Consider the following 144,179-nt stretch of genomic DNA (forward strand, 5'->3'; position numbering starts at 1 on the left):
ACGTAGCAGAAAACGCCCAATCAGAACAGCAAAAACAAAAAAAGAATCCAAAAAAATGAGGATAGTTTAAGAGACTTCTGGGACATTGTCAAGCATAACAACATTTACATCATGGGGACACTAGAAAAAGAAGACAGAGAGCCAGGGATTGAGAACCTAGTTGAAGAAATGATGACTGAAAACTTTCCTAACCTGGTGAAGGAAATAGACATACAAGCCCAGGAAAGGAAGAGAGTCCCAAACAAGATGAACCCAAACAGGCCCACACCAAGACACGTAATAATTAAAATGGCAAAGGTTAAAGACAGAAAGAGAATCCTAAAAGCGCAAAAGAAAGGCAGCTAGTAACTTATAAAGCAGTGCCCATAAAATTGTCAGCTGATTTCTCAACAGAAACTTTGCAGGCCAGAAGGGATTAGCACAAAATATTCAACATGATGAAAAGCAAGGATCTACAACTAAGTGTACTCTACCCAGCAAGGCTGTCATTTAAAATCTAAGGACAGATAATGAGCTTCCCAGACAAGGAAAAGCTAAAGGAGTTCATCCCCACCAAACCGGTATTATAAGGAATGTTAGAGGGACTTCTTTAAAAGAAAAATAAAGAAAAAGAATAAAATTATGAATAATAAAATGGCAATAGCTACTTATCTATCCTATCAACAATTACTTTCAAAGTAAATGGATTAAATAGTCCAATCAAAAGGCATAGGAGGGATGAATGGATAAGAAAACAAAATGCTTACATACGCTGCCTACAAGAGTATCACTTCAGATTGAAGGATACACAAAGACAGAAAGCAAAGAGATGGAAAAATATATTTCATGAAAATGGAAACAACAACAACAGCTGGAGTATCCATACTTACACCAGACAGAATAGAGTTTAAAACAAAAGCTATAACAAGAGACAAAGACCCAATAATCCCACTTCTGGGTGACCATACGAAGAAACCCAAAATGCTACTTCGAGGGGACATGTGTGTCCATATGTTCACTGCAGCATTGTTTACAATGACCAAGACGTGGAGGCAGCCTGGGTGTCTGTTGATGGATGCATGGATAAAGAGGAGGTGGTACATATACACAATGGAATATTGCTTGGCCATGGAAGGGAATGGGTTCTTGCCATCTGCAGCGGCATGAATGAACCTGGAAGGTATTGTGCTAAGTGGAGTATATCAGACAAAGACGGATGTATTTTGCTTATTTGTGGAATCTAAAGCACAAAACAAACAAACAAATCAGAAACAAATTCATTGTTACAGCGAACATTTGGATGGCTGCCAGATGGGAGGGGAGGTTGGGAGCAGGCAGTGAAAGAAGGGATTAAGAAGTACAAATTGGTTGTTAAAAAGTAGTCATGGGGATATAAAGCATAGGGAATATAGTCAGTGATATGGTGATAACTATGCATAGTGCCAGGTGGGTACTAGACTAGTCAGGGGGATCACTTCTTAAGTTATATAAATGTCTAACCCCTATGCTGTCCCCCTGAAATTAATATAAAATAATATTGAATGTCAACTGTAATTGAAAAATTAAAAAGAGGGGGTAAAAGTGAAGGGCAATAAATGGTCCAAATTTCCACGTATAAAACAAGTAAATCATGGGACTGTAATGTACAGCATAGGGAACATAGTCAATAATATTGTGATAGCGTGGTACAGTGTCAGATTGTTGCTGGACTTACCATGGTGATCACTTTTTTAGGTATATAAATGTTGAATAACTGTAGTGTACCCCTGATACTCATATAATATTGTGTGTTAGTTATATTTTAATAAAAATCTTTTAAAAATTAAATTTAAAAAAAGAAGAGTAATATGGCAGGAGTGGGAGGGTTCAGATTAAGCAAATGCCTAACCTATGATCCAGCTCTACGGCTCCAGGGTATGTGCCCAGAGAGATTATCTCAAAAATGATTAAGGGGACATGTCCAAAGATGCTCGTTGCGACGAGGTTTGTGTAGCCTAAGCTGAGTCAATCTACCTGTCCATCACTGGGAACATGGGTGGAAAATCACGTAGATGCACACAATGGGTTATTTTGCAGTAACTGCACATAATGGATTAGATGCGCACATAGCAGCATCTATGAGTCTTTAAAAGCATGACTCTTAGTGGGGGGATAAAAACAAAATAAGGCTTTTAGCCAATCGCATTTTGTAAATTAAAAAAACATGCACACAAAACAATATATGCCTCAGAGAGACACACAAATAAATCGTGTATGATATGGTAACGTGGTTGCGGATTGTTGAGTGGAGAATGGGAAAGAGAAATGAGGACAAAAGGCAGTTAAGAAAACTAAAAAGCAAGAAAGGTCCTTGCAAAGATTAGAAAATGCCCCAAACTGGGGAGGAATATGAGTAATTTAGTCCTCTGCACCTCTAGCCCAAACTAAAAAAGAAAAGAAAGAAAAAAGGCAACAAAGAAAGACCAAAACAAAACAAAACAAAACTGGACGGGCTTGGCGGAAACTGGAAAAGCTATTTCCAAGCTGCAAGCAACTTGGGTGCAGACTGTCCATTTATTTGAAGGAAATGGGTTCCCCCAGTGGTGAGAGACCCCATGGAAGAGGTGGGAGTTGGGCCCTGAGGCAGCCCCAGGAAACCCACGAGCACAGGTGGCCCAGAGACTTTGAGGGTGTCCAGTGCAGGAACCCAATTTAAGTTATGCACTGAGAAAATTCCTTTCTGAGCATCTTGTCCAGTGTTACTCGTATAACCTGCATCAGGGGTCTATGTCCACCCCGGGGCGGGGGGGGGGGGGGGGCGAGCAGTGGGAATGGGAGAGCAGCTCTTCCCTGAGGCTCTGCAGTGAGGCAGCAATGACCTGGGAGGGCAGGTTCTACCAAAACTGCCCTGAACAGCCTCCAGCCAAGGCTGGCAGGCCAAGCAGAACCAGGTGCTCCAGAGCCCCTCGGGGATGGGGGGTGGGGTGCCCGAATCCCAGAGGGGGAAATCTGAGGGGGCAGCTGCTGAGGAGTGGGGCTAAAGCCATTACCACAGAGGTGGAGGCGTCATTCATGCCCACAGTTCAGCGACGCAGAGGGGACATTCAAGGAAACACATTATGCCGCGTATGTCATACATTAATAATTTTAAAAACAAAAACAGGATCATACTATTCTGTTCTGTAACATACTTTCGGCATGAAGCAGCATGCTGTCAACATTTTCTATGATGCCATTTTTCTATAACATGGGTTTATACGGTACATGCCAGTTACTTATTGCTCAGTCCCAGGCCCCACCATCCCCTGCCTGGAGGCACTGCATTTTCCAGGCTCCCTTTGCCAGCTGGCTTCCTGCAAGGTTCAGCCAATGGGAAACACTGCAGAAAAGTAGAGGCTGGGAGGGAAAAGCCAGAGTATTTCTAACCACTCCCCTCCCTGCTCTGTGGTTCCAGCCCCTGCACCCCACCCCACCCCACCCCCAGCTTTTGGACTCTGGTCTAGCCAGTGAGATCTAAGCAGCTTTTCTGATGTTGCTCATCTCTGGGTTGCTTCTCTATAATCTTTGGCTTCTCAGCTCTTCCGTCATCTGTATAACCAAGTCTGTTTTAAAATGTTTGAAATAACTAGAGTGGATTGTCTCCCTGACTGGCCCCTGACAGGGTGGGCAGATCCGTTATAAGGAGTGCCCCTTTTTGCTATTATAAGTCATACAGTAGCCAATACGCAGAAAGCTAAATCTTAGTCCCCAGCTATGTGTATTTCTTCTGCACAAAGTTCTAGAAAATTACACAGAACATTCTTTTGAATGGTCATACTAGTTTGTACTCTCCCTAATAGTATGAGAATGCTCCCATAATCTCTCCAATTTGAAGCTGGAAAAATAGGTTCTAATGGTACTTTCTTTCCCTAGTGAGGTCAAATTTTGTTTTGGCTTTGTCTAGCTTCTTGTTACCCTTGGTCAGCTTTCTTCCTGTTATTGTCAATGTCAGTGGGTATCACTATGGAGCTGAGAGGAATTTATTTTCCAGGTTTGTGTTTTGCATATTAGGGAGAGGGGGAAGTTTGGTAGGGAGAGCCCAGAGGCAAATGTTTTTAAGATGTTCATGTAAGAATTTTATATACTAAGTATGAATCACATATGCCTACAGAAACCACCCAGTGCCCCTGAGGGTTCTGCTACATCCCAGCCAAACTGCTTAAACAGTAGACTGCAGGGCCATCTGTGGTTCTTCAGTGGTGCGTGACACCTAGGGGCTTAAACAATGGCCTAGGGAAAGTCATCTTCCAGTTGTAGTACTGAGTTTCTGGGAAGAGAAATATCTGGGGTCAAAGCCAAGTCCTGGCCACATGCCTATGAGGAAAGAGAGAAGACACAAAATGGAATCACTCTAGTCAGGTAAACAAAACTACTTAAATCAGAGTGGGTTGAAACATGAGGAATGGGTTTTATCTTACTTTAACTAGCCTGAGAACTTGAAGTTTGGAACTTTTCAGTTGTGTGTCTCTCAATGCCTGGATGTACATAAATCCTATAGATAACCCTCTGAAGAATTTAGGAAAGAGTATTCCATCGTCCAGAACATGGGACATCTAGAAGATTACCATCTTGGACCAGTTCAGAAGCTAAGAATGCAGAACAGATTCTTCTCAAGAGTATGCTTTTTTTTTTTTTTTACTGTAAAACTCAACTTTTCTTTTTCTTCGAACACTGTGGGTATTGAGCTGGTAGTGTTTTCTGAATTGCAATCCACTGAAGGATCTTGAAGAAAATTGTCACTTAATTCTAGTGAAGCCTCCTCATCATTTACACTCAGTTAACACCTGTCAAGCAAATACAGTCAAAATCATGACTCCCATAAATTATTCATACTGGCCAGGAAGAACTAATATGCCCAAAAGATGACTGTATTCTTGAAAATGCTCATGAATCACACATGAAATGTTTTGAAAAATGTTAAAATTTATTAATAATAGTTAACGTCACATAGTTAATTCAACTAGTCTGTATTGTACATGACAACATCTTCGCTAGACTGTTGGAGGATTTGAGATGATTCACTATTCCGCACATCCCCGTCCTCAATTGAGATTCACTGTATTTACATCCAACAAAGCAGCATCAGCAAGGAACCGTCACCTAATTGTAGGAACACATTCAAAATGCACTTGCCAGCGCTCCATTTTGGAAACCACTACCTCTTTCACAGCCACACACAGCTCTACCTTTTACAAATGCAGTTTCATAGATGGAGCCTAATTGTCAACTTTAAAAGTTAAAATGCATCTCTATTTCTCGGGCATCCCTTAGTTATACACAAACGTAGACACTGTTCTCAGTACAAGTTTGATAAATGTGCAAGAATTGGGTGCTATTGGGTTGTGTCTTTCCATCTTTCTCTTTTGATCCTTGTATGCTACTCAATAGTGTTTCCAGGCCATTCCTTCTTTATAATTTATATTCAGGTTTAATGAGTATGGGTGCCATACTTTAGGGCAAAAGCAGGCTTAAGGATTCAGAATTAACTGCACTCCTGAAAAGTAGGGTATAAAAGATTTTATGCCACTCCCACCCCACCCCTGTCCACCCCCCTCCCAGCAGTTTGAAATACATACCATGTATAAAAACAGCTCAGCCTAGAGAAGTCCTCCACAAGCTTCTTATAAAACATTTACAAAACCAATTTTGCTAGGAGGACCCAAATCACAAGTGTTGTCCCTGAGGTTTCATTCCTTTGATTGTTTCATTGTTTTGGTTTGCTATCAATGGTCAGACAGTTTTTAAAAAATGTTTTTGGTGGCTTCTTGGTAGAGCGCTTTAAATTCTACTGACTGCCCTAAGAATGAAGATTCCTAAGCAATGAGCATGTTTGAAATGATTCCCGTTTCCTTTGGTTAACATCCCATGTTAATATTGGCCCAGGAAAGTCCCTACACAGAGTAGCCAGTGGCTGTGGTTTGTTCAATCCATAGACCCAGCCTCCTTCACTCTGATCCCTGCTTTCCAAGTTTCTGAGTCTGCAGGGAAAGGAGGAGCCGGGAGGGAGCTGCTTGGCCATTCACTCACCCTGAAGAGGCTTCCTTTCTCTTTCCGCAGGCAAATGAGGTATTTCTAGTAACCAGTCAGTATCTTCACCTTCCATCCTTCAACTACACTGATCTACTAATGAGGCCAGGTCTGAGGAGACCCTGTGTATCTATATACATGACAAATTAATACATAAATACATTACATACAAGCGACCATTACATACAGTGTCCAGATGAAGGAGCAGATGTACTTTGTGAAATAAATTTCAAACATAAATTAAAATGAAAATACAGTGTTTATACTTCTGCAGGAAAAATTTAAAAGATAGACTAAAAAGTCCCCCACACCCCCTTAAAGGTCTATTGCTCACGGATGACTCATGAACCCACAAGGAGATACAACAAGTCCAGTTGCAGGATGTGTCAACTTGTGGTTTTGGTTTTGCTCACTCAGACTCAGGATGCTTTGATTCCAGGAATAGCAACCGTTGTAACCCACGAGACAATGGCAGCAGATGATGGTGAAGAGGGGTGGCCACATGGTTATCCATGGATTTTCCTCCATTGCAAAACCCCCTTCTGCTTGTGGGAGAATCAGTCTCAAGTTAGTGGAGACCTCCCAGGTCTCTGAGAAGAGAATCAGTATCAGTCTCCATGCTGGGACTCCACCTAGAAATATCATGTTCAGGGTCCAAGGTAAAGAAGCCAGGGTTCAAGGTATAGCAACCGTATCTTTTCATTAGTGTCCCCATCCTGTAGGATTATACAGGGACATGGAATTCAGCCAGGGGGATTACTAAAGGTTAAAATTTGTTTTAAGAGAATCAAGGGGAATGGTTGTGACAAATGTGAATAAATCCTTAGTTCAAACTGTATTTATCTCAGGAGGGCCAAGGCTTGGGCACTGAACTCTATGGTGAGGACACACGGAGACAAAACACAGTCCGGCAGGATCCTCTCTGCCGATGAACTGCCGAGGGGTCCATCTCTGACACAGGGGATGGCATCGTATACTGTAAAGCAGGAAGGAGGGGGAACCAGAGGAAGTCCCTTCTGATTTCAGGAACTCTATCGCTGGCCAGCCTCACGGATGCGGCAGGCCACGGCAGTGATGAGAGCTGCCCCCTTCCCGCTGCCGTCCTCTGACTCCAGGAAGGACACGTCACATTTCGGAGCCAAGTCCTTCACCGTCTTATGCATGACTTTGGCAAAGCTGGAAAAGTTGGGGAGAAGACACAGAAAAAGACACACCTCAGTCATGAGTGATTGGTGTCCTCAGAGATGGGACCCTGTACAGTGATGCTGGAAACCCAGGAATAATTAAGATGAAGCAAAGAATGGCAGCTACCATGTATTAAACACTTACTATGTGTTGTATATCAGAAAACTGAGGCTTGGAGAGAACATGCCCAAATTCTACCTCAGAGAGGGCAAGAAGGGGAGCTAAGATTCAAACGTCTGAGATTCTGGCCAGTTGTGTTCTTAACACTAATCAGTGAAAGAGAAGTTTAACAGTCATGGACACCACAAGTGTGCCTTGCAGAAGTGCACAACCTGGTCATAAACGCTGGAGGGAAGGACCAAGCCCCACCCGTGTGATATTCTATTTTCCAGGGGTATTGACTCACATCAGACACAATCTAATCCAAAATGTCGCTAAAGGAGCAGGCTCAGGGGTTTGCTTTGGGACATGACAGGGCTCTGCCTTCCCCGCCTCATCTGTGAAGCCCAGGAGAGGCTCCTAACACCAGCCCCAGTGCAGCTGGTGGCTCGGCATGCGCTCCCCTCTCAGCCCTCATCTGGGACTAAGGCTCCTATTTTCACAGTGACACTGCACATCAACGAAAGGGACTTGGAACTTCCAAGAGTCACTCTTTTCACTAATATGTAGACTCTGGGAACATCTATCAACTCCTGGAAGCAATCATGGTGAGAAAAGGTAACAATTCAATTGATGAGTCTCTCCACCCTCACTCCATCCCACCTACTGCCCAGGCCAGGGACGCAGCTCTATTCTTTTAACTTTTAGCTGAAAAGCATCCAGGGAAGAAGGGCTGGAGCACTCCCTGACGTTGAAATAATTTATTCAAAACATATGCAAATGAGTAAAGAGGAGAGAAGAGGAATAGTGATGAGACGAAGAGAAAGGAGAAGAGAGATGGAGAAAGGCAGGGAAAGAATAACAAGAAAGGAGAATTCTGTACTTCCAAACTGGGAGGTGGGTGTGGTAGGAAACTTTTCTATAAAGGGCCAGACAGTAGATGTACTTTCAGCTTTGTGGGCCGTAGGATCTGTTATGACTACTCACTGTCATTGCAGCTGAAAGCGCCCATGGACAATACATAAACAAGTGGGCACAGCTGCACTCCAATAAAACTTTATTTACAAAAAGTCATGGCTACAATCTGCCTGTCTTTGCTCTAGACTGTAGTAAAAAATCTGACTCCAGATTTCCAGCATACATTTACCAGAATGTTCATAGGAGCACTGTTTGTAATAGTCAAAATCTAGAAATAACCCAATATTCATTAACAGTAGAATAAACTATAATATCCTCATTCAAAGGTACACTGTACAGTCCTGAAAATCAATCAACTACAAATATATACTTCAGTGTGGATGCATCTCAAAACCAAAAATGCTGTGTGGGAAAAGCCACTCACAAAAGCAGCGGTGCTGTATGATTCCCCTATGACAGGTTCAACATTAAGTAAAACTAAACAATGTAAATGCATACATACATAGATGCAAGAGGAAAAAAAGAAAGCAAGGGACGGAGTCACCATAGCACTTACCCCAGGCAGGGGAGAGTGAAGGATGCAACTGGGGAGGGGCTCACAGGGGGCTTCCAAGTTGGGTGGGATAACACAGGCCTACTCCTGGTTATTAATCTTTAATCTATAATGTATACATTATATACACTCTTTGGAATGCCTGATTATTTGCTCTAAAATGAAAAGAAAAAGAAGGGAAAGCAAGGAAAGAGCAGAGAGATGGAAGGAGAAAGATGGACAGAGAGGGTGGAGGGCAGGCACTCACTGAGGATGTAGCTTGTAGAGGGTTCCATCCACGCCTACTGTTACTTTGAGAGTGTCCAGCCCACGGTTTTCTCGTATTTTGTCCACCACAGCAGCCATGCCTGCGCCACAGAGCTGGGCTGCTCGCTGCGCCACCACAGTGCACACCTCCTTGACGATGATGCTGTCATCACAAGTGCTCTCGAGCCCCAAGTGGTGCAAGATGGCTCGGACCTGCAGCAGGGCCAGGCAGTCACTGGGGTGGAGGAGAGACAGTAAGGAGTCAGTCACGTGCCAAGAGGAGCCGATGGCCCATCACTCCAGGGGCCTGGCCATCTGGGAGATGTGCGTAAAGAGCTCTGCAAGGTGGCTCTTGTTCTTGAACTTACTTAGTTCAGGAACCAGTGCCCATCCCACTGGACCACAAAGTCTCCCTGAGTGTACGAGCCACACGAAGAAACAGCTCCCTATTCCACTTTGCCCAGATGAGGCAGGGCATTGCTACGACAAAACTGATACTCAAAACAAAAGGAAATATACTGTCTAAGTATTGCATTCATTTGGAAATAATGAAGACGAGACAATGCTCGTAGGTGGCAGTGTTCAGCTACAAAGCTCCCCTTTACGTCCACTCTCGCGTCACTGTCCACAGGTCAGCAGGACAAGCATCGCCAGCCAACAGTGGATCCCTGTTCTCTTCCTGCTCCCCCACCCTGGGTGGTCTGCAAGCTACTTGTGCACTATTTATGAAACAAATGTAAAGAACATCGCAGGAAGAAAATAAACCCTGTTTTGTGAAGGGAACTACTTGATAACCCTGGGTTCATCTTGCACATAAACAGACATGAAGAATATGTTCTTTCTATTCACTGGGGCAGACAGCCTAGGGCCCACTCATGGCAGTTCCCGCTTTTCTGTACACCTGAGAGTATAATGACACAGCATGAATCTTTAAAGGACTCTGAAATTCACCATTCTAATTTGGAGCAGATATTTCCGCCACGAGACTGGAGCGGGGAGGCTTTGCCTCAATGAGCCGCCACACGACATTTTTCTGCATTGCCTGGCAAGCCACCTCCACTCAGTCCTGGTTGCCTTACTGCAGCCAGCACTTAGGAAGAACCCTCCAGCCAAGCATAAGTGCTTCCATAGCTTATCTTCTTCCTCTGTGATACAAATTCCGATTTGTATCTGATGAGCAGGTATCTTTCTAACTTTGATATTTGATCTAAAAACCCAATGGCATTACTTTGCATGAGCTTCTGCCAGCTTAGCATGATTTTTCATGAGAATGGTATATTTTCCTTTAAAATGCCAATTGTCCATAAGGTACTTGAAATACACACTATGGACATGAATGTGTCCGATACTAAACTGACCTTTATGTAAGCCACACCCTGATTTTACTTGCACTGGGGGAAACCCTCAGCTTGTCTGTCCATTAGGAAGACGTGGTCCAACCCTACTCCAAGCCCTAAATTCTCACCTCTCAATCTGAGACAGGAACTTGGTTTCAAAGATTCCCCGTGTCTTGAGCCGCTCTGAGATACGGCCACGGAAGAGCAGTCCACGCTTGGTGAAATCGATAAGGATGTTACGGACAATCTCGCCCAAGTACATGCCACTGATCATTTTCTCGAACCTGCAACGTGGGTAACATTCGTAGAGGTTAAACAGGAAGGTGGTGGTATGTGCTGAGACACAACAGACCAGCTCGGTCACCCGGACACACTTGGAAGTAGAGGGCATGCAGATTCCCCTTGGTGGGAAAGGAAAAGTTACTTGATTCACATGGGTCATATTCCTGGTGTCTGAGAGCACACTCACCCACAGCCTTCAGTGAAGCTCGATACAGTGCCTGAGGCCCACAGGGTTCCCTGGAATGGGCCCCATCCTTGGGGCTCATTTCCCTTCCAAGGCTTATTCCTGACTCCTCAAGAAGGAACACCTACCCAGACACCACCACGTTTCCAGGAGGAGGGTAGGATACAGTCTTAGTCTGTAACCTCACTACGTGTTTAGCATGCTTTCTCTTCAACCTCATCATTATCACTTAAGTAACGAATGCCAGCTGGAGACACCCTGTCCTGGTCTCTAAAGCTGAATGTGACTACTCAGTGGCTTAAGGATCTTTTGGCCCCACATAGTGACTGACAAAAGTCAAGGTTCCCTGTTTCAACAAAGACTCCATCGCCAGTCCATCTTGTCTTGCCTCATAAATGTTGCCTGTGACCTCTTCTCTAGACAAATGTTTTGCAAGGTATATTCTGCAGAACTATGGCCCCTGATTAATCTATTAATACTTAGGAAATGCAACAACTTCCTCGTAGGAAGTGTGCGGGATCTTACATTGTTTCTCAGCTCAAATTCCCCCACCCTGTAACAGGGGTTTTGTGATGTGGGGGCTGGCCCCTCATGCAGTCCTGGCAATAGAGGGCACCACATACTGGATGGAGGAAGAAGGAAGAGATTTGCCCCTGTTTGCTTCCTGTTCCTGTCTGCCTCACCCCGGCTATGTTTCTGCTTCTTCACCCTGGTAGCAGCAGGTGGTTCAATTGTCATTTGTTTTTCCCATCGTCCCAGACCTAGGTCTCAACGCTCTCTCCCCTGCCTTTTCTCACAGTCCTCGGCGTGGGAGCTGCTTCTTATAAGTACTAACTGTGTTCCTCAGTGTCTCCTTTTCGTCTTGCCATCCCTCTAACACCCGTGGGACTGGTTCCCTATATGAAATTCTTCTTGCAACATAACTGTTGTGATTTGTTTTTCCAACTGGACTTTGAAAGCACCACAGTCCAGCAGGGGGAAAAGGACTTCACCCAGAACGTTCCAGACGTATTCAGAAAAAGAAACCCTTTCCAAAGAAATCCCTTCTAGTAACATCTTAAGAGAAAGAGCGTCCTGGGATTTGCTGCTGTAAAGGATCTGGTCCCTTGTCACCATCCAGGTCTAGGGTACAGAGAGCAGGGACTACCCACAGTTGGGTGCCTACCTCTGTTTGCCAGGGTTAAGGGATAGCATATCCACAGCCACATCAAATTCCGTGCGGAGGTCATCTAGGCATCCATTGTCCCCAAAGGCCCCCCACTCCATGTTGACACACATGCGCCCCTCTTCCCCTTCCACCAGCTCCACGTTCCGCATCTCCTCCATGTAGCAGGCGTTGCTACCCGTACCTGCCAATCACAGAGACATCAGGGCCTCCCTCACTCAGCATCATCACCCACCCACCCGCAGCCATGTGTCCCCACATGGGAAGGACAACCTAGGTTCTTACCCACGATGAGACCGACTTCACAGTGAGGGTCTTCATAGCCACAGGTCATCATGGTCCCGACGGTGTCATTCACCACGGCAACCACATCCAGGTCAAACTCCTGCGAGAGCGAAAACAGATCCCCAGTCCACAAGTGAACCCCGATATTCTCCCTTCTGACACTTGTAATGGAGATTTATATTATATGACATGGCTCATTCTCTCTTTCCATTCAGGTCTCTGCTCAAACGTCCCCTCCTCAGAGCCTGCCCTGGTTATGCTATTGAAGAGTGCCCTTTCCCCAGCCCACTCACTCTGTCCTCACCCTACTTCATTTTTCTTCATAGCTCTGTAGCACTGACATTAGCTCATGAGTTTGTTTATAGTACAAGAGTCTGGGGTGGGCCTTCCTGAATCCCCAGGGACAAGAGCAGGGCTTTTGACCCAGAAATACTGACGGACTAAGTTAATTCTCTGCCTAATACTCAGCCACACTCGACACTTCCCCCACTTTCTGAATACACAAATCATTTCAGGCCTCATGCCATGTCTCTCCCACCTCTCGCCGGTGGATAGCTTCCTTCAGCAGGTTGACCACGTCCTCACCCTCACAGCCAGAAGCCTTGAAGCCTTTAGTCCACTTGAGGAGAATGCTCTAAAAAACAAAAAGAAAGAAAAGAAAATCACACAGGAGCAGGGATGAGGGTATCAGAGAAGGGCTCCTGGGTTATTCCCTTATATAGGTTATACAGATTCCCTTCCATAACCAATTATCCCACCCACAAATGATTCTAAACTGGTTTCATTTACTTGGATTTACTGAGTGTCACCTCTGCCTCTGCCAGGGAAGTAAGTTCTACACCCTTGTTTCCGTCACTGAGAAATACAGTTTGCCCTGTCCCCATCGTATATTTACAGCAGAGGGGTCCGTGTGTAATTGTTAAACTCCAGGATAGGGTGAACAAGTACCCTGCCCATAGTTGGAGTGACATCGAGGCTTTTTAATGTGGCCCTTCACCATGTCATGGGGGCCCTCGGGGAGCAGACACATGGTAGCTTCAAACATGGAAGAAATGTTCAAAACAGGAAGAGGGTTTGGTTCCCTGGTTCTCTCTTTGCTGCCACAGCCCATCAAGAAACAACTGTGAAGGACACCCAGGCCCGCTTCCCAAGAGGCCAGAATCCATAAATGGACTGTGGGCTCACTATCCGCCCACTCGTATGGTTGTTCCTGCCCATCAGCTTGGCATTTCATGGCCCAGGACTTTGCTATCACAAGTCAACCCGTATGTGTCACATTGTGTTCACATCCTGGAAGAGTCAGAAAAACAAAGTACAATCCGGGAGTGTCGTGGTTTACACATCTACATCCAAACACCTGTGTGCTTATCTGCACCCAACTTGCTCATCTGCAAATTAGCTTCACCTCTCCAACAAAATTGTGTATTTTGGCATTTACAAGTTTACAGAATGTTCACGTAACATTATTTCAGGTGGTCCTTTAACAAGACAAGCAGAGGCCCCAACGGCTGCGGAGACTTACTCAAGGCCACCAAGCTACTCAAGGCAGCTTGAGGCCTCCGGGCCTCAGCACCTGGCGATTTTCCCATCAACAGGAAAATCTCACCAGGGCAGAACCCAGCGTACAGCAGATAGAACCACTAGAACCTGGCTTCTGCTTTATTTGCTCTTAAATCTTACAATTCTAGACCAAACATGTGCTCCTCACAGAAACATATAGAATAAAATCTAATACAATGACCTGCAATCTTACAATTCAGGCAGAAACAGGTAACATGTTTTCAGGCCACCACATACATGTTGGCATGAAAAGTAAGATAGTGTCTGTTTAGAAATATTTCAGTAGGAAAAGTTTGGAAGTATATACACTGGAGTGTTATATTTTTATCTTCCTATTAATCATATGTTTTGTACGTATTCGTATAGTATAGAGATGACATTTTTCTTAAAAAAGATTTTCAGTTGGTATGACCACCAGTATTTTCCCCTATCATTAAAATTTTTCCAGAAAATTAGTTGCTGATACTGAGGCAGTGAATGGCTCATAATTTTTTATTATTTCTTGACCATTGAACAATTAGGTTTGTTTATAATGCCTTTGTTATAATAAATAATGTTTCATTAACTATCACATAAATACTTATCCACATGTTTGATAATTCTCTTTGCGAAATTGATGCAAATGTGAAGGCTTTGAAAACCCAAAGCACGATGCTGAAAAAAATGTGTTGAGACAAAAGAAATTGGAAAAGCGAAAAGCAGCACTGAACAAATGTTAACAGGTATTGGGAAACACTGCATTAAGCAGGGATTTCAATGCAGAATATCCTAAAACCTTAACTGTCGTAGTACACATGGTGAATTTAACTCTCAGAGGGGAGGACTAGGAGGCATTTACCAAACTCATCTGAGCAACATGATGGTTGGTGATCCAGGGACCTTGTGGGAAATACGGCCTTTCCTCACCACTGGGCCAAGCTCACTGTACAAGTGACTGTTTCCACCTATATGCCTTCCTCTACACTGCAGGCCTGCCTGCCTTTCTTCCCCATCAACTCAGTCCTCTGACTTGGATGATCCAAGGATTCCTCCTGCCCTCCATGTATGTGCACAGAATACTATCACACTACATGTCCTCGGGGCTTCTGCATCCCATTGGTGCACATTCCAGACAGCAGCTCTGCTTTTTCTGAGCTTGCTTCATCAGCCCAGTTTGTTTGTGAGCACCTAAAGCAGGAACTATGCCTTTGGTACCCTGGCAACTCCATCCACAGTATACTGTCCACTTGCATCATGCATGTAAACTTCGAGACGACAGAGACACAGAGGAACAACTACTTAAATAACAGTATTCTGACATCTACTATACAGCGTATCGACCCAGATCAAGCCTGAGCATCTGCCTACTCAGCTCTCCTACACGTCTCAACACACCCATGTCTGGAATACCTGGGAGCGCCAGTCTTCCCCCATCTGCTTCATTCATCCAAGGGGATGAAAAGCAAAAGTGAGACTAGAGAAGAACGAGAGCATCCAAATGATAGGAGATGAATGAAAATGTCCTGAGCCCAAAACAAGGGCCTTAGAAGCAGGTGAGCATAATCGAGGGCATGGGCTCAGGCATCAGAAAATCAGAATTCAAATCATGGCTTTATTACCTGGTCTAGGTCTTACAACCTAAGACATAGTGGTTTTTGATACTTGGCATAACTGTAGACCATATTTTCCTTTCGTCAAAATGGATGTACAAACACCTACCTTATATGTTGCCATGAGGGTTAAATGAGATAATGTGCACAGAAAGCCCGGCACAGTACCCAGCATAAAGTTCTTTTAAAATGTTAGTTGTTAATATTTTGATTAATGCCATCATCATCCCAAAGGTTGTTACAGCCAAGCTAACCTCCACCAGCTCGGACTTACTCGTTCCCATCAACAGACCCCTCCTCAAGATTGCTCCCTCATGCCCTTCTTTTCCTCCTCTCAGCTCAACTTTCTCACCTTCTCCTAACTCTGGCTGGGTTAGAGTCAATAGCGCCCATAGGAGAGCCCTCCAGGAAGACCATGTTACCTCGTCCAGCCTGTTCTGCCGGCAGGGGAAGGAGAAGGTGAAGCCCAGAGGCAGAGACACGCCCTTCATGCCCATGTACTCGAGGAAGTCGGCAATGCACTGGACAATGTGGTCAAAGAGCTGCAGGGAGAAGGTGGGCTCTAAGGGAAGGGGACCCAGACAGGGCAGGCTGCCCCCAGCAAGACCTGAACACAGGTGAGGCCTCCACCCAGGAGATATGCAAGGTCAGGTGCAATCCCGAGTGAGGCCAGCCCAAGGTCCTGGCCCACGCAGCCCTCCCCGGGACCATGGGTGAGCAGAGAAAGCATTGTTCTCCCAGGCAAGAAGTGGGTGTCTACTGGGGTCCCCTCCCAGAGGGGCCGCCCTGCCTCACCTCATCCCCTGTGCCGTGCATGACCTCCTGCGGGATGGAGTAGATCTTGTTGTGCATCTCCACTCCGCGCCGCTTCCCGTTCCGCACGCGCACCAGCAGGACCCGGAAATTGGTGCCCCCGAGGTCCAAGGCCAGGAAGTCACCTTTCTCTGGAAAATAAACCCAGGAAAGCAATAAGTAGGGGCATCACCACGTCACCACAGTAGAGTGACAGGGTCTAAAGCACCTTCCCTAATGGGGAGCTCTCCCGGGGGCCCCTGGACAACCTCAGGGGTGAGGGACTGTGAGCTCCACCTAACAGTAAAGAAAATAAGACCCCGAAACCAGAGGCTCCTTAGTGGTTCTCAAATGAGGTCAAGTGGCGGGAACCCCAGAAGTGACAATGAGCTCTGCAGAACAAGGGACAAGGTGACACAGTGCACTCAATAATATCGAAACATGCCATTCATGCTAAATCAAAGGTGACCTCGTGTTAGGTTCTAGACTAGAGGTGGAATGGCAGAGTCAAGCACCCTTCTTTCCTAGGCAATCCCCACGTGCTTCATGCCACACACAGTGCTCATGCAGCCCTCAGGCAGTCCAGGGAGGGAGGCATTGCATTCTCTTCTGCCGAGACAGCAAGATCCGGCTGAGCTAGGCTGAGTCACTCACCCTGGGCCACACAGCCACAAGAGGGTAGAGCAGGGACCAAGTCGCAGTCTCTACCTGTGGAACCTGTACCAACTGTGTTCTCCTGGCCTGCTCAATGATCATTTTCTATGGAGAAAAACTGCCATTTCTTAGGTTGCGAGCCCAGGGGTCAGCAATATTTTTCTGTAAAGGACTGGGCAGTAAACATTGTAGGCCTATGTGAGCCATTGTCTCTGCTGCAACCACACAGCTTTGCCATGGTAATGCAAAGCAGCCATAGATAGTTCATAGACAGATTGGCATGCTATGTACTAATAAAACTTTATTTACAAAAATAGACAGTGGGCCAGATTTAGTCCGTGGGCCTTAGTGTGCCAACCCCTGACCTAGGGCTTACAAGAGCTGGTCCTGAAAACAAAATCCTTGGGTTTGAATCCCAGCTTTGCCATTTTCTAGCTGTGTGAACTTGGGCAGATTTCTTCATTTCTGTGCCTCAGTTTTGTGCCAACCATAAGTTTGTTAATAAACAAAATTAACAACAAAGCTCTGTGAACACGTAAGGACTAAATGAGTTGATATGTGTTAGATGCTTAGAGAAGTTCTTGACACATAGTAAGCATTTCGTAAGTATTTGCTATTATTACTGTTCAAATTTTAGTAGAGGAAACCTTGGTTGAGCTTACTGAACACTTGAATTTCCTAGTACAGATGGTCCCTGACTTAACGATGGTTTAACTTGACAATTTTTTCAACTTTACAACGGTGTAAAAGCAATACACATTCAATAGAAACTGTACTTTAAATGTTGAATTTTGATCTTTTCCTCGGCTAGCAATATGCAGTACAATACTCTTGTGATGCTGGGCACCTACTATGAGCCTCAGCCCCCAGTCAGCTACTCAATCACAAGGGTAAACAACTGGCACGTACATTGTGAGAATCTCTTGCCCTACTGTAGGCTAATGTAAGTGTTCTAAGCATGTTCACGGTAGACTCAGCTAAGACATTCGGTAGTTTAGGTGTATCAAATGCATTTTCAATGTATGATGTTTTCAACTTACCATGGGTTTTTATTGGATGTAACCCTATTGTAAGTCAAGGAGCATCTGTACTATAGTTGGAGAAACATTTTCTGGACCAAACATCCAATGCTAGGGCTAAGGAGTCCTCCCAAAGAGTCAACACCAGGACAAAGGCCCACCATGGTGAGCTGGGCGGCAGCCCTGCCACATACCTGTGCCATCAGGGGTGGCACACACATAGGTGGGCAGCATCTTGATGGGGGCAATGGCATGAGTCTCCTTGTTCAGACCTCGCTCCATTTCTACCTTCATCCTCCTCTTGACCTCTAGCAGCTGCTCATGGCTCAGCTTCAGAGGCTCCAGGGTCTTCTGGCGGGCTCGGTGTTGGTCAGCCAGCCGGTAGGCCACTGCCGTCACCATGGCTGCCCCCTTGCCACTGCCATCCTCGGAGCGGAGGAAGCGGACGTCGCAGTCGGGCACCAGGCGCCGCACGGTCTTGTGAAGACGCTTGGCGAAGCTGCAGTCACCGAGATGGGGTAAGAGATGGTGTCCACAGCTAGCGTCAGTGGTACTAATGGTTGGGGCGGTAGCTCTCCGCCTCAGCCCAAGTACCAGGAGGCACCTACTGAAGCAGATGCTGCCCTGAACATCTTCTCCCCACTCTTTCCCAAGTTAGGGGTCACTGTACAAAAGTTTACCCTGGGTGTGTCTACCCTGACTGGGTCCAACAGCTGCTGAAAGGAAAGGACCCTTCTAGGAAGCCAGTATGCCCTGCAGGTAGTCACACAGAATTTCTCTTCCCACAGGCCACAACTCTTCTGCCCAATGTATCAGCCTCTTTGCTGGAGCAGCCCAATAGAATCAGATGATGCTGACCCCAACTGCTATTCATGTTTCACCACTCATTTCAGTAGATGCTGCCTGGGAAAGACCCAAAACAGAAAGAGATGTTTTTCGGAGCTTTGGCCTCTCTTTGGCTAATTTCTGCCAATAATCCTAAAAATGTCTGAACAGCTAAAGACAACAGATGTGTTCAGCCAGAAATTCTTGGGTGGTGGCTGATTGGAGCCATGTCTCCAGTGCCCTCTAAGTGTGGTCTGTGGTCCCGCAGTAGGGCTGGGGGCTGTTAGAGATTCAGGGTCCTAGGCTGAACCCAGACCTTCTGAATCAGAACTGGCCTCTTAGCATGATCCCCAGGTGATTCGTGCATACTTGAAAGCTTTTGAAGCACAGGACTAGGAGACCCGGGAGTGGTAGGGCTGAGACCTTCGGCATCACCAATTCAGGCAGTGAAGGCCCACTGGCCTGGCACTCACATTAGTTGAACATGATGGGATAAGCGGGCACAGAGAAAGATATCTTCCAGGTCCCAACTGAAATTTGCATACTGTGGCACTTTTATGGGATCAAAACATGGAGGGCAGGGCAGGATCAATTCAATACCTGGGTCAACCAGAGAGGCTGGTAACCCACTGTGCCAGGCTGGCCCCTGGCAGAGGACATAGCACTGAAGGGACCATCAAGAATCATGAGCAAGTCGAAGAAATAAGTTAGAGAGAAACACTAACTCCTAAACAAGAGGGTGGCAGACAGAGCCCCCAGTGGCCAGGAGAGCTCTGAGTAGAGTCCTCCCACCCCATCCCCATCATCCACAGCCTTCAGAAATCACCTGCACCTACGCCAAGCACAACACTCTCTCAGCTCCCACTTGCCCCACTAGGAACTTTCTACGAAGACCCTCAACTCCATGGGCCATCTCCACCGCCCCAGAATGCAAAACGGAGCTGGTCCGTGAAGTCACTGGGGTCTCTCTCGCGCCTGTCAGGCTCCCCAAGTGCTCTGGAAGCATCACTCTGGGTCCCAGAACGCAAACTCACTGGGGGTGTTTCTTGTAGACAGAGCCGTCGACCCCGATGGTGGAGCGCAGCCGCTCCCCGCCCTTGTTCTCCTTGATGCGCCGCAGGACGGCCGCCAGGGTGGCCGCGCACAGGTTGGCTGAGCGTGTGGACACGATCTGGCAGATGCGGTGAGTGGCCACGCAGTCCTCCTGTGTCGGGTCCATGCCCAGCCGCACCAGGATCTCGCGGGCTTTCCGGATGCCATCCTTCTCCCTGGGAAACGGAGAGACAGCATGTGGGCACATGTCTGTCCAGCTCACTGTGGTCAGTGGGAGGTCAGTGTGTGGGCTGACACGGACACCCCTGGGCTTCAGCAAACGCCATCTCACAGTGAGGGGAGATACCTACTTCCCTGCTCTGCCCACTGGGGATGGGGGGAGGGTTTGACCAAAGAGGGGGAAGTACAACCGAGGCTCCTTTCCACACACACACACACACACACACACACACACACACACACACGGCTACAGGTGACTCTCTTTCCCAATGAGAAAAACTAATATTTCTTATGCACATATTATGTAAGGACGAGGCCCTGTTCTCAGAGCTTCACTGGGTTATGTGTGTGAGTTTGTGCTATTTGTCTTGGGATAGAGGGAACCGTGTCTCTGACCCTGTGAGCCCAGCTGAGCAGCCTACCCTAGTTTTCTCTATAAAGCAATCAGTGTCTATTGCATTTCACAACAGAGTGGGTACCACTTTAACTTGTGCTAACGACTGAGAGGAAGGGCTGGTGCTATGAGACTAGCACTCCTTAGCGGAACTAAGTGCCTCACACATCTGAATACTTTCATCCCCTCAGGGTTTAACAGGTAGACATAGTTCCTTCAAGAGTTTCCACTTCAATTCGTTTGAATTGTTTCACTGCTCCCTTTAGCACCCAAATCACCTCCTTTCCACCATCTACTCCCCTAAAACAACAGCCTCCTCAAGCCACAAGTGGAAGTCTCAAGAACAGGAAATGAGGCCCATCTCTGGATATTTTTAACTGAAAAACAAAAATGAGGCCGTTCTCACTCCCATACCTGCCACTCTGGGAAAATGCAGGCCTCGGGCTCTACCTATTGGAACTAAGTGAGTAAGTCTCAGAGCTGTCCAAGGACTCATGTTTGTTAAGAAGTAGGGTCAGAATGGCACCCTTTTTGAGAATCACCAATAGAGAATGAAATGTCAGAGTTTCAGGAAAAGGAAAAGGAAATAGATGCAAATGAGTCATTAAGGGGCCCACTGGGAGCCAGCATTAAGCCAAGCCCCCCCACCCCACCCCATGCCAGGCAGGAATGCAAATGCAACATCCCTGCCCATGGGACTTAGTCATTCCCATCACCAGAAGTCACTTGGTAGTCGGCACACTCAAAATGGACCAAAGTGGAGACTACCTGGTAAGGGATGTCCAGCCATAGGCCCACCATGGCGCAGGGTGGGTGAGACCCTCTTGCTGTTCACATTGAAAGGTCAAGGGCCAGTGCCTCTTCCTCATTCCCCAACTGCCTGTCCACTCTTCAGTGAACAGAGAGGGACCCCAAAGCTTACCCTTCAATATCCGAAACGTCTTTGGTCTCAAAGCGGCCGGTGGCGAGGAGTTCAGGGCTGACCTTCCCCCCGAAAAGCACCTCCTCCTTGGCCATCTTGACCAGGATAAGCCTCACCAGCTCCCCCATGTACATCCCACTGATCATCTTCTCAAATCTGCAGGGACACAGACCAGAAAAACAAATAAAGAACCTGCTGTCCGTGAACTCACCACTTCCCTGTGGAGGCAACATGCACACATGTGAACCTCCAACTGGTGTGAGACGCTGATGCACAATGAAGCGGTCACTTGTGTGGCACTGACTAGGGACAAAACGTGCAAAGAAGTGACAAACTCAGAGTATGACCTTCTTCAGGGCAGGGTAGGGGGGCTGGCGGAGCTGGGGGGCTTGGGCTGCCTCTACAGGCAGGTGGACCTTGAACTATGGGGCAGGATGGGCCTTAGCAAACAATCCAAACATCCAGGGAGTGTGGGAACAGTCTGAAGTTTAGGGAAAAGTAAGTTATGTGTAGGATAGTAAGTTCTCATTTTTTTTCCTATAGCACGGATGTAATTTTTTAAAAACAGAAACCTTATGTAGAACCTCAATATTTATTTACAAGAGGAAAAGGTCACGCTGATTAAATATGGGGGCTTGCAGGCCCAGCAACTCATCACCTCACACTAACCCTCCTCCTTCACAAGCCTTGCGGATTCCTAAGAAAAGCATGAAAATAAGGGGGGAGGGGAACAGGAGGAAGGGGAGGTGATGAAGCAAGATTAGAAGGGCAAGTTGGGACAGTTGAGAAGGAGCTCTAAATGCCACATGGTTTCAGGAATCTGGGAGTGAGACACGCTGGAAATTTCTGAGCAGGTAGGTGATAAGATAAAGGCATGTTTTAGTACAACAGAGGCTAGCCCCAAGCAGAGAGGGCAGTCCAGTAATTTATTTTTTCAACACTAGATGGCACTGTTTTCTCCAGAAGACAGCCTTTCCGGCTCAGACTATGTGACAGGAGAAAACTAAGCTTTTACAATTCTTTTTGGCAAAGCAGGCCCTTTCTTGGTATCTCAGAAAGGATCTGGGTCCTTAGGAAAAGGAGGCCCCCAGGGCCTGTGGGCACTAACTAGGCCAGACTTCAGTGAGGAGGCCCAGGGCAGGGTGGGGAAGGGACTCCGATGTCATCTCATGCGATCTACGAGAGAGAAAGCTGGGCCCTCAGGAAGTGACTTGCTCAAGACCCAAGGTCAGGTACCGCAGAACTGGAGCTAAGTGGAGAGCTGGCAAAACTGCTTCAGCATTTCAAATGCTTTTAAATGTTTAAGTGCATTTAAAAGATTCAAGTGCCAGCACACGCAACTAACTGCCTGGAAGGCCAACTGGCTTCGACAGCAAGGAACTCATGTGTCTGCTTCTGCAGCTTTTCTGAAATGGGTGGTCCTATGAAGATAAGGAGAGATCCACTGAAGCTCTGAAGTGTGGGCGGTTTTTTAAAGTTTTTATTCTGGGTTTTTAAAACACTTTGTTTCCTCCAACGTTCAGAAAATATTTATTTGGTGACATATAAAGAATAAAAAAAAAATTCCTATCGGAGACCCGCAATGACTTCAGGGTTACCACGGCAGACACTGTTATATGTCCTCCCAGCCTTTGATTTGTCTAAGGTTAAGCCAGTGGTGGGTTGCCAAGGCCGGGTTGGCAATTCTGTCTTCTGACACTTCAAAGGGCATGTGGCTCCTTGGAATGGCGTGGGTGTGCCTCATTGATGGAGGCAGGTGCTGAGTGAATGACTTTTCAGTTCATAAAGTCCTCACCAGCCATGACATAGACAGTATGTTCCTATGAAAGTTACAAGTAAATGGACTCTCGTTTCAACATGTGAAAGAAGCTTGTGACAAATAAACCATGCTCCGGTGAGGAAGCAAGGACTCTACCTGTAAAGAAAAAGGCCCCCAATGCTGAGCTGGTTTATAAGGTTGGATTGGATTTTCCTCTCCACACAGATATCTGTGCTACAAGCTTTCATGCAACAGTCCCAGCAACAAGAAGAACAGAGAGGGCCTGAATTGCTCAAAACGTTTTGCAATTGCCTTCAAAGCTTGCAGCAATCCCTGTTTCAAGATCTTTGAGGGACATTTGGCAAGTGTTTGTGAGAATGAAACAATGTTTTGTAAGAATCAAAAATAACTAAACACCAAGTCTGGCCAGGCTAGAGAGTATAATATTCAGGATCCAAATATTGGAGCCCTTGATACAGTCTAGCCCAGGACCCCAGCTGGGCCACAGGTCCAGGGAAGGCACCCAAGGAGGCAACTTAGCCAACTTTTCCACAGCCCCTGGGTCTGCATACAGCTGGGGTGGGAGGCCCTGGGACTCCGTGGGGTCCAGCCTAGCTCATAGGCAACTCTGCCAGAGGTCTGAGTCAGAGCCTCAGACAGAAATTAGGAGTCATTTGTCACAGCCTCATCATCCTCTGGGCAGTGACAGAGGTGGGAGCTACAAAAGGAGCTTTCAGAGACCTGAATCTTGGCCATCTCGACACTTTTCTATGTGGCTCACAAACTGTTTCTAAGGACAACTTACAAATTGAAGGTGGAAAGAATGAGCAGGGCCATACACTTAAACTCAGAGTATGACCTTCTAAAGCTACTGAAGGACATAGCCCAATTATTACCTATTACCTGGTGTGTCTACTTGCTCTAGCTTTTTTAGAGCCCTCTCAGAAACTTGTAGTCACAATGTGTGTCATGAGCACAAATTCCCATAAGCAGTGGATACCTTGGCAACCCTTGGCAACCTTTGGGGGATAGAAGACTGTAAAGCAAAAATGAGAACCACCCCCAGCCCTGGCCTCAGCTCCTGAGCCCACTCGCTGAGCCCACTGCTCACAGTTGCTTCCCAGGGTTCAGGGAGCCCATGTCAATCTCCCGGTCAAACTCAGTGCGGATGTCGTCGAGCACGCCATCGTCCCCAAAGGCTCCCCACTCCATGTTGATGCACATCCGCCCCTCGTCGCCCTCCACCAGGTCAATGTGGCGCATCTCTTCCATGTAGCAGGCGTTGCTGCCCGTGCCTGGCCGGAACAAGGGACTGCTCAGCGCCCACCAGCACCGTCCTCTCGCCAGCCCCCATCTCCCTCTTGCCCCACCATCCTGAGACTGCCCAGGGTGGCTGGATTCCTCAGAGCAGACTCCTGGGGAACCCCAACATGGCCCATCCCACCAACACCCCCAACTCCACAAGTCCTTGCTCGGTCCTCCAAAGTGACCATCCCATTATCTTCTAATACGAAGTACAAAGGAACAACCACGCCATGGACCTCTCCTCCCTTCCCAGCCCACACCCCCAACCTTTGGCCAGCATCGGCCCTCAGTGTTCACGTACCAATGATGAGACCAATCTCGCAGTTCTGGTCATCATAACCACAGGTCATCATGGTCCCCACTGTGTCATTTACCACAGCCACAATATCGATATCAAAGTCCTGCAGGGATAAAAGGGGGGCTCTCTGACCTTCACTGTCACAGAAAGGTTATAGATGTGATGATGGAAAGAAAGAGCAGCAAGATACACAGCTCAAGAGGAACAGGGCTGACTCTGACTAACCCGGCTCACAGCCAAAGAAGGTTAGAGCTGGAAACCGGGTCCAGATCCAGTCTAACAGCTGCATCTCACTCCCCACCCTGCTTGTCCTCATCATGGAGGACGTGGCTGACCCCAGCCCTCAGTCTAGTTTAGAGCCATCACTGCACTAAGAACCCATCTTATCATCATTGTCATATTCTCCTTCTCTTCTTTTCTCTCTCTCCCTCCCAGAAGGTCTTATCCTTCTGGGACCTTTATCTTGTCCTCTCTGCACCCCATCCCACCCTAATGCCAACATCATCCCAACTTTCTTACTTAAAAATTATATTCAAGTCTTCTTCAGTTTAACAACAGAAAGGTTTTTCTTGCACCACCAAAAATAACCAAGGCTAAGATTATTTATCCATTATTATAATCTGAGACCCCAAAGGCATCTGATCATTATAAGATTATTGGTGTGGTAATCGTCTCACAATATATGTGTGTCAAATCATTATGCGGTACATCTTAAACTGATTCAGAGCTGTATGTCAATTTTATCTCTATAAAACTAGAAGAAACAAAAGACATATTATTGGGTAAACATAGCAGGGAAGAAGAAAAGAAAACCTTGCCTGAAGAACCACAAAAGGGCTTCTGGCTGACTTGAGGACAGACTGGAGAAGACCTTAGAGTGGAGCCAAAAGAGCCTGCAGACCCCCAGCTCCTGCTTCCCCACAGCAGCCACCCCTACTCACTCCTCTCCTCTGAATAGCCTTCCGGATCAGAGTAACCACGTCTTTGCCTTCCACACCACTGGACTTGAACCCCTTGGTCCACGAGACCAGGAAACTCTGGAAAAGGACCAAGGATTGAACATTAATTCCTCACAAAACTCAGATCACACATCTCAAACAACCATTAGTGGAGCCCTCTGCCGTGGGGTTAAACTAAAGCCATGCTTGAATGTATATATTGCTTCCTAACTAGCATAGGAAGGAGAAGTCCGGACCCCATCAGAGATCCAGCTAGGAGATTAAATAAATGATTCCTTCATGATCTACTGCCCCCAAGAAGAGGAAAGGGCAGAGTATAGAATTGCCAAAATAAGATACTTGTATCCTCTCATCAGAACTCCCCATGAATCTTTCTCCCAAAGATCTTCATTGCAACACTTTAGATCAAAGGAGATCCAGGCTAATGTCTCACTCCTCTTTCCCTAAGAGGGATAAGGATAAGATGCAATACATGTAGGGCTGTCCTTTGAGGGGCAGGGGATAAAGGCCCCCTTCCCTTCTCTGACACTTCTTCACCATCCCCCCACACCTGCACCCACTCATCCAGAAGGACAGAACTCTTGATATTCAACCCTGGTCCACACAACCCTCAGCGCCACCTCCACCACCATAGCAGCAGGTGGCGCAGAGTTCTTCATCCTCCCAGCCCAAAGAATGAAGCAACAAAAGTGTCTGAAGAAGTCACCTTACCTCATCTAGTTTCGTTTGGATGCAGGGGAATGAGAAGGTAAAGCCCAGGGGGAGCTTCTTGTCTTTGATTTGTAGCTTTTCCATGAAGTTAGCCAGGCATTCGGCAATGTGGTCAAACAGCTAAGGGCACAGAACGCAGGAAGATGAGCATGGAGGCAGAATAGCGCAATGATTAAGCGCATGAACTTTGGGCTCAGAAAGGAATTAACTGAATGCATGCAAAATGTGTATCCCCTGTGAAGTCTTAATATGCTCAGTCTGTAAAAAGGGGATGATAATTGTACCTGACTTCAGAGTTACTAAAAGGATTAAATGAGTCAATACATATAGGGGCTTAACACTACTTAGCGCTTATTAAATAGTGTCTTCTACATAAGCCATTTATCCACACTACTGTCAAAATAACCCCAGGAGGCCGGGGAAATCATAGCCAGAGCTAATAAGAAAGTCACTGCATGCCCTGGGAACAGAACATCCTTTGGTGGCCTTGTCAGAAAACCCCTGGACATTGATACACAGCTGAATGTCTTCCCAGAGGGGCAGCCCATCTCACTGCCAAGTATTTCAGCATCCTTGTCTCTTGTGATTGGGGGAGTGGGTAGGACATTCTCTTTTGGCATTCTATGAAGGGACTTAACAAAAATATGTAATCTTTGTATTTTTCTTCCATTCTAGAAAACTAATTTCCTGGGGGCAATTGAAAAAGGTTTCTTTGTTTTCCAACTTCAAAATGGAACACCCAGTGAGTCCGCGAAGAGCACTGAAGAATGAAGAGCCTCCCAACCACGACCATGCTAAGCAGGAGCCACAGCACCGAGGAGAAGTCCTAAGCCTAAGAAAAAGCTGTATTCACAATCACCCAGGCTTTCAATCAGTCCCAAAGCCCACAGTCCCATGGCTTCCTTCTTGCCCACTCAGCATTCTCAAAAAGAAATTGATGACCCATCCAGAAGCTTAGAGGCCAAGGCCAAGGGGCAATCTGATACAAAAAAGTAAACCAAGGCCAAAGAGACTGAGCAGATTCCAAGGGCCAGGTTATTCAAATGGCAAAATCTAAAAGCCAAGGGGGTGGAAGAGAAGAGCATTCCAGGCAGAAGCAAGGAAGATTCCACTAAACCAGGGGTTCCCAAAGTGTGGTCCTGGAGCAGCAGTATCACCACTATCACGGTATAAATGCAGATTCTAGGGCCCAAACCCAAACCTGCTGAACCAGGAACTGTGGGGGTGGGGCTCTCCAGGTGATCCTGAGGCAGCGAACCACTGCACTAAACCATGAAAAGTATTTGCATTTACAAAGGAACTGAGGTTGAGGGTGGCAGGCTAGGTTGAGAGGGATGTCTGGGATATGCTCAGTGCGAGGGATCCAGGAAGACAAGGCCACCCCCATCTAGAAGGTAGCAGCTCTAACTGAACTTCCTGCATTGATCCTGTCCCTGCATTCATCACTTGTAAAAGTCACCTCAGCTGATGCTGAAACTCTCCGTCTCTAAATCAAAACAATCTAAAGAACAAAGGATGGGCAAAGACAGGGCCCTCTCACTAAGAGAATCACCCTTGAACAAAGGTCAAGTGTTTTAATACGTAAATAGGGTTTCTAGATAGGTATTCAGAAAATTCTGTTCTTCTGTTAGGAAGTGAATCAGAGATAAAACTTACGATATGATTAAACAAATTCCTTCCAGCACCTTCTTCCTGGTACTCTAGTCAAAAATGATCTTTAATACAAATAGTCTTTATCCACAAAAAGGAAGTTACAGAAGCTGTTCAAAAAGATAAGGCCAATCATCAGGGACAGGAGAAGCAGGAGCTTTAGAAGGAAAAGCAAAATGGAGTCTCCTCACCCAGCCCTGATCCCCCTCCTTTTCCAATTGCACTCCCAACAAGGGGAGGCAGAAAAAAAGAGGCAGTGAAGAGGCATTAAATGACCTGCTGCCCAATAAAGTAGCCACTGACCATCTGTGGCTATTTCAATAAGTCAGAATTTTGAAAAATTAAAAATTCACTTCCTCGGTCATGCAAGCCACATTTCAAGCGCTCATTGCCACAGGTGGCTCGTGGTTATTGTATTGCACAAGATGGATAAAGAACAGTTCTTCCACCGTTGTGCAAAGTTCTACTGGATAGTGATGGGTTAGAAGAACTTAGACCCTTTAAAAGTGGGGAAGAGGAGAACACCTGCTTCCTTAATTAGAAGACTATCCCCCATTCTGTGAGCTGATGATGTAAAGATAAGAAGCTGGGAGAAAGAACTAACACCTTCCTACCGTAAAAAATGCTCAAAGAGCATCCTTTTACGAAGTTAGAAAGGTTTCCTTTTCCTTCTAGGTCTGAGAACCTTCTCTCACTTCCCTTCCCATAAGATGCACTTTAAAAATCTAAAGTGGCTGCTACTATGATTTGTAATTCACTGCTCCTAAGTGGAAATTCATACATGAGAAGACATGTTTTACCCAGGGACCCACACTGCCCAGGTTCACAGATCTTCAAAAACCTTTGCAAGTTTTGGGTTTGGTGATTTCGTCTTGGTTTTAACTAAATTTTGTTTTTAAAATCCATTTGTTTTCCTCCAATTAAAAGACTGATACCTAAAATATAGAGAAAAGGGTACCAGTAATTCCATTGCTCTGAATTTCCATCCAGTCTTTTTACCATGTTGTTTTCTGCTGCTTTAAAGACATGTAGTATTATTTCCCTTCCATAGAGTAATATAAAACACCTATGCTTTCTTTATGTTTCATTTTCATGTAGCATTTTTTCCATTTATTCAAAACTTTTTAAATATCACAAAAGCTTTTTTTCCAGGTGGGTCTCATAGATTCTTTTGTTTTTAATTTAAATGAAAACATTTTGATTATGTATGCTGGAGCTAGTGACAACCTCAGCAGAGCTAAAATGCCCATAGTCCCAGGGAATCACCTCCCTTCTCTAGCCCTAACATTAAAAAAAGGAAAACAGGTTTACTCTCAGGCTGCCCCCAAAGACGTATAGAGGGTCTAAAAATATCTCCTCCACATGTTCTACTCATGGTCCACAATTCCTTTCCCAGAAGGTGGCCTGATGAGGTGGGAAGAATCATGCATCAGGAGTGAGAAGGCTCCACCTCTTCCGAGCTCTGAGGCCCAAGAGGTTACCACATCTTACTTGGATTTCATCTCCTCCATTCACTTTCATTGAGCACATGCTGGGCATAAAATAAAGCAGGAATAGGCAGCGCTCAAGCTGAGAGTGATCCCTATAGCTGTGTTGCCTGTCAGTATCCAGGAATGTCTTCAGTAATTCCTACCCATGGACTGAGAGCAGCTGGAGAAGGAGCAGAAAGAACGTCCCAAGGAAAGTTTTTGTACAGCAGGTGAAAGGGGATAGATACCAGCTTCCCTGGACACCTGAGGGCAGAGAATATGGCTGGACCTGTGGTTGTCAAGCACTAATCAGCCAGATACTTCTGGTGTGGTGGCAATGAGTGTCCCCTCTGTAGGAGGAACTCTTGAGGGGAGGGTCCCCAAAGGGCCTGCCCCACAGGATCACACATCTACGGGAACACCAGCCTTGGGGGAGTACCTCCTACTCTGCGAGAAGGGGCAGATAGCTGAGAGCCAGGACCACCATGTTGCCCAGTTCCAGGGAGCACCACTCACATGGACCACATCACATGACTACAAAGTAGATGGAGCCCCCCAGAGTTGTGCAAACACAGGCTCTGGTCACATGGACCTGGCTTTCTGTCTTGCCTCTGGCCCCTCCCCCTGTGATCTAAGGCCAAGTGACTCAGTCTTTCAAAGCCCAATCCCACATCTATAAAATGGAGATAACATGAGCACCCAGCATCATCGGGCTCATATGAGTATAAAACAAGGAAATCCATAAAAGTGCTTTCGTTCAGCCTGACGATGTATTAGCTCCTCCTCCAGATGGTTACTCATTCCCTTCAACACATTATTACTTTCTCGTAGTACAGGCGGGGAGCAGGGGGGTGTCCTGGTGGTCCAGCTGGGCTTTAAGCTCCAGAAGGGAAGGAGCAGGACTTTGATCCCCAGCAAGGATCAGTGCCCAGTGCATAACAGGTGCTCCTTACATGTTTAGAGACTATCTCGATGGCAATTCCACCCTTGCTCAGTTTTTTCTGACTATTACTGAGGATTTTACTTGGATTTTCCATTTCTTCTCCATCCACTCCTTTTACTGTGTAGATTCTGAGTACAAAGCATAACTCTGGGAGCCACTGAGATATGGGCATGATTTAGGGCCAATGTGAAAGCACATGGTGCCTGCTGAAGTGCCAGGTGGGACAGATACCCCAAAGCTAGATTTTGGTGTTTTCTCAACAGGTTCCTGTCCCTGTGCAAAACCTCTTCTGTTTTAGATGGTCAAGAAGAGAGAAAACAAATAACCACAAAGGCAAAAGGGAAGGTTGCATTTTCATGTGATGGGCTGCAGAGTGACCACCGTGGCAGGTGGCAGTGGGCAAACCACAATTGTATATTCTACTGACTCGCCATTCAATACCATCACTAACAACCAGGTGTCCAGGAGTATGGGCCCAGCCTCCCAACCACGAGCTTTCCTCAATAACCAGCGGTCCTCAAAAGAGAGGGCTAATGAAAACACCTCCTGCTGCAGCACATCCAGACCCCAGGGCCTCACACACAGCACGAGCTCCCTGCTCTCCAGCACATGTGCTCCTCTCCTGAAGGAGGACGCCACCCAGCTTCCCCGCATGCAGGGGGATCACCAGGCAGAGAGAGGCCAGGAAAGCCAAGCCTCAGGCAGGGTCTCCTCCCCCCAGACCACAGAGGAGAAGGTCCCCGTGGCCACCCTGAAAGAAGGGCCGGACCTGCGTGCCGCTGCCTCGCATGATGTCCTCAGGGATGGCATAGATCTGGTTCTCCATCTCCACCTTCTGGAGCCCATTGTCCGTTACTCTCACCCGAAGCACACGGAAATTGGTCCCTCCAAGGTCCAAAGCCAGGAACTCGCCATGTTCTGCAGACAGGAAGGGCCACTATTATTTCAGAAAAGACAAGTTCAAACTGCTTTACAGATCAACACTTAAAACCCATAAGACCTGCCATAAACACTGAATTCTTAAAACCCATTGAATCTTTAAAACCCATTGAATCTTTAAAACCCACGAGACCATAAATACTGGTCATCTCTGGTGATAGGGTGACCAGTGGGTCTTCATTTTTTCTACACACATTTATATATTGTCTGGTTCTTTTTCTTAATGCTAAGCCCTTTTATATTACTTTCAGAATTCACATAAACAATGAGACCGTTTCACATGCAATGATGGGGCGCCCACCCCCTCACAGAGCTGTTTCCCAGGGGCTTTTAGCCAAGTCCCCACCGAGCTCATGGGGCCCATCAAGCCCTGCACCAGGAGTCTAACCTCTGTTTTGTTCTTCATGCCCCCAGGACACCCAGCACGCTGCTACAGGCTGCAGGCCCCTGGGCCTTCTGCCAAATTGGGATGCCGGTACAAAATTTACTTTTAATGTTCACATGCATAGAGCAATAGCCTATGGCAGGATGAGGGGGTCGCATGATGGAGTGAACTGGGGTCCAAATGGTTATAAATTAAAAGCAAATAGGCTAAGCGGGTGCCCCTGAAAAGGTCCCAGGCTTATTCAAATGCGAGAGGATGCTGACCCAAGAGTATGTAAGACAAGAGTCAGGCTACTCGCTGTTCCACTCAAACAAGCCACAGAGCCGGGATGGAGAGGGGAGAAGGAAACTTGATCCACACAAATAGGTCACGATCTTCAGTGTCACCAAGAAGGCAAAGTCCCTTCCATCCAGGAAACGAGCAGTGCAAACAGAAAACATTCAGATTCTACGTAGTAACACAGCTGGCTGCAGTGACATGCTCCATTGCATGGCACAGAATGAAAGTGCTAAAGAGGTGCAGAGGCCAGAGCCAAGGCTGGGGGAACAGGTGGGCTCGCCCCCTTGGCAGCCTCCTCAACCAGTAATGACTCCACCCACCAGTCTCCCACCGCCCTGCCACACACCTTCTAGAAGGATACAGGGCTGTCTCCTGGGGGATTCACTTACTAGCATGTTGGTCAATGTTTAGCCCTTTTCCCGATGGGAGACTACCACTGGAGTAAGGCAGAATGGATCGGAGCGTCAGGGAAAATGCTCTGACGAAATGAACCATCCAGGGTTTATTCTGTGCCCAGGTCCCCTCAGCAGCTCTCACTCTCAGGCCCTGAGAAAAGCCATGTCTGCATGGTCTCCAAGGACACTCCCCAAAACCCCTATAGTCCAGAGGGGCAACTTGGGGCAACGTCATCCACCTGAGATTCCCTGGGGACTTGCCTCCACACAACATGGTCTGGGGGCTCGATACACAGAAACTGGCCTGGAGCCCACGTTACCTGTCAGAACTCTGACCACCTCCTGGCTATGGCAAGTTCCTGAGCCTCTGAGCTTCAGCTGCCTCGTTTCTAAAAAAAGGAACCTCATATCTTGTGTGGTTGGGGTGAAGGGGAAAACTAGAAAGTGTGCCTCAGACACCCAGCAAGGTGCCGAAGGACTTAGGACACAGTCAGTAACTAAAAGAAACTTTCCATCCAGGCTCTCAGCAAACACTGCCCGACACCCACACTTGAGCCTTCCAGGCGCAATGTTAGGGCTGCCTCTCAGACACAAAAGCAAAATCAACATCGCGGGGGAGACTGAAGAGACCTGTCCAAGAAAGGCCATTGGAATTTGCTCCAGTGGCTTCAGCATTCCTCCACAGAGGTATGAATTTCCAGTTCCCTCCCAGGTATCTGGAGCCCCTCCTCATTCCCTGCCCCCACTAGTTATAGTTGTTGGATAGCTGGGGCAACCTCGACCCCCGTAGAGTAACTCTGCCCCCCTTGTGGCCATGGGAGACTTTTCCAAGCACTCCAGTTCTGAGCCTCCCCAGACTGTAGGAAACGCTATGTCGTGGTTGTCATGAGGGATTAAAAAAAGAAAATCAAACACAAACTTCCTGCGTCAGCACTCTGCAGCCCAGGACACATGCAATCCGCTGAATCGGCGACCACAGGGGACTGAGGTGGCTGAGGCTGTCCCTGGTTGGTCATGATTCAAGACCAGCCCAGCTCAATTCACCAGAGGGGCACTGCTCCATCAAGAATGGTGGTTTTGCAGTAGTATTTCCTGATGGGCCGAAGGGAAACCACAAATAAAGTACTGCTGATCATTCTGTTCCCAGGATGGAATGTCATTCCCTTGCTTTCCTTCCTTTCAGATTCCGCCGCAACAGATATTCCTCTGCATCCCTTCCCACTGGCACCCCCTCCACAAACACAATGACCACGACTACCACAGCCAAGGACCATATTCTTTCCAAAGTCCAGTCTCTGAGGAAGGCCCAGCGCTGATTCCTGGAGGTAAATCTTCTGGTGATTCCTCAGGACAGTGGAGAGATCCGTCTCCTACTGGCCACCTCCAAGCCAGAGAGCGGCTGGATCTTAGAGATGATGAATGGGCAGGCTCTGAATTCCAGCTCAGCTGTGTCACTACCTGTGTGGCCTCTCTGAGCATGTCACCTCACCTGTAGAACAGGGCTCAGAATGCTGACTTCTCCTGGGGGTCGTGAGGCTTCCATGAAATATGGAACATGTTATATGTGAATATACATGGACATAGTAAGTCATCAATAAATGTCATCACTGTCATTATTCCTTTGTTTAATTGTGAAGCTCCCCTCCTAGTTCTTCTCAGCCCTTCCAATCCCTACCTACTACTCCTGGCTCAAGTCCTGTCTCCACTGTGAACCTTCTGGGACATTCCAGAAGCCCAGAGCATACAGTGCGTGAGTATGTGAGGGGGCATGAAGAAGGACCGCATCTATGGGTCTGGGACAGTCACAATGGACAGGGAGGAGCAAGGCTCTGGGGCAAGAAAACATGCCGATAGCAGGTTTCTTAGGAAAGTGCACAGCCACATGGCAGAGGACCCAGCAAGGTCCGGAGAGATTATTCTGCTGAGAGATTACAAGTGGTATTTGAGGCAATGTATTAAGAAAACATCTCCTATTGCATTTGTTCATAGTTAAACAAAATGTTTAAATGCCAACTGTGGGATTTCCATGAGTTGTTAAACATGCTGTCATGTCTGGAAAACAGTTTTAACTTTTTAAAAATAACAAAATATAAACCTCTGTTAAAAAAAAAAAGTTCAAACAGTACAAAAGTAGAAAAAATTAAAAACAAACATCTCTTTTCTTCTCCACACCCAGAAAGTAACCACTGTTAATATTTATTGGGTGTCCTTTGATATATTTATTTTATCAAGATAGGGAAGGCTGTTACCTGATAGTTTCCAAGAAAAGGGTTTGAATCTCTGGTTCTAAGGATGTGTTTTTAATTTGGAAGATATCGCTGAATTATCTTCCTAAAAGTTCTCACCAATTTCCACACAAACCAGCAGGTAGAATTAACTCTCACCAGCGTTGCATGTTATGTAGCAATTAACCTTTGCCAACCTCCTAGGTCAAAGTGGCATCTCATTTTTTTTTTAAATTTGGTCACTTTCTTTTGTGTAAGATTAGACATTTTGAATTATCAACTGGCCTTTTGAATTCCTTTTTCTGTGAATTTTCCATTCACATCTTTTGTCTTTAATATAGTCATTATTTTCTTAATAACCTAAAAGATGGATGTTTATCTTTTAATTTTGTTTGCGATATTTTGGCCCTGCAGAGACTTGTTTAATTTTTATGTTGTCAAAATATTTATGGTTTCTGGGTTTTATGTTATGTCCCAAGAAATCCTGAAGATTACATTCGTTCACCAACCTTCCTAAATCTTTCCAATTCCTCCTAATGTGGTCACCACCACTCTTAAAATAAAAGAAGTAAGGTTTCACCATGGGTTTGTTTAAAAGATCAAATTCATCTTCTACTTCATGTAATTTTTTGAAAAATGAGCCCTAAATGCTGTCTTCATCTCTCTTGTCTCTAAGACAGAGTTCAGACTTCCTCACTGGCATGTGGAGTCTTGTAATCATAAAACAGTGGAAGACATTGGCAGGTGTGAGGGCGATTTAGTTAACTCAAAGCCCAACACACAGATCTTTTTAACAGAAGAGAAACGACCATTTCTTTAGTGATGGTCACTTCGTTTATAAGCATGATCTCATTAATCCACAACCATCATGTTGGTTGGGCGTTATGATCCCAATTTGACGGATAAGAAAACCAATATTCAAATCCAAGTCTAGCTCTCCAGCAAAGTTGTCTACTGCAAGGACCCAAGAGGCTGTTCCTGGGAACACTGTCAATCCTTAAATAGAGAATTCTTCACTAACAATGCCAAGAACATAAAACCCAGAGGTCACCAGCAGCCTCCAAGCTGCACTGGGAGGCAGAGGAAGTGACACAGTGGTTCACAAGTTGAGTCACTTGGTGAAGGAAGGTCATACAGGGGTCAATGACGACTGGGTTTGAACCCAAGTTCATCTAACCCCAAAGCCCATGCCAGTCTCACTGCACCACACCCACATGTCTTGTGGCCCTGGATTCTGGAAGCTGAGAATGACTTGGCACAGAATCCAGGATGGGAGCAAATAAGCCATAAAGTGAAAAAGAAAGCAAAGACACCCTAATCATTATCAGTAACTGCAGCCCATCCCTTTTGTGCCTCCCTGGTAGCCGAATGTTCTCAGTCTTGAGTGAGAGGTGGCAGAAACATATCCACTGACAAGAGGTGACACACCCTTCTCCCTAGAGGAACCCAGGTCCTACGACGTTGACACAGACTATCTTGGTAGCCACAAATAGACGTCATCTCATGCAATTATACCAAACCTTTGTACCCACCTTACTAGATACTCGCCAAGCCCTGTCTCTTGAAGGTCCTCCTAATTAAAAGCATCCCCCTCTAAAAATAGACAAGGAAAGAGGTACCAACCCTCTATTGTAAATGAGAATAGAACTCAAAGAAGTAACGCTGGCCCAGTTAAGAGGAACTGGCAATAGGAGTATTAGGTCATGCCATCCTCCCTCAAATTGCCCAATTTGCTGACTCATTTTCCATTCTGAACTACCATTCTGCCCACTTTCAGTGAGGCTTTCATCAAATATATAAGGTCAGAGAGATAAAGGGGTTTCAATTTCTCCTGGGCACTCACCTGTCCCTGAAGAGGACTCAGATGGCATCTGACTAACTAACTGCCTGAACATGATGGTCACTGTCATGTTGGTTGATGTGGCATCAGTTATGTATTTGAGCAGGGCAGCCAGCATTGCTAATATCACGCACTAACAGGTGGCCTGGTACCTGACAATGTCCAGGCAGTTTTTGAGGGGTGAGGGGCATGGGCCAGTTGAATTTTCCAACAGGATCTGTTTTCAATCATTAGGTACTTGTCACTAATTAAAATAGATCTCCACCTGTTCCTCTCATCAAACGCTCACAGTGGTGTGCCAACCAAGGCTCTAAGAATGACTTGCAAACAGGTTTGGTTTGGTTTTGTATTTGTAAGCAGCAGTGCCCTTTCGTCAAACACGATTTGCTTTGTTATGGTCAGAAATTCAGCAAAAAGCCTTAAAAGTATGGCATAGTCGGTAGTACCAGGTGTGCCTGCTTTAAGATATTGTTTTCATGCACGCACACACTTATAGGCATAGATAGTCACCATCACCACCACCAAAATTTAAGCTGGATGATGAGGTTTTAAAAATAATTTTGTTGAAATATAATTCGCACACCATAAAGTTCACCCATTTAAAGTTTAACATTTAGTGGGCTTAGTACATTCTCGAAGTTGTGCAACCATCACCACTATCTAATTTTAGAACATTTCCATACCCCCAAAAGACACCCCATGCCCGTGAGCAGTCACACCCCAATGCCCCTTCCCACCCAATCCCTGGAAACCTAACCTACGTTAGATTTGCTGATTCTAGACTTTTCATATAAATAAAATCACACAATGTGGGGCTCCTTTTGTGACCAGCTTCTTCACTTAGCATAATATTTTCAAGGTTTGTGCGTGGTGTATTTATCAGTAAGCCATTCCTTTTTATTGACAAATAATATTCCATTGTAGGGACATACCACATTTTCTTCCTCCATTCATCAGTTCATGGATATTTGGGTTGTTTCCACTTTGGGGCTATTATGAATAATGCAGCTGTGAACAATCCTGTGCAAGTTTTTGTGTGGAACTTCATTTGTATTGTGTATAAACTTTTCATTTCTATTGTGTATATACTGGTTATATGGTAACCCTATAATTAACATTTTGACGAATTGCCTGGTTAAGGTAAGAGTCAGAGCCCAGCCTCTCAACCCCTGGGCTTCTTTAGGTGATTAAACGGACTTATTCAGTATCACAAGTTCCAAAAGACTCCTTTGAAACAAGTGGCTTTTTTATACAGCATTCCCAGAGTTCTGGGGATCCTTGAAGGTGGCAAAGTCTGCCCTTGGTGAGGGTAAAGGGAGGTCAATTAAGGCACAGCGTCACCTGCCACATTCTCACTTCCAATTTTATTTATTTCCCCTACTCTTAACTGTCTTACACTTAACAGAAACATTTAACATAAAAGATTTCATTCTGTTTAAAGTTGAGATGGGGTCCACTATTTTTTAAATGTTTTTAAAATAACTATTTTTGAGAGTCAAACACTGAATCTGTTCTAGGACCTGCGAACCAAGCACTTCCCGTTCTGTGATTAATTATTTCAACCCTGAGCATTGAAGCCAGCTGCTAAAAGTTACTTAGCTGCCTGGTGCAGTAGACAACCCAGTCCCTGACTGGACAGAAAGAAAGAGGGCAGTTAGATGCACTTTGGCAAGTACCAGGATAGGAATGTTGTAGAAGGAACGATTATTTCTGCTCGGATAAAGAAGGCTTCCCCGGAGGTCACATGAGATAGTCAGGCAGGTCTTAGTGGATGGGTATGAAGTTGCCAGACAGAGAAAAGGAAACATATATAGGAGTTCACAGCATGCTCTAGGAATGGCACTTTCAGAGTGGCTACAACATAGGGGTTCTATGACATGGCTGCAAGAATGCAGTAAATGCCAAAGCCGAGAACTTTGGTTTTCAAGCAGAAGGTCAAATTTGTGTTTTCAAGCACTGTGTTAAGTAGCACTGTAGATGATGGGTCCAGAGCCAGGGGCTGGCGAGGAGACAGCTGCGATATAGTCCACCCAAGCGGTGATGAGGTCCTGGGTTCCAGGGCCATGTAGGGTGGTCAACCATTCTCGAATGTCCAGGATTGACATAGGACTTTCAGTACTAAAGCTGGCAGAGTCCTGGACAAATCAGGATGGCCGGTTACCATGGCCATGTTAGACCCAACCATTGGGGCCTCAGCCCTTCCCTGTCACCCAATGCCTGAGGCATGCAGCCTTGAACTTTGAGGTCAGTCAAAGACAGAGTCATCCTTTCATATCCAGTTCCTGAAGTAGCTCTATAATAATTCAGTGCCTTTCAAGGGACCTACTCCTACCTGCCCTGCAAGAGCAGGAACATTTCCAGGGGCCCCAAGTGACTGCACAGAACATTCTGATCTTCCTCCCTGGAGTGGCTCTGGGTTGAGGGAGACCTTGTTTACCCTTTACTTTTCAAGTGCCTGCTAGAACACCTCAATGGACGGCTCTAAGAACGTACGGCATGGACTCCAATTGAGAGGAGAACTAAAAAGATAAATCTCCAGGTCATGCATAGGTAATCCAACAAAACTAACTTTGCCAGACACAGGTTTCCCATGTGGCTGGAACCACCATGGCCACTACCACATCTAACAGCGTCTTTTTAAGCTCCAAGGTCCCAGATACTCTGTTATAATACAACGTCAGTCTCCACTCAGTAGCTTAGACATAAAGTAACTCCATGTAATTAAAGATGTCAAACCATACAGTTAATGCTGGGGTCTGGTACAGTCAAGGAATGGGGAAATCTGATCTTCTACATCATTGGCTTTCAAACTATTTTAAGGAGCAGGATGCCAAATGCAAAAACGTAGAAATAGAGAAACATGGAGCTGCTCTGATTGAAGGAAGGGGCCTGGAGCATATAAACACATTGTAAGACCCCCAGAACACCATCGGAAGTATTATACTGACGCTTTTATATCAGGAAATGTTTCTTAAGTTCAAAATACATGCCAGTCACAGAGAGGTCCCACATTAGCTCCACAGACGTAAAACTTCTCTTCAAAGGATTTAAACATGATTATGTAGAACACTGTGTAGGTGCTGAGTGTGTTAAGATTTTTAGGCAGGAAGATCTGGGTTCAAATCCCATTTTAACATATATCAGCCATATGATTTTGGGTAAATGATTAGAAATCTCTTATTCAGATTTCATCATCTGCTACAGGGGATAGTAATAACTTCCTGTCCAGCCAGTACCTCCCACTCTAATCCCTAGGGCACAGGGACAGACACACACACACACACACACACACACACACACACACACAGTTTTTGATCAAGAGTTAATGCAGTGAAGGCCTAAGGTGTTTGGCACAATGCCTGGAGCATGTAAATGTTTAATAAACTCTAGCTACTACTATATGGAGGTCATTTGTCAATATAATCTTCAGTTTATATTGTAGGCACCATATGAACCAACTTATGCACTTGTGTGTGTGCTATTGATCTGTCTCCACTGCCTGGCTGTTGATCTAAGGCTGAGCAACCAAGATAAGGGCTCCTTTCAGGGCTTAATCAGCCTCCAAGCAGTCTATCACCAGCTTAGTCTCTCTTTATCGTATCAGGTGCTTGCATTATGAGCCATATCACTCGGCAATCATTTCATCTTTGTGTGCCTTATCTCCCCAGGACAATTTCCACTCTTCAAAGGCAGGTCACAAGGCAGCTCAGCACACTACTGCCCCATAGAGGACCAGCTTCGAAGGGGTCTCTATTGAACGAGCTGAACAGCTAGGCCTGAGTTATTAATAGATAAATTAATGCATTGTGCTAACAGTGGGGCAGGGCGGAAGGGGGGCAGGGGGTGGTGCATAGAGCAGCATAAAATGCACCAGCAGTGGTGTGCCTCAGGGCAGGCACTGGCACACAACTGGCTGGGTTTAAATCCCAACACTTCCACTTGCTCACTATAAGGTGGGACCAAATAATACGGTGAATGTTTAAGTTAAAAAAAAATTATTACAGTGAAAGACACATTGCTATTAACCCCCTCAAAATACTCCCCCCTGGGAGGAGGGGTTATCAGTTTGTGAGGGGTATAAATGATAAATGTTTAACTAGTACATTGTTTTGTACACCTGAAACTAATAAAAAAAAATACTCCCCCTTGCTTTGAACACACTTATCCCATCATTCTTGACACTTTCTGAAGCAGTTCTGGAAGTTCTCTTAAGTGAGTGTCTTTAGTTGTGCTGTTGTGGCTGCCTCGATGTCCTAAATCATTCTGATTTTGGGGAAGAGCCAGAAGTCGCACGATACCAGATCCAGTGGAAAAGGTGGATGAGGACACACTGTAATGTTTTTATTTGAGGGAAATTGCAGTACCAGAAGTGATGTGTGACACAGAGCCTTTCTGTTGTCATCACAAAATATGGTGAATGCTGCTGCCAAGTACCATCCAACAAAAAAGCAGGGATCTTCAATATGGGCAGTGGCACGTCGAACCTTAGTGTGTGACAAGTTTCAACTTGTTTGGTTCAGTAAGTCAGGTGTGAGCTACGGTAAAGAGAAGGTGTGTTTTAAAGTGTGCTGTAAATCATCCTCCATCATGACAACTCTCCGTGTCACACATTGCTTCTGGTATATGGCAATTTCTATATATATATATATATATATATATATATATATATATATATATATATGTATATGTACAGAGGGTGCCAAAAAAATGTATACACATTTTAAGAAAGGGAAAAAAACTGTATTAAAATTGTAATACTCAATATATACCAATAACAAAAGATGAATACAAGTCACGTCTGACTTCTGCAATTGCAAGAGGTACTCAAAGTGGTTACTATCAGCGAGCATCCAGATGCTTCTGATTATGGCAAACACTGTTTGGTAGACTTCTGTGGCGAGCGTGTAAACTGTTCCAACACCATAGCTGAAGAAGCAGGACTTGTTGCTGTGCGAGGCCTCTGGATCTTCCCTTACGCATGTCACACACAGCACCATGCATCTCAAATTTATCAAGAATGCATGCAATTGTTAGGCATGTTGGAGGTTCTGTTGCATACTCATGCCTCCATTGCCAATGTACTTCCACAATGTTCTCGAATTTCAAACACCACTTCAAAATGGTCTTGCACACTTCGAACAACAACCATGCTTCTGCCATTTTCTTTGACTATCCTGCCTGTCGCATGGTGACGCTAGCATTCATTTGATTAAGGCCATCTTTTGAGCGAACATCATACTACACATTGCTACTGTAATTCACTTCAACTTTGAAAAATAATACATACAAAACACCTCTTAAAATGTGTATACATTTTTTTTGCACCTCCGATATTTCATTTTTATCAGCGCCAATTATGTTTATTAGCACTGGGTCGTCCACACATCTATGGAGCACAGTTATTTTAGAATCAGCCCTCAGGAGACTCAGAAGCTGTGGACATGCCCTTCCTTTTCACAGAAAACTCAAACCATAACTTGGAGCTTCAGTTTTCTTCAGTGTAATGGATGCCTCCATCATAAATGGATGGTCTGAAACTTCCTGATATCTGTCCCACATTTTCTACCAGGACTTTGATTTCCATAAGATAGCCAGCACCTGTATAAAAGAGAGCTGGAACCTGGTCCTTGATCCAAAATGCAGGGCCTCCAGTGATAGGAATGAACCCCCAGACCTACTCCCTCCAAAACAACCTCAGGAGGCTCCCTGACCTTCTCTAGATAAAATCGTGTCTCTTGCTGTGGTGGGTTGTGGCTACCCAGAACTGTGTTCGTAACATACATGAAAAGCTCACATATTTGATTCTCCCTTAATTCTCAGTTAGCCAACTCTCTGATGTTTCCTCTTTATACAAATGAGGCAACGGAGGATCAGAGCATAAATAAACTGCTGTAAAGCACACAGCTTGAATTAAAACCCCATTTAAACCTAGAATTCTGATCTTTACCCCTCACCACACACTGCCCTGAAATGACCTTTCCTCCCTGGCAAGAAGTGGTCAATTTTACAGATGCCTGTCTAGGACAAGATTGGGTGAGGGGCATTGAAGGCAGTGGCTTTCCAACTGCAAGCTGAAAAAAACTTAGTGGGTCTTGACCAGTGACTTTTTTAAAGAATAGAAGGTAATAGATCAGATTACATCACATTTAAGGCTAAACACTGGTCCCTGAAATGTGTGTCAGTTATACATCAATATTTATACGTATGTGTTTCTTGCTGTGAGTATATAGTTCAGAAAAATTAGAAAGCCACTGATTTAAAGATTAGATCCCTCTAGATCCAAGGTTTAGATCTGAGGTTTAACTTCCCAGGTTTGAAAAATAATGCCGAAAAGGAATGAGCTCAGAAAGGTTCTGAGTAAGGCCAGCACGGGGTGGGCACCACTTAAATAAAAGCCTCTAGCCTTCTATGGGAGAGAATCACCAGTAACAGCAACACAGCCTGACGGTGGCCTGGGCCAGGAAGCAGATGCCTCCATGGGCTGCTCCCAGGAAGCAGCAAGGCCCATGGGCTGTGTGACCACATCTAGGGGAGAGGCAACAGTTCCTGCACACCCTGCATTCTCGGTCTCTCCTCTTAGCCCTTTACTGAAGAACCGACAATACAGGAGAATTTTCATTTTCAGTAGGCTTTCTCTATTGAAGCATCCCTGGTCCTTGTAGCCATTCTATAACTCATAGACCCCACTAACAAAACATAAAATTGAAAGCCTTGATGTTGACCAGTTTTTATTACATTCCCTCACATTCCCTTCTGCAGTTCCATTTCTCTCTCCAGAAACAACCTCTATCACTTATCTGGTGTACATTTCCCACTTTATATCCTAATAATTTTATGGTGTGTGTGTGTGTGTGTGTGTGTGTGCCAATAAGCGACATAGCATTTTTTTAAATTTACATTCAAGTCCTATGAGGTTCATGTCCTTCTACAAGTTTTTACCCATTGATTTTTAGACGTACCCATATTTATATATGCTCATTTACGTAGCGTGCTGGCTTATACTCCATCACATGGCTCTTCCATAAACTGTTCCCAATATGCTGTCATTATAAGCAACACTGCTATGAGCACTCTTGGACATGTCTCCTTGAATTCATATAGGAATTAGTGCAAGGTATAGTTAGAAGTGGGAGTGCTGAGTTGTCATATACACACATTTTCAACTTAACTAGTTATTGCCAACCTCAAGTCCCAAGATAACCAACACCAACAGTTCAATATATGTGCTTGAGACTTTGTACACAGCTGTGCACACACACATATGAGTATACACAGGACTTTACAGAATACAAGTACAGACTGTGTACTCATGCTTTAGGATGAGTTGCAGAGGGCTGTTTTCTGCATTAATTGACCAGTGCCCAACTGATGGACATGAGGGTTTTTCCCTCTTTACAGCACTTCAAGGAATTTTGTGTGTAAAGACATCACCACACTTGTTCTAGTACACGTGAAGAACAGACTGGGACTGCTGCATCCACCTCTCATTTTACAAAGGAGAAAAGACTGAGTCCCAGAGAGTCAGAGTGAGGAGCTGGGACATGGACTCCACCAGCAAGGGGGCTATGGGCCAGGTTTCCTAAAGTCTGATCTCCAGTTCTTTAGGGGACATTTGCTCTGCTTAAGTGAATAAAACATGCAATACACAGTATTCCTTTTACACAGCACCTCCACTTACACTGTAGAATTTGCACTTATAAAGAGGCACTCTGGGTACCACAAAAGGCATATACCATTTCTGCGTCAGGCAGACAGGTCCTGCCCCAGACCCTTCAGCCCCAGAAGTCTACAGGAGTCAGTCCAGGCAACTCACATTCACAGAGGCCAAAAGCACACTTGCTGTGCCAACCTGGGGCAGAGGTGGGACACAGATGGGGTCCCAGGACTCCAGCTTGAGATCAGGGAAGGAAACTCAATGACTCAGTGCAGCAACTTGTAAAACCTTCAAGAGGTAGAGGAGGGTTTCTGTATCTCCGATCTCAAGAAAACAATGAGAAGAAAAAAAGCTGATCCCATACCTAGTTCTCCCCAGCAAACGTATTTACCAGCCTATAATACAGGCCAGACATCCAACCCCAACCCGATTTCAAAAAATCTTAGCTGAGCATGTGCTGTGTGCTCTGGTCATGCTCGCACATACATAACGGATTGGTGCGGTCTTGATACCTAACCTATGGCATAGATGAGTTTGAATCCTGACTCAGCCTCTCATTAGCTGTGTGACTTTAGGCAAGTTATTTGACCATGTGAGTTTCAAATTCCTCACTGAAAAAAATAGTAGCTAAAATTGGTACCTACTTCTTACAGGGTTTTGTGAAAAGTAAATGAGTTACTGCATCTAGGAGTTCAGAAAAGCCCTTACCTATAATATACATTTAGTAAATATTTAGGGTACTGGCTTAGTGCTAGTGCCTGAAATGAAGACAAGGTCCCTGGTCTTAAGGAGCCAGTAAATTTATCAGAAGGTCAAATAGAAACAATAGAAGTGGGTGTGGCCACCAGTCAGAGGGCGTGGCAGGTACAGTGCCAATCTAGAGGGCACACAAGGGATACCTAAGAACTGGGAGAGGCCCCTCACCTCAAGGAGCTCTTTGAAGGCTGAGACACACACACTCGGAGAACAATCCTAAACAAGGTCATACCCTTGGGTCCAGGCTGGGTCCCAAGGCTTCGGCAAACACACACTTATTTTAGGAATCATAGAAAGGTACAAAGACTTGTTAGACAAATCAGTTCCCTATTGGCTCTCAGGTAAGCCTCAAGGACAGCTGGAAATACTGAAGGTAAACGGCACATGAACAAGACCTGTCTCGTGACCTTCCCCAGCCCCGATCCCCAGACTGCTCTGCAAATGCCTCACTAGGGACCAGCTTCTTGGTGCTTTCTCCTCCCTCAGGTTCTTGGACTCTGCTTCCTGGTTCCTCCACTGCCCTGGCAGCTGCCCCTTGGGCTGTTTCTCCCAACCTCTAGATGTGGGTAGCTATCTCCCACCCTCACTCCTCACGGCCCCACAGATCCTTCATCTCTAAAATGAAGGGTTACTATGAAGATTAATGAAACAAGCTGTGTGAAAGCACTGACATAACTTAGCTCCATTCCCTTCTCTGAGGATGGTGCCACCCTCAGGCAGCTGAGCTCGACATCCTGGCATCACCTTAGAGTCCTCTCCCACCACGTCCCACCTGGGCCAATGTCCTGTGCTCTACCAGCTGACCATCACCCCTCCTCCACTCTACATATACAGTGCATGATACCCATTATACCAAGACAGTTCTGCTTGCACCCCTCAAAACCTTTCAATTATTCCCCAATGCTTACTGAAGAAAGACTCATTCTTTTAGGCAGGCATCCAATGCCTTCTGTGATCTAGCCCCAAACCACTTTTCAACTTCAATCTCCACCATGGCCCTTTTCTCCGGTTTGATTCAATCACTTGCCAGACGGTGCACCATGAGATACAAATTCTGTATCCCAATAAGAGGATTAAACACAGCTTGACAGGTTCTTATTGCACAACTTCAGAGCTTTGAATACCTTCATATGCACTGTGGCTCTTCACATCCTCCAAAGTTTATCCGGACTCCGAATACTCTTATTTCATGGAGTTCAAGAACAGTCTAGGACAATCGGTACTGTGCTGTTTCTCCAGCAAGATTATGGAATGTGCCAGTTAGGTGGGCCAGAGACAGCCATGGCCCATGGCTGTGACCATCTTAGGCACATTTGTCATTATCACCACCACCGAGTGCAATCTCAGTGGGAACAGAAAATCCCAAACAGCCTTGCAGGCTTTCTCAGCACATGGATGGGAAACAAACAGCTGACAGTGATGCTCTGGTCGGGCTGACAGGGATGTCCTTCTACCTTGACTGCCAAGGCTGCCTGCTTTCCCAGTCTTCCTGTCTATCCCATCACATAGACTTCCATTAAGTTCCCTGTATGCTTCAATTAGCCAGGGTTGGTTTTTGAGGCTTCAAACCAAAGAACCTTCATTGATACACAGTTCTTTGGGTCCCTGAGCAAAGCCACACAAATCTTCCCCCCCCTCCCCCAGCAATGGAGCAGCCAGAGCCATGTTTCCCTCACCCCACCCCACAGTGCAGTACCTGTCCCATCTGGAGTAGACCTCACAAAGGTGGGCAGCATTTTCACTGAAGCAGTGGGGTTGGTGGTGGCTCCAAGCCCTTTCTCCATCTCCTTGCGGAATCGCTTAGAGATCTCCAGAAGGGTCTCATCAGAAAGACGCATGTGGTAGAGATACTGGTCAACCTGCAAAAGGAGGGGACACAAGAGTAGAGACCTGTAAGTGAAATAAATAGTATGCATCTATGTCATAGTACATCACTCAGCTCTTCAAAAGTATAAAATCCGTAACATACGGAAGGTTATTATGAAGACCATGTAATGGGAATTGATTTGACAGGACTTTATCTTTTAAAAGAAACTAAAAATTAAAATTAGAAAAATAGGTTTAGTTTTATTTCTAAAGAATAGTAAAGACTAGAGGAAAAGCCTATTGAGGAATAGGGGAGTTCTTTTCAGGAAAGTTAAATTTTAATACCGAAGGCAACATCCCCTGAACCAGAGTTCATTACTGACCCTCATGGCTTTTTCTCCGCCACATACTTCATAAGGGCAGTCATGGCGACCCTACCACCCCTCACCCTAGGTCAAGCAGCCATCACCTCTTGCCTGGTTTTACACAATTCCCAGTTCTACTTTTACCTCTTCCATCCATTTTCCACCCTCAGCCAGACTCTGCTCTTCCCCTGATTAAAACTTTTCAATGGCTTTCCATTAGAACTGAACCCCTCGGAAATCCTTACAAGGCTCTATCCATATGGTCTGGCCCCTCCCCACCTCCTGATCCCATTGCATGCCTCTGCACTCCTATGCAGGCTCTACCTTTGGTTCAGTCTCCAACTCACCCAACTCATCCTTCCCTGCCTCGGAGCCCTTTCACACAGGCCTTACAGCTCCTTACCCCACTCTTTCTCGGCCACCAACCATCTGCCATCTGACCTCGTACCAATCCTTCACGCCTCTCTCCACAGAGGCCTTCTCTGATCCTCCCAATAAGACAGTCAAGCCTCCCGTTGTTCTAAGAACTCGGACTTTTCCCTTCACAACACCATCCACAATTTGGAAGTACATATTTATTAATGTCTGAATATATGCACCAAGGGCAAGAAAAGCCATGTCTATTTGATCACCCTTGTATCCCTGGAGGCCAGCACAGTGCCTCACACATAATAGAGGCTCTACATTAATACTAATGCAACCTCTCCTGTCCTTAGGATTGGAAGCAACTTTCTGTAGTTATTCCACTGGTCTTGTTCCAACATACTTGTACATGAACTTTTCCCAGATTTAATACCAGGAGAAGGAAAAGCATCAGAGGTCCTTCTCAGACGGTTTCCATCTGCGTTGGCCATGGATATTCCCAGTTTTCTCCTACTAAGAAAAGATCTGACAGAAATCCATCCAAGAAGACACACAGGTGTCCACAATAGCCCTGTTCACAGCAGCAGGGTCCGAGACAGGGGAGGCTGCTGGGCATGGAGGGTGGGGCTGCCATGCCCTCAAGCGTCGTGGTCCTCCCAGCCTCCTCAGCAAACTGAGGGACCAAAGGGACGCTGCTCTTCCCAGCTCCAAAACTCCAGGATTCTCAAGGGCAAAGCCTGGCTGCTGACCATCCCCACTGATATCCTGCGGGAAGCACAAGTCAGTCCCTGCCTGTCCCTTGCTGTAGCCCAACTCTGACAAAGGAGCATAAATTTTTTTAGCTTTCCCAGAAAAATATCCTCATTAATATTATAGCCTATTATAATTTCCAGCATTTTTCAGTCAGGTCTTCTTGGATTTTCTTTTAACCAAACTTGCAGTGTAGGATTTTCAGAGGAACAGCAAAAGGTGTTGAATCCTTTAAGAAAAGGACAACCCAGTGTCCCCCCTTTTGTGTCCCTTACATCTGCTCTCTCCCAGGCTGTATGCTAACTCCCTATGGGATTTGGGGCACGTCCTTCTCTCTGGGTCTATTTTTGCCCCTGTAGAGTAATGAGACTGGCCCTCCTCAGATTATTTCAAATATCCTGATCAGTACTAATCTTTTATCATTCTTCTAAAATCTCAAAAGGGATCAAAGTCTGGGGTAAAATGCTGAAAGCAGCGATAAGCAAGGTGAAGGAAAGTCCGGTGAATTGGCCCACCCCTCTCCACTGCCATGTGATTCCGAAACAATAAAATTGGCAGACGTAGTCCTCGCATGGGGTGGGAAAGGATCGAGTGGGAACTGAGAAGTGTAAAGGCCGTCTCCCTCCGCAGCAGGCAGAGGGACCAGGCTTGTCATGCTGGGTTTCCAATGTTCAGAAATGAGGCTTCCCCAGAACTCCCTGCTATCAGCATTTATTAAAGAGCTGCCACAGACCAAGTCCACCAGTCCAAATCCAGAAGAATCCAACTGTCCATTCTGTTTTCTGATTTCAGGCTCCTGGCACCTCACTTGCCTTGAGCCCACTGCCTGCCTCAACCTCCCGGGCTGCATCAGCCCCCACCCCAAGCTGGATCACAGATGTGGGTTTCCTTCAACACCAGGGAGCCAGGGTGCTCCTGAAGAGGCCTGCCGTCCCCAACAATGTTGTTTGAGGCTCCCCAGAATGTCAAAGTACGGCTGCAGACAAGTCCCCTCCCTACTGATTCAATGGGAGACAAATGTCTGGTGACCTCAGGGCCCAGGGCAACTTTAATCACTCCAGAGGCTGCTTGTTCCAGATCCAACAACAGCTGGTTAGTCCAGGAATGCTGCCTCATGGTTGATGCATTTTGGTGTGAATGTACAAAGTCCGGGACCACCAGACTAGAGACCAATGCCAGGCCACATCCGGGAACAGCCCAAGATGCCCTCGTGGGCAACAGTAATAGCAGCAAACCCTTACGTGGCACTGACACCAGCACGCATGATGGCATATCCACCCTGAGGTTCTCAAGGTTTTATACCCATTAACTCATTTAATTCTCAGCAGCCCTGTGAAGTAGGTAGTGTTATAACCACCTTCTACCAAGAGGGGAAGGCAATGTGCCCAAAGTCACACAAATGCAAAGGGCCAAGACAGAATCAGACTGGGCAGCCTGGCTCCTCTCTGTTCTCATCCGCTCTGCTTGATGAATGCCCCTCTTCTGTTGGACAACAGTGGGGTCTGTACAGGCCTAATGGCATTGCAGAACATTGAGGCTGGCCACACCCACTAAAAGGCCATGTTCTCTTCCCGTCACCCTCGATGCAGACACAAAGGGCAAACAATGGCAGACACGGCCCATGGGTCTGGCCTGGCAAGTCAGAGGGAAGCAGGGGCAGCAGACATGTCTCTGGACATGCTCATGAGTTTGATACATGACAACGTTGGAGCTTCCACATTACTACTCTCCCAAAGACAGAAGGAGAGGGCCAGAGCCTTGCTGCCACCCACTCCCCATACCCGGCTCTGGGTGTTGCAAAGGAAGCAGGAGAGTTCCTGTGTGGGGGAGCAGAGTCTGTACCACTTTCTTAAAAGGTTGTACCATCACGTCTTAGAGTATGAGGTCACGTACACAGAAGAGCAAATTGGAGTGGCCACAATTCTACAGTGGCTATTCTTAGTTTAACTTTGATGTTTAAATTGCAACGAGGTTTGTTGGAAATCCAGTTGATACTTCTCATCCTTAACCCTCAAAGACTCTACAAGTAAACAGTCAGCCTTTACTCAAGTTACGTTGCCCTTTACCCAAAAGATTATTATCATCTTTCAGTAGTCAATGAAAATGATGATGATTGTTATAGCAGCTGAACGTTTACCAAGCATTTCTTATGTGCCAGACACGATCCTATGGTTTAACTGACTAGACCTCCATTGTCCTTTTGTACGTGGTGATGGGCAGAGCTAGAATTCAAACACGTGTGTCTGGCTCTAAAGCCAGGCCCTTGGGACCAGCACCCTCATCTGTCCGATGGGCCCTCTTAGTATGGGCTGGCACCCTTGCCCCATGGTTTCTTGGATGACCCCAGGGCCTTGATTACCTCTCCATCACATGAGACTAAGAGAAAGGATATGGAACAACCATGGAAAATGCAACTATAGCACCTTGGCACAAACTTCCCCTCTTGCACAGCATGATGGTATATCCACACTGAGTTTCTTAGAGCCACTCAGGAAGGGATAGTTAATCTAACATCACAGTTTCCTAAATATACCATTTAGGCCCATTAGCCTTGGCTGGTACTACTGTGCTGGGGGAAGGGTAGCCAAGGGAGGCAGAAGTCAGAAACAAGAAGCAGACTCCATACAAAGACGGATTTCCTAGAATGGGAAGGACATGAATGCACTTTGCAGAATCCTGCCAACTTTCACCCACAGAGCAGCCAGATGGAGGGAACACCAGGCCCAAGGTCATGGGAGAAAGTCATGTAGAAGATACCGAATGTACACTGTGCAACAGGACTACAACTAAAAAATACTTACTCTTACAAAGGAAAGGCCCTGGGGGAAACTAGTTCAATCCCACTGAACACAGACAGCCATTCAAGTTTCCATAATTTGTCTCTCTCACCCCAGTAAGTCATCAGGCCTAGGTTTGAATGCTTGCAAGCATGACAGGCTCACTACTTCTCTATGTTGGTTAGCTTCTATTGTTGCTCAGCTCTAGTCAGAAAGCTTTTCCTCAATCTAAAATAAATCTACTTTCTGATAACTTCTGTCTAGTCTCCATTCTGCCACTTGGGATAAGAGTTCCTAAACTTGGATGCACATCAGAATGACATGAAGAGTTTTTTAAAAAAACATTAGGAATTCCAAAGACACATTCCAGACTAACCAAGCTGACACCCTTAGGGTTGAGTGCTCAAACATCCTCCCCCCTCCTTGGGGTGATATCCACCATGCCAATAGTGTGATGAGAGTGGGCTGTGCCCTGGTCAACACTGCTTAAGGTCATTTGTACCACTTTTCTGCCTGGGTCTTTGAAAGTTAGTAGTTAATGTATTAGGCTATGTGTGAAATAATCCTGTGTTGATCCTGGGTGCTGGGAATGAAAGGCAAACCCTGTACTTGTTGGAAACTATCAAAGCAGAATCATTCAAGCCAACCCTCATTTCGTAGCTGGTGGTAGTAAAAGTATAGGTTGTGGCATCAGAAAAATCAGCGTTCAAATCCTGCCTCTAGCATTTGTACAGGTGTGTAACATTGGGTGAGTAACTCTCCATCTGAATTCCAGTTTCCTCCTTATAAACTGGGATGAATAGCCCTACACAACAGTCATTGGCATAAATGGGGTGATGAACGTAATGCTCTTTATCACCTCACCCCGCTTTCTGTCCACCCCTTTTTCCCTTTTTCTCCCAGACTCCCCTTTGCCAGATGCTACCCTTGGAGAAACCAGGACATTTCTTAACTCTATTTAGTCACATTCGGGTTAACAAAACAGAGACTATTTCCCCAAATTGTTCCTTCTTTGTCTGTGGTGAGTGTGTGTCCTATTACACTGGACTGTTTCTCTTTAAATCTCTATCAATAAGAAAGAGAGAAAGGAGGGGTATTCCAGGCTGGGGAAAGAGGGGTGGGTCTGAAGCAAAGCCTGGCTGAGGTATGGGAAAGCCACCTGCTTGCACAGACAAGGCTGTTTATTACAGAGAAAGAGACAGTAGTTCCAGAGGATATCTACTTCACAATCTTGAGGAGATTAGAACTTCCTCATTGGGCAATGTTGGACAGCTTCTTTCTTACCATAACACACCACTCCGACATGTCCACTTCCCATACAGAATTGTGGGTAGAGGCAAGAGGAGTTCTAAAAGGATATTAATCTCATACTTTTTATGAAATAACACCCCACATGGGAAGCCCATCTCCTTAAAGGCCCACATTTTCTTCCAGGTTACCACTAAAAGGAGGGAAAATCATGTCATAGCAACAAAAATGCAAGGGATAGAGGGAGCAGGTCACCCTGGTAGATGCTTCATTTCAAAGTGGCCCAGTGGGACAGATGCAGCCCCAGCCAGGTCTGAGGAATCCCCAAAAGGAAAGGCATAGAGACCCAGAAAGGGACCTCAGAGGAACAGGCCAGGGAGCAGCCTTGACCAAGGCCACACAGTGAGACTAGTATCTGGATCACCTAAGTGCCTTATTCTATTGCCAAGAATAAGAAATGTGACAATCCTACTGCAGGTCCAGACGGGCCCATCTTATCTCGCAAGCCAGTTCCAACTGGGTGGCTGGTGGTCACTGCCGGGTTGCTGAGTCCACCCCACCTGGACCTACTGGAAAATGGTCCTGATCAAACTACTGATATCTAGAAGAAAGCACTATTCCAACTCTGACCGTTTATTATATAAAGTTACACACAAATCCTATCTTGAATACCTTAAGTAGTTTCAAAGGAAAGTGTAGAAGAAACCTTAAAATTCAACATCTGTAAGACAAATCTGTAAGATTCCTATAATTCAACCCCTGAGTCTTTGACCACTGCTGGGACCCCAACTTCTCCCATTTCATAGCCTTTATTGAAAATCAGTTACATGCAAATCACTACAGTACACAGGAATATAATTTTAAAAGAAATCAATTCTGGAAATGGATAGTAGTGATGGTTGCACAACAATGTGATGTACTTAATGCCACTGAATTTTTAAAAATGTATACAAGTGGACACTTTGGTCAATGTTGCTCAAGCAGTAGTTCACCGTAATCACAAGTGTCTAGACGCCAATGGTACCCACTTTGAGCACCTCTTGAAATTGCAGAAGTCAAACGTGACTTGTATTCATCTTTTGTTATTGGTATGTACTGAATATTACAATTTTAATGCAGTTTTTTCCTTTCCTAAAATGTGTATACATTTTTTTGGCAGTGTGTGTGTGTGTGTGTGTGTGTGTGTGTGCGCGCGTGTGTGTGTGTGTGTGTGTGTATCTCCAAGGCTCCAACCCAGCTTCCTCAAAAGAAATTTAAGAAGGACCATACCCTCTTGAAGTGAAGGGCTTTGTCTAGTCTCACCTACTTTAATTCAACCAGTCAAAACAGGGTTGGAGGGGCAGGGGCAGGGATACTACAGAGCAATAAGAATGCAGCACCTACCACCACATGCAACAACATAGATAGCTGTTATCTCACACTACAAAGTTGGGTGAAAGAAGCCAGACACAATAGGGGACATACTGTATAAGCCCATTTACAGGAAGTACAGAAACAGATCAATGTTGGCTGGTACAGGTCAGGACAGCTATTACACTAAGTTGGGGTTAGTGCTTGTGCTCATAACGATTTTTCCTGGACCTGGGCAGTGATTCCCTGGTGTGTGCATTTTCCTGTGCATATTATACTTCAATTTAAAATTATAGGAAGAAAAAAAGACAAGCCACTGACTAGGCCCTAGTGCACCCACTATGCATAGTCAGAGGGCCAAACGTGATCAGAGAGTTCAAAAAAGGTCAAACTAGAGGGGAGAGTCATCATCTAAATGCAGCCACACACACAGCCTTCCAGTCACTGTGTTCTTACACATGCTTGCAACTTCGTTTCCAAAGAATTTCATATCGTTGCATTCTTCCTTTGCCAGTGTTTTACCACAAATCTTTGACGAGGAAACCAAGGCTTGGAGAAGCTTCCCCAAACCACAGGCCAAGTCCCTGGCAGAACCCAACATCCAGTGGCCAGCTGAGTGCCCTAACCTGGGGCACAGGTGTGCCCATCTGAGGAAAGCTAGGTAGCTGCTGTCAGGATAATCATTGAGGATAATGCCTTCTCAGAATCCTGAGAAGACCAAGGCTGTGCAAAGAGCAAGTTTACCCTGTAAAGTTGCCAAATGAAGGCCAGATGATCCTGATTTTTTTGGGGGAAAAAAAAAGATGGGCTGGGAAGGAAAAGACACAGCAGAACTTGGATTCTTTAAGGCTCCTGTCATCTGAAACAGATCTGCCATAACGCTTCCTTCGGATGGGACAAGATGGACCCTCCCTGGGGCCTGGGGCCTGGGGCCTGCCATGCCACCTCAGGAAGATTCAGCTCCGAAGCACTGTGCACTGACAAGCCTGGGGCTGCAGGGTAAGTGTGGAGCTGACAGAGGAGGCTACGGGCCACTCCTCCAGGATCTTGTTGCACCGTCGTGAGTCACAGGGTTTCCTGTTCTTCCAGTTCTTGCTCTGAGCTGCATCAAATTACAGCCAGATAGTCCTCAGGCAGCAGCACCTGTCAGGGGTCCAGGAGATGGGCATTTGGGATGCCCACCCCAGGACCTTCCTGTCCTCAAGCACTTCGTTCCAACTGTGGGGCAGCAGTGCCAAGGAATAATATGTCGCAGAGGAGCACGACTGTGGCACGGTTCATTTACCCACACATATTGCTTGAAAACTAAACTGAATGTGCCAGGGCCAGGCACCAAGGATACCGAGATCAAGGAGACCCCGGGCTTTGCCTGCTAGGAGCTCAGTCCATTGGTGGGAGTCAAGTAAGTCAGCAATTACAAGCTGAATGTAAGGGCGGTGAATAGGCATTTATTTTACTGTAATAAAATAGATTTATAATCACTTAAATCACACACATCACTACAATTCTGAGGAGTATTTGTCTTGCAAAGGTTAGAACCATGTGTAGGTGCTGACCCTACGCCTAGAACGTTCTCCTCTTCTGGCCTAACAAACTCCCACTTGCCCTTCAGGGCCCAGCACAAATGGCCTCTCCCCCAAATGCCTTCCCAAATTCCCTAGCCATGACGCCAATGAACTTTTGACACCTTGTGTCTCTCCTCTCACTGGTCCCAGAGGGCTGAGGGCACCGAAGACATGCTCCCAACTTCCTACTTGTGATGCCAGCAGCTATCTAAGTCCTGTGATACAGCAAGTGTTCAAGACGTATTTGTTGTGGTTACATACAAGGGCCATGGGAGTGCTGAAAAGAGGAGTGGGAGAGTCACTTGGGTGCACAGACAGAGCTGGTGGTGACTCCCCAGGGACTCTGAGCCTGACCTTGTTCTTCAGGCCTGAGGCCGTGCTATACAGGATCCTGGCAGCAGCACAATTTCCTCTCCATCTGCTTGGCTGCCCTGGACAGTGCCCCAGGTCCACTAGGGGTCAGATTCTGCCTCCCCAGGACAGTCCCATGCCAGGGGCCAGAGCACCGCTGAACCTCTTGGCCCATAGGGCCATCTGAAGTCTCCACTCCTGTCTGCTGCCCCCGTCCCCCTGCTGGGCCAAATCCCTCTGGGTCTGTGCCTCTGCGCCGTCCAGCAGCAGACCTCCCAGTGTGGCCCACCCCCCCCACCCCCCGCCATCACAGCCACTGTAGGCAGGGCAACCAGACTGCCCCGTTTGCCCAGGACAATCTCAGTTTACACTGTGGTAGCGGCATAACTACTAATAGTGGCCCTCGCACTCTCGAAAGGGGCCACGTTTAGACAATAAATTATAGAGTCACCGTAGGTACAGGCCACAAAGGAAACCCCGCTTCTGTTCTTGAGGATCCCACACCGGAATGATGACAAGAACTCATGCTACACAAATGGTGCTGAGAAGAAGCAGGATGGGTTCCTGCTCTGGACCTTGTCCTATGTAAGCTTGGGCAGGTCCCCAAGTACACAGCACTAAGGGACACTTTTTCTAATCTATAAAATGAAGGGTTTGGACTATATGATCCCAAAGTTCTCCCTTCTCAACTGACATCTGACTGTCATCACCCCATGAAACTGAAACACAATTGGCCATCTCCAGTTGTCCTGGGGGGGCCCACGATGGGTGGGGTACAGGGCCTGGGCTCTGGAGCCAGACTGCCTGGGTTTGAATTCTGGCTTACCGTTCAGTAAGCTACTGTCTCTTTCTGTACCTTGGTATCTTCACCTGAGTAATGTAATAATAATGTCTACTCTGGCGGGCTGCTTGAGGAAGGCCTGAGTTACAGCAGAGCGCACACAGGGCCCAGCGCTTAGCAAATAGTGAACTGTAATATGTGTTATTTTAAGACCTTTGGGGATTGAGAGGGAAAGGGAACTGATGGGACACACCTGAAAGGCTTCATTCGGAGGGATTGAGACAGGAAATTTGGGGAGGAAGCAGGAAGCAGGAGGGGAAAGTCCCTCATGTGGGAAAAAGGAAAAGTGGTAGCTTCAAATGCCCTCACTGAACCCTAATTAAAGCTGCCCATGACTTACCTGGTTTCCTTCCTTTATCAGACAATATGGAGATGCCATAAAGAAGAGTTTGGGAATAAGGCCTTTCAAGGACAGGGACCACCTCCCGCCCCTGCTGAGCTGAGGGTGAGGAGGGACAGGAAGGCTGGGTGGGTGGTGAGTGCCAAGGGCTCCCACAGCCAGCTTCTCAGTCCTGACTCACTCTCTTGGTTACTCCGAGATGAATTTTAATCAAGGTCCCCCCAAGGAAGAAATGTCAAGGAAATGCTTAGAGATCCACAGATGAAAGTACAAAATGCATGGTCACCCCTAAAAGAGAGCAGCACTTCAGGGGAAATGAGATTCTCTGGCTCCTGTTCCCACGGGAACAGAGCCAAGACTCGCCACTGGGTTTGGACAAGACAAAGCTGGTACAGGGATAAGGGGAGGAGAGTGTGGGTTCCACACAGAGGGTCCCCTTGGGCTTTGTCAAGAACCCCAGGCTTCCCAGTGTCAGGAGGGGCCACACTAGACAGCCCAGAGTCTATATATGAGAGGCATACTGCTGAGATCCAAAATGGTCAGGGACCTTCCACTCAATGTGTTAAAAGAATATAGGAATGATTGTTCCCTTTGGTGAAATTCCAGGGGTCAGTGGGACCGAAACCTATTATCACCGGGATCTATGACAGCACAGGGCACCTCAAGCGGTTTCCCCCTTGGGAAGCGAGAGTCTGGGGCAGATGTGAGGAAGGGTGTGCAATCGTCTCATAGGCCAACTCCAGCATAAATGGTCTCAGCAACTGCCCTTGCAGCCTCTGCCCTTCTGCCCTCTGGGGAAGGTATTGAGGGAGAGGGGACTGGGTGTCTGCGGTGAAAAGGGGTTGAACTAATGCTGTGATTCTTCAGTGCAGCTATGTCTCTCATGGCTTCCCAAGGAAGACACTTCAACCTGAGGTGCACCAATGGCTAAGGTGTCCCAGAGACTCTCCCCAGTGGGGGTGCTAGCTCCCCAAGGAAAGCAAGCTGGAGGAAGAGCTCAAAGATGGGTCTCCTCTGTTCAGGAAAGAGATTTTAGAAGTTGGAGGAGCAGAGAAGACGCTTCCTTATTCCTCGGCTTTTGGAACTTTCAAACCTTCTGCCCTCCCTCTCCTGTGCTCCAATCTGACATCAGACAGAGGACATAGATGGTCAGAACCTGTATGTCCTAAAAGCCCTTGGGGAAAAAGCAGCAGGGCCTCTTTTGCTCCTGCCCAGATGGATAGCACAGTAGGCTTTCTAAGAGTGGTCTTTCTCTAGGTACTGATATTTACCACATAGTGTTGACCACGTGTCAGGCACAGCTCTAAGAGCTTCACATACATTCACTCTCTGTGATCCTTACAACAACCCTATTAAGGTGTTATCCAAACGCTCTCCATTTTAAAAGAAGATGAAACTGAGGCCTAGAGAGGTTTAATTAACCAGCCCAAGTGCACACAACTGATTCCATGGTGAGCCAGAATTCAACCCCAGGGAGCCTGGTTCTACGCCTCACCACGAAGCCTCTCCTAGTGACTGCGGGACTGTCCCTCAGCGGCATCACTAGCCCCACTCCTCTGCTTTTGGCTATGGCAGCTCCTGAGCTCATGTTCCTCCAGCTCACATGCCTGCCTTGTTCAGCAGGCTGGCAGATGCCTGGCCTCCGTGGAAACCCCGGCAACAGCCGGGTGAGACTCTCCCGGGGACAACTGAGCAGACTTCTCTCCCACTGGCTTCCTGGAGTGCTTACATTGCTCACATTTTTCTGGTTGAGGACAGAAAAACAGTAACCCCGGTAACCCCCCTTTCAGCCAGGGGTCATGGACATTCGCTGACTGCTGTGGTCTGCGGACCTCACCTTACATTCATCTTTTATAAAAAGCCACTCCCACCAGGACTGTCCCATGACATGGCACACTGAGAGCTGACAGCTATGGTCTTAGTTGCAGCTACGAACTAGCTGTGTGGCCATGAATGATACACTATAAAACTGAATGGGGACTGCACCATGTTCTTCTAATGCAGGTTCTCACCCTACAGATATTTGGGGTCAGAAAAACCTTTGCTGTGGGCGGTGGGGAGGGACGTGGGGGTGCTATCCTGTGCATTGTAGGATGTTTTGCTGCATCCCTTGCCTCGACTTACTAGATGCAATAATGCATCCTCATCTACCTGCCTATGACAACCCAAAATGTCTCCACACATTACCAAAGTCCACTGGGGGGCAAAATTACTAGTAGTTGAAAACTACTACTCTAAAGAAATAGCAAAAACAAACACAGGCTTTGCCCTGTAAATTTGGGTAGAGTGGAATTCTTGCTCTTGAAGATAGGCTGGCGTAGTCCCCCACATAAGCTTATCTATCCCAAAATGTCAATCGAGCTGAGGTGGAGAGACCTGCTTTAGAAGTTAGCAGAAACAGCCACTCAAGTGCAAAGAAGCATGGGTGTGATGCATGGCATGTGATATTAAGATGCAGCCAATGAACTGTGGGATTCGATGTGCACCCCTCCCCCCGCCCGTACCCCCACTGCTTTGGAAAGGCAAAGACAGACAACACACAGTGTTCGAAAACAAACCAAACTTGCTGACTTCAAACCTCAACAATGATAATGAGGAACCCCTTATCAAGAGATGTCTTTTAAATCAGAAGTAGCTGAACAAAGGAAGCCAGTTTTCTGGGGTTCTTGAGTCCTTTTAGTACATCAGATCTCCTTATTCTGACTGCCAGATTTTTCAAGAAAACTGTTGTGCTTTGTGTTGTTTTGATTCCCCTTGGAAAAGGGCCCCTAACTGCCCTCAAACTCCTCATGGTGCTGAAAAAGTTTAACTTTGAAAAGTGATGTTAAAAAAAAAGTTGGCTTTGTCTGTGGAGCCTCAGAGAGAATTTTAATTCATTCAGGGATAAAGAAAAAAATGCTTCCTCGTGCTCTCTGAAATAGAAGTTTGACAATACAGATGGATGGTTACCAAACACTACAAAATATTCCTACTACCATCAGTTCTTCTGAGCAGGGAAGAGACAGCATTAGTATACTAAATATTAGGTTACAAGATGAACGAATGAGACAAACTGTACCTGTCAATGTCAGTTAACTCAGTCAAAAATAAACTTGTCAAGGTTTTAATAATCAGTAGTTTACTCCTGGTACTTTAATCCCTTATCTGATTATTAATGGCTCATAGTAGGTGCTTAAAATATATCATTCATGGTTCCCTTGATGTCCCTAACTCCCCTCCCCATGGTAATGCACCCTCTCTTGACTGCTACAGCCCAGAGAGATTATATATGACCCTTCAGTATCTTTTCCTGGAGCTTTACCTCACCAGAAAACTGAAAGATGGCTTAGTTTCAGTTTCCCACATGTTACCCACAGGGCCTTGTATTCACAGTAGGTTCTCAAAAAACATTAAAACTCTTGCCTCTTGGAGGCTCTGTTGAAACTTTCTGCTTCCAAGATACCCTTCCCACCAATAAGTCCAGAGTTGAAAGCCACCCCTGGCTCATACATAAGGAGCCCAAGTGAGCCATCTATGCTCCAGGATTGGAATGAAAATATGTCACCAGTCTATGCATATTAAAACAATTTGGGCACAGCCAGATGGCTCAGTTGGTCAGCGCGCGATACTCATAACACCAGGGTTTCCGTTTCAATCCCCACATGGGCCAGTGTGAGCTGCGGCCTCCACAACTAGATTGAAACAACTACTTGACTTGGAGCTGATGGGTCCTGGAAAAACACACTTAAAATAAAAAGTTAAAAACAAACAAACAACAACAAAAAAAAACAATTTGGTCAATGGCTAAAGGAAGGAGGTACACTTCATCTCACTTCTATTGGTTAACCCTGATTCTCATTCCTAAGAGACAGAAATCCTGTATCTTGTATATCGATTATACCTCAATTAGTAAAAAGAAATCCTCTCTCCACAGGCAGGACATAAAGCCCTGATTGCTGGAGGACAGGAAAAGCCTTGTCCCTTTTTCCCTTCTCTCACCAACCTTCCCTTTACCATCAGCATCAGCCTCAAGCTAAGCCTCAAGCCGTGATGGAGGAATAGCCCATCACTGCCTTTCCCTCTAAGGGTCCACCTATCCCCTGATCCCTTCAGCCCAGGACTAGCACTGCCCCGGCCCCCCCCCCCCCCTTGCCTTTCACTCTCCTTTACTTCCTGCAGCTCTTGCTCAGCTTCTTTCTCCAGGAAAGTCCCCTCCCTCATTATCACACTCACTGAGCACCTCACCAGTGGCCAAAAACTGTGGCTACAAATGTGAACAGCCAGATTCTCCCTGCCCTGAGGAAGGAACCAGAACTGATAACTGCCAACTCCAGTGTATGGGGGAATGATAGGACAAAAGCAATGGTGAGTCACATTTTGGGGGAATGAAGACAAAGAGATAAGGTTGGGATAAGGAGGCGTTCAGTATACAGAATCTTAAAAGGTCTCTGAAATGATCCAGTCTGGCTCCAGAAAGAGAATGGAAACAGAGAAACTCTAGGGAGGCCTCTGAAGTAACCCAGAGACCACTTGACAAAGATGCAGCAATCAGAAAGGAATGTTAGTGAAATGAGCCCAGGGCTCCCAACCAGAATAGCCAGAGGGTACTGGTGCCATTACTCTAACCAAGAGGAGAGATAGCTGCATTTCTGGGCATGCTGAGTGAAGGTGCTGCCTGCATCCAAGAGTGAACGCTGACAGGGGCCACGATGGAGTCCACTAATGACCCCAGCAGCAGGTGGGGTGGGCAAGAGCATGGTGCTCTGGAGCCCAACTGAGTGGCTTCAATTCCTAGCTCTTACGAAAAAAGCTAGTGCCCTTGAACAAGTTAACTCTGTGCCTCACTTCCTTACCAGTGAAACAGGGATATTGATAAAACAGCAGGTCCTCAAACAGAAGAACGTTGTTTTGATCAATGTCATTTCATTATAATGTTGATGAGATGCCATAGGAACTTAATTCTTGTTTATATCAATTAGACCATGGTAAAAATTGGTTTCATTATACATCATTTCACTTAAACTCACAGAGCCTATCATTAAGTAAGGACTTACTGCAATTTTATCTACTTCATAGGGTTGTTGTGAATGTTAATGAGCTAACATGTGAAGAGCTTAAAACAGTGCCTGGTACACAGTAGGTGCTCTATGTGTTTGCTCTTGAGTTTCAAACTGTCAATGGCAAAAATTAACAAATAATTCTAATTCCCCTCCTAATGGCACAAGACACTGGGCTTGTCCATCAGGAGACAAGTGACCCCAATGGGGCCAGCTAGTCCTGGGCAGGTGACCCTAAGCTTTCCATGCCTCAGACTACAACCCAGGAGACGTAAGATGATGGGGATTTCAGAAGCATCCGAATCAAGGCCTGATCAAGACTCTAAAATTAAACTCAATTGTCCTCCTTCTGTGCTAATTCTTCCTTCTAGCAGCAACTTTAAAAGAAGCTTCCAAAATATTCTCTCTGATTCTCTTCCTACTTCCTATGTGTTTACATCTGGAATCAAACATCTGTGCTCACCTAAAGTTCTGACACCAGGTGAGTTAAAGGCCTGATTCAACTCTGCCCCCATTGGTAATTTAGAGGAAGTACACCCAAGTGTCCACCAGGCACTTCACAGGTTGAAAGGTAGCAGCTACAAGTGTAGAGAAGAGAAGCCTACAAGAAAAATGTTTTCAGATTGCTGTGCTTAATTATCACAACTCCATAAATTGGACAGGGCCAATGTTTATCATCCCCATTTTACAAAAAGAAAATGACAGTCCAAAGAGGCAAAGTGATGTGCTCAGGGTCCTATGGTTAAAAAACAAAACAAAACAAACAAAAAAAACCCCCACAAAACAGAGATTAGAACTCATTTCCAGATACCAGGGCTAATTCTCTTTCCACTTTGGGACCAAAGAGATGGTTTCTTTCCAGGCCAGGAGGGTGGTACAACTCCACAGTTCACGTCCCAGCCTCCTTCCTCTGGATTGGGGAAGAATAAATCTGCAAAAGAATTAAAATGTCCTGGGGTGGTAGTCACCCAACCGAGAAGACCTTCAGTTGGAGTGAAGATCCTACAGCTTTGTATTTTAGGACTTGCCAAGGGATGACGGTCTTCCCCAAGTGTTAACTCTCTTCTTGGGCAGAGAAGCCCAAAGAAGTTGCCAAGATCCTGCCAGCTCACAGACACGTTCTTAACTAAACTGAATTAAAGTGCAGAGCAGGGCCACATCCCAGGAATGAGTTAGTGAATAAGCAGAGAAAAACTGAACTCAAACAGCCACCCTCTGCTCCCTACTCTAGTCTGAACCTGAGTAATTCCCTGCTTTATTGGGGGGGGGGGGTGTTGAGGGGGGCTTTCAAGTGCCAGGGCTCTAAAAACACCAAGACCCACCATCTTCTCCTTTGCTCTCGGGGTCTCCAGGACGTAAATACGAGCAGGTTACCCCACCAAACAATAATGTCAAGACATTTTCCCCAAAAACGTGTTCCCATTAACACACAGAAACTTCAAGTACCGTTTGTAATTGAGCAATGCTCCGTCAGTGCCTCACAGCATTGGACACTGCCCACCCTCGCCCCAGCCCATCCCCTCTTCTCAAATCCTAGCTGAGGCTCACCGCCAGGAGCCAATCCTAAAATCCCGAACATTTCAGAAACTGAATTCTCCCCAGAGTGATAGGCTCTCAGGCCCAACCAGGCCCCACCCCCACCCCGTACCCGGAGGCTCGGAGAGCTGGGCTGTCGCCCCGCCAGAGGCTCTTTTTTATGTAAATGACTGGCCCGAAGGGACAGCTCGGGCTGGGGGGCCTGCTGTGCGTGAGGTGGGCACAGACAGGTCAGGTACTGGGGCAGGAAAAAAAGCTCGTTTTCGGAACAACAGAAATCTCAAGGAAGACGGGAGGGGCGGAGGTGGGGGGAGTTAGTCCTCTCGGAGTAACTTTTAGGAGCACCAGAAATAACATCCTAAATCCGCCGCCCCCCCAACTTGGAGACGGCCCCGGGGACCTAAGGCTGTGCAGTTCTGAGGCAGATGGAAGACGGGGGCCTTGCACGCCCCTTGCGGAGCTTCAGTTCCGGGCGCTTCAGTTCCGGGGAGGGGGCGCAGCGGGAGGAGTTCCTACGTCTCTTTCCCAATTCCCTCCCTCGTGGGTGGGCCTCTCCCCAAGCACACCTCCGCAAGGCGGAGAGGAACGCCAAAAGGAACCGCACTTCCCCAAAACGCGGCACTTTTGCGCAGGAGGCCCCTGGCAGCCCCACGCGGCAGCGGAGCCTCCTCCCCCAGCCACAGTTCTCCCCACGTGTTCTCGCCGGAACTCAGGCTGCGAAAGAGGGGCTCCTCCCACGTGGGCCCATCAGTCTAAGACTACTTGTCGGGTGACCCGCCCCTCCAGAAAAAAAGAGCGCGAGCACGCGCAGGGTGGCAGGGAGTGAGAGCCGTGCGGAGCGCGAGCCCCGGCGCCTCACACGCGCGCACACGCCTGCCTGTGCCTAGCGGACGTGGCTCCTCGTGCCCAGAAGTTTCCCGGCCGCCCAGACTTTTTCCACGTCCTCCGCCCTGAATGGGGAAGAAGCGTGTCCTCTCGGGGTCAAGGAGAATTCCGGCCGGGAACCCGAAGAATAGGCCGGGGTGTGGGTGGGGGGGGGACCATGCAACTTTCTCAGAGGCGAGCCAGCTGCCTCTGCCCGGCTTACTTACCTTCTGCACTTGGTCATGGTTGAGCTCGGTGAAGAAGTAGGCGAGCAGATGCGAGGCGATCATCCTGTGGCGGACCGACGGCGCTGAGTTGGGAAACCAAGGCTGGAGCGTGTGTAGGAAAGGAGGGCAGCACGGTTGGAAAGCTTTATTCCCGGGCTTGGCTGCCCGACTGGGACCGGTAAGTCCGGGCGGTCCACAGAAAAGGCTAACAGCGATGGCACGCCCGGCTGAAGGGTCTCGGGTCTCTAGAAATAGGTTTGGGGAGTCACAACTGCTAGACGGCGCCCAAGAATCACTCCCGGAGACGTCGGGTTGCCCCGCTGTCAAGGCTCTAACTTCAACCACAGGATCACTAAGGCTCAACTTGGGAAGAATCGCAGCTCGGCTCCACTAAGGCGATCAGACCTCTCCGGCTCACACGCGCCCTGCTCTCGCCCACGGATCTTCTCCGCTAGGTGACTCGGCGTTGCCAGTGGTGGCCCGGGACTCCTGCACTAGAGTTTCGTGCAACAATGTGGCTTATTGAGGGGCTGCCGGCTCCGGGGCCGCCCAGTAAATGACGCGCGCACGCCCATTGGCTGCACTGGGAGGGTGTGTGCACCACGGGCCGCCCGCCGCCGCAGCACAGCCAATCAGCGCGCACGGCCCGTGGGCGCGGCGGCTCAGACACCAGAGCCTGCAAGCCAGAGGGGCGCGCCGGGGTGGGGGGGCGGGGCCGGTAGGCAGGGATGAGACGTGTGGTCCGTGGCAAAAGGCTGGAGCGGAAAGGCGCATGAGCCACCGCCGCGTCAGACTCAGCTATGGGTGGGGGGCGCGTGATCACAGACCTGGCGTGTCGGGCGACTGGTAAGACGTGTCACCCGACCAACACACGTCCTGTGCGGGGACAGAGATACCGTTTGGCATCTCGCGGTCATGTGAGGGGCCCCACTGGCGGGTCACACTCCTGAAGTATCTTAGTTCTCACCTATTGTGGCTCAACGCGTCCGCGCAACACTGATGCAGAGCGAGCTGCCGCAGCTACTGCTTACTTGATGTCAGGCATCGCAAAACTGATAGAACGTGGCTTTTACTAATCTCGTATTTACAGATGAGGAAACTGAGGCACATAGCCGTTAAGAGACAGACTTGCCCAAGGTCACAGCTAATAAGTGACAGGAATGAAGCCCATGTGCGTCTGACTATTCCCTATAATCCTATCCTGCCGCCTTTGCAGCAAGGGTTGTAGAAGGCAGGAAATGAGCTTTGTCAGCAGCTGTGGGACTCCATGCGTGGATAAAACTGGGTGGGTGATAAGTGGGTAACCGAATGATCCTGGACATGTGTGCGGTGGGGTGGGGTGGCTTACAGATGCTGAGAGAAATGGGAGCCCCAGCCACAGCTAATGCCTGGCACTGGACTCTACATTTATATATATGGTAGAAGCTGGTAAAAGTGAAACACTGCAGCAGACATGAGATTGGTACTTGTGAAGAATAGCAAACCTGGTGTTGGAAAGGTCACAGTAGAGGGAAGATGGTCTGCCATATTCTAGTAGGAATTTCTCATTTTCTCATCAGCAATGGAGTGCTATCTACAATGTGCTTATTATTATTGTTACTATTACGACTACTACTCTTATTATTATTACATGAGTAATAAATGGTCATTGTTGGAAAATAAGAATATACAAACAAAAAGCAAAAGCATTCATGCTCCAACACCTCAGCAGAACTTCTTGAATCTGTGTATCCTTGTCAGTTACACATTCTCACCTCTCCTTCCCTGTACTCCAGTCAGGCTTTGGTCCCAAACTGCTTTGTCATAATCATAATGACCTTCATGTTGCCAAACCCTGTGTGCTCATCTCTTTCCTGCCCTTGTCTTACTCCACCTCTCAGGGATGTTGTACAGTTGACTGCATTCCCCATCTGGACACACCTTCCTCTGTCGGAGCCTGGGAAGCTCCACCCTCCTGCTTTCCCTCTAACCTCACTCTCCAGGCAACTCAGCCCCTGTTTTCTCTACTACTAGTAAAGAGGGCTGTCCTCTACCCTCTCCTCTGATCTAGTCACACTCTCTCCCTGGGCGATCCATCCCAGCCTCGTGACTGTTACATCATCTACACACTGATGCCTCACAAATGTAAATCTATAGTGAGGACCTCTCCCAGATCTCCAGACTTATTTCTCTAAATACCAATTGTCATCTCCACTGACGTGGACGAGCATTCTCACACTTAACATGTCCAAAGATGAACTCAACTTTTCTTCCTAAACCTATTCCTTTCCCACTTGTCTCAGTAAATGGCATCACCATCCGCCCTAAGTCATCCTTGATGCCTTCTTGCCACTCACCCTCATATCTAATCACTCCGTCTAGTCATTCCAGCAATCAGTTTGACCCATAAAGTAGATCCTGTCATTAACTACTTCTGTCCATGTCCTTGGACACGTCTAACCAAGCCTCCAACAACTCAGCTAGAGCCACTACCACACTGCCATATCCTGTCCCCTGCATCCATTCATGCCTACCTCTATCCTGACCCACACAGTCTCTTCTTCACTCAGGAGCCGAAGTAACCTGTTTAATATATAAACCATTCTGTGTCTCTCCCTCACTCAAAGCCATTAAATGGCTTCCAATCTTAGAAAAAAATTCAAACCCCTGACAAGGACCACTAAGTCTTCATGTAAATATGGCTCCTGCCTCCTTCTCCACCCTCCCATACTACTTTCCCCAGTAATCTGCTTGGCACTCATACTGGCATGTTTTCCTCAAAAATGCCAAACTCTGTCTCACCCAAGGGCCTTTCCTCTTCCTTTTTCTTCTGTCCAGAATATTATTCTTCAACTCTTGCTCCTCACTGAGGTTCAGCGTAAATATCACCTTTACAGGATGACTTTCCCCTGACCAGTTTATCTCAAGTAGTTCCCCAAGTCACTGTCACGTGGCCCTGATTGATTTCCTATCGATTTTCTATATATTCTTTCTCCAAGAGGGCAGGATCTGTTTCTACGTTGTCCCCTCACATCCATGGGGCCAAGAATGGTGCCTGTCACATGGTAGGCTTGCAATAAATAATTGTTGGATAAATGAATAGATGAAATCTTGGAGATAACCGTGGTTCACAGTTTGTATAATGAGAGAGAGAGAGAGAGAGAGAGAGAGAGAGAGAGAGAGAGAGAGAGAAAGAGAGAGAGAGAGGATAGTTTTATTATATAATTCTTTCTCAAATCTTTCCCATCTCTCCAATGATCCTAATTCACATACCCAACATCTCTCACTTGATTGCAACAGCCTCATAGTTGGGCTTCCCTCTTTAGATATAGAAACACCATAGATTATACATAGACTTAGATACCCAACAGAGCTTCTTAGAGGAGTGAGGTGGTCAGCTTTGCTTTTTTAAAGCAATAACTGCCTCCCTGTGGATTCGGGGAGGAGATCAGAGACCAGAGGCAGACAGCAGCCAAAGCTGTAAAAGAGGACCAGGGCCTGAACCCCGGGGAGGGTTAGGCAGAGCATCAGGCTATGGGTTCACATGTTTTAAAGTCTGAGTTAGAATTGATGGCTTTGTCCAGGATTGGGTGATGAAGAGGAAGGATGCCTGCTCCCTAGATATACTTGGAAACCCAATAGTCCAGTGCTGCAAAACCCATTGGTCCCAGGCAGTTGGGACCAAACCCAGTGGGTTGTATCAGCATGATCCCTTCTCCACACACTAATTTTAGAATCTCTTCACTTCCCTCTCTGGTCCCATTTCATGTTGACCAGATAACGAAAGTACACACTCATATTATGTCTTATAAAGTTCCCAATCCCAGGAGGGGGTGGAAATAGGTATTGTTATAGCCCCAATTTATACATGACTAAGGTGGGCTACCCACACAAGGCCAAGACTGTATCTTCAACTTTTCTGATTCCAAACTCCATGTCTGGAGTTTATTATTTATTGATTCTCAGCTATCTCTATATCTCTCTCACACACACACATTGAAGAGACATCCATGTAATTTAGACTCCACAGCCCCAAGAGAGAAATCAATCAGCAAATATTTATTAAACAAACCCTTACAATATTTAGACAGTCTGCTCAGTGCTGTGAGAAATATAAAAGAAACAAGATGTGGTTCTTGTCCCTGAGGGATTAACTATTTAATCAGAGATATAAAATCCATACATAAAACAATGATTACATAATGGAAAAGTCTATCATTGAGAGCCAAACATGTGTGTGTGTCTTTATATGTGATGGAGTTTGGGAGGAGGTAAAAACAGAGCCACAGGCCAGAGTGAGCCAAGGGTGGTCTGATTGATATAAATGCCAGCTTTTACACCAGGCTGGATCTGGCTTTGTATAGGACTGACCTGAGCCGGGTGCTAAGCTTCAGGGAGCTGTCCTGGGAAGACACCACTTTATTAAAAGAACTTCATCTACTAAATATTCATTTTTCTAATTAGGATTCATCAAGTTTGCAGTATAAGTGTGGAATTATGTAGAGAATTTAATATTGATGGTGGGCCTGCCCTAAATATAAATACTCAGGACTCCTTGTATTGTGTTGTCTTTAAATATTGGACCCTAACGATCTGCTTGTTTCATAGTTCAACTATAATGTACGAATTTAGAAGATTGGGAAAGAAAGGCATTGAAAAGCAGTTCAAATAGAAAAATAGAACCCATAAGATACATAACGACCTCATTTTATTGTTCAGATTTGCAAACAGAACCAATTCAAGCTATTTTCAGCAGCAAGGGAGTTTGCTGAAGAATACTTAGTCCCTTTCAGGATCTTCAGGAAAGCCAGAAAATCAGGCTCAGAGGCTAACCATCCAAGAGTGATGTCCGAGTTATACCATCAAACTCCACTAGTGGAAATGCTACTGCTATGACCGTTGGGCTCAGATACCCCTGCCCACACTCCTGATGCTGGCACAGGATTTAAAGCCAGGACATGCCATAGCCACCTTTGACAGGATGTCTGTCTCTCAGTATCCTTGCTAGAAGGAAATCTACACAAGAAGGAAGGACTACACAAAAAGTGGAGGACTTGCAAGAAGGAAATACCTCCTTCTTTATGGTATTTGCTTCCAAACTGACATCTAGCCACTGGTGGCAAGAGCCTGGGCCACATGTCCATGCCCTAGCTGCAAGGGAAGTGAAGAAAGCATGGCCAGGAAGTCAGGATCCACAAGTAGGAGAAGTCCTCAAATGTAAGAAGGGTGTTCAAAGGGGCTGGGCAGGCCCAAAGCTTGATAAACATCCACCCCACCCAACAGTCACTGAACTTGCTGCACCAGAAAGTTTAAAGTGCTCTTAGACACATTGGCTTCCTAACATTCCCAAATCTATCCAAAAGATTGAAAAAATAGGACATGTGCTCTCAGTGGGCACTAAACTAGAAAGTAGTCAGTACGCTAAATGACACCAGGAAAACTCACTGTCAATGAATTGACATGGGCTGGATGATTCACCCTGTCCACACACATTCTGTAACCCAAAACCTGTCCACAGATGTATTCAGTGTCACAGTAAATGAGAAAAGGCCACTGTGAAATATTACCAGGAGGCCCCCGTCCAATGCCATTCCAAACATGAGGGCTATCATGTCTGATTCTGTCATCCTTCTGGCCGTATGGCCATATATTCCCCAGATGGTTTGCTTGAGAAGAGCATGGTAGCATGCTGAGGCTGGCATAGGAACCCTATGTGGTCTTGGACCTGTCTGAGCCCCAGTTTTCTCTTCTGCAAAGTGGAGATCATGAGATAGAACATGCAAAGCCTTTCGTTCAGAGCCTGGTATGTAGTAGATCTTGAATACCAGTTTCTAAACACAAATTTCATATTATCAAGTCGTCTATGCACTAAGAACTCGGTAGTTAAAGAAAATTCCAGCTGTCAGAAACAGCAAATGCAGTCTCTGAGACATGGAAGACATTGGTTTGTTCCCAATGCCTGCCTGCAGGGCTCTGGTCTAAAGAACTGATTTCAGTGGGGAATGGCAGGAGGGACCCGGCTGGGCAGGTAGGCAGGGAGGGTTTGACCAAAAGGAAAGTAACAGAATCCCAGCAGCTCTAAAAGGCACAGTGCCTGGGCTGGGCACATTGTGGAGGACCGGTTCTGAGACCAAGTCCTGGGGAAAGATGCTGAAGGTCCCCACTAGGCACAAGGACAGAGAAGCGAAAGAAGTGAGAAAAGTTAAGAGATAGGCCAAATGGGATGTGATAAATGATTGAATGTGAAGGGTGAAGGCAGGAAAGACTCCAAGACAGTGGTTCTCACCCTTGGCTGCTCTTCAAAAGAGCGGTGTATCAAAGGGTTGGGGCAGGGGGCCCTGGGTACAGGCTATGAGGGGTGCCTTGCTGTAGAGAATTTATAAACAATAATACAACCTTCAGTCAGTCTGGTCTTTTATTATCACTGTGTGCTGGCAATTCTAAACAATGCCAATGACAAAATACACCTTCCTGGATTACAGCCGATGGTCCTCCCTGCATCCCTAGCTTCCTGCCCTTATAGAGCCACTATATTAGAATCAGCTGGAGAGCCTTTACAAATCCTGACACCATATAAACAATCAAGGGATGTTAATGGTATCTTTTCTATTGTAATAGAGAACAAAACGACAAAATGCCCAGGAACTTAAATGTACAAGGAACTATGAGGACTAGAGCAAGGAAGGAGACTTAATAGTGCTTCACAGAACTTCATTCCCTCATAGGTAAACCTGTAAACTTGAAATGCAATCCAACAAAAAATAATGGGGAGCAAAAGGCTGATTCTAACATATGAAAAAGGAAAGAGGACTGTCTGCCCAAATTCTGCAAACCATGGAAAGAAACTTGTTCATTTGTTTTTAATATCAGAATGGTGAAGCCCTTTCTAAGAACCTAAATGCTATAAAAGACCTATAAAAGAGTCTCTATTAAGCAAAGTCAAAAGACAACCAAGACAAAACATACATCAGATACAAAAGGCTCAGTTTCCTACTAGATAAAGACCTTTAAATTAATTTTTAAAAAAAGAAATCAAGAACCCTTTGGTAAAGGATACAGACAGAGAGTTCACAGGAAAGGGATAAATGGCTATTTGATGTATGAAAAGATGATTAACATCACTCAGAATAGAGAAAATGCAAATTTAAAATATGCTGATCTACCATTTTTTCACCCATAGCTTGGCACAAAACAAATAACGATAACAAACCTTACCATGGAAAGGAGGTACTTTTCCTCCTGGCACATTGTTGATGGGAGAACACAGCCTCCAGGAGGCCATTTGGACACGCTCCATCAGTTACAAGGACACCTGCTCATTGACCCTGAGGTCCCATTTTTCTTACAGGTATACATACACGTGCTATGTAAGGTTATTTACTGGACCTAAATCCTATCATTTCGGGACTGGAGGATTGGTTAAGGAGAGGAAAGTGCATCCATACAATGGAGTAATTTGGCTGCATTAAAAAAAAAAAAAAAAAAAAAAAAAAAAAAAAAAAAAACTAAGAATAAACATGGAATAATCTGCAAGATACAGTTAAGTCAAAAATGCAAGATATAGAACAGTGTGCAAAGTCATCATTAGTGTATAAAAAGAAACTGAAAATGAAACAAACGTATACCTGTGTATGGTCATAAACTTTCTCCTGGGTAGAGGAACTGGGTGACTGGGAGACAGGTGTGGGAGAAAGACCTTGTCATGTAGTCTTTTGAACCAGAGGCAAGTATTATCTATTCACACCAAAAAAAAAAAAAAAAAAGGAATTAAATTAAGAAAAAAACCTACGGGTGTAAAGACAACACAATAGAGTGAGAGGACATAGGGTTAGATACCTGAATCACCAAAAATTTTAATTTTAATTAAAAAAAAAATGATTCCCAGTTCAATTACATCAGAATGTCTGGGGGTGCAACCCAGGCGTCAATATTTTTCAAAGCTCTCATATGCAGCCAGCCAATGGTAAAAACCACAGCTGTAGCATGACTTTGGGTGTTTTGGCTTCAGTCTTCAGGCTGAACATGCTTCAATGTCAGCATCTAAATCTGACTCTTCCTCCCGCTAAGCATCAGCTTAAACCCTTTGTGCTCTCTGATCTTTGTATCTGTTCCAGGCCCAGCAGCATTTGGTTCTTATCTTTGTGGCTGTCTCATCCCTCCCCTCTGGACAGCAGGAGCTCAGTTTTCTTTTAATAAACTTGCCAAAAACCCAAGTAAACTTCCTAACCTCCTTCCGGTCACTTCAATGGGGGGAAATGTATTACAGTACTTCTAATGAAGAGGGCACTTTTCCTAGCAGGAATGAGTGAAGGCCCTGCCTCTCTCTGCCGCTCTCTCTTGATGACTTCAATTCAGATAGTTTCAGGTACAAGGAATAGAGCACTCTGGCTCCAACAATAAAAATATTTGTTGTTTCAAATAAAAAGCTGCCTGGTGGTGGGTCAGGCTCCAGGCTAGGTGTGTCAGGCCACTGGCCCTACTTCCCTGAGAATCTCCTGGACCTGCCTTGTTCCTGAGTTGGCTTCACCTTCTTGCTGATAGTGAGAGGGCTGCAACAGGTCTAGATTTTATCCTCAACCTTCAAGATCCAGAGAAAGGGAAAGGAATTGTTTCCTCCTGGGTCTCTTCCTTATAAGGAAAAAAAACATTTCCTAAAACTCCCGGGCAGCCTTCTTTCCCCTTAATCTCATTAGTCAAATTGTAGCAGTACGCATTCCAATCCAGTTATCTAGAAAGAGGAATAGGATTATCACGGTTGGTTTACACCCATGGTTCTCACCTGGGGAAGATTTTGCCTCCCAGGGGACATTTGACAACATCTAGAAACATTTGTGGTTGTTTCAACTGGAGTCAGGGGTGGTACTGGCAGAGATGTGACTCAACATCCTATAATGCACACCACACCCTCACAACAAAGAATTGTCCAGCCCAAAATGTCACGAGTGCCAAGATGAAGACACCTTGGCTTAGAATAATCAGGGCCTGACCTGAGGACAGGATCATCTTCTCCAAGTCATTTGAGAGATTCCAAACAATGTCAGGTTTTTTAGGGAGAAGAAGGGATGTAGCAGGCAGCCAACAACCTCCCGACCTTACCGCTTCATAGGTACTGGGGTCCAGCATCCGCCTCCTGCAGAGTAAGCCACATGGGGAAGTTAGAAATTGATAGTCTAATCACAATAGATTACATGGATCTAGAGTCCCAGAACCCAGTGGGGCTAACATTTTTGATTTAATATTTATAGTTCTGTAAAACTGACATCTGGCACTCACAATGCCCACAGGACACTTGCTCATTGGTCTATCCAAGGACATTACAAATGTGCTTCTCTAAATCTTAACAGAGAGGGAAGTGTGACATTACTATTGGTAGGATTTTAGCCATGGTGGGAAGTGTTAGGTTGGCTTCTCCCACTTGCAACATTTACGTAGCTCAAGGGGTCATGGGAGTTCAGGGAGTCAAGATTAAAGTATCAGCTAAAACATCCAGAAGAACGATATATCCCTGTTCTTTGGTTTTTGCTGAGACGGTTATTTTTCTAGTATCTCTTTCGCCTAAAAACAAAACCACTGATTACAAAGACCAACTTTTTTGGGCAAAGAGTAGGGTTGACATGCCATCCTGGGAATTGTGTATCTATGTAGATTTCTGGTTCTATTCTAAACCTTAAGCTGGTTTAATTCATCCTATGGATCATACCCCTATAAGTTATAGTTACTACCTGTGGTAATTAGTTCTGGCCACCAAACATTTCTAATTCTCCCCCTAAGTTCATGATAGGATGGCATAACCCTGTTCCTTTACATTTAGATCTGGTCAGGTGACTTGCATTGGTCAATGAAAACTCCAGCAAATGCATACACAAAAAAACTGAGCTTTGGGTACAGAGAAGCACAGAGAAAGAACATTTGTCAACCTGGATCCCTAAGTGAGGATGACACAGAGCAGAGTTTCCATCAACTTGTAATAGACAAGTATTAATAATATAAGGAAGAAATAACCTTTGTAGTTTTAAGCCACTAAGAGGTGGGTCGTTAATTGCAGCACTATAACCCATTTTACCCCGAGTGATACAATTCCCAAAATGTTGGTTCCCCTCCAGTCATTTGTTTCCTCCTACCATCTCCTCCTTGTGTTGCTCCAAGTTTGCTCTTCTCCATCTAACCTGCAACTTCTGCTTTCACATCCCAGTACCTACAGTATGCCATCTGGGGCCCCCATTTTGTGCCCAAGAAATCCCCCTGTATCCTCAGCTTCCCCACAGAACGTGCCCTTCACCCCTGGGCCTTACCTGTACCCTGGCTCTCCTCTAGAAGCTCCTCCCACACACCTCCAACCTGAGGGTTGGGAGGTAAGATTGGTATTCCCAGTCCCAACGCTGCTTTTATCTTTGAGTAAAAGTCCTTTAAGACTCATGGCCTCCAGCTGTGTTACCCCAGGTCTTTCCTCGTTTAACCGACATCTGGTCCCTCCTCTTTCACTGCCCCCTTGAGCACCTGGATCATCGTTTCCTCTCTTCTCCAAGTCCTGCAGAATCCTGGGAGACTTCAGTGACCCTATGGATAGCTACCAAACACCTTGTCCTCAGAGCTTCCTGACCTTTCCAAATCCGGTGACCTCTATCCTCTTTGTACTCTGGCCACTTTCTCTAAGGCTATATCCTAAACCTCATCACCACTCAGAACTACTTCCCTTCTGCAGTTGAAGCTGTGATGACTACTGTGGAGGGACAATGAGATGCCTCAATCTTCTACTTCCCAACTGTGTCCTAGAACAGAGGTTCTCAAATTTTAATGACTTATTCTAATAATCTGGGGATCTTGTTAAAAGGCAGCCTCCGATTAAGCTGGTCTGGAACAAGACCTAAGATTCTGCATTTCTAATAAGCTCCCACGTGATGGCCAAGCCGCTGGACCATGGATCTTACTTTAAATCACAATGAGCTAAGTGTCCACGAGCCCCAGCTGCCCTGTGTTTCCTGTTCTTCCTATGAAGAGCCCGCCGCTGCCACTTTGAGCTCTAATCAATCCCTCATGTAACCCCCAACAACTGAGACCTACTGTGCTTCCCCGAAAATAAGACCTACCCCAAAAATTAGCCCCAGTTAAGATCATCAGCCCGACGGATGCATTTAGTGTGTTATGACAATGTTCCAGAAGAAGATGACATGACTGTATTTGGATAAATGTAGATTGTTGTACATGAAACAATAAGACATCCCCCGAAAATGCGCCCTAATGCATCTTTTGGAGCAAAAATTGATATAAGACCCGGTCTTATTTTTGGGGAAACACAGTATCTCAAGGAGTCCAGTGAACTGTGGGTTCTGTCTGGACTCTTACATTTTCACTCTCAATTTTTTAAAGGGTCCCAGATAAATGATTCACTGTTCTTCAATGCATAGCACTCTCTCATCAGCTTGTGAAAGGTACCTCTATTTGTAGTTTCTTTCTTTTCATTTTTTTAACCCTTCAATCCTAATACTTGTACCTTTTTCCTCCCCAGCCCTTGTCACAGGCCAGCACTCTAATATGTTTGATATATTCCTTACACAGTAGAAAGTTTGCAAACTTAATTGTCTGACCTCATACACATGGATTCAACCTTGTAAAATGAGTTTTGTATGATTATATTTTTAAATTACATCAACGATGGGCAATTTTAAAAGGAAAAAAAAAAAATGAGACTTTCCTATGAGGTCTGTGGAGCTTCTCCTGCCAAGGTAGGTGGGATTCATGTCCCCTTATTTATATAGGAAAACAATGCACCCTTATTTTTTGAACCAGCACCAGTGAGTCTCTGTTTTTCGCAACCAAAATAATCCAAGGAACATACTACCTCATGGGTTGGTTGTGAGTCTTAACTGAGAGTAAGATGTGGTGTCTAGACCTCCCCGGCCCCTTTCTCGTTAAGTGTCAGAGCTTCTTTGGTCGTGGTTCACAAAGGGCTGAATGAAGACAGATTTGGGCCAGGATTAAGGATTCAGTCTCCATATGGCCCAGTTCGCTTTGCCAGATACCACGAGAACCCCTAACGCTAGCCTAAAATCTTATTGTAATCTCTTTGGCATAATGATAGAAGAAATTCAAGAGTTTCACACAGGCAGCTGGACTGAACTAGACAGACAGATCAGTGGGCAGAGTAAAAAGCCCAGAAAGAGACCCAGAGACACATAGGGATTTAGTCTATGCTGACGGTAGGGTTTCATATCAGAGAGGAAAAGATGGATTAACTAATAAAACAGTGTTGGAACATCACCGTGACCATCTGGGAAGAAAAATTAATTTGGAATCTTATCTCTCTGTTTATAACAAAGTAAATTCCAGATGGAGCAAGAAAACAAAATTTTATATGTAAAAAAATTATTAGAAGAAAAGCCATGGGAGAATTTTGGTAATAATTTCCATTTAAAGCTTTTCTAAGCATCACACACAAACCCAGATGCCTCAAAACACAGATTGAGCTAAATTAATTTTTTTAATTCAAGACAAACTCACCATAAACTTCCTAAAAACACAAATAACTTTTGCAAATCAGTAACAAAAGACCATTTTGAAAAAATGGGCAAGAATATGAAAAGTTCATTGAAAAGAAAATATAAATGCTCTAAACATAAAAATATACTTACGATCACTTATAATAAGAAAAATTAAAATTACAATGACAATACATTTTTCAGCTCTCAGATTGACAACATTGAAAGATTTTAGAAAATATATTGACAAAAATGTATGGAAGCAAGCACTTGTAAATTTCTCTAGAGGGCAATTTGACAATGTCTATCAAATTAAAATGAACATACTCTTTGACTTCTAGGAATATATTCACAAAAGTATTTAAATATGTGTGAAATTACGTGTCATTTTATTAATGTAAATTATGACTTGTCCAAATAATGCAATATTGTGAAACTATAAAAAGTTGTGAAGCTTTTGGATTATTGACACTGAACATATCATTCAGAGAAAAGAGCAAGATGCAGAACAATGTAAGAGTGGGGGAGGGGAAGGAGAGTGAAAATACATGCACGTTTGAAAGTGCATAAAAGATGTCCAGAAAGTTATGCAAGAAACTTACAGAGGGGAAGTGGGGACCGCGTAGGCATGAAAGGGAGGCCTAACATTTCATGTTTATCTTTTCATACTCATTGAATGGTATAGCGTGTGCATGATTATAAAATAAAATTAATAAATATTCAAATACCACCCATTTTTTAGCAGAAAGTTTGGTGTCCACTGGATTGTGGTTCTAATTTCTGTTGACTGTATATTCAAACAAAAAAGGGAAGTTTAAAAAGGAAGTAGAAAGAGACTATAGAGAGAGGATCTGCTTTTATTCTGGAGTTTGGTTTTTCTAGGCACTTAGTGATGAAGTAATGTCTGCTTTTTCAAACCATAGGAGCATGAGAAATGGCTCTCCCTTCCTCTAGAAAGAGAGCGACACGTAGCCTCAGAGAGTGGGCATCGCGTCACAAAGATGACATACTGATGGGTGAGACTCAGTGCAGGTCGGTGGGGCAGGCAGGCCACCGGGGCTCTAGAGGGCAGACAGTCAGCAAGACCAGAGTGAAAGACTTCATGAGCCCAGGGGTTGTTGATTCTGTAGTCGGGCCCCCAGTCAAGGACCAGAATGGTTGAGATCCCTCTGGAACACAGGGACCAAAGAGTAAAGGCAACCTCTGGACAAGGGGAAGAGAGCACCAAAAAAATAAATCAGTAGCAGAGGCAGAACACAGAGACTTAAAAGGGCAAAGAATATCAGGGTACGGGATAGGGAAGAAGAGGGAGAAAAGCAGAGGTTCAGAATGGCCGAGGCAGAGACTACCAATCTCTCTTTATTTTGTGTGTCTGGTGACCATATCAAGTCAGATGCCCTTCAATTAGTACTGTGCAGGTTGAGTTCACATTCAGTATAATGATGGTGTGTTAATATTTATCCCCACTTAGAGAATGATCAGCACACAATTCTGAGAGCTTTGACAGATGGGACTCTCAGAGAAGCACTCGTCATGGCATGCTTCAAGTTCTCTCAATATTGGTTCCGTGCTACTGTTTAATTCTTCCTTACCCAGCCCTGTATGACCCTGTCCCTCTTGCTCTTTAGGCATTCATTCATTCATTCATTCATTCATTCATTCAATGAGAATTTATTGAGCACCTATTTTGCACTGTATCAAGCCCAAAGAGACAGGGGTTACCATGACAGATATGATTCCTACCTTCATGAGGTTTATAGTTTAGAGAGGAGACAAACAGTTAAAAAGTATAAACCCAAATAAATATATAATACAAATTATGATACATGCAATAAGGAAAAAACATGTGCTCTGAGAGTGAGACGCCAGCAGCCCATTTTAGATGGCATGATCAGGAACAAAGCCTGCCTCAATGCACAGCTCTAGGCACAGACATTGCACATGGAAACACAAGGTATGTGGCATCCCCAGTTGCCAGCCAGGCAGAGCGGGGCCACAGAAACTTCCAGGAGAGAGAAAGGCGTGCTCAAAGGCACCAGAATAGGAAACATTTTGACAAGGAGAAGCCACTGTTAGAAGTACAGAGCAGGGCCAGCATAAAGGAAGGGCAGTGTGGGATTCACGAAGAAGATGGGAGGCCATGAAACGAAGGTAGGATTTTTATTCTAAATTTAATGGGAAGACAGAAGAGTACTAAACAGGTGAGTGACACGGTTCAATGTATACATCTATTTATGCCACCCTGCCTACTGTCTGGAGCATGGATTGGAAGAGAGCAGAAGAAGAACTGGTAACCAGTTAGGCCACTGAGTCAACCAGGCAAAAGATGAAGACGGCTTGGCAAAAGATGGTGGCTGCAGAAAGAGAGAAAAATGGATGGAATCAGGACATGTTTGCAGACTGAACTAACAAGAATTGCTGGTAGATTGGATGTGAGAGGTGAAGAATGACTCCAGGTTCTGGCTTCAGCCAGTGGGTAGTACCACTTATTGAGGCAGGGGAATATGAGGAAGAACAGGTTTAGTCGTTAGAGCCAGTGTTACATTTTCAACATGCTAAACTGAAAAGCTTGTAATAATTTAAGTGGTGATGACAGGTAGACAGCTGGTTCTATGAGTTTTTGTTCATATCAGAGATCTGGCTGGAGATGAAATACGAGAGTTGTCAGCATAGGGTTGCATTTAAAGCAAGGAAAAGGATGAGATCCCCGAGGGAGGAGGTGTGGACAAAGAAGCTTTACTTTCTAATGTGCTCGAAAATTTTCAGTCTCCCACACATTGTGGACCACACCACAGGAAGTGTTTCCAGAGCAGCTGAGAGCAAGTCCTCGCCGCCCTCTTTAGCTCTATAGACCGTGAAGCTCACTTCTCTCCTTACCAGCAGCTGTTTGACCAACCTGGTGTTGGTGGCACCCTGGGCTGGAGCAGAATGCCTCATTTACGAGGCTCTCAGCTCTCTGGCTCATGCGAATCCTCGATTTATTCTCTACCTCTGATTCTGGGTCTAGTCACGCGTTGATTCAAAGGCCCTTTAATTGTTTCAGGGCATAAAAACATTACACTCTGAGAGTTCAGCGAAACGGTGAGGATACAGGGAATGTGGAGGCATGCAGGATCTGTCTATTCTTCTTAACTCCTCGGTTTGTCTGGGTTCCAACATATCCAGGGCTTGGAAGACCAGGCGGCCTCAAGGAGAACTGAAACACCGATAGCTTTCTTACTAAGGGTATTCTTCAATAGAGAGAATTTGGTTGGGCTTTTTTGTCCCATCCAATATGGGTCCCCTGTACTGAGTTAGGTTTTTCTCCGAGCCACCTCACAATGGGTGAGCTCCAATTGCCTTTGATATGGCTAATGGTCCCTGGTTCAGTCCGTCATTGTAATGGAAACAAGGTTAGTTTCACTCAGTATACAGGCCTTGGCAACTGGAATGGATGCAGCTTCCATTTGAGCCCTCTCTCCTCAGAAAAGGCTGAGGATACCCCCTCGTCCCCCACTTTAGAGCATTGGCTTGAAGGAATTACAGTGCCTGGTCCTGTCTTTGCTATGACTCATTCTTATCTAAAGTTGCCAGAGTGTGAATCTCCAGTCCAGTGAGGTTATAAAGTAACAAAACTGGTGGCTTAGAAAGACCTTCAAGATGTGGAAGCTTACTCTCTTCAACTGCCTCGTGAAGTCTTTCATCGGGGTGTGTCGGCTGCTGTATTTTACAACTCCTATCTGCAAAGCTCTATATGCATTTTGTTTCTCTCAAACTTGAGAAAATTCTTGAGGAGAGTTTCTGAACTTTTCTCATATATCTCTTAATTATGAGCTCAGCATTTGGGTCCAAGCAAATAAGATTGATCCAGTTTTATAAAATTTCAAGCTTGTAAGGGCCATGAGAACTTCGAGGTAAAACAAATCAATATAGCTTGAAGACCTGGTCAGTGACGAATCATTAAACTAACCGTGTACAGACAAGTTGAACTTCCCTTCAGAGCAGAACTTCAGAAAAGCTAGTAGTTCTATCTCTAAGACATTTAAAACAATATCAGTGTAATAGAAGGCTCGACCTTTTCTGTCACCTGGAGAAGTCACTTGTGCATTATGGGTCCAATGGAGGAAGGAGATAGGGAGTGAAGGGAATTTGTCATGTTAAGAGGCAGTTCTCCACAGTTCTCTGGCATTTCTGCATATCTTGTGCCTTCATTCCAGAATATCTTTTCAAGGACGTCAGTATAGCAAACAGCTGTGGAAGACAGAGAATAGTGTCTCCTTCCAAACCAGGGGTAAGTTTGTCTACTGTTTGGTGTAATAAAGATAGTGCATCCCTTCAAGGCAAAGTTCAAGTAGGCTCTCTGTCCTTTAGAGAAGCATTAAGTTCCCTACATTTGGGGTTTGTCTCTTATAATGTAATCCACTACTTGTGCCAACATTACCTGGCTCTTTCATGTCACCCTGTGGAAACTGAGGTTTGATGAACCAATGCAAAAATGATGTCACTCTAGCCACTGCTATTGCTGTGAGTAATAAGCTGTCCTTTTCGTCTGACACAGGAATCTTGTGTCTTCTGCCAGCGTCCATGAGGCAGGGTTATTAGCCTGCAGGTGGGGTAAAATCTCAAACCCTTCACAGTTCTTGACAGTCAGGAACCTATATAGGTAATTTTAGCACAAGACTTAAGAGCGGTGTTAGCAATATTAAGAATTGCATTGGATCTTTCAAAACAAAATTCCCTGATAGCCAGATGGAAGAGTTCTTTTACTTCTTCAGGTTGTCACACTGCATGAATGCTGCATAGAATTACAATTTTTATAAGACTAAATTTGAAAGCTACTTCTGGAAGTTCTTCCAAAAAGTCCCAGCACTGAGCAAAGTTTAGGAGACAGGCAGTGATGATCATCTCTGACAATGGGCACACGACTGGATGAGATGTTTTCAAGCCCTCTGCACTGATAACAGCCAAGAACCTCACCCCATCACCACCACCAAGAACTTTCCTTCCTCCCTCCTGACAGAGGTTGGGCTCTTTCCTCCTCTTCCTACTGCTTCTCCCTCTGAAGTCCTTTAGATCCACCTGCTCCCTTCATCTTTGCTGCCTCCTTCATATTCCACACCCCATCACCTCTTTCTAACCCTGCTCCCAGATTCCACCTTCTCCCCTTCCAGTCCGGATCCTACATGGCCATCAGGGTTGACAGCTTCCCCATATCCCCGTCAGCTTCAGCAGGGGCTTTTAGGCCAGGCAAATCTGATGGCTGCTTGTATCTGTTTGATATATTGGACTTCTGCTAAGATTATTTTGAACAAAATGTTCTACTGCTTTAAAACTTTAAAAAAAAAAAAGATAAATGTCAAATCTTTAGTTTATTGTTCATAACTATATAATTAATATTGCCCATCCCCTAATCCTTCCCCCACTCTCAGAAGCCCTACATTTCAGACATTGCTCCTACATCCATATCACCTGAAGGTTGTTTGTTTTTTTACCATACCACTGCTTTGATCAAGACTCACTGCCCACAGGATCCAGGCCAAACTACCTAAATTTGTATTTATCACTCTCCCTGTTTCATCCTGTCCTACTCTCCTTCCTGACAAACCCTCCCCTCCAGTAAGTTTGGTCTCTTTCTGGTGTAGTGGAAACTCTCATGAGCCTTCCTTGAACCTTTGTTTACATTATGGCTGCACCTCTTCTCTCTTCTGTTCTCCTTCACCCTGGTCTCCCCGTCCCCCAGTGCTGCAAACACAAGACACATATAACTACAACAGACAACATCATCTCTGATCGCTCCAGCCCATGGAGAACACCCAGTGTGTGTGTGTGTGTGTGTGTGTGTGTGTGTTGTGTCCCCAATCTGTTAACTCTGTGAAGGCAAGAGCACCTCACTCCATACACTGCATCCACGCTGCATCTGTCTCCCCTAACACTCATACACTTAGCTTAGTACCTGGCAATAGCAGATTTCCAATAAATACATGTTGCTTCATGGACCTCAAGAATCTTTCTTTCTATTTTCCCCACCTTTCCACTCGAATAATACACATTCCTGATGTACCTACCACATTATCTCTGATTCTTCACTCATGCTATGTGCTGCCCCATCACCCCACTCTCCGACCTGAAATGCCCTGTCCTCTTCCGCCTTCATTACCTATTCAATTCGTACTTGTTCTTTAAGATGCAGTTCAGTTGTCACCTTTTTGTCCCACCTAAGTTCTGCGTCATCCTGTACAACTTCAATCATGAGATGGACTCATTCTTTGTCTGGATCCAAAGTTCCTTGATCTTATGGTTGGGTTAATAAATCCATATCACATTTTGTATCTTACAGGCAGATAATACACTGCTTACCTCGAATATCCTTTCCATCATGGCACCCATCCCCTTGTATTATAAATGTCTGCTTCTTTTTCTACCTCACTCTAATTGATGATGAGCTCATTGGGGGGAAGGGAGTGCATTGTATCCATCCTTGTGTTATCACATAGTGCATTCTATGCGCTCAATAAATATTTGCTAAATGAAAATGTGAGTTTTTCCCACTACTCAACTATGATATTTAATTTTATGTGTCAACTTGGTCAGGCTATGGTGCCCAGACATTTGATCAAATTATTTTGTAGATGTAATTACATTTCAATCAGTAGACTTTAAGTAAAGCCAATTACTCTCCATCATCATCCAATCAGTTGAAGTCCTTAAGAGAAAAATAATGATGTCCCCCAGAGAAAAAAAGGATTCTGCCTCTCTGGAGAACCTTGACAAACACATCAGTCATGAGGAAATAGAAGTGAAGTCAGCAATTGGCTAGGCTGATCTAGAGCTGGAAGTGGGCAGGGCAATTGGAGCAAAAGGAGAAGGGAAGGGGAGTAGAAACTTTGGGCATAAGAGTGACGGAGATAACGGATTGTAGAAGCTTAATCTGGATGGGAAGGACAGAAGAGTCCTCCAGGAGAGGGCTGATGGATGGTGAGAAAATGGAAGGATGACAGGACGGGAGTTCTCAATGAGGCTGAATAAACAGATTAGACACAGGTATAAGAATCAGAGAGTGGTATCTGAGGCTCCGTGTGGGTTTAAGATTTCCAAGGCGGTGCAGGTTCTGATCATAACATGGTCCAGATGTGATCACAGAAATGGACAAGTGAAGACTAGAGTAAGAAGGACCTTGTATTAATCAGAGTTCTCCAGAAAAACACAACCAATGGGACATGTATGTATGAAGAGAGGGATTTATTTTACGAAATTGGCTCAGGCCATAGTAGGGGCTGGCAAGTCTGAAATCTGCAGGGCAGAGCAGCAGGCTAGAGACCCAGGGAAGAGTTGATGTTGTATTGCATTATATTCCACATTTATTGTTTCAAATTTTTTACTATTTTAAGAAGTATTGAAATAAATATCCTTGTCTAAAATCAGATCAATTTTTGTAAGTATTTCATGTACTCATACATACAACTTTGTATCTTAAGACAATACTTTGTCTTTTCTAAAACATGTATCTCTGGACTATGGATCAATCAAATAAATGTTAAAATGGCAGAGGATACCAGGTCTTTGGGTAGAGACGAAGCCTGTGGGCCATGAGCCTAAGTCTATATAGCTTTTTTTCTTTCTTCCATGTTCTTTGTCTTGACTTGTCATGGTGTTCTTCATTTGCTATTCAATGTTGTTCTGAGTACAGAAAAATTAAAATGTTAAATTATTAGCATGAATTTTACGGTTCATCTTTATATTGTGCAATACCAGTTTTAAATGCAAACACAAGAGCATTTAACTGATATGCAGAATCACTGAAATTACAGAATTTGTATTTTGTAGCATGTGTACATGCATGTGCATTTCATTCTTACCAGAACAAAACTAATCTCCTGTCTTTATTTCACTTCGATGTATACACATTTCTACCAATACACTTTACCTTAGGTTAACTGATGAGTAAGGAAGAACTGAAAGGAAAAGGAACCATAGGTTGCCCAATCTTGCCCTTTCCTTCCATGTCATCATTTTCAGAGTAAGTGGTGGGCTGATACAGCAAGAAAGGATATGCTAGGGTTCCTTGATTGTTTTTGTTTCTCAAAATTCTTTCTGTATTTGATATATAATACATTCTAGTTGATCAGGTAACAGTGGCCTCTGGGGCTATAACAACCCCCCACTTATTCAGTCATAGACATAACACCCTTACCTTGTATTCTCTTTAAGTGTCACTGAGCTCTCACACATCATGAGTCCACCAGAATTCTGTGCTCATGCAGCATCATGAATGCAATACAAATGGGACAGCAAGGAATGGCAGACGAACATGTTTCACGTATCTCTGTTCACATGCATGCTCTATATGTCCCTTTGGACTTTACTGATTAAACACAAGTGTAAAGGCAGAATTATTAAGAATTTCAAGATGGCAACAGCAGCTCATTAAACCAAGTGTGGGGCCCTTCTAAGTGTGAGCCCTTGCGTGACTACCCAGGTCACATACCCATGAACACCCGTGTCTGTGATGAGACAAAGTGACATCATCAGATGGCACGGTCTTCAAAAGAGTTGGTGTTTGAAAAACAAAGGAGACAGTGGAGAAGTGATTTGTTAAGAGAGAGTTTGGAGGTACGTGATAACTTCTGCTTCCTGGTTAATATCCCAGGAATGCTGGAAAACACAGTGTATTCTGTTTGTAAGGTACATGTTTAACACAGATCTATTAAATAAACCGTTGGATCAGGGAATTTTGAATCCAGGCATAAGGTGGATTGTCCAGGATGACACAGAACTTGGGCTAATCAAAAACACTATGATCTGGGTCCCTAGGACCTCAAGGATTTGGAAGAAGATCCACAGAGCTCATTAGTGAGACAATCTAGTACTGGCCCAAAGGAGAAAGGGTTTTAGAAGAGGGTGGAGGAAAACGTATTAAGAAGAGCAACAAGATGCTAGAAGAATTCTGACAACCTTCCCCCACTCCCTAGGTGGGAGCTGGTGAATGAAAAGCCTAGTGCGCTCCAGAGGAAACCAGATTTTAGGGAGACGGGAAGGTTCTGTTTGTTTATTTGTTTGTTTGCTTTTAAAGAGATTCAGGCTATAGGGAGATTTGTTTACTACAACCAAGAGTTCCAGAGACATGTTGGAATGGGATTCTGACTGTAGCAGACCTTTGAAGCTTGGTGGGACCGGCTGGTCTCAGGTCCAGAAGGAACTCTTGCCGTTAGAATTGCCTTAAGACCAGCACACGCAGAGACCTGGCGATGCTGTGTTGAGACTCTCATGGTTGTCACCTCTCCTGTTATAGGTGCCCTTTAACCAGTCTCTCTGCTGTCAGTCCTACAGCATACCCATCCACCAACTACGACTATCTTTGTAAATACAACCCCCAGTACCTTCACATGGCTCACAAGGCAGCCTCCCATCCTTCCTCCAGCCTTAGCACCTCCCACTGCCCACTCAGCCCTCTCCAGGACAGCAGAGGGTTGGCTTTCCCAAACAAGCCAGCCCTTTAATGCCGACCTGCCTTGTGCCTTATAATTCTCTGCCTAGAATATTCTTTTTTCTCTGCCATTAAGAATCCACTGGTGGTTTTTTTTCAAGAGGCGGCGGAACAGCCTCCCCAGCAGACTCAGAGATGCAGATCTTTGTGAAGAGCCTGACAGGCAAGACCATCCCACTTGAGGTCGAGCCCAGTGACACTATTGAGAATGTCAAAGCTGAAATCCAAGACAAGGAGGGCATCCCCCTGACCCGCAGCATCTGATTTTTGTGGGCAAACAGCTGGAGGATGGCCGCACTCTCTCAGGGTTAACATCCAGAAAGGGTCCACTCTGCTCTTGGTGCTTTATCTGCAGGGTTGGTATCATCGAGTCTTCCCTCCGCCAACTCACCCAGAAGTACAACTGCGGTAAGATGAGCTGCCACAACTGTTATGCATCCCCGTACTGTCAGCTGCCGCAAGAAGTGTGGCCACACCAACAACCGATGCCCCAAGAAGAAGGTCAAATAAGGCCCCTCTACCACCTCTTCGACCCACAGGGCAGCCTCCTGCCCAAACCCCTTGGCCCTGGATCTTCAATACAATTTCCCTTTCATTGAAAAAAAATCCACTGATGAACTAGTACATTGGCTCTTCTAAAAATAAATAAATAAGCCCTGATTAGTAGCATGTGCCAATTTCTGTAGTGTAAACACTTCCACCATGGCTGATTTCAAGCTACCAACATATGTAAGGTCACTGAACAGGAAGTTGAGATGAGATGGGCAGAGTCTCGTCTTGGGAGCCAGGACAAACTGCTCCAACACACCACTGTACCTGAGCAGATCACCTTCCTTGCTTAAAAATTTCTTTCAGCAAATTGTACGTATCTGCAGATCATTATTAAGTAAAATACATACCCAAGTTAAATTTATGCATAAAAAATCACTGAAAGGATATACCCTAAAGTATTAGGTAGCAGAAGCATGGGTGATTTATTCTTCTTCCTCTTACTGTCCCTATGGTGAGTTGAATAGTGCCTTCCTAAAATTCACATCCCCTCGGAACCTCAGAAGGTGACCTTATTTGGAAAAAGGGTCTTTGCAGGTGTAATTAGTTAAAGATTTTGAGAGGAAATCATCTTAAATTTAGGGTAGGTCCTAAATCCAATGACTGGTATCCTTATAAAAAGAGAAGACAGAAACACAGAGTAGGTGATAAAAGACAGATACAGAGATTTGAGTGATGGGTCTACAACCCAAGGAATGCCTAGGTTTGCCAGCAACTAGGAAGCTAGGAGAAGCTAGGAGAGAGGTACCAGGTGGTTTTTCTCTCAGAGACTCCAGAGGAACCAAACCTGCAAAGTCTGATTGTGGACTTCTGGCCTCTTGAACTACAAGAGAATAAATTTCTGTTGCTTTAGGCCACCCAGTTTGAGATTATTTGTTACAGAAGCCCTAACACCGTCACATATTTCAAATGTTTCTATATAAATTATGCATTATTATATTTTTAACATAAATAAAAGCTTTATGGCTCTTCTTTTGCCTATCTGTTGAATATTATATTCTTATCAGCCTTCCCAACCCCATCCTGTCCCTCCTCACCTCAGAACTTACGCTTACTCTCTCTAACAGTGGACCGTCTTGCAGGGCCACTAACATACCACATCTTTACATATTCTATCCCCCAGGATAGGCCTCATGAGCATGTAACTAGTGCAGTCACACAGAGCTCCACACACAGAGGGTCCTCGGCTTATAGTTTAATACTCTGGGATCAATGTCTTGAAATTCTTAATAATGCTGTTTTTGAACTTGTAAGTGAAGTCCAGTGGGGGCAATGGAACATGCACTATGGGTGGGAGGTTTGGCTCATGTGTGGTCCCTCCACCTTCCTGGGATGAGTTCTTGGCCACCTGCTCCCTGACCTGGGAGCCCAATAACCCCCTTCCCACTCTACGACAGCTGCCACTCTCTGCCTGGGTGACAAATGGGTCATTCCTCCATTGTCCTCCAGCCCCAGCGAGGGCCTGGTGCATGGGTGAGTAGGGTCCGGGCTGCGCATACTTCCAGCAGGACCTAGCGGTAGTCATCCCTGCCCTGGGCTGGCTGGCACTGCCCTGGTGATGGTCTTTGACAGGTGATTCGGGGGGCCTCTCGCCCACCCTTGATCCAGGTTCTGAGCATGTCCCTGCAGAGAGGTTGCAATCTCTTGGGGTTGCCCAACAGACACGGGTTGGGGCAGTCGGCCCATAAGAAGGAGAGATTGATTTCTTAGCTTCTTAACCAGGCCTCACATTTTCACTGTACACCAGGCCCCACAAATTATGTAGCCAACCCTGCTGTACCCTCTACCTGGGATGCCCTTTTTCTTTTCAACCCTGTTTAGCACAATGTAATAATAACAATCATTTATTGAGCTCTTTACTAAGCACTTTACGAAGCATTTCAGACTGCAAGGAAGACAAGACATAGAGGCATGGTTGTAATTCCAGGTAGTTTGGGAGTAGAATAAGTGCAGGTAAAGCAGAGATCGCTTCCAGGTGAGGGATCTGAGAGTCAGAGGTGTCAGAGGGACTCACAGCAATTCAGTGCACCCCTGACCCCTTGTTCTGTGAGAGGCACAGGTGGGAGCCTCTGTCCTTGGATAATGGGAACAAGGAAGGTACGGCCATAGAGTCTGGAGAACCAGCAGGGAACACATTGTAACACCCAAGAACTAGATGACCCAGTGCCTTCTGAGGACCTCTTTTGGGTTACTTCCAAATCTCTTTAACCCAAAGAGAGAAGCAACTAGATTTGAGCAAGCACTGTGAAGTCCATCCCTCACAGACACTTCTTTTTCTTTTTTCTTTTTTTTTAATTTGTTTTTTAAATTTATTGGGGTGACAATTGTTAGTAAAATTACATAGGTGTACAATTTCAGGTGTACAATTCTGTATTACATCATCTATAAATCCCATTGTGTGTTCACCACCCAGAGTTAGTTCTCCTTCCATCACCATATATTTGATCTCCCTTACCCTCATCTCCCACCCCCCACCCCCCTTACCCTCTGGTAACCACTAAACTATTGACAGACGCTTCTTTACCAGTAAATAAAACCCCAACTAATCATTCAGAGGTAAGTCCTCACTCACTGCCATTATATCAGGGACGAGGGCTTCTATAGGGCTTGGAGAAACAAGCCAGGGGGACCCCACACAGAGAGTGGGCTAATAGATAATCAAGTTCACTGGCTCTTCTTTGCTAGCTCACTGGAGGCAGAGAGCATTGTCCCAACTTGGGAACACGTTGAACCTTTTTCCAGACTTCAGTATGCATCAAAATCACCTAGTGGGCTTATTAAACTAGAGCTGGGCTCTAGCCCTAGATTTTCTCATGTAATATGTCTGAGATGGGGCCTGAGACTTTGCATTTCTAACAAGTTCCCAGGTGAGGTCGATGCTGGTGGCCTGGGGAAAACACTTTGAGAACCACAGCTTTAAACCCAGATCCAAGTGGTTTAACGGCCTTTGATAAAAGGCCTCCAAAAACAATCTCCATCAAGGCTGTCCTCGAGCTCCTGCCCCATTTACCACTTCCCCATTTACCCCATCTTCCAGCCACACCTGTTCTTTTGTGGTTCCCCAAACCCTCCCCACTATGTCACATGTCCCTGACTTTTTTTTTTTTTAATGTGGAACCCTATAAAAATCAAATCAGAATCAACCCTAATCCTGCCACCCAGAGATAACTGCCACTGACATTTGGGTGTGCCTGGTAAGAAAGAATTAAGTGAGTTGCCTGCAAGTTACTTTGAAGCAAAGCTTGCAAATAAATCTCTCAAGTGCCTGCTTTTAAATGCTCAAGGGTAAAGCAGCAGCCCTCTTGCCTCAGGAAGGTAGTACAAGACATTGCTTCACCTCTGAATGAAGGTGTCCCAATTTTTGGAACAGCATCTTGTTTTTGTGTAGCATTTTACAAAACACTTTGGCATAAGTTGTTTTCTTTAGGTTAAGTATTTGCTGAGAGATAGCTCATGACTTGCTCAAGGTCTAACAAACAGAATCAAGACTGGAATCCTGGTCTTCTGGTTCCAGGCTCTGCTCTTTGAGGTTTTCCTACCAAACAGGCTTTTCATCCCTGTTACCACCGCACAGTTAACCACTTCCTGAAGTGGCCTCTTAACAATAGCAACCACTTCTAGTAACTTTTTCTCTTTCAGAGGCCTACCCTCCCCCACTCTGTCCCCAGTGTCCCCTGTCAAATATCCTGGGGCAAAAACTACAGGAAGCTCAAAATCCTCACCCAACCCCAAGTCACTCTCTCCTGGTCACCTCTGTGCTTTGTTGCCAGTCCCTCTCTCCCCACTGCCCCATTTTCCTCCTCACTCTGAGAGGTAGTCACAAGGGGAATATTTAGAATTAGACTCTTGGATGGTGAAGGATAGTGGGAAATTATGGCGGCCATCTGGCCCAGGGGACCGTGGACCTGGAGGCCTGGAAGCCATCCATTTACTCACTGCGTGATCTAGGAAAACATAAACCTGTTTCTTTATCTGTAAAATGGGGATATCATAAAGGTGTAACATTGAGGAAGTGAGCAATAGATTTAAGCAACTCTCGTTAATATTATTACAACAGCTGACAAAAACAATGGCAGGGTCCCAAAAGCCCAACGAGAAGGTATGAGCCCATGAAGGGGAAGACGCTTTGGAGTCACAGGGGAAAATGGTCGAGAAGGGATTTGGAGCCAAAGATAATGATTACCAACAAGCTCTAAGCTCTCCCAAAGTTGTTTGCGCCCAGATGATCTGAGGGTATTAAAATCTCAGAGGTAATTCTCCTTGTTCGGCTTGCACTTAGAAAATGTCCCCACTCCCTTCCCCCAGCCTCCTTCTAGCAGACACACATACACACGCACACAGAGTGCCCCCTGACTGTACACATACATTACTTGGAGACCGCTCCTTTAAACCAGTAGTTTTCAGACTTCAGCATGCATTAAAATTACCTCTCTGCTTTTCAGCCACTTTGTAGGAGAAGATATTGTCACAGCTGTCTGTGATTGACTCCAGCATGTCCTTCATTCACAAGGAGGGCCAGGGGTTCATGGCTCCACTATTGTGGGAGAGTGACCTGTACCTAAAGGTTACACTTACAGAAGTAGTCCCGTAGGACTCAGGGCACAGGGACTATTCTGTCCAGAAGTAATAGCTTGGTTATCCTCTCTCTGTGGCCAGGTAGGAAGGCGGGGCTCTCTGAGCACAGGATCTCTGCCGCTGTCACCAACGTCTTTAACATTCTCAGTTATACTCTTAATTCATCCCTTCCTCTCTTCCTTCTTTCTTTCCTTCCTTCCTCTACCCACTGCTTTTTAGTCACTGAAGTCCTGTCTTCATCACTTACATGGGTTTGCCCAACAGGCTCTTCAGGTCCATGGCTAGTTCAAGTGCAAAAAGCAAGTACAAGATTCAGGGGTCTCAAACAGCCGCAGTGGGCTCCACCCCAGGACCATCAAAGAACCAGTAGGCTGGGGGGAAGTTGATGGGCAGCGTCTTCCCAGGGCCCAGTGTGAGCAGAGTCCTGAAGTTTCTGCGGTAAGAGAAACAGGGAGTGGATGGAAGCATACCCTAGGAGAGAACTGGAATAGAGAGTCTGTGACGGGGACCAGTGGCATAAGAAGCTTATAGGAGGAAAGACAAAGTCAGATGATGCAGAGGATATGAAGGCAAAAGACTAGCCATCTAGATCTCGAAGGCCTACCAGTGACAGACATCAACTTGTCATTGCCAAGACAAGTGAAATAGACAATATTGTCTACGTCAGACCCATTCCTGGCATCTTTCTTGTCTTGACCTCTTCACCTGCTTGGCTCAGAGAGCCAGCCCTCTCTCTTGGATTCCTGCACAGCTGACACACCCAATATGCAGGTCTCATAACAGAACATGCACTGGCTGCCCTTTAGCATTAGTGGTTTAGAGAATGTAAACTTCAATTCTGCACAGTCTTATTTTATATCAGTGGTTTGTTTTTCCAGGTCAGGTGTAAACTTGTTGAAGGCAGGACCACCTATAACATGGAGGAAAAAGCAAATACTAATTTAGGAACTGAGCTAACTTTTAGCCTAATCTCCTTATTTTGTATAATCTTTATAGCATCAAATGAATCATTTAATGAGATTTCAGCTATGAAATTTTAATGTTAAAAGACAATAGAATAATTAAAGTGTTTATGGATGAACTTTTAAGATACCTATGATATGCTTTAAAATACTATCCCCCGGCCCCCTCCCAAAAAAAAAAAGAAGTCAAAGGAATACAAGAACAGCAAAATTTGATGGCTGTTGAACCTAGGTCTTGGATTCAAAGGGGGTTCATTCTTTGATTCTCTTCACTATCTAAGTTCGTTTTTAAATTTCCATAATAAAAAGTTCAAAAATAAAAAAAGCCAGAATTGAATAAATCCTGTAAGAACTCTTTGGAATTCTCTAGCATTCCTCCTATTGGAGTTTAAAGGGGAATTATTTCAGTGTCCCTCCTCCACATACAGATTTGCCTTTTATCACATCTTTTAGTCAAGCCCAGTGGTTCTTTTTGGGGGGAGGGTGTAAACTATATATAACATAAAATTTATCATTTTTAACTGTTTTTAAGTGTACAGTTCAGTGGCATTCATTACATTTGCAAGGTTGTGCCACCATCATTAGTGGTGTTAAATGTTCATGTTAAATGTTAAATGTTAATATGCAAAAGAATTCCTATACAGCGTGGCATATTCACGTCCTAGACTCCATGATTCACTGGGCAAACACAGGCTGTTGAAGGGATTTTTGACAATAGGGAAATTTTCCTGTAAGCAAGGCCTCTGAGCTGAGGCGTGGAGCTCACCCCGCATCCGTCATGATTAGGAGAGGGAGGTCCTGACGTGGAAATTGCTTTATTCACTTTGCCTACTAGGCTCTGCCTTCCTGGGGCTTGTCCTTGCTGCCCCTGTACTCTCAGCAAGCCCAATCTCAGCCCACACTGCTGCTAAAACCCCAGCCTCCTCATCTGCAGACAGAAGTCCTGGCTGCATAGAGAACCTGTTTTTTTTACCTCACTTGGCAACTGTCTGGCTTTGGAGTCAGGGAGATATTCTACACTACCAGTTTGCATAGCTCTCAGCAAAGCCACTCTGTGATTGCCAGACGTTATAATAATAATAATAATAATAATAATAGTAATAGTAATAATAACGACAAAGATAACTAATATTTATTTATTTTGTTTCAGCCAGATCCCACCACCAGACAATTTGCTTCAAACCCTCAGAGGCAATAGCCATGCTGAACCCTCCACTTTTCACAGACTTCTACAACAGCCCCCTTTGCAGGGTAACCCCCAACTGCAGGATGTGCTCATCTTCCCAATTTCCCTGCAAGGTGCAGCTCAATTACCAGCACTCAGACTGGTTAGTGACTCTCGCGTGATCTTTCAAATCCACTTCTCAGACCTGCACCCTCCCAGACTCTCCTCCAATTGTGTAAGGTATAATTCCTCTAAATTCCTTATTCCACAATACTCATAGTGATAGTGGTTCAACTACCCTGATTGAACCTGGGCTGATACAAATAATGTAATGCATTTTATGACCAGTAGGATTAATAGTTAAGAACACTTTGCTCTCCTGACTCCTAACTTCTGTTATTGGCCACATGTGATCTTTTCATCAAATGAAGATGTCCTACTTTCTAGGTCTCAACCTGAAGAAGAAGCATTTCTAATTCACAAGGTTCCAATACTGTGACAATTTCTCAAGTCTCAGGCCCACAGGAAGGTGCAGACTGTGTTAGAGATCGGTGGACTCAGCATCACTTTGAGTCACCTCCTCCCTCTCACTCTCACAAGAGAGTTGGTGTGGCCATCTCCCAAGTGTCTCCTCTCTAGGAAACAGAAGAGAACAATTTTGCTGGCTTCTTGGGACCAAGAACCACCCTGCTTATGCAATTTTCCTAAATCCTCTCTCAGATCCAGTGAAGTAGCACCTGCAATAGGGGTGACATTGCCTTTTGGGTGTATTTTGAAAGATATTGGAATTCAGTCTTTAACAATTCATTCATTGGCCTTTACCTAGTCCTCAATGCTTCTCGAAGATACAATAATAATGGAAACCACTATGTAGCTCTTACTATATGCCAGAGACTGTTCTGGGCGCATCACACATAGTAACTCATCTAAGCCTCAGAACAACCCTTTGAGGGAGTTACTTTTATTGTCATCCCTCTTTTACAGATGCAGAAACTGAGTCACAGAGTGGTTAAGTAGCTTGCCCAGGGTCTCCCAGATAGTCAGTACCAGGACATGGACCCCAGCACCTGGTCTGGAGTCTGTGATTTTAATCAGCACATTGTACTATGTATGTCTCTGCAGAGATAATGGCTTTGGCTTGATATTATTTAATCAATAAATATTTATTGAGCACTTACTGTGTACCAGGTAGTTTGTTAGGCTCTGTGGCTTTGGTGGTGAATGTATCCCCACAGTCCCTGCCCCCGTGGATCTGGGCCCTGCTATCCTAGAGTCATTTGAATTCTCATATCCACTAGCATTTGTATTGTCTGGGATTTCCAGTATACAGACAGTTGAGTTCTCTTCTTGGTGATTAATCCCCAGGGGGCTGAAGCTGCCTGGTAAAAGCTGCTTAGCAAAGCTGCAACCACCTTAGTTGCCTCTGGGAAGACCAGAGGCAACTAAGGGCCTGACCTGGGATTGGAAGAGTAGAGGATGAGGAATAGGATTGCATTAATGGCAGAGAATACTGAGTATTAAGTTCAAGTTTGAACTTAAAACGAATTTAGAGGGCTATACTTTTCCATTGAAGCCTCATAAAGGCCATATTTTAGGAGTAAGAACTATATCTCAAGACTAAGGGCTAACCCCTAGGATTAAGGAGAAAACATCCCAGCCAAGACATAACCTAAATAAAGCCTCCATAGTGACAAAATGATCCACCAATAATTAACTACCTTCCAGAACAAAACCCAACCCTCTTTGGAGTAAGATAACTAAACCCAGCATCCCTACAATGTAACATGCAATATTGAATATATAATAAAAAAAACTTATCGGACTTGTGAAGAAGCAGGAAATTGTGACATAATCAAGAGAAAACACTCAATAGACACATTGGCAGACATATTAGCAACACATATGCTGGAATTAGGAGACAGGATTTTAAAAAATAACAGTGATAAATATGTTAAAGCATCTCTGGATGGATATGATGGATGAAGGGATGGGACTTTTCAGGAAAGAAATGGAAATTATTTTTTAAATAACTAAATGGAGATTATAAAACTGAAATTTTTAATATCTAAAATTTTAAAAAATTTGTTGGATTGAATTAAGTGTAGATTGCACAATACACAGGAAAGGATTAGTGAATTTAATAATAAATCAATAAAAATTATCCAAACTGATTCACAAAGAGAAAAAAAACATTGAAAGAAAAGAAGAGAATGCCAATGATTTGTGAGATAATAAGAAGTCTAACACATAGGCAATTGAAATCCCAGAAAGAGATGAAAGAGAGAATTGAGTAGAAAGAATGTTTGAAGAAATACGGACAAAATTTTTTTCAAGTTTTATTGAAAACACCAACTTACAAACCCAAGAAGCTCAACAAACCTAAAGTAGGATAAATACCAAGAAAACTATGTTATTGGTTAAATTTCTGAAAACCAGAGAAAGAGAAAAATCTTAAAAGCTGAAAAATGGTGGAAAACATTACTTACAGAGAGGACCAATGATAAGAATGACAACTTTATTTCCAGAAACAATAGAGGCAGAAGACAATGGAATGATATCTGTAAAGTGTTGAAAGACTCACACTGTCAAACTAAGATTCTATATCCAGTGAAAATATCCCTCAAAATTGAAGGTAAAATAAAGATATTTCAGGTAAATAAAAACTTTATTTATCATCAGCAAATCCACATATGAGAAGTATTAAAGGAAGTTCTTCAGGCTATAGGGAAATGTTACCATATGAGATACCAAATGTTATCATATCTACAGGAGTGAAGGAAGGGCACCAAAAATGGTAAATATATGGGAAAATATTTTTAAATCTATTTCTCTTTCTTCTCTTAAATTATTAAAAGACAATTGTTTAAAGCAAAAATAATAACAATTATGAAACGTGTACCTTTGTGGAAGTAAAATATATAACTATTTCCAAGCACCTCTGGTTTCCTTTCCTGCTCGCTAGCTATCCCTAATGGATGAAGAAGGGCCCTTTAAGTTGGCCACCTCAAGACCCTCAGACCAACTGCACAATACACATTAATATTCTCTGGTTAGGAAGGAAATTCCCAGATTTTGCCCCCTTGCAGGCTTAGTTGATCTCAATTACGTAAGGTTCTTGAACTCTTGCTCATTCTCCATAGAAAGGGAGCCTATGGATTCAATTCAAGCAGCAAGCATTGATAGCCTCTTCTCTACTGGGCCTCCATATTCTGCTTCCTCTTCTTGAAACAATTTCCTCCTCTCTTTATCTAGTTAATTCTTACACATCCTTCAGATCTCAGCTCAAATATCATTTCCTCAGGAAATCTCTCACTGACTTCCCCTCCATCCCCATCATGTCCTATGTCTGAGTCCATGCCTGGATGTCCTGTTTGATTTCTCAGTTCCTCTGGACAAGGCCCCACCCTCGTCAAGCCCCAGAACCCTGAGGCGGAGTTCACACGACCACTGCTGGATTCATGGAATACTTACCTACCTGTCTAGTTTTTATCTGCATACCAGAATATTCATCTCTTCTGAGCTCTTTGGACCCTCTTGATGCTGATTGACCTCCAGTCTGAACTTCTCATCACCAACTATGAGCTTCTTGCTACCAAGGCTACCTTCTTTTCCTCAATCCATCCAGTGCACTGGTCATGGCCAACATTTTTCTGTTCGATCTTTCTGCCAATAATTGCCATGTTATGTCTCCAAAACTGAGTTTTGGAGAGTGCTTATACTAGAGGCAGGAAAAAGGCAAGAAGATAGTTTAGGCCAGCCTGGATTGAGAACCCCTCCTAGGTACTCCTATGGCACCTCCATAGCAGTCATGACATCGTATTGTCATTGGCCTAGAACCCTGTCCTCCATTGTCTCCCAGTGCCCAGCAGAGTCTGGCTGCATATGTGCATTCAATCAGTATTTATTGAATAAATAAATGAAAAATTGAAGAGTCTGAAAAGACCCAGAGGGAATGGACTTACTAAAGTGAAGAAAAGAGTTTCAAGAAAGTATTAGGAAACCTATTCTTTCCCCACCCACCTCTTTCAGCATTGGTGTGGCAGCCGGTAGGCCATGGTCACCCTGGAGAGGCTGGACGAGTGCCTGTTCATTCCTGATGCCAGAGTACACCCTTGAAGTCATGCCTGTGTAAGAGGGTTTCGATGATGGTCATTTTTCTCTTGTACTAAAAGATAGCGAGGGAAGAGACATCACCGCCTGGGACTAATCAGTCCTGGGACTAATCAGATGACATACTTTTAGTATATTCTCTGCAATTATCTGAGCGTATTTGACATTTACCTCTAATTCAATGACTCACAGTCCTGGTGTGACTGCTCTCAAGGTGTCTCTAATTATCTCAGGTATATCAACAAACTCTCCAAATGATTTAAATTTATATTCACCTTAATACAGATTCCCAGGGCCCACGCCAGACATATTTAATAGGAGTCCCTGGACTTGGGCGTAGAAATCTGCATTTTTAATAAAGATTCTCAGAGGATTCTGATGCAACACTTTGAAATCATTGCTCTATTCTAGTCCGCTTATTTTCAAGGTGAGCCAACTGAGCCACGAGAATGAAAATGACTTGCCTAAGGTTATACTGGGCCAGGGTTAGGGCGAGAATCCAGGCGTCCTGACTCCCAGTTCCAGTGCTCTCTCAACTATAGTGTATGGCCTCAGAGTCTCCTGACCCTTTCTTCTGGGAAACTGAGCAAGGCTTAATTATAGCAATCCTGCTTTTTCTGGCCTGTTTCTAAATGCCATGCAGACTGTGCGGGGAGAAGGATGGGCAATGGGTGTGGTGTAATATGATCATCTCTGAGGGGCTTCTCCAGCCACAGTGGCAGAGGCTGTGAGCTGGGACATGAGCCACTGTCCCACCGATCTGCTGGGAGCCCCACCACCCACTGTTTTCCTACCCAGGCTCCACTCAACTTCTCCCCACCCCATTTGTCAACAACTCCCAGAGATGAGAAAAAAGAGGAGAGAGAGCTATGTACATGTCTCCTCGGAACAAATGGCACAAAGAAAGAAACCTAGAGTTTGTGACTGGAAAGGCTGTCTGGGAAGTTTCCATAGCAACGCCATCATCCCTGCCCTAGCAGCTACGTGCTGCCTGGCATGTGCACTTTGCCAGGACCCTGGAGGACACTGCTGTCTCCCACATTCTCAGGGTTCAGGAGTGAATTGTTAATCCTGGTGTTTAGATAATAATATCCAGAGGCATCTGTGGGACCTTGACTGGAGCTGAGGGCATGTGTCTGCGGGCCATCTAGGGAGAGGTCCAGAACTTGGAGCTGCTAGTCAGCAGGTGTTTAAATACTGTTGGACGAATTACTGAACAAATGAGCATCTCAGAGGCTACAGTCAACTCCTTTGCTAATGGAGGTGAGAGAAAACCAGAGCAGAGACTGGGAGGGAGGAAGGGTAGGCCCTCCCCAATTATGGAGGACACACATTGGTCTCCAAATCGATTCTAAGAGCCTCATGTCTGCACTCCTCACACACTGAGTGTCTGTTGGCCCATCTGAGCTGCAAGCCACCAGTACTAAGGAGTCAGTAACAAAGTGTTACCCTCTCAGGAGCATGTGCTCCCCTCCCTCTGCAGAACGGTCCTCCCCACCCCCACCCCCAAAACATGCATACTTTGGGAGAGGTACGCAACAACGGATCACCAAGAGTGGAATTTCAAGTACCAGTGATGACGCTGTTTTGGGGAAAGGAGAGGGGGTGCTTGGAGCCCTGCAAATTTGCCATCATGATCACAGCCCGGAGAATATTTAAAAACATAGATCTTCAATATTGTCGTCCTTTCCATATTTGGAAATAGCAAACAAGTCTGGTGAGTAAGTTAGGTAAATAAGCTGGATAATGCCATTTGGGATAAAAGACTCCTTACAGCTTTCATCAAGTGATAAAGACTTGGGGTTTGTTTGTTTGAGTTTTGTTTGTTTGGGTTTTGTTTTTCCAGGGTCAGTGAGTAATTCGGTAAACATTCCATGGTGTATCCTCTGATCAAGTTTTGTCTAAGGCTCTGGGGACTGTGAGAAGTGAGCCTGGGGTGGGATCAGGAGGCTCTCTGCCCTGGAGATGAAAGGGCGTCCCAGTCCACTGGGGAGACAAAGAGACAACCACAGGACATAACTGCTTACCATCTCCCCACCTGGCCTCAGACCTCCAATCTGCCATCCCCTCCACTTCACTTTCTGCTCAGTGTCCCAGGGTGCTGAAAATGGCTAGAGAAAATCCAGTCACTCAGACTGCCATCGCTGAGGTTCATGGGGCCCTCAGAGTTGCCAACTGTTACCTTCTGAGCCTCCCTAATGCTTGCTTGCTTTCACACAATAGCTACTTTAAATTTCAACCACTGTCCTTGTGCCCCCGCCCCCAGGACCACCATCTTCTCCCTCACTAGCAGTACATAACTTATTTCATAATTTCCACAGAAAATAGAAGTGAGGCTGGAGCTTCACAGTCTCCCAATTCCTCTGGACAAGGCACCACCCTAGTCATGCCCCAGAACCCTGAGGCTGAGTCCCCACGACCACTGCTGCGTTCATGGAATGCATCCCTACCTGTCTAGTTTTCACCTGCCTACCAGGATAATCATCTCTACCGAGCTCTTTGGACCCTCTTGCCCACAGTTTCATATTTCTCCCCTTATCTCAGGGAAGGAGATGTGTCTGATCCTGCCCAAAGCGAGGCCTCCCTTGTGATCCTGACTTTACTCCCCAGATAACTGGCTCCATCAGCCTTTGTCTTTCTTCTGATTTTACCCCTGCATCACATGATAATAGCCAAGCTTTCCCCCAGCTGTTCCAAAGCAAAGGCAGACAATGAAGCCCTTAACCCTCTATCCCTCCAGATTCCATTTTATAGTGCTCTTTCCCTCCCCCGTGAAGTTCTATTTAAAGAAAAAAGAATTCTTTTGGAAAGGTTAAATATTCATGGACTTTTCTTTAAAAATCAACATTTAAAAAGCACGCAGTGAAAAATGTCATCTTTATATTCCAGTAGTCTTCCAACAGGCCATTTCTCTTACCATTTTCTAACATGTATAGAATTACATGCATATGTCTATTCTATCTCCTTTGTTTTACACTTGCTGTTTTCACATAGTGACAGTCAGTCTATATAGCATATATATATAGACCTGCCTTATTTTTTTTAATATCCCCCAGTGTACTCCAAAGTACACATAACGGACCTATCAAAATTTATTTGACAAGTTTTCTATTGACAGATATTTGGATCTATCTTTTGCTATTTCAAAAGTGTTGTAGTTAATAACCTTATACATATGTCATTTTATATAAGAATACTTCTATAAAATAAATTCCTAGATGAAGAATTATGGGATCAAATTGTGTACACATTGGGAATTTCAATTGATATTACCCACCATAGAAAATATACCAATTTATATTACATTTCATTCGCACCAGCAATAAATAAGAGTGACTTTTTCCTAAGGCTCTTAGCCAACATTTTTTGGCTTTCTCGAGCTAAATGAAAATGACGTTTTACTGTAGTTATAATTTTATTTATAATTAGTGAAAATGGTCTTTTTTCGTGAGTTTAAGAACATTTTGTATTTTCTTTTCTGTAAACTGTTCATATCTTTAGTTATTTTTACATTGGGTCGCTCTTTTCCTTATTGATTTGTGGAAGCTCTTTATATATATAAGTCCCTTTTATGATAGGTTACCTTATTTTTTTCCAATCTGTTGTTTCTGTTTTGACTGTGCCCATGATGCTTTTGTAATGCAATTTTTCATTGTGGTAAAATATATATAACATGAAATTTACCATTTTAACCATTTGTAAGCATACAGTTCAATGCCATTAAGTGCATTCACATTGTTGTGCAACCATCACCGGCACCTGTCTTCAGAACTTTGCATCTTCCCAAACTAAAACTCCATACCCATTAAACAATAACTCCCCACTACTGAATGTATCAGCTTTTCCTTTAGAATTTTTGAGTTTTATATAATATATAAAAAAGCTTCCTCTTTTCCGAAATTTTTTGGTTTTAATTCTACACATATTTTTTTTTCTTTTGGTCAGTGTTTCTGAGCCCTGGCTGCATTCCAATCACTAGGGAAGTTTTTATAAAATACCAGTGCCTAGGCTTTACTTCCAGAGATTCTGATGTAAGTAGCGTGGGGTGGGCCCAAACATTGGTAATTCTTAAATAAATTCCCCAGGTGATTCTAAAAGTTCAGCCAGTACTGACAACTACTGTTTTTGCATATTTAAGATTTCATTTTTTGCAAGTCAGACTGAGAAAGACAAATACCATATGATCTCACTTGAATCTAAAGAACAAAATAAACCAACAAACAAAACAGAAACAGACTCATAGATACAGAGACCAAATTGATGGTTGCCAGAGGGGCAGGGGTTTGGGAGGTTGGGTGAAAAATGTGAAGGGATTAAGAAGTACAAATTGATAGTTACAAAATAGTCACGGAGACGTAAAGTACAGCATAGGGAATATAGTCAATAATATTGCAACAACTACGTATGATGCCAGGTGGGTACTAGACTAGTCAGAAGAGTCACTGCATAATTATATAAATGTCTAACCACTATACTGAACACCTGAAATGAATATAAAATAATATTGAATGTCAATTGTAACTGAAAAAATTAAATAATTTTTTTAAAGATTTCATTTTTTTATACTTAAGTCTTTGAGTCATCTGGAATTTATACTGAAGTAAAGGGTGATTGTGAAAGTAAACCTAATTTTTTTCTAGATGGCTATTCAATTATTCTAATACCATGTAATAAATGTAAACTACCAAAACTGACTTCAGAAGCGAGAGAAATTCCTGCTCCCACCACTTAGTACCTGCGTGATTTGAGATAACTTATTTAAACTCTCTATGCCTCAGTTTCTTCATCTGTAAAATTAGGATAATAATAACACCTCATAGTTATTTTGAGGGTTAAAAATGTTCATAAATATGAAGTACTTGGAACAGTGCCTGGCCTTAGTAAAATACCATATTAATATTTGCCACTATATTTGTTATTTTTTTTTTTTTTTGGCTTAGGAAATGAATATATGCTGAGCCAACACGGATATGACGGATTGTCATATAATCATTACAAATTATACCTTAAAAGAATTTAGTTTAAATGAATGGAGGATATAACATTAATTCATCTAGATAAAAAAGTGTATACATTAAACAAACCCAATGAAGAAATACACTAACATGTTGGCAGTGGTTATATTTAGGTAAAGGGAGAGCATGATTTTTTTATCTTTCCTTCCTTGGTCTTTCCTATATTTCTCAAATTTCCTACAATGAGCAGAAATTGCTTATATTTAGGGGGAATAAAGAGGTTTAAAAACTTGCTAAGGAAAGTCCATTGATCTGGACTCCATCCCTTGGCACATACGTCGCCCAGCTAAGGCATGGTTCAAACACTCTGCTTTCTATGTAGCATCCATGTCATGGAGAGATTTCTGGAGGGTGATAGCCCAGCATTAGGACTCTGCCCCCAGGCTGGTATGCATGGCATTTCCTGGGCCATTCTAACCCAGCTAATTGCCCTTGTAGCTAGGCTGTTATCACCTTATTAATCAGATCATTAAAAACCTTATCAAAAGCCTTACAAAAGCCTCCATATTTTTCAGTCAACAAATATGAATTGAATCTCTATTGTGCTCCAGGATTTGTGTCTATTATATTTCCTTAATAAATAAACCTAGAAACAATATTCAGAAAAGAAAAAGTTCAGGCTGACCTATTTTGTTTTTAAAATCTCAAGCTGAATGCCAGTGACTCCTGCTTTTCCAAAAGTCTCCCAAACTGTATTATTTTTAATATTAATATGATTTTAAATAATCTAGTCTAGAACTTGTCTGAGACTGAAGCCAAACTCAGCCAGTGGTATTTGAGAAAGCTGCATTCTTCTCTCTCCAGGCATCTAAATTATTTTTATTTAGCTCTCTTCTTCCAGGTCTTCCGTCATTGCCCTATAATGGCTCAAAGAGCACTGCTGGGTCCATTCCTCTGTCTTGCAAACCCTCCAGGAACTGAAATATAATTTCTTTGCGCCTGGAATCTTTGCACTCAACGAGAGCAGCAAAATCCTGAAAAATCTTTCCTTATCTTGGCACCAGTGTGGGAAAAGCTCAAGGGGACTCCAGCCATCTTTAAAGTGCTAGACGAAATTTCTTCAACCTTTCTCTTTATATACTTGTAAATCCTTTACAAGTATAAACTTCCAAATACCATTGAAAATACTTATAAAAGCAGATCCATTCTTTCCTAACACATTATAGACTGCTATAAACAGGCAGATGACAAATCAATACTTCAAGAGCTGAATTGTGATGACCTCAATGAATGTCAAATGAATGAATGAGTACTCTATAGTAACACAGACTAGGTCTATCTAACACAAACTACCTATAATAGGTGCCAACTATAGGAAAGTACTTTCCACTTCAGAACTTAGAAGGGAATTATTTGACCCAAAGTTCTTTGTAAAAGTGGTCCAGAGACATTTAAAACAATGCTGTCTTTAGTATGGCATCTTAGCGTAGTAAGTAGAATATTTTTCCAGGAGTCATGATTTGTGGCATCATCTGTTTTACATACATTAACTCATGACTTCTGAGAGCTTAGAGAGCAAGAGTTTCTTAAACAAGTGACTCTAGAAGTTTGATCTCTAACAGTGGTTCTCTAATTAGAGCATGCCTCAGAATCCTCTGGAAGGTTTATTCAAATACAGATTGCTGGTCCTCACCCCAGACTTTCTGACTCAGCAGTTCTGGGATGCCAAAAAATCGAAAGGCTAAGAAAAAGAAAGAAAAGGGTGAGGGACAACTTATTCGAGGGCTTGAGGCTTCTATCACAGGTACAGAAAGAGCAGAGGGGAAGAGCATGACAATGACAGCTAACGTTTGTGAGTGGTTCCACTGCTCTATTCTCGTATGCATCGATTCATTTTAATCTTCCCTCAACCTGAGGAGACGGGGATCGTCACTGTCATTTTCATTATTATCATCTGCTTGTAACAGATAAGGAAACCGATGCACACACTAGTAATTGGAAAAGCCGGGATTTGGACCCAAACGTTTCAGTTTCCATGTTAGCACATTAAGAACCTTCCTGATAAATGTGAAGCCTCATGCACTCAGCACCAGCTCTGAGGCTGCAAGCCCTGACCCCAGGAGCACAAAGCTTCCCAGGCTGGTGGAACTTCTTGGCAGAAGGAGAAGACCACACAATCCACGAACATTTGTTATGGGCCACATTCCCACAGGCGTTTTACATACATTATGTCATTCCCAAGAGCTTCCAAGGCAGATATTTGTCATTTTCCCCATTTCATAACTGTTGTGAGAATTAAAATAATGCACCTAAAGTGAGCACTGAATAAATGGAAATTCATTTCATTATTCCTCCTCCTGTAGATGCCTTTTGCTTCCTCTGTCTATGTTCCCAACCAGTTTTAGGCAAGTTACAGTGGTTTTAGGCCTTTATTTCAGGAGTTTGCTGGGCTTCCTAGGTTGTGGTGGGCCCAGCATGCATTTATGCCTATGGCTTCAAATCTGAGCAGCTAGGAGCCCCCCAGAGACCTGCTGAGGACAATGCAGGAGGCAGAGGAGGAGGTGAGCTTTGAGGAGTAATTTCTTCTTGTGGACAGAAAAGGGGCCACAAAAAGGTTAAACCTGACAAGCTCAGGAGACTGAAAATAATCACATAGGATGGCGTGAACAGGAAAATTCCTAACTAAGGTGGGCCATGGGGGAAGTCACATCCTTGGCCTGTAGCTTCCTTGACAAAGGTCAGTCTTTACCTCAAGCCAGCCTATCTGTTGTCTTTTTGCATCTAAGATAACAGGTACCCTTGGAATGTCAGAGTAATCCCTTTTTCCGGACCCCGCCAGGGGGTACAACCCACCACACCCGAGCAGGAAATTACAAAATCCCTCATTGTTATCTTGTTCCCCAAATACCATCTCTATGTGCTGTAAAATGCTATTAACTATCCTGTACCCACCAATGTAAAAGAAGTGTAGAAATGTGTACCTCTCCATTTTGTTTTTTTTCCAATCCCAGAGATTTCCCCTCTTTGCTTTCTCCCACCCCCTTAATCTGTAGCCAATGGATTTCATGTAACCCTCCTCCTTTGATTCTAATATATAAAATAAGTTGCCAACCCACCATTTTCCAGAGCACTTTCTCAATCCCTTGAGGTTTTGCTTCCCAGCACTTGTCGTCCGTTTGGCTCAAATAAACTATTACACACTTTTTCTTAGGCTGGAGGTTTTTTCATCGACATTTTAAAGAGAGCATTTCATGATTTTTTTAAAACTTGAAAACCACAGACTTGCACCATTGTTTTTATGAGGAGAAGTGTGTTTCATGTTCCAGACCACATACTTAGGACACAACCTGTTCCTACTGCAGGAAATACAATGACATAATCAATGAGCCAGTGTCAAAATGCTAAAAGAGGCAGTGACCTGGAACCTGTCCCCTCAATTTAGACATCAAAGGCATTCCAAGCTCAAAAGTAACTCATGTGATGGCTCCTTTTCTCCTCTTTTACCTAATACATATATTCATTCAACAATGATTTATCTATCCCCTGCTATGAGCCAACCACAGAAGCTGGCACTAGGATACTGAGACAAATAAGTCCTGAGCCCAAACTCCCAGGAGCAGTTTGGGAGGGATGAATGGGGAAGCCATTGGGTTTTCTTAAGTGGGGCAGGAGTGCAGAAATAGAGGGGGCGCTCCACGGGGAATGGTCAAACTTTATGAGGAAGGTAATGCTGGAGAGTGAGACTAAAAAGATGAGTAAGTGTTGGGAGTGGAGTGATACTAAAGTAAGGAGCACAACATGGGAAGGCAGATAACTAGGCACAGGTACCTGAATACCTGCTACCTAACTTCGTCAGACTGAGAGGGCCATGTCCATAGTCCACTAAACTGGCAAACTGTGGTAGTTGGTCTTCAACAAGAGTGGATACAGATTGGATGGGCATGTCCCTGACTCAAAGGCTAAGTTGGCCGGAGTATCTTCTGAGGAATTCAGTAGAGGTGATATTAACTAAATCAGCCAATCAGCCTGGTTCCCTCTGGAATTTACATAGGAAGAATATCAGAGATTTTGTCCATAAATGAACAGAGTCAAGCGCAGAGAAGCATGGTACCAGACTAAGCACTACACACATTAAAGATGCATCTGCCCCCACCCAAACTTTGAGTTCTCTTTTATGTCTGTTCTGCATAAAATATCATCCCCCAAACCAGTGGCTTATCACAACAATAACCATTTTGTTTCTCACAATTTTCATGAGTCAGGAATTTGGGAAGGGCTCAGCCGGGTGGTTCTGGCTCACAGTCTCTCAGACAGTTGTAGTCAGGTTGAGAAGAGCTAAAATAGCAGGGAGCTGGAGCCCCTGGGAACTGACTAGACAATGCTCTCTCTTTGTGCCACCTCAGAACTTATCCATGGTGCCTCTCCCCATGAGCTAGTTTGGACTTCCTCACAGATGGCAGCTCCAGGGTCATGAGACTACTTACATAGCAACTGAAGGAGACAAGAGGAAGAGTTCCGGCAAGCCAGGTGGAAGCCTCATCGCCTTTTATGACCTAACCATATAGAGCCACTCCCATGTACTGTTTTGGTTGAACCTGTCACAGAAGCCCAACTCATTTTCAACCCCACCACCTAATGGAAAAAAATGTAGAAAAAAAGAGTTGTAGACATATTTTAGAATTTCCACATAGTCTCAGTTCAGGTGTACAATAAAACGCCATTTTCCTAAGGGTTTAGATTAAGGTTGAAGTTGACTCTAGTCTTTGCACATTAGACAAGCTGCAATTCGCTCAGCAGAGCTCACGTGTAAAGCAGGAAGTGAGCCCAGAGAAAATCTGGAGAAGCAATCTTTCATGTCATACTATGGGGCTGGCCTTTTTCCTACAGGTGTCCACTCTTCCTTCCAGGACAAGGGACACAGGTATAAATAACTTCCAAAAGTAGATGGCCTGGAGGGCAGGGACTGGAAACTGGTGACCCATCACAGGAGGAACCCCATACAATATTCCTTATACTGGGAAGTTTCTTAGGAAAAAAACAATATGTCTGACTTCTCTTAAAAAATTAGAAACTTTGGTCACAGTGGACTCTCATTCTTGCACAGACACAAAGCAGGGAAGAGAATAGCAGCTGCCCTCTTTAAATGAGGTGTGTGCTCTCTAGTTAGCCATAGTCTCCACCATTTCCAATTGCATCAAAATTATCTTGGTTCATTATTTATGTTATCTTTCCAATAAACATTTGAATTTGTGACCTCTAATCTCAGGTTTTCCGTGGACAAGAGCTTTTGTGGATCCAGGCTCTCATTTAACACTGGGCCATTCAAAGTGTAGTTTGCTTAAGCTTTATAGTAAACACTATATGCACTCATGTGTTTTCACTTGTTTTTAAAGAGAAACCTTGTTTCTCCTTTTAAAGGTGACCTTGAGTCATCTCCCTTGCTGAATTGGATTTGATCCATTTGTTCAGAACAAGTAGAAACAATTGTGTGCCCTTTAAAGTGTGAATCAGGTACAGTAAGCCCTCACTTAATGTTGCGGATAGGATCTGTGACTTTAGGTGAAACGATGTAACAGAACCCCTTTTACCATAGGCTAATTGATATAAACAAAAGTTCAGATCCTATTGCATTTCATCAATGTTAAAATGAAGTGGCGATGAACGAAATGATGTTATTTACAGATCTGCTGTACAAGATTACTTCCCTGCAGGAGAAGTTATCTCAGCTGCCCTTGTAAGCCAGCATCCTGGCCAGATGGCTGGGCCCCTTAACCCACAGGTCATTTCAGCCAATCAGAACATGTAAATGCCCAATTTAGGTGCAAATCACTGAGTGATGTGAGTTCTCACCTCACAGGACGTAGCTTGTCATACTCCTTTTCAAATCTACAAATCCTACCCTTTCTTCAAGCTCCAAATCTAGTCCCAACTCCTTTGGAAAGCCTTCCCAGATTACTCTAGTTGTGTTGATAAGGCTTACTACCTAGGACAGCCTCTATGGCTAGCTTTATTCCTGTTTCCAAGTCCTTCCATCCCAGCTTCTTCATCAGTGTAGCTCATCTTCCACCAGACTCCCTTTTGGCCCATAGCTAGCCTGGACTTTGCCTCAGTATGGCTGCAACTCTAATTTTCCTGGAATCCTGATGCCCTGCTAAAGCCTCTCTGACTGGGTCCATTTTCCCAAAGCCATAAAGTTCTCTCCTCTCCACTGGGTGGCTCTAGGGCCAGTACTACACCCATCCCTGCCGTTTCTTCCATAATGCCTATTCCTATGTCTACCAGAGACACCAAAGCCAGTGAGAGGGTGAGAAAATGAAAAGACCAAACAGAACAGATTCTTGGGAGGCAGACAAAGAAATGAGAGGACACTCCAGCTAGGGGCTGGCTGAAATGCACCCTGGAAACTTCACTCCGAATTAAAAATAAACCACTGGAGACACGTGGGCACATGAGTGGCCACCACTGCTCCATACTTTTTGTTGTTGTTGTTCATATTGTATCTTTGAAATAAAGAAGAAAAACTTTCCAAAAGGAAGAGGTCAACATGAAAAGGAGGACAGACTGAAGAAGCAAGTAGGGGAAGCAACACCATTAGGAATAAAGAGAAGAGCAAGAAGACGATGAGGGTCTCAGAATTGTTCATAAAAGGGAATCAAGATCTATAGAGGGTGAAAGACTGGATGCTTTTTGTTGGTTGGTAAAACACTACCGTAATTTTGGATATACGGATGGGGCAGCAACAAGAGTTCATGAGATAGAAAACTTCATGCTTGGACTAAAGTACTTAGATGATTTAATTTCTGCAAGAAATGATAAAGGTTTGATTCAAGCATCTAACACATAATTAGTATTGAATAATAATATCGCAGGCAGGTTGAGATTATATAGACCAGATGCCCAGTGAGATCAGAATTGATAACATCCAACATGATGGTTAAATGCTGCCATCTATTTATCGTCACACATCCATGCATTACATGACTTTTTGACATCTACTAAAGGCCTACTGGGGATGCAGTGATGAGTAAAAAAGACATAGACCCTGACTTCATGATCATTATAGTCTAGGATTAGTTACCCTCAACTGGAGGCAGTAACATCCATATCACCAGGGGACAATTGGACATGAGGGACATTCTTGGTTCCGCATTGACTAAGGACCCCAACTGGTGTTTAGCTGGTAGGGACAAGGAATACTAAACATTCTACACTGTAGACTCTGACTATAGGCCAACAGCACCCCCATCCATAAGTACTGGTAGTGTAAGGTATGACACCATTTTTAGAGACATTTTCCATACTAACAAGACCTAGTATATAATGTTTATTTTCAAAGCATAATGTTTTAAAATTCATTTACAGTGTTCCTATTTAAATCTCATGGAATACTTGTTTTCTAAATTATATACTTTGGTAAAACACTAGAATAGAGGTTGAGAGCAGATACTTCTAGGTTTGAATCCCAGCTCTTATCACTGGTTTGGATCATAAGAAAGTTACTTAATGTCTCTGTGTTTCTAACATGAGGTAAATGATATCTAGTTCACTGAGGTATTGTTGGATTGTCAGAAGGACCAAGGGCAGTTATGTCTATGAATTGTCTTGCATAGTGTCAAGAAATCTGGATGTTAAGAAGAGGTGGCCAGTGTAGACAATGTGGCCCAGAAGTCTGGGTGTGGAAAAAGATGATGTGGTTGATGGAGGTGGGACTGGGGACAGGGGATGCCTTCTTGATGAATAAAGACACCTGAAGTAGTAAAGGACACAGAGGAATGAGAAGGGGAGAAGAAGCCCTAGCAGGTGAGGGTGGAGGACAAGTGAGGAAATAATCCAGGCAAAAAGACACATCTGGAAGGTGTTACTCTTATTCCATTGCGTATCCAAGGAGTGATTCATTTCCCAAAAAGATTCCCCTGAGCAAACAGGTCCCTCATGATACTTCATCCTATTTGTACCTTGTATCTCCTTTGTGCAGAAGAGACATACAAACCCATTTCTTGGTCTCATGTGGTCCTGTCTCAGATGATTCACCCACAGAAAGGCCCACTGGAGGGAGAGGGCAGTGTCTAAGCAAGGTCTAACCAAGCCCTTCACTTCACATCTCTGCGCAGGTCATCTCAGGGCCCCCTCACTATATACTGTGAGTTCAGGAGCAGGGTCAAGAGCAGGGAGTCTAAGCAAATGCAGAGTTTGCTTCTACTCAGTATGGTCTTGCTTGTTTGTTTGCTTGACTATCTTGACAAGATTTCTGCCAAGTTCCTTCAGATCATTTATTTTGGGCAGAAGTCTGTCTCTTAGCCAGAGTTTCCCCCACTGGTCATGAGCAGCATTCCCAAGTTCTGGAGGCAACTCATGGGCCAGTTGCATAATATAGAGCAGTGCTTTGGGTGTGTGGTGGGGAAGGAGGCAGAACCATGGGAGGGACTCTGCTTCTTGGCATTTATTCCATGCAGGCCACTGTAGACTTTGTAAATTCTTGTTGATTCTTCTTGTTTGTTGTAGGAAGCCCAGCTCTACAATTCAAGTGTTCGTTCCACCCACACATTAATGAAAGGCAACATCCCAGCTGCTGTCCCCACTCCCTTTGCCTCCTTCCCCAGATAAAAATATTCATAAACTGGGTGAGAGTTGCCTCATTCTTAGTCTCACCCATGCTTTCCTTCTATTTTCAGTGTTCTATGCAGGTACTTCCCTGAAGCTAGCAGCTCTCCCAAGAGGTGAGTTACAGCCGGTCATGGCTCGTGGGGCATACCTCTGTCCAGTGCTTTTGGATGTCACCAGACAGGTTCTCCTGGTTGGGTTTTGTCATCTATCCATGGCTAAATGCTGAGCTCTCCAATTGGTCCCCTTGATCACTACATGTGGAATGATCAAACTGTGGTGTCACTTGGTTTGTTTAGGAAAGAAAAAAGTAAAGTTGTGCCAACTATTCTTTCTTTTCCTTATTCACATTCTAGAGTTGATGGTCAGGAAGCATTACTTATAGAAGGATCTTGGCCTTCCATATTGATAAGATCTTCTCCCAAACCTGTCCTTCTATGCAAAACCTCCCCTTTCCATTTATACTATGGATTCAATATCAGAAATGGCAGTAAACACTCTCTATAGGAAAAAGAGCTGTGATAGATTAGTGATGTCTGTTTTGAAAGCAGAATGTGGAAGTGGCAATGTGTTTGGCATTCGTGGTCTATATCCAAGTAGATTATGGAATTGCTTTGCCTATTATTCCTAGAATCACAGTTCAGCCTATTGTTTCTGTCCTTGGAACCTATAGTGACCTTTAAAAGAAATCTATTTTTACTTGGGTAATTATATTTTTTATCTTCATGTCACTCAACTTATCGCATTCAATCAAGAGATATTTACTGAGCCCCATCTATATGCCAAATACTTTTCTAGAATCCTGATGAAATATCAGTGGACAAGAAAGACAAGATCCCTGTCCTCATGAAGATTATGTCCTTAGAATAGGGAGGCAAATTATAAATAAACAAAGACATACATAAAAACATTCCAGGTAACAAGCGCTTTGAAAAAACAGAACATATCAATGTGATAAAAAGTGACTAAAAGAGGATTTTTGTTTTCATTTTGTTTTGTTTTAAGATGAGAAATACACCATGGCACACTTGTATGACACTGGGAGAATTGCTGTATAGAAAGAAAAATGTTGTAGAAGAAAAAGAATAATTGCAGGAACTACTTAGATGCCCCTTTCTCGTCTAACACCCTCTCTGCACCAGAGGAGATCAGTTTTTCTCTCTCCAATTGATCCCTTTGTAGTGTGTGGTCATCAGCTTCTCTGTGCTTCCAAGGTTGTTTTCCATCATATATGCCATGACCATCAGCTTCCTGAAGAAAGCCATACATGAGAGCATGAGATGCCCTTCATATAGATTTAGGTATTTTTCTACTCTCTGGACTCACTTGTGTGTTCTTAAAGTCAATTTAACTGTCTAGTATGCTGTCACCAAGAATTGGCTTCCCTCTCTCATATTTCTATAAGAGGATCCATTTTGTTGACCCTTTCATCTCTCAAGTAATCCTCTCCATCTATTTTTGACAGCAACAGCAAAGACAATTTTCAGCAAACTGTTATGGTCATAAAATAAGCAAACATATAATGTTTACCGCCAGAGAACTTTGACCCCAAATCCCCACACGGATTTCCTAAACTTTACAATCTCAGCCAGATCATGCTTGAGCCATAACAAAGATTCTGGATCCCTTAGCCCAAAGTCCAGAGTAACTCCAGGCCCAAACTTAATCCTAACTCAAATTTATTCATCTATAAATTCCATTGTGCGTTCACCACCCAGAGTCAGTTCTCCTTCCATCACCATATATTTGATCCCCTTTACTCTCATCTCCCACTCCCCTCTCCCCTTACCCTCTGGTAACCATTAAACTATTGTTTGTGTCTATGAGTTTTTATTTCTCATTTGTTTGTCTTGTTCCTTTGTTGTTTTTGGTTTATATACCACATGTCAGTGAAATCATATGGTTCTCTGCTTTTTCTGTCTGACTTATTTCACTTAGCATTATACTCTCAAGATCCATCCATGTTGTCACAAATGGTCCTATATCATCTTTTCTTACCACCGAATAGTCTTCCATTGTGTATATATACCACAACTTCTTTATCCATTCATTTATCGAAGGACATTTTGGTTGTTTCCATGTCTTGGCCACCATAAACAAAGCTGCAATGAACATTGGAGCACACGTGTCTTTATGGATAAATGTTTTCAGATTTTTTGGGTAGACACCCAGGAGAGGGATTGCTGGGTCATATGGTAATTCTATTCTTAATTTTTTGAGAAACCTCCACACTGCCTTCCATGACGGCTGCAACAGTCTGCATTCCCACCAACAGTGTATGAGGGTTCCTTTTTCTCCACAGCCTCTCCAACACTTGTTACTATTTGTCTTGTTGATGATAGCCATTCTAACTGGGGTGAGGTGATATCTCATTGTGGTTTTTATTTGCATTTCTCTGATGATTAGTGATGTTGAGCATTTTTTCATATGTCTATTTGCCATTTGTATGTCCTCTTTGGAGAAATGTCTCTTCAGGTCCTCTGCCCATTTTTCAATTGGGTTGTTTGTTTTATTGTTGTTGAATTGCATGAGTTCCTTGTGTATTTTTGATATTAGCCCCTTATTGGAGGCACTGTTTGCAAAAATCTTCTCCTATTGGCTTGGTTGCCTCTTTATTTTGTAAATGGTTTCCTTTGCTGTGCAGAAGCTTTTAAGTTTCATATAGTCCCATGCGTTTATTTTAGCTTTTACTTCCCTTGCCTTTGGAGTCAAATTCATAAAATGCTCTTTGAACCCAAGGTCCAAAAGTTTAGTACCTATGTTTTCTTCTATGCAGTTTATTGTGTCAGGTCTTACGCTTAAGTCTTTGATCCATTTTGAATTAAGTTTGGAACATGGTGACAGATAGCAGTCCAGTTTCATTCTTTTGCACGTGGCTATCCAATTCTCCCAGCACCATTTATTGAAGAGGCTGTCTTTTCTCCATTGTATGCTTTTTGCTTCTTTGTCAAAAATTATCTTTCCATATTTACATGGTTTTATTTCTGGGTTCTCAATTCTATTCCATTGGTCTATGTGTCTGTTTTTCTGCCAAAACCACGCTGTTTTGATTATTGTAGCCCTGTAGTACAAGCTAAAGTCAAGGAGTGTGATACCTCCAGTATTGTTCTTTTTTCTTAAGATTGCTTCGGCTATTCGGGGTCTTTTGTGGTTCCAAACAAATCTGATGATTTTTTGTTCTATTTCTTTCAAAAATGCCATTGGGATTTTGATGGGGATTGCATTAAATCTGTGTATTTCTTTGGGTGATATGGCCATTTTAACTATGTTGATTCTTCCAATCCATGAGCACGGACTCTCTTTCCATTTCTTTGTGTCTTCTTAAATTTCTTTTAAAAACGTCTTATGGTTTTCAGCATATAGGTCTTTCACATCCTTGGTTAAGTTTATTCCTAGGTATTTTATTCTTTTTGCTGCAATTGCAAAAGGAATTGTTTTTTGTATTTCTTTTTCTGAGATTTCATTGTTAGTATACAGGAATGCAATGGACTTTTGTACGTTGATTTTGTAGCCAGCAACTTTACTGTATTTGTTGATTGTTTCTAATAGCTTTTTGGTGGAGTCTTTAGGGTTTTCTACATATAGCATCATGTCATCTGCAAAGAGTGATAATTTAACTTCTTCATTCCCAATTTGGATGCCTTTTATTTCTTTCTCTTGCCTGATTGCTCTGGCAAGGACTTCCAACACTATGTTGAAAAGCAGAGGTGATAGGGAACAGCCCTGCGTGTTCCTGAACGTAGAGTGAAGGGCTTCAGTTTTTCACCATTAATTATGAGATTAGCTGAGCATTTGTCATATATGGCCTTTATAATGTTAAGGTATTTTCCTTCTATCCCTACTTCATTAAGTGTTTTAATCATAAATGGATGTTGTATCTTGTGCTTTTTCTGCATCAATTGATATAATCATATGATTTTTGTCCTTTATTTTGTTTATGTGATGTATCACATTGATAGATTTGCGGATGTTGAACCAGCCTTGTGTCCCGGGGATGAACCCCACTTGGTCGTGATGAATAATCTTTTTAATGCATTGTTGTATTCGATTTGCTAGAATTTTGTTTAGGATTTTTGCATCTGTATTCATCAGAGATGTTGGTCTGTAGTTTTCTTTTTTTGTGTTGTCCTTACCAGGTTTTGGTATCAGGGTAATGTTGGTCTCATAAAATGAGTTAGGGAGTACTGTCTCTTCTTCAGTTTTTTGGAAGAGTTTGAGCAGGATTGGTATTAGATCCTCTTTGAAGGTTTGGTAGAATTCACTAGTGAAGCCATCTGGTCCTGGACTTTTGCTTTTGGGAAGGTTTTGGATGACTAATTCAATTTCGTTACTGGTGATCGGTCTGTATAGATTTTCCAGTTCTTCATGGTTCAGCCTAGGAAGGCTATATGTTTCTAAGAACTTGTCCATTTCTTCTAGGTTATTGAATTTGATGGCATATAGTCCTTCATAGTATTCTTGGATGATCCTTTGTATTTCTCTGGTGTCCGTGATAACTTCCCCTTTTTCATTTCTGATTTTGTTAATTACTGTCCTCTCTTTTTATCTTAGTGAGTCTAGGCAATGGTTTGTCAATTTTGTTAATCTTTTCAAAGTACCAGATCTTTGTCACGTTAATTTTTTCTATTGTCTTTTTGTTCTCTGTTTCATTTAGTTCTGTTCTGATTTTTGTTATTTCCTTTCTTGTGCTGAATTGGGTTTCATTTGTTCTTCTTTTTCTAGTTCTTTAAGGTGTTACATGAGGTTATTTATTTGGGATTTTTTTTGTTTCTTGAGATAGGCCTGTAGTGATACAAATTTCCCTCTTAAAACTGCTTTCGCTGCATCCCAAAAATTTTGGTAGGATGTATTTTCGTTGTCATTTGTTTCTATGTATCTTTTGATCTCTCCTCTAATTTCTTCTTTGACCCAGTCGTTTTTTAAAAGTATGTTGTTTAATCTCCATGTATTTGTGTTTTTTCCTGCTTTCTTTTTGCAGTTGATATCCAATTTCAAAGCCTTGTGATCAGAGAATATGCTTGGTATGATTTCAATCTTCTTAAATTTGCTGAGGCTGATTTTATGCCCCAATATATGGTCTATCCTTGAGAATGTTCCATGTACACTAGAAAAAAATGTATAATCTGATGTTTTAGGATGAAGTGCTCTATATATGTCAATTATGTCAGTTTCATCTAATGTGTCATTTAAGGCTGCTATTTCGTTATTTATTTTCTGTTTGCATGATCTATCCATAGCTGTGAATGATGTATTTAAGTCCCCTAGTATAACTGTGTTTTGGTCAATTTCTCCCTTTAGTTCTGTTAGTAGTTGCTTGGTATATTTCGCTGCTCCCTGATTGGGGGCATAGATATTGATGACTGTTATCTCTTCTTGTTGTATAGTCCCCTTCACCATTATGAAATGTCCATCTTTGTCTCTTGTTATCTTTTTCACCCTGAAGTGTGTTTCATCTGATATCAGTATAGCAACACCTGATTTTCTGGGGATACCATTTGCTTGGAGTGTCAATTTCCACCCTTTCACTTTGAGTCTATGCTTGTCCTTGTAGCTGAGATGTGTCTCTTGGAGACAGCATATGGTTGGGTTCAGTTTTTTGATCCAATCTGCTACTCTGTGCCTTTTTATTGGTGAGTTCAGTCCATTTACATTTAGGGTGATTATTGATATGTGAGGATTTCCTGTCATTCTGTCTTTAGTTTTCTGGTAAGACCGTGTCTCCGTTGTTTCGTTGCCTTTTTGTTGTTGTCTATTATTTCTGTGTGGTGGTATTCTATGATGTTTCCCTCTGTTTCTTCTTTTATTACAGTATATATTTCAGTTCTGGAATTTTTTTTTTTTGAGTGGTTACCCTTAAGTTTATGTAAAAGAAAGTTTGATATTTAGAGTATTCCATTTTCTTTAGCACGCTTACTTTCTCCATTCCCATATTCCGGTTCAGGCCTCTACTCTCCCCCTTTTTATGTTTTGGTTGCCACAAATTGTCCCTGTTGATGGTGGTCAAAGAGCCTCCTTTAGTATTTCTTGTAGTGCAGGTCGTGTATTAGAAAATTCCCTCAGCTTCTGTATGTCTGGAAAGGTCTTTATTCCTCCTTCATATCTAAAGGATATCTTTGCTGGATATATTATTCTTGGCTCATAATTTCTCTCTTTCAATAGTTCCACTCCCTCCTGGCTTGTAGAGTTTCTGCTGAAAAATCTGATGATAATCTAATGGGCTTTCCTTTGTAGGTTACCGTCTTCTTTTCCTTGGCTGTCTTGAGGATTCTTTCTTTGTCGTTGATTTTAGACAGCTTCAATACAATGTGCCTTGGAGAAGGCCGGTTGGGATTGAGGTAATTAGGTGTTCTATTTGCTTCTTGGATTCGAGGATCCAGTTCTGTCCACAAGTTTGGGAAGTTCTCATCGACAATTTGTTTGATTATAGTCTCTGTTCCCTTCTCTCTTTTTTCTCCTTCTGGCATGCCCATTATTCTTATATTGCTCTTTCTAATGGAGTCTGAAAGTTCTTGTAGAGTTCTTTCATTTCTTTTAAGTCTCAACTCTCTTTCTTCTTCCATCCATGTCATTTCCAGGTTTCTATCTTCGATGTCACTGATTCTTTCCTCCATCTGGTCAACTCTACTACCTAAGCTGGTTATTTTGTTCTTAATTTCTTCTATTGCGTTCTTAATCTCCAGAAATTCTATTTGATTCTTTTTTAAAATTTCAATCTCTTTTGTAAAATGCTCATGTTTTTCTTTGTGTTTCTGAGTTCATTAAACTGCCTTTCTGTGTTTTCTTGCATCTCGTTGAGTTTTTTCAGAACTGCAATCTTGAATTCTCTGTCATTTAAGTCACATATTTCCATATCATTAAGTTCCTTTTCTGGAGATTTTTCACTTTCCTTCTTTTTCTTTTTTAATTTATTTTTTAATTTATTGGGGTGACAATTGTTAGTAAAATTACATAGATTTCAGGTGTACAATTCTGTATTACATCATCTATAAAGCCCATTGTGTGTTCACCACCCAGAGTCATCACTTTCCTTCTGAGCTGTCTTGTTGCCTTGGTTATTCATGGCAATTACTGATTTACTATTTCTCTTCCTAGACATCTACAGGAGTGGCTTCTGCAGCAGGTTGATAGGAAGAGGTCTTTCTTTTGTTTTTCAGTGCTTGTTGGTAGAATGCATTATTTTCTCTCTGACTGCAACCTTTTTTTCTCTCTCACACGGTAGTGCTATGTTTTCTCTGCACTATTCCAGCTTCTCACACAATGGGGGGATTCCCTGGGAGATGGGCTTCTCCTCTGTTAATAGTTTGCATGGGTCACAGGGCGTAGTGTCCGTGTGGGTATGCGGAGAGCTTTTGAAGTTCCAAAGCTCTTCCTGCACCAGATTCAGAGCCCGTATGTTTCAGCAGTTCTGTTTACTCCTGCAGGGATCCGCCCAGATAGGTGGAGCCAGGGGAAGGGTGAGTTGTGAGAGGTGGCCCAGAGCAATGGTGGCGACCGCCACCACAGCCGATGCTGCTTCCACAGCTCCCTCCCCTTTCCCAGAACTAGTTGGGCTGCGAACCTGTGTCTGCGGTCCACAGTTCTCAGAACAGCAAATATTCTGTTGTTTTGATCTGACACTGCTACTATTCCTCTTCTAGCACCGGGCAGGTGGGGGCAGGGCGAGCTCTGGGAGGGTAGGGAGGGGGTGGCTAGTCTCAGTGCCTAAGGCTTCCATTCTCTGCTCGGCAGTGAGGTCTTAAACCTCTGTTTTCAGCCTTCTTCCCTCAGTCTTTTCTCCAAGGTCTCTGCCGTGAGCGTTCAGCAGTGTTATATGCTGTCCCCTCAGCCCTGTGAGTCATAAACGGAGCCCTAGCAGTCTGAATTCTTCCCTCTCCCACAGCTGCGGTAGTTCTAGGATGCAATGAGCTCGGAGCACTGAGCTAGGTCTGCGTCCTGCGTCCCCGCGGCTCCGTCTCCGCACTTCTCCCTTCCCACCTCCCCCGCTCGCGTGATTTGCCCCCACTTAGGTGAATTCAGTAGTGGGCCTCTTTGTCTTGCCTGTCTGCTGTGCAGGGAGTCCTTTGTGGAGCTATAGTTGTTCGATTAGTTGTAAATTCCAGGGGAGATTTACAGAGGCTCACCTCATGCTGCCATTTTGATGACGTCTCCTCAAATTTATTCTTAACTAAGTAGTAGTGTTTATCTCTAACTTCTAGAAGAGAGCCAGCCAAGGTTCATTCCAGGGCAGAGAGTCCTTCATTAAACCAGCTGCTCTAGAAGAAAAGGGCCAAGAGCTAGAAAGTCTCTGAAGAAATATTGACAGGGAAAATAAACTAATGCAGGAAAGCTTCTAAACCTTTACTGATTCCACCACTGTAGTGCAGTTATTTCCTTGACTTTGACCCATATCAAAGCTCCTCTTTTCCTCCCCTTCTTCCTCTTCCTCCTGCTCTTCCTTGCCCACCTCCAGTGTGTGTGTGGAAAGGTTTGGCAAACAGGTTCACTGGCACTTCCTAGAGACTGAAACTGCCATTAACATAAAGCTGACAAATTGCAATTATGAACAATCAAATTTCCAACTTTTGCATGTTACTTCTTTAGCAACTCCTCCCAAAAGAGGTCTACATATTTTTTTCCTCTTACCTTCTAGATCTGAAATTATGATCTGGATCCCTGAGACCTGTACCTCATCACTAGGCCCTTGTTTGTGGTTCTTCAATGAAGGAACAGCTCAGAAGAGCTCTTCAAGCAGCCCGGAACAAAGATGAGTTTATTCAGAAACTTTCCATTTATTATGGGACAGAATCTTAATTATAAATGTTTTCATATATTGTGTTTAAATTCCCATAGCCCAAAGCACAACTTCTGTTTCTTTCTTCACACCCAAATCCTAATGCTAACCTTAACCCATGTTTATTAATCATGTCAGGTAAAATCTATTTTTGGTGCCATCTTTTGGTCAAGTTAATTCTACTCTCTAGGTGCCACTTAAACAAAATCAAACCACCATATTTGTCAGTATATGAATTTCAAATGTTTCTTGAGTATGCTCAAGAAGGGCCAAGTAGATAATGACAACCAAAACTATCCCATTTATATCAAATTTTGATATCAGGATCTATCCAACATTAACACAGTGGGATTTTCCTTAGCGTGTGTGTGTGTGTGTATAAACATAGTTTTATATATATATATACATATATATAAACATAGTTGTAAATTTTTTAAAAAATTAATTAGAATGTCATATGGTTATTTGCAAATCATGTTTCTTCTTCACTCTTATTACTAATCATGAGACAAAACTGAATCAATCAGATTTAACCTTCAGCTAAATAAATATTACTCTGACTTATGAACATATTCCTTTATACTATCTTCTAAGAACTTTGTTTTGCCTTTGCTTTAAAAGAATAGTTTACCTGAATTTTATTTTTGTGTGTGGGGCAGAAATTAATTTTCACCTTTTTCCAATGAGTTTTAAAATATCCCAGCACATTCACTGAAAAGACTTTCCTTTTCCCACTGTTATACAGTGTCACCTCTGATATATTTATATACACATTTCCCCCTAAGTACAGCTTTATCTGCATCCAACAACTTTAGATATATGGTATTTTTATTATTATTCAGCTCAAAATATTTTATAATATTATTAGGTGTATACATATTTAGTATTATGATATCTTTCTAGTGAATTAAACCTTTAATTATATCTTTTTCTAGAGTGAATTTATGTTACTTGTGTCATGTGCCTGGAAGCACTAGTAACCTGCATTCATCTTAATCCAGTTTCAGAGACTGAATAATTAAAGCTGAGCTGCAACCCCTCTGAAGGTCTATTTACTTCTGGTTCAACCTTACTCCTAGGATGCAGGCATCCCTTTAAGGTCTCAGTCTAAAGGGAGAAGGGTTCATCAGGCTTCCCTCTTGATGGGCCCTGGACTCCAGACCTTGTGCTCTAGCCCCATGAAGCTATCAAATGTGTCACTCAGCCTTCTAGCCAGGCCCTACAGGACTAGCAAACATCCCAGTATACTGCTTATTGTTGAGAAATAAAAAATTGTTACTTTTGTCTAGTAGTTTTAAACTGATTCTGGTACTGAACTTGGTTATTAATTCCACAATTTTTTTTCTGCTGCTTCTGTTACATTTTCCAGGTAGATAATAATATCATTGGCAAGTGATTGTGTTTTTGTCTTTTCTTAACATTTAGTATTACAGATGTAATGTATACAGCCTCCTCAACCTGGATGCTTTACACATTTTGCCTGTGTGTGTCTAAATGTGAGTGTCTTTTCATTGATTTGCTATGGAAGGAGCAAATCATTTTCATCAGCATAGAAAGCTCTCTGGCAGTCTGAAAATATTATCTTATTCCATAGTGAAGTATTCTATCCCATTTGTTTTGTTCTCTTCTTCAGAAACAATTACTTATAAGATATGTCTCAATGTTCTATTCTCTATATCTATTATATTCTCTCACATGATTTTTTTTTTTCCTTTTCCTCCGCATTCTGGGAGAATTTCTCAATCTTGCTCTCCACATATTCTTGCTTTCATATCTCTTATCAGTTCCAGTTTTTCTTGGCTCAGTGTGCATTTTTAAATTTTGTTATCTCATTCTCTTATCTCTGTGTGGGTTTCTGTCCTATCTCATAAACACCATATCTCCTTTTACTCTACTGAGGATGCCAAACAGCTTCCGGAAATTTTCTTCTGTACATTATTTCTGAAGATATATTCAGCCTCTAAATCTTCAGCCCGGCATGTCCTTTCCCTTGTTTCTGTAATTTATTTACAGGTTCTATATTAAATTGTGCTTCTCTTAATCATAATCTTCATCACCATAATATAGCGCACATTTATTGAGTGTTTACTATGTACTGTCCTGAACATTTCTCATGTATTGACTCATGTAGTCCTCACAATAATAATGAAGAAAAAGCATTACTAACCTCATTTTATAGGCATGAATGCTGAGACACCAAGGTTAGGTGACTTGCCCAAGGTCACAGAGCTATAAATGATGGACTCAGGATATGAACCCAGACAGTCTGGCTCCAGAGTATAGATGCTCTACTGCTTCTCAGTCATATTCAAATAATTTTTTAAAGGTAAATGCTACTTAAACTCGGTATTTGACAACAGATACTGTTGTATAGATTTCCCTTGGCTCCATTTCTATTTGTGTGAAGTCAAACTCTATTCTCAGTTCCACAGCTGAAGGGCAGGTTGGAGTAACATCTAGCCCAGTTCTGTTTTGCAGTAGATATTCATCTATTTAACCCTGCACCTGATACTCCAAACCAATGCAGTTCTTGAAAAGCTACATTTCTGATTTGTTCAGACAGAGCTCTTTGTCTCAATGCCAGCTCAAAAGCTTCTTTACCTGCAGGGTTTATACGTCCCAGGATGCAGGTACTGCTGCCAGCCCCCATGCTGGTGTTTACACACACACACACACACACACACACATCATCATCATCATCATCATCCCACTACTTACTGCCTAGGTAACTTCCAAGAAATGCTCTCTTTAAATAGACAACAAGAAAAGACAAGGAGAATCAACCTCGATTAGCTCACAGGACCTCACAGTAGAGTGTCAGCTGGGTCTTTGAGTCAAGAGATATAAACAGTGGGGAGGTCTGAAAAGTCATCTTTCTCAGCTATGTTCTGCTTCATGATCTAAATGAGGTGAAGGTTTGTCTTAACCTTCATTTGTCTATGTTAAAGATTCCTCTGAAATTCTGGGTCTATGCCGTCCATTAGACTTAGTTTTGGGGGTGGTGATAAGCTTTCCCCTTAAGACTCTCTACCATGGCTTCACAGATTCTTTATTGAAAAGGTGAGAGATACTGTACAAAGGGCTGTTATTCCAGAAGTCCCCTCAGCTATTGTTTTTAAAGCTTACCAAACAGATTAACTCAGTGATCAAAGAAATTCGTAAAGATATTGAAGAGCCACATTAATTTCTAAACTTGATTACAGCTTCATCAGTGGCTTTTGTGTACTCATATGTACAGATACTTTTCACCGCACTTAAAATTTTCCAGATCCTCAATTTATAAAAATAATCAGTCAACGAATAGAATTGCCATATGACCCAGCAATCCCTCTCCTGGGTATCTACCCAAAAAATCTGAAAACATTTATCCATAAAGACACGTGTGCTCCAATGTTCATTGCAGCTTTGTTTATGGTGGCCAAGACATGGAAACAACCAAAATGTCCTTCGATAGATGAATGGATAAAGAAGTTGTGGTATATATACACAATGGAATACTATTCGGCGGTAAGAAAAGATGATATAGGAACATTTGTGACAACATGGATGGATCTTGAGAGTGTAATGCTGAGCGAAATAAGTCAGACAGAAAAAGCAGAGAACCATGTGATTTCACTGATATGTGGTATATAAACAAAAAACAACAAAAGAACAAGACAAACAAATGAGAAACAGAAATTCATAGACACAGACAATAGTTTAGTGGTTACCAGAGGGTAAGGGGGGTAGGGGGTGAGAGATGAGGGTAAGGGGGATCAAATATATGGTGATGGAAGGAGAACTGACTCTGGGTGGTGAACACACAATGGAATTTATAGATGATGTAATACAGAATTGTACACCTGAAATCTATGTAATTTTACTAACAATTGTCACCCCAATAAATTTAAAAAATAAATTAAAAAAATAAAAATAAAAAAGTGAAAAATAATAACAACAAAAAAAACAGTCAAGACTGTATAAAAGCACAACTTCCTTGTGTTGGATATACCATATTTTGCTGTGTATAATATGCACCCACATTTTTGGCCCAACTTTCAGGGAAAAAAATCTTTCATTTTAATGTTTTAATTTGAATTTTTCTTAGTTTATATTTAGGTACTTGTTTTTTGTATTATAAAAGAATTTTAGCATTTAGTTTTTAACATATTATGATACAAGAAATTTTATGTAACAAAATAATTACAAAACACAAGAACAGATACGAGGTACAAAAAAGTTTATGTACCAGTGACAAATTTATGATATTTATGCATCATAGAAGAGCAAGAACTCTCTGTCATTGCAAGTTGGTCATAAGTTCAACAAAACCGATTATCATATTCCAGGGTATTATTTTGCATATGAATATCGTTATTGATTTCTAGAGTTACACTTTTAACTCATAAACATAAATAAAAGAATTAAAAACATTTATATAGATACAGAATTAGTACTACCCATGTATAATGCACATCCTTATTTTTCCCTCACAAATTTGGGCATAAAAGTGCACATTATACACAGCAAAATACAGTAACTAGGTAACAACTACTGTTTGCCTACCCAACCAGTACTATTCTCCTCTTCTTCCTGAGTAAACACCTCAATTTTATTTGGAGTGACGATGTTTTTGAGTCTCCTTTAAATCCATATGGCCACATGATGTTATTTTAGCTAAGGAAATGTGAGTGAAAGCTATTGAGATGGGGTGGGAGTGGGGAACAGTGCACAGAAAATACTCCCGAAAGGGGGGGCAGACAACTGAAGATTGCTCCTCTTTTTTTGTTCTTCCTCACTTCCTCCTGCTTCCTGGCTGGAACACACATGTGATGGCTGGATTTTCAGCAGCTATGTTAGACCATGAGCAACCTAGAGATAAAAGGTGTGCACTGTGAATGGCAAAGCAGATGGACAGAATAACCAGTATGGGTCTCACATACAAGTTTTTTACTTCATGCCTCCAGACTTCTCTTATGATAAATAAATAAACAAACAAACAAATAAATAAATAATAAAGCTCATATTTTGTTTAGACCATAGTTATTTACAGTCTTTTACTGATAGTCTAATGCAATTTCTGAGATTCTGCTCTAAATAAGAGAAGTTATAAAAAGTTAATGCTTGTTAAGTGCCTACTATTTCCTGGGCAGTCTTCTATGTGATATGAGTTCCTTTCATCCTCACAGCAACATTATTATCTCATTGTACAGCAACTGTACAGGTAATGAAATCTAGATCAGAATGTTTAAGTTACTTGCCTAAGGTCACACAGCTAGCAAGTGAAATCCTGGGTGGGGATTCACAGGTACTGTTGCAACCAGGTGTTGGACCTCCTACTGTCCTCTAGCAGCCCAACCTAGTTCAACATTTACATCCCATCAGGAATCTCACAGTATAAGTCATCCTTTGGCAAAATTCCAATTTTCCCCCAAGTGAAACAGAAGTGGAACAGTTGTAAAAATTACATGTTAGCAATCCTTTAGCGTTTCTGTTATAATGCAGTTAGGTACATGTGTTCAGATCACTGGCATATTATCAGCCATTCCAAGGCCACATTGCCAGTTTCTGTCTGCAGCTGTGCTGTTTTCACAGCTCACCATAGAGTAATAATCAAATTCATTTAAAAGAATTTGTCCAGATTCTCTAGGACATTTGTATATGCATTTGTATAAAGTGTTTTCTAGCCCTCTGTCAGTTGACTTCAAGTTAAAACATTATTTGCTTACAGAAAATTGTTGCTCTTCCCCTTCTTTTCTCCTTCTCACCCACGATCTATAAAACGATCAGGCTGAGAGCATCTCAATGAAAAGGCAGAGTCAGGGATACATTGATTTCAACAAACGGGGGAAACACTGAAAATTTTATCAGACCTCAGACTGACACCTGGGCCAATATTGTAATAGGACCCCTTTCAAATACATGCATTGCTGGCTTCAGGGTTTTAGAAGCCTGGAGAGACCCAACCAAATGAAGGGGACAAAGGGCTGCTCCTAGGCAATCTGGGTAATTCCCTTCCTGCAAAGTGTGATTTGACAGTGAATAAGAAGACTCCTCTAATTGAATTTCCCCCCCATTGGCCTATCGCTAATGTCTGAAATCCTACATTGCAGAGCTCTTTCAATTTTTCTTATAGTTGGGGAATGCAGATGCTACTGGGAAGATAGCAACATACGATTTTCTTCCCCAAGGAGATCTAGTTTGTCAGTGCCATTCCAACTTAACAGCTACCTGAGAGTAAATAAGTCAGGACACCAAAAAAGAGTGTGTGTGTGTGTGTGTGTGTGTGTGTGTGTGTGTGTACATCTGCATGAGCCAGGGGTTGCAAGAGAGGCCAAGTGCATAAAAAGTGGTGCGAAGGGGAGCAGGCAAAAGGAGGTGTGGGGTGCACACAGGGTGGGGGCTCACAAAGGGGTGGGGTGCACGGACAAGTCGGGTCTAATGAGCAAGCTGAGGAGAGAATCGAGCATATATTCTTCTGCACCTGGTGAGTACACTTGGGTAGAAGCTCTGACCGTTGGGGACTGAGGGACAGCAGCAAGTGGACCCTGGATTCTAGACGGGGTATGGAGAGGGGGACGGATTAGGGGTGTAAGAGGGAAAAGGCAGCATAGTCTATTGTCTCCTACTTCGTGCAAATACCTGCTTCAGTGAGACCAGCACGAACTCGTGGTGGACGCCGCCCCACTTGCCCGGAGCTAGCATGCCTCACTGCCCCTCTTGCCAGGGTCAATCTCCAAAACCTGGTTGCCTAATCACATGGGAATGAGTCAGGGCCTGCCAAACTGGGTGTGGGCAGGAGCCCGGGAGACTTGCACAACACTAGACTGCTGATGTCACCTAAACAAGCCCAGATGCTCTATGAGGCCCACGAGTGGCTTCTCCAAAAACTCCAAGAGGAGGGGCTCCTGGCAGTAGGCGTTCTGGCATCCCCTCTGGGTTGGCCCTTTGATGCGCCCTACCACTTCCTGTTCCAGAGAATTAACAGGGATAATGAGTTCCCTTCCTGTCTGCTTCGATGGGTGAAGGGAGAGCCCAGGACGTATTAGAGCCAATACCCCTGACATCCCCTAGCTTGACTTTCTGTTCCAGTGACTGGCAAGGAGCACACCAAGGCTGAAGAGTGAGGTCATCAGTTCCCCGAGTTTTGGACAGGGTGGAATGGGTCACCCTTCCATGGACCACTAGTCTTGGGATCCCCAGCCAGCTTGGGTCTGAAAGGAAGGGGATAAGGGATGCTGAGTCTCTAACCCAGGGCAGCTCAATCCTGGGGACTTCAGAGCCAGCCCAAGCTTGTGGCAAGTTTCAGGTACAACCACCTGGGTCCCCCAAAATCACTTGTTAATCAAAGACAGGGAGTCAAGATGATGGGAATAAAAGCATAGGTTACTGGAAATGATACAAAAAGCACAAAGTCAGAAATAGAGGAACCCATCACTTCTCCTAGAACTTGTCACATCTGAGCTAAGTCAACAAAGAAACTCTTATGCAGTGATTCCAAAAGGATATGCTTCTTAAGGGGGTGGGTTAAGGCAGGTACATATATGATTCTCAGAAGGAGGAGAAGGAATTTTTAAATTCCCTCCAACCGCCACTACACCCACCTGCAAAAATTCTGAATCGTCTTCCAGGTAAGAATGGCTGCAGTATTGATAGCTGAAAAGGTTCAGTAATTATAAAGTACCTCCTGTACTCTGGCGCCAAGTGTAGATTCCTTGGGGACATTCCCCAGGGAGACAGATAAGGAACCACTTCTCCATTGGGTCATCACTCTAGACTTGTCTGAGCATGACAGTTTACTCACAAGACAGTGCAGCCGGGAGGGTCTGAACCAGCCCAACTTCAACCTTGGGGTGGGATGGGTACAAAGGAAAGTGACCCTCTGGCCCAACCTAATCCCAGATACTCAGCAAGCAGGTGAGGCTGGGTGTCATTGTCACAGGCATTCTCCAGCTCTGGTAGAAGCAGACAGTGACTAGTTGGGGGACAAAGCAGAGGTTAGACTCACAGGTAGGTGGAGTGCCGACAATATCAACAGAGTGGCACCTGGAAGTCTGGTCAGGCCGGTTATCTACAACTGGGAATGTGTAGCTGAGCACCGGGATTTAGGAGAATTCTCCAGTGTTGGGGATGTAGAACTGGAAGGGACAAGGCAAGGAGGCAGGGATCCTAGGAGGTTTCCAGAAGTGGAACCAGGCCAAAGGGGAAGCAAATGGGAGTTCTGGCTCTGAATTTTGGGAGTTGGACCTGGATCACCTTCTTGGATCAGATGGGGGAGAGTAGGGGAAATGAATGACACAAAGTCATGGAAGAGTATGGAGAGAACTTTGCACAGAGAATTGTGAGCTTGCCAGGGACAGGATCCATGGGCCCAGCTGAGGAGATTGAGCTGGAGGTAGGGGTTGAGTTCCTGGGCAGCAAAGGAATCTGTTATCTGTCTCCTTAGGGTACACAACCAGGGCGCCCACTAGTCCACATGGGGCCTCATAAGAACTGAAAATGGTGCCCCTCTGGGCAGACCAATTGAATAGACACACCAGAGGCACTCAGATGGCACCTTTGTACCAAGAGACAGAAGCTGCTGCTTCCTGCAGGTGCAGCCCACTCCAGGACACACAACTTACAAACAGAACATGAGCTGGATTTCAGCGCCCACTTACTCCCTTGGTCAGCATCTGTGTGCAGGCCACAAACGGCTCACCTGTACATGGCTGCCCTGGGAACTGCTCAGGGAGAGGGTGTGTGAATCCTCCTGTTCTCCCTGGCAGTGGGCAAACCTGGACCACCCGCAGTCACCGCAGGTGGGCTTGACTCCGTGGTGGGAAGAAACGGTGTTGAAATAAAATAGTCTCTGTGCCTTTGAAAACGGGCCCCACACCTCAGCGACCACCCTGTAGTACAGTCTCTAATTGATTCCTTGTTCACACCCTGCTGGCATTTCAAGAATCAGTGCTAGCGACAACCCCTTCCCACCAAGCAGCCACAGGGCCATAACTGGAATGACACTGACAAGGGCAGCCTCAGCCACAAGCTTCTGGCTTGAATCTGACCTGCAGATTATAGTAATCACTAAAAACAGCTAACATTTATGAGCACATGGCAAGTTACCAAGTGCTTTCGCACACATTATCTCATCTGCTCCATGTGAGGCAGGGGTGATTGGCAGGCCTCTCGTAAATGAGAAGACAAACTCAGAGAGTCTGACGTGCCCAGGTGGCATAGCAGGTGGTTGGGAGTATAGTCTCTGGAGTCTGATTGCATGGGTTCCCATCCTATCCTGCCATTCCCTGGCTGTGTGACACAGAGCAAGTTTCTTCACCTTTGTGTGCCTAAGTTTCTCCATGCACGAGATAGGGATATTACTAGCTACCTCATGCATGAGGTGGTTGTGGCAGTTAAAATACTTAGAACAGTGCCTGACATGGAACAAATGATCCCAGAATTGAAGGTCTGTTTTCATAGCCAACTGGAAAATGAGATCCACCAATGTGTATAAAATCTCACATCTTTTGGCAGCCCACGTGCGGCACAATTAAGATTGGGTCAGATTGCAGTGTTACATTTGGGAAATTTAATTGCCTGTAAGTTTGTTGAGCACGACTTAGTCACATGGCTGGACACAGTGCCCTCAAATGCAGGTGACAGGGCTGAGGGAAACAAGTAGAGCCGGCCCTGGGCTGGACTGGACAGTGCGTGTCCCCTGGGAAGGGTCTTCTGGCCAAGTGGGAATTCAGGCTCAATGCAGCCCCTTCCCATTTTTCAACAGAATCTTCCCCCTTTTCAACAAAAGCCCAGAATACTGACTTTTAATGTGAAATACCTGACTTTCAATGTTAGCCACTATTTTGAATTTATTTGAAACACTGTGTGGACCAGACCAGACCCAGGTGCAGGCCACCAGCTTGCGCCGCCTCTCCAGGCTGCCCTCTGTAACTGCCACCCTCTGGAGCCTTCAGTGCCTCCCAACCACTTACCTCCCTCTAGGCCTGTCTTTGTCTGTCCCCTTGATGGACACCACCCTGCTTGTTCTGTCCTTGAGGTGTATAGATAGTAAAGTGTCTGCTATGAAAGTGATGAGGATTCTGCCAGGAGCACATCAGAGGGAAGGGGCCATAAAAAATTAATTACTTGGGCCGCCCGGTGGCTCAGGCGGTTAGAGCTCCATGCTCCTAACTCCGAAGGCTGCCGGTTCGATTCTCACATGGGCCAGTGGGCTCTCAACCACAAGGTTGCAGGTTCAACTCCTCGAGTCCCACAACGGATGGTGGGCTCCGCCCCCTGCAACTAAGATTGAACATGGCACCTTGAGCTGAGCTGCCACTGAGCTCCCGGATGGCTCAGTTGGTTGGAGCGCGTCCTCTCAACCACAAGGTTGCCGGTTGGATTCCTCGACTCCCGCAAGGGATGGTGGGCTATGCCCCCTGCAACTAGAAATGGCAACTGGACCTGGAGCTGAGCTGCACCCTCCACAACTAAGACTGAAAGGACAACAACTTGAAGCTGAACGGCGCCCTCCACAATTAAGATTGAAAGGACTTGGAAAAAAGGCCTGGAAGTACACACTGTTCCCCAATAAAATCTTTTTTAAAAAAATTAATTACTTAATTACCAGGTAGTATGAAAAACACTGTGCTATATAAAATACGATGAACTGAAATGCACTTCTGAATGTGAATGTGCAATGGAAAGAGTTAAGGAAGCTCCACACTCAGGTAAGACACCATGTGCTCACTATAATTTTTTAATAATACTCATCTCAGGGGAGAGGTCTGATACCACATGAAAACCCCTCCTTAATAAAGGGAGGAACCTCAAAGTCATCTCCCCCAACCTCTCATATGAAGATGGAGAAACTGAAAGAAATGTGTTCAAGATTCCAGAGCTAGCACCAGCCTCCCCACACCCACACAGCACTCCCCACCGCCTAAGCCCTCTCTTCCAACTGTAATGTGCAATCCCTACTCTCCAGGGCCTGTGAGTTCCCTTCTCAGGGTACATCCTCGTATGTTTCACCCCAAGCATGTTCAAAGGGAGCACTTCTGCATGTGTGGGGTAGCACTGGAGCCTCAGGAAGGTGATAATACAGTAGCTCACATTCACAGGGTGCCTTATACGGTTATCAAAGGACTTCATGTGCTCCCCTACTTTTCTGAAAGGGGCACGAGGCATGGAAGAAGGAACCAGGCTCAGAGTCAGTCAGACCTCACATAAACACCACTTATGAGCTGAGTGACTTTATATGAGACACCTGGTCTCCCTCAGTTTCCTATTTCCTTTCTCTGCACCACGTAGTATCAGTATAATGCTTATGAGATTCCCCAGCTCCCAGTTAAACACATGTTGCTGAGTGACTGTGGCACTGGGCCCCTGATTCTGGTACAGGGATGTTTCTTAACTGATAAGTGACATCTTGAGAAATGTCACATGTTCCTGAACCCACCAAAGGGAGAGTTACACACCCAAAGACACATACTGGTACACACACACATACACACGCGTGTGCACTGCTGAGTGCCCACAGGCAGAGGCTGCTGAGGAGGTGGCCCTTGGGAACCCACCCCTGACAACTACAAGCCAGACTTCAGGTCACCAGGGTTCTCCTGGCACCAAAGGCCAGCAAAGGCTTTGGCTGGGGCTGACGGCCCCTGTACCCCGCTGGCCACTGGCACTGGACATCCTCTCCCTGACTTGTGAATCCATTTATCAATCCAGCGCACATTGAGACCAGTCTGTTTTAGCCACAAATTACAGAGATGAGGATCTCAGCAAAATTGAGACAACAAGATTAGAGCTGAACAGCACCTATCGTCACACTTACATCAATAAAGTCACACAAACCAGTGGTGCCTAAACGTGAGGTCATCAACATTCAGGGTAGAAAGGATTTTCCAGAGAGGAACAGTCAGGACTGATGAAGAGCAATGTTTGAGAGACTATGTGGGCAGAGATCAAATAACCTGTGGCCCAGGCGACAGGCATCAGGCTCCATCATTAGTATAAGCTCCATCATTAGGATTGTAATGAACGTCAGAAAATAGCTCAGCCTCCTTAACTATTGTCCTCTCTACTTATAAGAGGGTAAAATAGGAGTTGTGAACAACTGGTAAATGCCTGCATTACGCCAGGTATTGCGTGAGGCCCTTTGCACATGTCTCACTTATCCTCACAGTGAGGTCGATGCTAGTATTCCCGTTGTCCAGGTGTACAAACTGAGACTTATAGAGGAATAACTATCACAGGAGGAGCTGGGCAAGGCTTCGCAGCAGGGGTGAGGTTGGAATTGCCTTAAAAAAGGAGTAGATGTTGCTTTGAATGGCCAATGGGAGAAAGAGGAATGAGTACAGCATATTCTAAACTGAGGGTTCAACTTACGCCAAAGTCCAGAGGCAAGAAATGAGCTGGAGTAGCAAACTGAGAGCCGACTGTGAAAGGCTAAACTAAGGGGTTGGACAGCGATGCCTCACCGATGACTTTTCTGTGGGAGAGTCACATGATTAGATTTGTTGAGTGGAGTTATTATTTGATAGTGACTTTTGGATAAAGTTTTGCATTCTTCATTTATCACGGCTATAATTTACTCTTAAGTGCCGACCACTTCCATCTCATTCTTTTTTTATTATCCTAGACTAATGCTTATTTGTGTCACCTGTTTGAATCTTTTTTGGAAAGAGACAGAGAATCAGTACATGCTTACCTACAAACACATGTGTGTACATGCACAGAGAGATGGTGTCCAGGTCAGGGAAGAGAAAATGACAAGAGAGACTGAGAAGGAGGTGATTATTTCTGAGAGGTAGATGGAATAGTATAGCGATGGGTCACAGAAGTCAAGAGGCGAGACAGTTAGAAGAGGGAGCAGCTGGTCAGCATGTCACATGTTGCCAAGAGGTTAAATTGGATGAGGACTAAAAAAAGGCCGTGGGACTGAGCGATGAGAAGGTCACAGGGGATCACAAGGACAGCTCAGTTCATTGCTCTGCAGAGTCAGACACAACTGGGAGGTGAAGAAGTGGAGGCCGCAAGGACAGATGCACCCGTTGAAAACATTTACAAAAGGGGAGACAGAGAAAGGGGGACACGTTACACAAGGGAGGAGGCTCCTATGTGTTTGTAGGGAGTAGATGAGGAGTGTAGATGGGAAGGGAAGCATTAAATAGGTGAAGGGACACAGGGAAAAATAAACCTGAAAGTAGAACAAATCTTTGACAATGGAGATGTCAGGCGATGGAGATGGGGAGAAAGCTAAAATCTAAGCTACAGCTTTCACTCAGGATGACAGCTGAGGCTGAAGTGTGCAATCTGAATGAAGGAATCTGAGAGGCAGGTTTGTATCCTTTCCTTACAGAAACATGGTTGAGGTCGTTGTCCCAGATGCAGAATCCTGGCAGTCCTATCCCTCTGTCCCTGCTGCCCACCAAAGCACACACATTGACTCACTGCACGCCCTGAGGGACAGTCCCTTCTCTGGGCCTCACTTTTCCTGCCCGAGGCTCCTGCTGTGGGTGGGGCTACCTTGGGTATGTCTGGGGAGGGGAGGTGGATCACGCAGGTGGTAGGGAGGGGGGAGGCAAAGAGAGGGGTAAGTCAAGACTCAGGGTTTCCACATTCTAATTCCAGGGTTCTCTCTGACTGATGGACAATTCCTGTTCTGCCTGTTCTCCAATAATCCTTCCATTTCCATTCCAAAGATGAACTCAAAAGAAGCTTGTATCCAAAAGAAGGATTAAAAAAAAAAGTGAGCAAATGGGAGAGGTGTGCGGCTGCCAGCCCGTATGTAATGCTGCCTATCCCTGGGCACTTACATAATCGCAGTGCAGCAGTGAGTCACAGCTGCCAGAGAGCTGAGATGTGAGTAAGTCCTTACAACCCCTGGAGCAGGGCAGGGTGTGCTACTTAACCCCTCTGCTTCCGTGGCCCAGCACAGGAGAGGGCTGCCCTTGGGTAGACAGCTGCTTAAGACCATTGAGTTCAGGGCTTTGGGAGAGGACCCTCTGACAGACAAAATACTTCTGAGACAGCAGCAAAAGGCCTTTCACTCCACAATACAAATCATTCTGGGAGAAACATATGCACTCCCGGCATTTTAAAGTTGAGAAGAACTTTAGACTTGTCCAGTTGAATCTTCCCCCTTAACAGAGGACATTGAGGCGGTGTCAGTGTCCAGGGAGAGATCAGTAACCACTCAAGGTCCCACAGTGAGATAGTAGCAGAGTGGGAACTGGAATCTGGGTCTCCTGACAGCAAGCCCATGACATTACACGGTAGACGTGATCTGTGGAGAATGTTGCCCCTCTATATTTCAGGCAGGGAGCCACGTGGTTTCCTGCTTCACTGCCACTTGAGGTCACCTGCTCTCGTCACATAGCCTTAGCAAGAATGACCCCAAAGAGTTTCCCCTTAATCCTCAACTTCTACTTAATATTCTCACAGCTGGAGCTTTGAGGGAAGAGTATTTGAATTCAGGTGGAATCTCTTGTTCTGGAGCCTGTGTGGTGTGGTTCTGTCTCAGGCACCTCCTAGCTCAGTGACTTTGGGCATGTTATCTAACTTATTTGAGTCTCAGTAGCCTCCTCTGTGAAATGGGGATAAAAACAATATGATTATTGTGAAGTCACTAAAATAATTTATGAAAAGTGCTTAGCATGGTGCCTGGCACAGAGTTATGCGTTCACCTAGTGGTACCCTATTAAAATGGCAGAAGCACCACTGCCTCCACAAAGAATGGGGAGCTCCTGCCAGGAGCACGCAGGGAAAGCTCATCCCCAGGCACTCGCAGTCCTCATGATAATCTCTATCCAGAGCCTTTCCATGAAGACCCCAAAGCTCCACCACAAAGGTAGGCACCACATAGCCTGAATCCTTTCCAGGTCCCTGCCCTGTACTTGCTGAAGTCCAAGCGTGAGAACATCTGAATTGCTATCCCCTTCCTGGTGTTGTCTCTGGCCGTGGCAGCAAGGGATTGTCTGAGGGCAAATGAGTTGTCTTATCGGCATCCTCCACAAAAGGTTAATTTGTCATCCACCTACCCCAAATGTCTGTCCTGATCTTACTTATTAACCCACTGATTCTGCCGTCCAAGGGTTATCCAGATAAATGATTGCCAGTAAATCTTTCATTTTTCCTAATTGTTCTATCTGAGCATGTTTAAATCATGTATTCTAGAAGAAGGGACCTGTAAATAGTAACAAAAGTAAGAGAGGCACCTGACTAGGGACAGCAAGCAGAGCCAAAAGGGGGGTGAAAAGATGGCTTGAAAACAAAGGATTAATAAAAGTCTGCACAGTGAATGGTGAGACCCCCTTCAACCTTCGCCTGCTTATTTCCAAGAATGCCGGCAGCCGGATTCATATCCCCCATGAGGGAGATTGGAGCATCTTGATCTGGAGAATTGAATCACACTTGGAGAAAAACCTCAGATGCTACAGCTACTGACATTTAGAAGCACCTCAGTACGAAAATCCCATCATTGCTCAATTGCCCATAACAGTGACCTCAACTCTATCAGACCCAACACCTTTTTTTTTAACAGCTTTACTGAGGTATAATTGACACACAATAGATAGCTCGTATTTAAGGTGTACAATTTAGAAAGTTTGACGTATGCATCCACTCATATAAAACCATTGCCACAATCAAAATAACGAACATATCCATCCCCCCAAAAGTTCCCTGTGCCCCTTTGTAGTCTCCCCCTCCTGCGATTTCCTGTCCTATCCCGCATTCCCAGGCAATCACTGATCTTTCTGGCACTCTAGGTTAGTTTGCATTTTCAAGAATTTTATAAGTATGTACTCCTTTTGCCTGGCTTCTTTCATGAAGCATAATTATTCTGAGATTTGACCATGCTATAGGTGCCAACATGTTTTCAAAATAAATATTTTGAAATATTCCCCTTTACTATCTGAAATGAAATTCAAAGTTAAGATAATCAACCTACACATAATTTCAAAAAAATACATTATAATGCCCTTACAAAGGAGAAATAAAAAGAAAGTAATTATAATACAATAATATGTGGAGTCTCCCAGAAAGCAGAACAAAATAACAAAGAGATAGACAAAAGGAGAGAATGAGCCCGAAAATTAGAGGATAATTCAGGGAGTCCGATATCCAAAGAAGGATTCTAGAAAGAGAAAACAGAAATTTCAAAAGGGAAGAAACTTATCAAACAAATAATTTAAGAAAAAAACCTTAGTACTAAAAGACTTGAGTTTGTAAATTAAAAGGGCCTGTTAAGTACCAGCACAAAGAATATATTCCATATCATGATAACATTTCAGAACACCGGGAATAGAAGTTCCTAAAGAGGAAAAAATACATCAAAATAACTAGGAATATGAATGGCCACATCTCAGCCGTAATATTAGAAGCTAGAAAACATGAAGCAATGCTTTCAAAATTCTAAGGGAAAAAATGATTTTCAGTCTTAAATTCTACACTCAGCCAAAGTATCAGTCAAGTGTGAGGATAAAGAAAAATTCAGGATTGAGAATCTCAGAAAACTTTTCTCCCGTGCATTCTTTCTCAAGAAGTTATTTGAGAATGTGATCCATGAAAATGAGGGAATTAATAAACCAAAAAAGAGAAAGACCTGGGATCCAGGAAACAAGATCAAACACAGGTGAGAGTCAAAGGGGATTTCCAGAATAATGATGGGAAGTTCTAAATCCACAGCTGCATAGCTGGCCCAGAGACCAACAAGATGACAGAGCAGGAAAGTTATCTGGTAAATTATCTGATACATTTAACTATATGAACAATCAGGTTAAAAAGCCATCCATCAGAACTGAGAAATTTAAGCAAATGAGGGGAGAAAAAGACAATTACTAACCCCAGGAATGTCACAAAGTTTACAAGAAAGGAAGCATAACTACAATACCAGCCTTGGCTTTGCAGTGAACAGTAGTTACATCGTTATAATAATACAAATACTGAAATCAGATTTAACCAAAATTGCAATCTAGCTATATTGGCAGAAAGTGGAGTGGGAAGCGGAGGTGGGGGGCAGCAAGAAAGCTATATCCCATTTAACCCATGAGAAAGCCAATAGGTAAAGTCTAAAATTCATGACTTAAACCAACAATATATGCATAGCACACAGAAACAAATAGAGATATAGTAAAGAAAAAAAAGAACTGAAAAATAGTTTAAGAGTAAATAGGACAGGAGGCAGCTGTTTTACTTCATGAGCCTTTGGCATTGTTTAACTTTTAATGTAAAATTTACATAAGTTAAAATTAATAGATAGAAGTAAAAATGATCTTAGATGTGTTTCTTGGATAAAAGTAAAAATTAATTTCTAGAAATTAATATGACTGTGGTAGAAGTGGTCTGGGAACTTTCTCTAGAGCAGGAAGATCTGCGTTCTGTACTAATCATTGAGATGTACCCCCTGACCTGCGACATGCAAAGTAGAGCAGCAGCGCCTTTGAAAAGGGAAACCAATGCCTCCTCTGGTTAGAAAAGGTCCACAGAACAGGCTTGGGAACGACCCTGCTGTGCACACCTGTTATGGCCATAATCTCTCTGTCTCTTATTCAGTGTTTTGCCAAGTCACCAGGAGCAGGAAGCTTTCTCTATTACACAGAGCAACAAAGGGGAAATGAGTGGTTTGATAATGAGGACTGATAACTGTCTCACACAGAGAAAGCCTGGGCCTCCCAGAGGCTTCAGGTTACAACTTGGATGACACTTAACAGGGTTCCTGAAGTTGGAACTGGGACATGGAGAAGCCACAGAAGATGCAGAGTGAGTGTTTTTCTCAAACACAATGAAAGACCTGGAGACAGATTAAACAAAGATTCCCAGCTATGGAAGCAGATTGGTGGGGAAAAAAATAAGAGATGTGTCTATCTCTTTAGATCTTGCTCTAAATTGCACGTTGCCTTGTATATAGGGTGAAGATTAAAAATTGTTTAATTGCTGTTCGGTCTTAATGGTGAGTTTTATTTTGGTAAGAGAAAAACAAACGGGCTGGGTGGGGTGCCTATAGTTTGTGACTCAGTTACCCATATTTAGGAAAAACCTGTCTGCTTGGATCACAAGCCCACGATTGATACGAGTGGCACCTTTACCTGAACTACAAGCCTAGTGCCCAGGAAGAGAAATCCCCTTTGGCCTTACCAACCTGAACCTGGGACTTCAGAGACAGCATGTCCCTTTTGAGCCTGTTTTCATCCGAGGCCATCTCAAGCCAGATCTGATTATTTGTATATGTTAGTTCGTCACAAGTTCTGGTGGAGACATTGACATTGACTTGGTTCTGCAGACTAGAGCGCATTACATTCCAGGTGTTTCAATGACTATCTCGTTAAGAACCTTTGAATGTTCACTAGGAAGAGTTGAAGATCTAGGAAGCAGAGATTAACGTTACCATTTTTTATCAGAATTCGGTTGGTTTTTCATTACGTATTTTATTAACTAGACCCTAAATGCCCCCCAAAAATTGATTTGATTTGACCCAAAAAGACAAAAAGATAGACATAGGACATAAACACAACGTGTGAGTGGAAACTCAGTAGAAGGTACAGCCATAAACTCTCAGACGTGTTTCATATAATTTTCCGCATCCACAGGTCTGAAACCACCATCTCAAATTGCAAAGCTGTCAGCTACCCCAGATAACCCGTGACAAAAATCTCCCTTCATGACTGATGATGTTTGGAGTTCTCCTGCGCTCGCAACAGCGGCCTGCCTGTTAGTCAAGAAAGAGTCCCCCTCAGGAGCTCACGGTGGAGGGAGAAGTCAGAAGCCCAGCTGTCCACACCAGCAGTCCTTGCAGCAGGTTACGGGGGAGCTGTTAGGGGTGTACATGTGAGAAGAAAAGTTCCTGCCTTGTTTCCTACCTTCCAACTTCCTCCAGTAATAACATGCTAGCAACACAACTTTCCCCACTCCTTGGAAGACCAGGTACTACTCAGTCCCTGCTGAGACTAGCTACTGTTGATGGAGTGGTTACTACGTGCCGGGCACAGGCCTTATTTCTTTCAATCCCTCTGAAAACCTCATGAAAAGATGGGTATCATTTTCCAGGTGAGACTTTAAGAGATTATAGCATACTAAAGACCACATAGAGCTGGTATTCAAACTTATAAGATCTGAGCAGACATCTTGTTTTCTATTTCTTTTTGTATAAATAAATTTAAGTTAGGTTTCCATCACTTGCAACCAAAAGGGTGTTATCCAATACAGAAGATTAGTGTGACAGTGACAACCAGCCATGGGCAAAACATGACCACCAAGCCATAAGAAGGGCAGCCACTGAGTTTCAGAAGCTTCTGGAAGTTCACAGCTTCAGTGCTTCCGTCCTTGTTTCTGCTTCTGCTTCCTTGCATTGAGTGGTTGGTGGTACATTGGACTAGGGTGATTATTTCTGAAATTACAAGTGATTTTTAATAAATTTTAGTCTTTTGTCTATCTGTTCTTTTAAATTTTTCAGCAATAAATATGTACTCCTTATGTACTTTTTAAAGAAGGTACGGAGAAAACAAATAAAATCAAAATTAACTTCTGAGTGCTGATTGTTTATCACCACTTACCTGCCCACAATCCCAGAAAATACACCATGCGGACTCTGGGAAGGCAGAAAAGTGGACAAAATGTGGCTGGATAATAAGTTGAAATGCCCTTTTTGTTATCACTCTGATTTTCTCTTTTCCTTTTCATTTCACCCCAACTTAGAGGGGTGGCCTGTTCTACCTCAAGGGAGGTATATGGTAGGACAGAAAACAAAAATAGCATGAAAAATACTTTCCTTTCTGACCTTTATTTCCAAAAGTGTAAGCACCAGAGAGAGGAGGGGGTGGTGGGTAGCAGAATATATGGAAGAAGCATGAACAGAAAAGGATTTCCTCAATACTAGAAAAAGGCTCCCCAGGGAGAGAGGTAGAAGGCTAATCTAATAGTCTCAGAGCATTGGCACCAAAGATTAAGCTTTTTTGTTTTTGTTTTTGTTTACATTAAATATTATCTAAAATTTTTCAAAACAACTTTCTAGTAACTCCTATACTAAAGACTATAAAAGCACACATGTAAAGCAGTGACATAAGACAATACTCGTATTTTAGCATCAGTGAGAGAACCACCTAGACAGGCATCCACCAAAAAGCTTTAAAGCGAGGAAAAAGTCACTGAATCAAGGGTATGGAATTACTTCTACTTTGAAGCTACTCCATTAACTTTACAGCTCACTGGAGATGGAGAATAAACAAGAAGTGCAATCCCGTGAAGATATTTTTGGTACTTTGCTTTTTTAAAAACATAAGGGAATTGCACACTCATGTTTTTTCCGTGTAAATGCCTCTGTCCTGCTTTCTGCTTTTCAGCTTCTGAATGTCATCCACTAAGGATCTGTGAGCTGGACGCTCTGTAGATGTGATCCATAAAGTCTTCCCTTTTGGCCTTTTCAAGTTCCTTCTGGGGATCAACCCAGGTCCGTGGGCAAGTCCCATCGTCTTTCTACCAGAGAAATAACCAACTGCTCAAACCCACAGCAGGGTGCGGTAGGGGAAACGGAAAGGGCACCATCTTACCACTTGATTCAGTGTTCTGTTCGTTTCAAAGGCTTTTTTTTAATGAACTTTTTATTTTAGAATAATCTTAGATTTATAGAAAAGTTGCAAAGATAATACAGAGAAGTACGTGTATCTCTCACCCAGCTTTCCCTAATGTTAACATCTTACATTACATGGTATATTTGTCCAAACAAAGTAAACAATATTAGCACATTATGATTAACTAGACTTTATTCAAATTTCACCAGCTTTTCCACTCATGTCCTTTTTCTGTTCCGGGATCCACTTCAGGATTCCACATGGCATTTTGTGATTGATCATTTAAAATTTTTATTTTTATTTTTATAAAAGTTACACATGTACATGGTTTAAAAAATGAAATGACCAGATATGACTTATAACAGGAAAGCAGTGTTCTGCACAAATGCTCCTCACCTCGAGTTCCCTTCTCCTAAAGGCAAACAATTTCAGCTTTCTCTCTCCTTTCACCCTCTCTTCCTTCAGGCCAGCCACACTGGCCTCTGCACTGTTCCTTGAGCATGCCAGGCCTACTCTCATTTTAAGGCCAAGTCTTGGCTCAAATATCTTCTTCCTAAAGATGTCTACCCTGACTACCCTATTTTAAATGTTACTACTTCTCACCCATGCGCTCCCAATCACTCTTACTCTGCTTTGTTCTTTCTTTTTCCCTACAATACTATGTAATTTATTTATTATGTACATTGTTTATTATCTCTCTTTCTCTACTGGCAGGTAAGCTCTACCGAGGCGGAGATATTGTCACTGATGAATCTGAACACGTAGAACAGTGCGTGGCACACAATAAAAATCCCTCAATAAATCTTTGTTGAATAATTGAATAAATGAGTGGATGAACTTTGAGAGAGAAGGAAGCAGACAGGAAGACGTAAGTTCCTTCCTCCACCGCCTCCACAATTCCTTCTAATTCCCCTAGTTACAGAGCCTAACATGGAACCAGCTGGCAAGGGAGAAGTTCAGTTTTGGAGTTTCCGCCCCAGAATCACAAAGTAAAGGGTGGGCTTGAAGCTGAGACACAATAGTGTAATAACTGGTGCACACACAAACACATGTGTGCACATACCTTTAGCCTATGCTAATCTTTGCAATATAGTTATATTTCAATTTTTGGTTAAATCTATATTTATTATGTTATTGTTAATATATAACATTGTTCACAGCTGAGTCATGTCATATGCCATGATAGCATTTCTTTTCTTGTACAGCTTTTCGTTTTTCATAATCGCCTTATCTTTCTGTGTCTCAATTTCATCCCCCAAATTCTCTCATAGAACTATAAAACTCCTCTCAACACAAACACATCAAAAGTGTATCAGCGCAGTCCTTCTCTTGGCTCCATCCTTTCTTTCAGTCTTCTGTCCTCCTATCTTGTGTTTTCATCTGTTTCGTTTATTTATTCCTGTAGGTAAGTCTTCCCACATTCTGTAACAGCCATTCAATACACTTTTCCACATAGTCAAATGCATGAAATGATCCATCAGTTCTTTTATTTTCCTTCCTCCTAGAGCCCTTGTACCCTTCTGCTCCAGGCTGGTTGTTTCTTCTTAAGGCCTGTTGCATAGTTGTTGTTCCAGAACTTCCCTCCCCCGTCATCCTAAATGTCTTCTCTCTTATGTTGAATCCTCTATTTCCTGAATTTCAGTCTTCCTCTTTTCTGGTTTCATCATATTTATGGTTCACATTCTGCAGTATCTTCCTGAGAAAGTATGCATAGGAGGTAAGCATTTTGTATATCTGAAGTGGCCTACTCCCTGACTTGATAGATAGTTTGTCTGGGAAAGAAAATCTAAGTTGAGAATTATTTTCCTCAGAATATTGAAGGTATCGTTCCATTGCCTTCTAATTTCCAAGTTGCTATTCAAAAGTCCCATGGTATTCCTACTCCCAGTCCTTTATATGTAAAGTATTTTTCTTTTTTTGTACTCCTCTCTGGATTTTAAACTTTATTTATTTCCTGTGTTCTTCATTTACTTGTTTCTTTGTTTGTTTTGGTCTCTGGTGATCACAACTATTTACTCATATATAAAAGTGAGAACCAAAAGGGTGATTGACAGTTCAGTGTGCATGGGTGGGTCTTGTTGAAAACTAGCCATTTATTTGATAAATCCTTTTGGTCAGTATTTCCCCTTAGACTGGTCAGTTTCTCTAGGTAAAGTAATTCCGTTTTTTGTTTTAGGTATTTCTGATGATAGTATGCTGGGGCGGGGGGGCTGTGTGGTGTGTGGACTTTCACTTAGTCCCACACTTTTCAATATGGCACTCTGCACTGCTCTACCCAATGCCGTACCCTGTGTCCTCAACTCCAAAGCTTCCTCAGCTCAGTGTCTGCATAGAGTACATCTGCTCCAGCCCCCTGCCCAAAGTGGATGATCAGTCTCCCGGTTGCATGGGGTGGGGAAAGGGATATGAAGTCTAAGGGTTTTATTTAGTCCTCTTGTTTGGACTCACACGCTGAACCATTTCCTGGCTTTGCCACTGTGTGTCCCTGAGCATATCACCTAGGAGTCTCAGTTTCCTCCTCTACACTCTGAGGGCCTTTGAGACACATGTGGTCTCCAAGACCCTCTCAGCCCTTTTGTGATCTGTGAAACATCACAAGGTGAAGCTCACAGCCTAGTGAGTAACACAGACAGGAAGATACAGAAGGTCAAGAAAGGGAAGGTGACAATGGGACAGAGTTGTAGGGAGACTTCTAAGAAAAGGTTGGACTTGAGAAGAACTAAAGCTGACTGGAGAATTGGGGTTTGGGGTAGGGAGCACCTCCTCAGGTGGTCCCAGTTGAACATATACTGGGGCAGGATTGTAGCAGCACCTGGTAAGTAAACAGAGGGTTCTAGAGGATGGTGAAGTTGGAGGGTAAACTTGGGCCAGATTGTGGGAAATTTGAGTCTCTTCTCTAAATCAGTGGATCTGATCATTAAAAGCATCTGGAGAGCTTTAAAAAATGCCAGATCTTATCAATCAGAATGTCAGAGAGTAGAGCCCAGGAACCTAGATTGCTTTAAACTTGCCACATGACTGACAAACTGGAAACTTTTGGAACTACTTCTTTAGGCAATGAACCATGGACGGACTGTTATCAGAAATCATGATAAAAGTAAGAATTTTAGAAAGAGTAATGTTGAGGGACAAGAGATAAGGACCCGTGGGAAGCAAGTTCACTACCCCGGGCAGACGGTCAGGAGGGCCTACAGGAGGGAAGTGATTAGAGAGAGAGAAAGAAGAGACTCTGCCAATCCATCTGCTATGTTTTGAATTACGTGCCCCCCTCTCTCAAATTTATATGTTGAAGTACTAACCCCCATACCTCACATTGTGACCTTATTCGGAAATAGGGTCATTGCAGATATAATTAGTTAAGTTAGGATGAGGATGTTAGGGTGGGCCCTAATCTGACTGCTGTCCTCATAAAAAGGGGAAATTTGGACACTGGCAGACTCACACACAGACAGACAATGATGTGAAGAGAAATAGGGAGAAGATGGCCATCTACAGACCAAGGACAGAGTCCTGGAACAGTTCCTTCCCTCACAGCCCTCAGAAGGAACCAACCTTGCTGACACCTTGATCGTAGACCTCTGGCCTCTAGAACTGTGAGACGATAAATTTCTGTTTTTTAAGCTATTCAGTCTGTGGTCCTTTGTTACGGCAGCCCTATGACACCACCTTTTTGGAAAAACATTCCTGGATTTCAAGTTCAGTCTTCTTCACTTTCTCATGAGCAATGATTCCCCAAAGCCACCCTCCTGAGA

The 144,179-nt window shown here is 44.1% G+C and overlaps 1 protein-coding gene and 1 pseudogene across 1 annotated transcript; one reads left to right on the plus strand and one right to left on the minus strand.

The window, feature by feature from the left end:
- Nucleotides 1-4,900: 4,900 nt before the first annotated feature.
- HK2 (hexokinase 2) lies at nt 4,901-64,787 on the minus strand. Its single transcript, XM_019750336.3, has 18 exons — nt 64,292-64,787; nt 46,569-46,731; nt 31,169-31,317; nt 26,338-26,457; nt 25,609-25,704; nt 24,671-24,770; nt 24,176-24,359; nt 21,306-21,461; nt 19,752-19,985; nt 18,087-18,391; nt 16,223-16,371; nt 15,850-15,969; nt 12,817-12,912; nt 12,279-12,378; nt 11,994-12,177; nt 10,491-10,646; nt 9,027-9,260; nt 4,901-7,200 (listed from the first exon to the last, which is right to left on the minus strand). Exons 1-18 carry the CDS (start codon nt 64,352-64,354, stop codon nt 7,056-7,058), a joined length of 2,754 nt encoding a protein of 917 aa, XP_019605895.1. The 5' UTR covers nt 64,355-64,787; the 3' UTR covers nt 4,901-7,055.
- A 21,551-nt stretch (nt 64,788-86,338) lies between these two features.
- Nucleotides 86,339-86,719, plus strand: LOC109457402 (ubiquitin-ribosomal protein eL40 fusion protein pseudogene; annotated as a pseudogene).
- Nucleotides 86,720-144,179: the final 57,460 nt, after the last annotated feature.

This window comes from Rhinolophus sinicus, chromosome 2, assembly GCF_057876585.1.
Source record: "Rhinolophus sinicus isolate RSI-liver-muscle chromosome 2, RSI-T2T, whole genome shotgun sequence".
Lineage (NCBI taxonomy): Eukaryota > Metazoa > Chordata > Mammalia > Chiroptera > Rhinolophidae > Rhinolophus > Rhinolophus sinicus.

Bases quoted from the DNA above. Each gene is read 5' to 3' on its own strand.
- HK2 (XM_019750336.3), bottom strand. From the start codon at position 64,354: ATGATCGCCTCGCATCTGCTCGCCTACTTCTTCACCGAGCTCAACCAT. The intron at 24,771-25,608 runs GTGAGTAGGGGT...TTATCCCTGCAG, and splicing joins AGGCTATTCAGAGGAGAGGA to GACTTTGATATCGATATTGT. The intron at 12,178-12,278 runs GTAAGAACCTAG...TGTGATTGGCAG, and splicing joins TGAAGTCGGTCTCATCGTGG to GTACGGGTAGCAACGCCTGC.